At 37.0% G+C, this 121,896-nt stretch overlaps 1 protein-coding gene and 2 pseudogenes across 5 annotated transcripts, besides 7 other annotated features; 2 read left to right on the top strand and 1 right to left on the bottom strand.

Moving 5' to 3' along the window:
• Positions 2,669-3,219: an enhancer, noted in NCBI's record as "H3K27ac hESC enhancer chr4:68410993-68411543 (GRCh37/hg19 assembly coordinates)". NCBI's record gives its function as "activates a minimal SCP1, AML or CMV promoter by ChIP-STARR-seq in naive H9 embryonic stem cells {active_cell/tissue: H9 hESC(naive)}" and the evidence as "EXISTENCE:reporter gene assay evidence [ECO:0000049][PMID:30033119]".
• Positions 2,669-3,236: a biological region, named in NCBI's record as "H3K27ac hESC enhancer GRCh37_chr4:68410993-68411543".
• Positions 2,707-2,846: a silencer, noted in NCBI's record as "silent region_15461". NCBI's record gives its function as "represses an Ori minimal core promoter by ATAC-STARR-seq in GM12878 lymphoblastoid cells {active_cell/tissue: GM12878}" and the evidence as "EXISTENCE:reporter gene assay evidence [ECO:0000049][PMID:35858748]".
• On the top strand, positions 2,991-79,732 carry CENPC (centromere protein C). Of its 5 annotated transcripts, none has more exons than NR_155754.2 (19): positions 2,991-3,156; positions 4,299-4,345; positions 7,444-7,514; positions 8,560-8,654; positions 17,580-17,679; positions 28,992-29,277; positions 30,126-30,338; positions 33,807-34,420; positions 35,925-36,092; positions 39,389-39,680; positions 41,560-41,706; positions 43,210-43,289; positions 53,282-53,335; positions 54,506-54,610; positions 55,497-55,743; positions 56,219-56,314; positions 58,373-58,527; positions 73,516-73,606; positions 75,819-79,732. NR_155754.2 is itself a non-coding variant. In NM_001362481.2 (19 exons), exons 1-19 carry the CDS (start codon positions 3,139-3,141, stop codon positions 75,887-75,889), a joined length of 2,808 nt encoding a protein of 935 aa, NP_001349410.1. In that variant the 5' UTR covers positions 2,991-3,138; the 3' UTR covers positions 75,890-79,732. The 5 variants fall into 5 exon arrangements, 4 of the variants coding, with proteins under 4 accessions (NP_001349410.1, NP_001803.2, XP_047305482.1 ...); NM_001362481.2 differs by having other exon boundaries at positions 55,497-55,625; positions 56,243-56,314; NM_001812.4 differs by having other exon boundaries at positions 55,497-55,625.
• Positions 2,997-3,236: an enhancer, noted in NCBI's record as "active region_21594". NCBI's record gives its function as "activates an Ori minimal core promoter by ATAC-STARR-seq in GM12878 lymphoblastoid cells {active_cell/tissue: GM12878}" and the evidence as "EXISTENCE:reporter gene assay evidence [ECO:0000049][PMID:35858748]".
• Positions 27,520-28,019: an enhancer, noted in NCBI's record as "H3K27ac hESC enhancer chr4:68386193-68386692 (GRCh37/hg19 assembly coordinates)". NCBI's record gives its function as "activates a minimal SCP1, AML or CMV promoter by ChIP-STARR-seq in primed H9 embryonic stem cells {active_cell/tissue: H9 hESC(primed)}" and the evidence as "EXISTENCE:reporter gene assay evidence [ECO:0000049][PMID:30033119]".
• Positions 28,020-28,521: an enhancer, noted in NCBI's record as "H3K27ac hESC enhancer chr4:68385691-68386192 (GRCh37/hg19 assembly coordinates)". NCBI's record gives its function as "activates a minimal SCP1, AML or CMV promoter by ChIP-STARR-seq in primed H9 embryonic stem cells {active_cell/tissue: H9 hESC(primed)}" and the evidence as "EXISTENCE:reporter gene assay evidence [ECO:0000049][PMID:30033119]".
• Positions 69,456-69,957: an enhancer, noted in NCBI's record as "NANOG hESC enhancer chr4:68344255-68344756 (GRCh37/hg19 assembly coordinates)". NCBI's record gives its function as "activates a minimal SCP1, AML or CMV promoter by ChIP-STARR-seq in primed H9 embryonic stem cells {active_cell/tissue: H9 hESC(primed)}" and the evidence as "EXISTENCE:reporter gene assay evidence [ECO:0000049][PMID:30033119]".
• RNA5SP527 (RNA, 5S ribosomal pseudogene 527) lies at positions 108,376-108,502 on the bottom strand (annotated as a pseudogene).
• Positions 118,740-118,902, top strand: RNU1-63P (RNA, U1 small nuclear 63, pseudogene; annotated as a pseudogene).

Below are 121,896 nucleotides of genomic sequence, written 5' to 3'. Positions count from 1 at the left end.
TTTTATCATCGCTCTCACAGATTTACTGAGGTATAATTTACTGTAAAAGTCACTATTTTGGCCAGGTGTGGTGGCTCATGCCTGTAACCCAGCAATTCGGGAGGCAGAAGCCAGAGGATCACTTGAGCCCAAGAGTTCAGGACCAGCTTGGGCAACATAGGAAGATCCCATCTCTACAAAAAATTAAAAAAAAAAAAATTAGCAGGGTGTGGTGGTGCATGCCTGTGGTCCCAGATATTCACGAGGCTGAGGCAGGAGAATCATTTTAGCCCAGCAGGTAGAGGCTGCAGTGGGCCTTGATTGTGCCACTGCACTCCAGCCTGGGCAACCAAGCAAGACCTTTCTCAAAAAAAAAAAGGTCGCCTTTTTCAGGGGCACAGTTCTAACTAGGAATTTTGACAAATAGATATAGCCATGTAACTACCATCGTAATCAAGACATAGAATATTTTCAGCACCGCAAAAAGTTCCCTCTTATTCCTTTACAGTCTTTTTTCCCCCACCCTCCTCAACCCCTGGTAACCAGCGATTTGATTTCTTTTCATACAGTCATTGATGTCCAGCTTCTTTCACTTAGTACAGTGCTTTCAAGATTCATCCATATTGTATATCAGTAGTTTGCTTTTATTGCTGAAGAGTATTGCACTGCATTGAGGTACATTTGTTTATCCACTCACCAGGACAGATGCACATGTTAAGCTGTGGGGTGGGAATGAATACAGACTAATTTTTAAGTGTTAGTTCAGTTGTGAATATTTTTGTGCTAACACTTAATGGAAGACACTTTGGTAGTAAATACCCATACCATAGTTATTTGATGGAAATCAAAGATCTAAAACAAAATATTCTTTGAAATAGTTTCAAGATTTACAAATTTTAAATTATGTACCTAAAACCATAAGTAACGAAAAGTTTTTTTTACTTCTCTTTCAAGCCAAATTTCTGGATACTTTATGTTCCCATATACACATCTAATTATGTATATGTTAATACTTCCATATACTGATATGTAAATACACACATGCACACACACCCCTTAACTAGGTAAGTAGTTGTGAAAGAAAACTTCAAGATTGTCCTAGCAGTTCATAAGAAGTAATCTTTGATGTATTTTGGGGGGAGATTTATAACGACAAACTTGGGTTTTTAAATAAATATTACTCCCCCCATTAATTAGCAATCCTATTTTAGGATACTAAAACCATGGTGGGCTATTAAGTACTACAACAAGTACATATGGAAGTAAAACGTTTCTCTGGAAACTGTGGAGTCTCCACAACTGTTTTTATAAGAGTACTGCTCTATTTTCTTTAGAACAGTTAATCCTCAACGCCCTCTGTGGCCTGCTTTCTGCAGCAGCACAAGCCATTGCATTCCAAATTTCTCAAAATAAGTGTGGGACTTAGTTTCCAGTGGAAGCAGGAGGATATAATTTTACATGTGGGACTTTACATCTATAATCGTGCTTGCTAAAATTTCTTACCCAGAGGCAAAGAGTGTAGTGATTAAGAGCTCAGTTGTGGAGTGAGAATTCTTGGGATAATAACCCATCCTACCATTTAGTGGTGATGTGATCTTGGGTAAGACACTTAGCTCTCTGTGTTTCAGTGCCCTTGTTTATAAAACAGGAATATTAATTGTTCTCTTCAATGCATGCAAAGCATTTCAGAACTGGGCATAGAGTATGCAGTCAATAAATGTTAGTGTTTATCATTATCTATTCCAAATGTGACAGCACCAAATTATAAGTTGGACTGATTGGCAAAACTGCCAAACATAGTAAAAAACTCTCCATAATGATTCCAATAGCTTTATTATTGAATTCTTACTATGTTCCAAACATTGTGCTTAGATCTTAACAGGAATTATTCAATTACAACATCTCAACCACTTTAATAGTATTCTCATTTTGCAGACAAGAGAATTAAGGAACAGATAACTTAGTTGCCCATAATGGCAGAATTAATGGAATGGAGTGCAATCCAGGCCTAATTTCAGTCAGAGATCATAGTTCCTTTTTTTCTATCAAAAAAATAAATAAAATAAAAAAATTGGCCTTCATAGTTGACAGCATTTGTTAAAGCACTACATGTTTTAAAAATCTATTAGCTCAACTCCTGATTAATGTATTTATTCAATTAGTAAACTATTTTCTGATTAGAATTTTCTTGTAATTTTAAATTAAATAATAAAATAAGATACAGCTTCATAGAATCATACACTGGTCAGGTGAGAAGTCTTCAGAGCGTCTAATTTAGACTTCCATTCTATCACTATGGAAACACCCAGAATGGTGCCGCAATTTTGCCCTCCATAACATAGCTAGTCAATGGCTGGCAGGTTTCAGGATTCTGTATAGAATTCTTTTCAGTGCATCATACTTAAATGATAGATATTTACGTGGGTCATTTGTTGGCAATGCATCATAAAAATATCGCCCACATACTTGAAAAAGAATACAAGCCATCATCACCATTATTATACATAATTATTCAATTATTTTCAGAGATGATGGTTAGATGGGCTGGGCGTGGCTGACGAATCTGCATTAGAAAAATCTCTTCAAAAAAAGATTCTATTAAAAAAAAAGTCGTCTGCAATTTCTACCTCTCATCCTTCCAAGTATTACTTATTATTCCTTAATAGAACTGTTGAGAAGTTTTACATTGGGCACAAGGAGCGGTTCCCAGGATCGTGCCTTCCTAATAAAAGCCCAGTCTCGCGCCTGTCCCGGGCGCGGCGCTGAGGAAGGGAGGTGGGAAGAGCAGAGCGGCTAGAGGTAGGGCGGGCGGGTGGGTCTGCAGGCTGGAGGGCCGTTGGCCTGGAGCATGAAGGGGCGAGCCCACTAACGGCTTGCTTCCTATTGGACGGCGCGGCCCGTTTTGCGCATGTGTCTCCGGGTTCAAACCCAGGCACAGGCCAAGCGTTCTTGTTTGTTGAGGGCGGAGCCAATGGCGGGGGAGTGTTGTTAGCGCGCGCCTTCCGGATCGCAGCTCTCGCGGCAGTCGCCTGAGACTTAAGGTTATTGCTTGGCCGCGGCCTGGTATTCCGGCGATTCGTTTCTTGCTCGGCTTCCTGGAGCTGTGGTCCGTGTGGGCTTCCACCTCAGACAGTTGCGCTGGCTCAGCGGGGCCGGAACATGGCTGCGTCCGGTCTGGTAAGTGCAGGCCCCCCGCTCCAGGCGAGTGGTTGAGCGGCTGGCTGGGGCACGGGCGCCCGAGGCTGGGGAGAAGGAAATGCTAGGCTGAGGCTGTGATCTCTGAGGGATTTCAGTGGGAAAGCCGCAGGAATTTTTGAAATCAAGTGTGATCGTGTGTCGATAACCAGAGTTAATTTACTGTACTTTTATTATTTCTTAAGTTTTCATGTCGTCATTTCGTCTGTGCCTACGTCTTACTCTTGAGAGGTGCTTGTGATTTCTGCTGGGTTTTTTTTTGTTTTTGTTTTTGAGACGGGGTCTTGCTCTGTCCCCCAGGCTGGAGTGCAGTGGCGCGATCTTGGCTTCTGCTTTTTAGTCTAGCTCCAGTTCCTAGGCCTCCAAATAACTTTTCTCCCCATGGTAGAAGTATTGAAACGCCTTAAAAGTGTGTCTTTGCGTCACACTTGGTAGTTGGGAGAAACAGATTATGTAACAAGTACGTCTCGAAATAATTTGACGTTTTCAGTTCTTCTGTCAAAATGGTGGCCTTTTATGCAGTTCTTGAGGCTGATTTATGGAGCATATGTTATTGACAAACTCTTCTGAAAGACAGCTATCAGTTAAAAGGTACAAGCTGTGAATGACTAATGGGGGCGACAACTCATTTTGTTTACATATTTCTGGACTTCTTTGGTGTTCACTATTCTATATTTCATACTTTGGTTATGGTTACTATATAAAAATCCGTATCATTTCTTTTCTAATTTATCTCCCCTTCTAAGAAAATCTTCAGCTTCGATGATCTCCCATTATGTGACGTTATACATATAAACATAAAGAGTTGTATGAAAGAATAATATAATCTATACTTTTTACTATGAGCACATATATTGTTTACATTATATATAATCAGAAGAAAGCAATAAAGCCATTCTCACTGTGGGGAGAGAAGCGGAATAAAGCTTACCAGATGCCTGCAGTTCAGTTTTTAAATGCCTGTCATAACCTATGTTATGTCATAACATAACCTCAAAATTGTTTTGAGCCCTTAGGAGATGTTTGGTGTATAGCATGCCCATACTGGATGAAGTTACTTTGAAAATAAATTTTACTCGACTCTATCTTAAAGAAACCAAATTGATGATTTACTTTTCTTTCAGGATCATCTCAAAAATGGCTACAGAAGAAGATTTTGTCGACCTTCCAGGTGATTTACGTACTTAAGCTTTTAAGATTATTTTTATTCTCATCGTTAATAGATTTTTAAATGAAGAAAGGAAAAACTATCACCTCTGACTAATATAATGATTTCTGTGCCCACTGATTAAGGGTAGTCATCTTATACTAACGGGAATGTTAATGCAAGCAGTGCAATGACTTTGTGGCTGTGAAAAAAGAAATTCACCTGATAAAATAGTGGAACCAGGAAGAGGGAGTCTCAGTTCTGACTAAGTGACTGCCATGGGAAAAGCATTTTGTAGAATGAATCAAATGGTAAAATTAGAAAGATGTAGCTTATTCAGTGGGGCAAAAAGAAAAATAGTACATGCTGTCGTGCATTTGTTGAGTGCTTGTTTGGGTTGTTTTGGTTCTTCTTTTAGTTGTAAAACCTGTAAAAAGTAAATTTTCTAGTTAAATATTTACTAGTAATAGGATGAAAAGCATGTTTTTAAAAGTGAAGATGTTATTATGAATAACGTCATGTTTATTGAGCTGTGATTTTAGTAGGTCCAATGGGGCACAGAAGTATGTTCTTTTGTTTACAAGAAGCTTAGATTTCTGTTGGGAAAATGTATATGTACATTTGTGAAACAATTTAATGGACAAAAATTATTACTTGCAATACTGAAGTAATGACTTGTGTATCATAGAGAGTAGGCCTATATATAATTAGGCATTAACTTGCAGTATAGACAGCCATGTGAGAAATTAGGGATTTGTGTGTTGTTGATATTAAGAAAAGCTTTAAAGTTGTAGTGTAACTTTGGTGGACCTTGAACAGGTATTTAAAGACTAAGATAAAGTATATTCCAGACATAGAAAGTAACTTAACGAAGGAACCAAAGTAGGAATACATATATTTGTCAGTAGCAGAGAGACCTGATTTAAGAAGGTTGAATATGTTGGGTAGAAGTGGAAAACAAGACCATATGAGTTGGATTGAGCCATAAAATGGATATGTTAGGCTTTAGGCATCTATTATAGGCTTGAATAAGCTCTCCTAAATCTTCTGTGGAATAAGGGCTATCTGATATAAACACACACACACATTTAAAAAAGCAAAGATGTTTGATGTTTACAAAGTAGCTTAAGGAGGGTGTTGTAGTAATCTACACATGGTGGAGGTGCTTTTATGCTAAGGTAATAATGACAAAGGGGAAGAAAAGACGAATTTGATAAATTTTGAAAAAGCTGTTGCCTAATGTGACCTGCGTTCTAATAGTGACTCTGCATTATCACCTTGGCAAATCTGATCTTTTTGGATCTCATCCTTGAAACAGGTAATAGCAGGAGTGTATTTATAGCTGTGCAATATGTGCACCTGTAGGTGGTATTTTGGGGTGATGTCAAGGCCAGAATTTATAATAGTCACCTATATATATTCTGGTAGAAAACCGGCCACTAATACTACTTAGGTTTACAAACTGAGGTAGGCCATTTGACCATTTTGGGTTTCAGTTTGCCTATCTGCAAAATGAGGGCATAGGATTCAGCTAGGGGTTTTTAACTAGATTTGCACATCAGAATTACCTCCATCACCCTAGGAAATCTAATTAAATTGGTTTGTGGGAAGTGACCAATTAAGTGTATTTCTGCAAAGCTCCAAAAGTAACTTTACACATCTATTTGGATGATGATTATTGGACTGGATGATTTCTGAGATCTTTCAGTTATAAAACTTTATGATGGATGACCTGATAATGCACTGTGGCTCACAGTTTTTAATTACTGCATATATAGTACTTTTCCAGCTCTCAATAATAGGAATGTTGTAGATCAGGGATCAGTAAACTCTGGCTGATAGGCCAGCCAAATGTTTTGTCACAGGTTTTATTTCAATTTTATTGGAACACAGCCATGCCTCTTTGTTTACATACTGTCTGTGGTTGCTTTTGGGCTAGAATGGGAGAGTCGACTGGTTGTGACAGAGACTATGGTTTACAAGCCTAAAATATTTACCATCTGGCCCTTTAAGCAAAAGTTTGTCCACTCTGTTAGAGATGCATGTCAATTTTATACTGATTGAAATCCAGATGTTCTTCAACAGGTAAATGGTTAAACACTGTGGTACACACATAGCATGGAACATTACTTGACTCTAAAAAGCAATGAAATATTGGTACATTCAACTTGGATTTATTTCCATAGAATTGTGTTGAGTGAAAAAAGCCAAGGCAAGAGGATACATGTTGTATGATTCTATTTACATATAATTGTTTCCACATGACAGAGTTTTAGAAATGGAGGACAGATTAGTGGTTGCCAGAGGTTAGGAATGAGAGGAGGCAGGAAGGAGATGAGAGAAAGGTGGTTATGATTACAAAAGGACAATAGAGGATCTTTGTGATGATGGAACTATTCAGTATCTTGACTCTGGTTGTTTTATCTGCACCTACAGATGTGATACATTTTGTATATATACACACAAACATGAGTATGTTCAGAAATGAGTACATGTAGAACTGGAGAAATCACAATAGCATTGGTAGATTGTATCAATATCAGTATCCTGATTGTGATAATATGCTATAGTTTTGCAAAATATTAGCACTGAGGAGAACTAGGTAAAGTGAACAAGGGGTCTGTATTATGTTGTATAGCTGGCTGTGAATCTACAAGCTCAATATAATTTTTAATTAAAATTTATACTGATTCATAAACTGTTAAGATTAATCAATGATACTGAATTAGAAATGCATTTGAGAATTTATAGGGAGGAATATGTTACTTGGAGATGTGACTGTAAAGTCTGTTAAAGAAGCATTTCAGGACTGATTGGATTCATTCAAAAAAATTTGTGTTTTTGAGATACAGCAGTAATCTAAAACAGCTTTAGACATGGCTGTTCAACTAAGAAATATTAATTGTTAAGGTAGATTATGATATACTAATTCTTATTAGGAAGGAAAGAGTTCACTTGAGGGAATGTATAGACCCTCAAGTACTTGTTTTGTCTTCAAATAGTAAAGATATTTTACATATTAAGTAAATTTATATTTTATAATGAGATGTGGAATTTTCAAAGAGATGGTAATATAAAGAAATATCTTCTGAAAATGACAGGCTGTATTTTTCCTTTATTAGGGCACGTGACATTAACACAGAGCAAGGCCAGAATGTTCTGGAAATCTTACAAGACTGTTTTGAAGAAAAAAGTAAGGCTTCATTTCAAGATGGAATTTAAGGGTTAGATGGATGAAAATATGAATTTGTCATGGTAATTAATATCAAATGCAGCAAATATGTTCTAGGGTTTAAATATATGGAAAATATTTTCCCTGGTATTTTGAGTTCATATGCAATCCTTTGTGTACCTTCTGGTATACTTAGGATAATACTGACAAAAAATAATAATTTGACAATAATTTGTCATCCCGTTTAGTTCACATTAAATTACTGTAATCTGGAAGTCCATACATAATTATCATACACAAGAAAAAGTATTTTATTATTTATTTATTTATTGAGACATAGTCCTGCGGTGTCACCCAAGCTGTAGTACAGTGGTGCTATCTCAACTCACTGCAACCTTTGCCTCCCAGGTTCAAGTGATTCTTGTGCCTCAGCCTTCCAAGTAGCTGGGATTACAGGTGTGTGCCACCACGCCTGGCTAATTTTTGTATTTTTTAGTAGAGACCAGGTTTCACCATGTTGGCTAGTCTGGTCTCGAACTCCTGCCCTCCAGTGATCTGCCCTCTTCAGCCTCCCAAAGTGTTGGGATTACAGGCATAAGCCACTGCATCTAGCCAGAAAAAATATATAATGAAAATAGATGTGTAGAATTCTTGGAATCGCTGGAGAATTTGAGATAATCTTTGGTGATTTACATATCTGTTTAAGGAAGTCATAAATTACAGCAAAAACTTTTCCAAGTGCTGATTAGCATCAGCAGGTATTGGAATAAGAGAATAAGCCAGCCAAAGAAATAGGGGCAGATGATAGAAAAGAATGTTTTCTATACAAGCTCTGAAAGAAGAGCTGGCATATATTGATACTTCAGGTGTTTTGTTTGCTTTTCTCATTTCCTGATGCTTCTCAGGAACATTTGAATATTAAATTGAGGTCTCTACTTGATTTAAGCTAATTGTGGTCAGTGAGTCAACAGATGGTTCTTCACATGTCATATACAGCTACTTTTAATTGTGACTAATAGATATTACACTATATCTTGTTTTTGAAAATTTCATACTTTTGTTTTAGGTCTTGCCAATGATTTTAGTACAAATTCTACAAAATCAGTGCCTAATTCAACACGCAAAATAAAAGACACTTGTATTCAGTCACCAAGCAAAGAGGTAAGTGATAAAGAAGAGCTGGTATAGGTTTAATATTTTAATGAATGAAGGTATACACAATATACTCATGTATATTTTAGTTGTTTGTAAGTCTTATTCTTGAAAGGGAATTCTATATTCCCATTGACTTTCTATAAAATTTGGAGGTATTTTGTGAAAAGTTTTATTTGATATTTTCTGTTGGAATTGGGATTATGGGAATTAGAATTATCAAATTATAATAAACATTTTTCACTTCTCCTAAAATAATACTCAAATTAGGTTTTTAGGAAAATGGGCAGTGATCAAAGTTGCTAATCAGGTTGGCAGGGTTGGTTATATTCTAATAAATGAAGGCACTTCATTGTTATACGGGGAAATCAATCTTCTGTTGATTATATATTTTAATTGCTGTTAGTTTGATCAGAAATAAAGTATTGGTTGACTTAACTATACTAAGTAGCAGACTTTCAAATAAAGTATTTGAAGCTAATCTAAGGCAAATTATTCAAAAGCACAATACTAATTAGAAAAATCATATAGTGCTAGAAGTAACACTTACTAGAAAACTGTAAAAGGCAATCAACATATTAAACATATGTAGCCTTTTGGTTCCAAGCAATGCAGACAAAACCATTTCTTTCAGAATTGAGAGGCCTTCTGAAACTTGATAAATTACAATGGTTTTTGAAAGTTAAAGCAACTTTAGGTTTTCTGGGATAAACTTGACTTGGTCATAAAGTATTAACTTTTTTTGATTAGGTTTGCCTAATATTGAAGATGTTTGCATCTATGTTTATGAATAATATTGTCTTTTTTTGAAAAATGTTCTTACAGGGCTTTGGTATCAAGGTTATGCTAGAGGTTCCTCTTCTAGGTAGAATGCAGTAAGTCACAGAAGGCTAACACTCCTGCTAAAGCAGCTATTTTAAAAAATGGAAACAAATTTTAGATATATGAGAAGCTGTGGAAACAATAAAGACTAGCAAAATATAGTCTGTGGCTAATTTTCTTCCCTTCTGAGGCAAAATTCTTCTCTACTGTGTCCCGTTACTTATGGAGGTTTTCCACTCTGGCTGGTAGATTATTCTAGGTCCTTTGTAACTGGGAGGATATTCCCCCTCAAGGCTTCGGGTGGTTCTTTCTCTGGTTTTCTTACAACGCATTCTCTGATCAATATTTGATTGAATGCTTGAGAGAGATCTGCACATTCTGCAGTTTTCTCTATGTAACCGTCTCCTGTCCAGTACTTTATCCTGCAAATTCTAACCACTTTGGTCTTCCTGAATCCTCAGCTTTGGCTCCTCAACTGAGGATTTCCCCTGTGTGTCACATCTGGAAATGGGTGATCAGAGGGTTCACCTCATTTGTTTCCCATCTCAAGAATCATTCTCTTTGGTTTTTCAATGTCGTATTTCTTGAGAATCTTGTATGTTTTTTCTTTTTTTAAAATTGATTCAGGCAGGAGGGTAAATCTGGTCCCTTTTAAGACATTGTGCTCTAAAGCCAAGGTCCACTGCAATGACTTCTAAATGACTTTAGGCCAAAGAAGAAAGCATGTTGGGAATATAAAATATTCTGAATGAAGATAATAATATGACTTATCAGAACTTGTGAGATTTAGCTAAAATAGTGTTAGAGGGAATTCATAACTTTAAATGTATAATAAATAAGAAATGTTCAAAATAAAGGTTCTACTCTGTGTTTGTACTGGTCTTGTAAAATGAGTTGTTCAGTATTTTCTCTGTCTCTTTTCTCCTGAAGTGTTTTTATGAACCACTATTGTTTCTTTCTCAAATATTTGATGGAATTCATAGGAGTTTTCTCTTTGCGAGAATTTTAAAATACTAATTTATTTATTTATTTATTTATTTTCTGAGACAGGGTTTCACTCTTTAGCCCAGGATGGAGTGCCATGACATGATCACAGCTCTCTGAAGCCTTGAACTTTTCCTGGGCTCAAACCCTTCCGTCTCAGCCTGCTGACTACCTAGGACTATAGGTGCATATCACCATGCTGGCCTGCTTATTTATTTATTTATTATTTCTCTATCTATCTATCTGTCTTGAGACAAAGTCTTGCTCTGTCACCCATGCTGGAGTGTAGTGGTGCTATCTTGGCTCACTGCAACCTCTGCCTCCGGGGTACAAATGATTCTCCTGCCTCAGTCCCCCAAGTAGCTGGGGTTACAGGCGCCCATCTCCACACCTGGCTAATATTTGTATTTTTAGTAGAGATGGGGTTTAACCATGTTGGCCAGGCTGGTCTTAAACTCCTGACCTCAAGTGATACTCCTGCATTGGCCTCCCACAGTGCTGGGATTACAGGTGTGAGCCACCGCACCCGGCCATTTTAAAATTTTTCTTTACAGAGGCAGGGTCTCACTGTGTTGCCTAGGCTTGTCTCAAACTTCTGGGCTCAAGCAATCCTCCTGCCTCAGCTTCCCAAAGCATTGGGATTACAGGCATGAGCACTGTGCCTGGCCTCACTTTTGTTTTCTTATGAAACATAATACATTAAAATACACAAATTGCGTGTATATTTCATTGAATTTTTACAACTACTACCTAGATGATGATATAGAACATTAAAGATTTAGATTTTACTTAATAGTTTCAGTAGACAATTTAGATTTTCTATTTTTTTTAAATGTTCTACTTTTCTTTTTTTAGGGATTTGTTCATTTTATTTAAATTTTCCAGTTTATTTGGATAATGTTGTTTTGTCATGTCTTTTTCCAGTCTTGTTAATGTCTGTAGGATCTACAGTTATATCCCCTTTTTTATTCCTGACATTGGTTATTTATGCCTTATCTTTTTTTTTTTTTTTTTTAATTAGAGGTAGGGATCTTGGTATGTTGCCCAAGCTGGATTAGAACTCCTGGGCTTAAGTGATCCTCCCTAAGCTAAGGAATAGCTGGGATTACTGCTCGTAAGTCACATGCCACTGTGCCTGCTATGCCTTGTCTTTTTCATCGATTAATTTTGTCAGGGTTTATCAATTTTGGTCTTTCAGAAAACCAAGTTTGGCTTTGTCGGTCCTCTCATTTGCTTGTTTTTAGTTTCATTATTTTTTTCTTAATTTTATTTTTCATATATTCTTTATTTTTATTTTTATATTATTAATTTTTTCTAATCCTTGAGATGGATGCTTCAAAACAACAGAGACTTTGTAGGTGTTAGGGTTTTTTTTTCAGGTAGGGCCTTTCCATGCAGCAAGCTTGGCCTAGGCCTTCCACATAAGGAATGAAATTTGTTTACTTGATTTGAAAATAAAATCAGACTTAAGACTTATCTATCTTATAGGCTTTTCTGTTTGCGAACTTGAGATTCCTAGGTCTAGTTATTACTTCATATTTGTTTGTCTTTAAGTAAAATAAGATATGACTCCGTAGGTTTTAACTGAAACACAACCGAGCTTCATGAAATAAATTAGTTTTTCTCTTCTGTTTTCTGGGATAACTTGATTAAGCAAAAATGATCTGTTTCTTCAAATTTGGATCATTTGTAAAACATATGGTTGGAGCTGTTTTGGTGGGGATGTGTGTGATTACCACTTTATTCAATGATCTATTGCATTTTTTATATTTCTTTTGCCAGTTTTGACATTTTATAATTTTCTTGAAACATTTCCTCTGTTCTCAATTTGTGTATAGTCAACTTCATGATCTTCCTCATAGTTATTACTCTCTTTTTATTGCTGGTTTTCACCTTTTTAAATTATCTGTGTTGTTACAGGTATTTTTCTGTCATTAACATTTTCAAAGAATCAGCAGTCTATTCTGGTTCACTATTTTATTCTCTTCCCTATCTTTTTACATACTTTTCTTCTTAATTTGTTGGAAGATTGATTTTTAAAGCTCAAAGGCATTATGTACATGGAAGTTAAAGTAGTTCCATAAATTCCACAAAAAAATAGTAGACCCCACTTTTCCTCCTCCAAGTCCAACTTTTTAGTCTTAGCTATTACTCTAGGTATTTTGACTCCATATTTCTAAATAATGTTTATATTGCTGTTTCTTGATTTTTTTTCCCAGTCTTTGCTATTATTTATTGGCTTTCTACTATGGAAGTTTAGACTTTATTTGTCATATAGTTTCTACTTCCGACCACAACACATAAACTTCCATTCTTTAGTACATCATAATTTTTAGTAGGATTAGTAGTTAGTGTTTATGGTATTATTATGACTGTTTCAGTAGTCACAGCTATGTAGAGTACTAATGGTTAAATTTTCTTTATGTACAGTTCTTAATTTTCTCTTGATTTAATTTTGGTTTTTCCATTTTTGACTTTCTGTGCACCTGTGACTAATTCATCACCAGTTTTCTATGACAAACGTCTAAGTATAAATGTCTTAGTATGCATAGACACATTAATTTATCATTTTCAGCTTTGCTGTCCCTGCTCTTTTTTTTTTCTTCAATCTACCCTTAGACCTATCACATAGGTTTTGTCATGTACTCTCTCTGTATCACAGAGAGTCCCTTTGCTTTTCTCCTGAATTGCAACTCTTATTTCTTGGATCTGAAATCTTCCTTTTTTCTTGGCCTCTCCTTTTTTGGTGGGACTCATCCTTTAGTAGCTTTCTGAGAATTTGAGACCTTAATTGTTTAAAAATACCATGGTTTTACCTTCATGATGGGTAATTTGGGTGAGTACAGAATTCTAGATTAGAAATTATTTTCCTTTAATTAAAAAATAATATATATTTTTTCATATCAAGCCTCCCTTTTAGTCAGGTGTATTTTCCCTTAGACTTACAAATGTTGCTTTCTTTTATTTTAGCTTCTCCTGTTGAGAATACTGTTGTGATTCCATGATCCTTTGTGACTATTTTTTTCCTCTTTGCAGGCTTTTAGGATCATGTCATCTGTCTTTAGTGATCTAAATTTTTATTATATTCCTTGACATTAGGTTCATCTAACCCTTTTCATAAATATTTCTTCAGTTTCTGTTTTCTGCAAGTACCTTTTTTACTTACTTTGCTCATTACCTCGCCTTTTTCATATGTCCAGTGATCCTTAGCTGTCTCCTCTTGTTTGAAAGTGGGAAACTAAAACACATTGGAAGCTCTATATGCCTAGTAAAATTTGTAGACTGGTGGATGTCACTGTGGTGTAGTTTGGTCCATTTCATCATTGGTATCCTGGTGTTAATATCTGTAGATTTCTTTTCTCTTGGCCTAGTAAGTATTTCTGACAAAGAAATCTTTCCCGCTTGGCGGTTCAAGTCTAACTGCGATTGTTTTCAATTTCAGTCAGATGTGGCAAAGGGGAAAGTGCAGTTTAAATGCTCCTACTTAATATCTCTGGTTTTCATGTATTGCCCTTAACTTCACCTGTGTCTTATGCCACTAATATCACAGTCTCTCTGATTAAGAAACTCAAGAGAGTAAATAATCTTCTGATAGGTTTGGGAGGGGCTCTTCGGTTTTACTACCTTCTTTTTTTTGAGAAAAAGCACTCCTGGGCTGGAGTGCAGTGGCACGATTTCGGCTCACTGCAATCTCTGCCTCCCGGGTTCAAGCAATTCTCCTGTCTCAGCCTCTCGAGCAGCTGGGACTACAGGTGCCTGCCACCATTCCTGGTTAATTTTTGTATTTTTAGTAGAGACAAGGTTTCACCATATTGATCAGGCTGGTCTTGAACTCCTGACCTCAGGTGATCCACCCGCCTCAGCCTCCCAAAGTATGGGGATTACAGGTGTGAGCCACTGCGCCCAGCCAGTTTAACTACTTGCTATACACAATTTTTTTTCTGCGACAAAAGACACATTCAACTATACACGCTTTTAACACCCTCTGTTTGCATGCCTCTTCTTTTTTTTGAGACAGGGTCTTGCTCTGTTGCTGGAGTGCAGTGGCATGCTCATAGCCCACTGCAACCTCAAACCTCTGGGCTCAAGTGATCCTCCTGCCTCAGCCTCCTGAGTAGGTAGGAACACAAGCATGCACCACCACTCTTGGCTAATTTTTTATTTTTACACAGAGATGTGGTCTTGCTAAGTTTCCCAGGCTGATCTTGAATTCTTGACCTCAAGTGATACTCCTGCCTTGGCCTCCCAAAGTGCTGGGATTACAGGTGTGAGCCACTGCATCTGGCCTGCCCCTTTTTTTTAGTGGTGTCTTGCAATTCTACTAATCTTTATAGGTTTCTCCATAAACAGTAATCTGTCTGCTTCTGGGTTTTCTCCATTGCTAGCATGTTTCCATTCTCTCTGGGTTGCTGAATTACCAGTAGTTTGCTTTTCAACCTAAAAATGTTTGCTGACATGTCTCATCTACTCCTTTGTCTCTCTCTTCATCCTTCTGAGTTTGTTTTTAAAAATCTTTAATGAGATGTTAAGAGAGAGCAGAGATAAAATGAAAGCCTGCCTCTGTCTTTTTATGGCATTGAATTCCATACTGTGGTCACTCAACAGCAGTGTAGTGTATTAGTCCATTTTCACACTGCTGATAAAAACATTCCTAAGACTGGGAAGAAAAGGAGGTTTAATTTGACTTACAGTTCCACATGGCTTGGAGGCCTCATAATCATGGCATAGGGCGAAAGGCACTTCTTCCATGGTGGTGGCAAGAGAAAAATGAGGAAGAAGCAAAAGTGGTAACCCCTGATAAACCCATGAGATCTTGTGAGACTTATTCACTATCACGAGAATAGCATGGGAAAGACTGACCCTGATGATTCAATTGTCTCCCCCTGGGCGCCTTCCACAACACAGGGAAATTCTGGGAGATACAATTCAAATTGAGATTTGGTTGGGGACACAGGCAAACCATGTAAGTCTGTCATTTATTTATTTCTCTACTGTGCTGATACTGTGTCCACACTTCTGCTACCACTTGTGACAGAGGTCCCACTACCATCCACATTTGGTGCTTCACTAAAAGGACTCGGGAGATTTGACATATAGTTGAACTCATGACTGATACTTATTTTTATTTGCTTTTTTAAAAATTATTATTTTACTTTAAATTTTAGGGTACATGTGCACAACGTGCAGGTTTGTTACGTATGTATACATGTGCCATGTTGGTGTGCTGCACCCGTTAACTCGTCATTTACATTAGGTGTATCTCCTAATGCTATCCTTCCCCCCTCCCCCTACCCCCCAGCAGGCCCTGGTGTGTGATGTTCCCCACCCTGTGACCATGTGTTCTCATTGTTCAATTCCCATCTATGAGTGAGAACATGCGATGTTTGGTTTTCTGTCCTCGCAATAGTTTGCTCAGAATGATGGTTTCCAGCTTCATCCATGTCCCTATAAAGGACATGAACTCATCCTTTTTTATGGCTGCATAGTATTCCATGGTGTATATGTGCCACATTTTCTTAATCCACTCTATCATTGATGGACATTTGGGTTGGTTCGAAGTCTTTGCTATTGTGAATAGTGCTGCAATAAACATACGTGTGCATGTGTCTTTATAGCAGCATGATTTGTAATCCCTTGGATGTATGCCCAGTAATGGGATGGCTGGGTCAAATGGTATTTCTAGTTCTAGATCCCTGAGCAATTGCCACACTGTCTTCCACAATGGTTGAACTAGTTTACAGTCCCACCAACAGTGTAAAAGTGTTCCTATTTCTCCACATCCTCTCCAGCACCTGTTGTTTCCTGACTTTTTAATGATTGCCATTCTAACTATTGTGAAATAGTGTCTCATTATGGTTTTGATTTGCATTTCTCTGATGGCCAGTGCTGATGAGCATTTTTTCATGTGTCCGTTGGCTGCATAGATGTCTTCTTTTGAGAAGTGTCTGTTCATATCCTTTGCCCACTTTTTGATGGGGCTGTTTGATTTTTTTCTTGTAAATTTATTTAAGTTCTTTGTAGATTCTGGATATTAGCCCTTTGTCAGATGGGTAGATTGTAAAAATTTTCTTCCATTCTGTAGGTTGCCTGTTCACTCTGATGGTAGTTTATTTTGCTGTGCAAAAGCTCTTTAGTTTAATTAGATCCCATTTGTCAATTTTCACTTTTGTTGCCATTGCTTTTGGTGTTTTTCATGACTGATACTTATTATAGTCATTCAGCCAGGATACACAGCTGGGTCAGTAAGGGAAAAATGCGCATTAGCAGAGTCTGGAGGAATCCATATATAGGCTTCCTGTGTTCCTCAAGGGGCCATATAGAATGTACTCATTCCCTTCAGCAGTGAAATGCAGTAACGTGTGTACATTTTTTCTCCTCAGAGAAGCCTTTTGAAACTCAGCCTGTTTTCACTGGGGGTTGGTCCCATAGGCATCCCCTGCCTACCAAAATTTTACGCACTCCCAGAAGGAAAGAAAGCAGATGTTCACCACAGATCACAGTGTTTATTTATACAAACAGTCTAGGCAGGCTGGCGCAGCAGGTGCAACCTTCTCTGTTGGTAATGGAGGGAACATTCTAAAAGTTAAGTCTCCAGATGCCAACCAAGGGGTAGCCCTGTAAGCTGGTCCTTTAAATATATCAGGCCTCCTATGTTAACTCTTTCCTGCAGAGTGAATCTCAATACTACAGTGTTTTACGTGTCTATTTTGAACTTTACATAGATAAGATTGTTATGTACTTCTGCAGGTTGCTTTTTTTTCTGGTTAAAATAATAATTTATATTATTGTAGTTTATTTGTTCCATTGTTACGTATGTAATATGGTATATCTATACTATAATTTATTTATTTAATAAGTTTATTCAGTCTTCTGTCCACATAGTTGCTGTTTAGAGTAATATTGTTTCTGTGATAGGTTGTATGAAATTTCAGCTTTACTGAATAATGCCAGATTGTTTTCCAAAGTAGCTATTACTTTAGAAATAAAATAAAAAGTAGTATAAAACTCTTAACAGCTGGTTTGTTGTTTTAGAATACTTGTTTTTCCCCCCATTTAAAAAACAAATATATTTCATTGAATTGGTAAGTTAATAAAATAGTTCTAATGTTGTATTTCTTCTGTGCTCAGTGCCAGAAATCACATCCAAAGTCAGTTCCAGTTTCTTCAAAGAAGAAAGAAGCCTCTCTACAGTTTGTTGTAGAACCAAGTGAAGCCACAAACAGATCAGGTTGGTGCCATCTCCATGGGCATTATTTGCTTGGATATATTTAAAAAATGAGAAACGCTAATGGTGCATGTGTTGCTTTGAGTATGAAGGTCAGGGTCAGCCTAGACAGAATTGTGAATTGTGAAATGGATGAATTTGTTTTTGATTTCCTTACAACTCCATGGTCAGTGCTCTTTTTCTCTCTTCTTCTCCATTTCCTTTAGTCAGTGATACATGCTACTACTTTTTAAAGTTTTCTTTCTTTTTATTTTTCAGATTAAAAGAGTGTTACTCCATTGAGTTAATAAAGGTTTAAAATAAGAATTTAGTCATTACTCCTATCATTCTGCTGAGGTAGCCTTTAAATAGTTCTGTACCTTAATTGGTGCCCATAAATGAAAAAAAAAAAAGCATGTGTGTTTGTATGTGTCTGTGCCTGTACCTGCTTTCAGAAAAGGCTATTATAATTTCCTTTTACACCAATAGTGTAAGAGTACCTTTTACCTGATAGTCTATTTACTATTCTACGTTCTTGCCCATTCATTGATATTAAGCAATCTCCTTTTTACTTTAGTGTCCATTTCCATGATTGCCAGAGTTTGAGCACCTTTATGTTTATTGGCTGTTGGATTTTAATTGTTAAATGTGTGACTTTTATAGCTTTAAGTTTGTTTTAGTTAAAAGTTCTGTCTTATCCCAACTTAGATTTTTCATCTGAAAACCTTTTTTTAAAAAATAAAATTAAGTCTTTAACCATCTGGAATGTGTTTCGGTATGTAACATGACATAATCTTCTAAGTTTGTTTTCTTCCAGTTGGTCAGTTGTGTCAGATCTGTTTATTAAATTAAAAAAAAATCTGTTCTCTTCTGAATGTACTACTTTTATTATATATTAAATCTCACATAACATTCAACATACTTTTGAATTTTGATATATTTGTTTTTTCCTCTGTCAACACAATACTCTTGTTACTAATAGTAGCTTCATAGTATGTCCTGATATAAATACCTTCACTATTCCACTGCCATTCTGCAGCCTTTTTTCTTTCTATGAGCTTTTAGTTTTATCCAATTCCAAATAAACTTTTGGAATTCTAACTAGAATTGCATTTAATTTATGTAGTAATTTCGTGAGAATTCACATTTTTTATGTTATTTAGGTTTTTTACAAAATAAGTTATGTTTCTTTCTTATAAAAATGTTAATCTGGAGCCAGGAGTGGTTGCTCATGCCTGTAATCCCAGCACTTTGGGAGGCTGAGGCAGGTGGATCAGTTGAGGTCAGGAGTTTGAGACCAGCATGGCCAACATGGTAAAACTCCATCTCTACTAAAAATACCAAAATTTGCCAGGCGTGGTGGCAAGTACCTGTTATCCCAGGTACTCGGGAGGCTGAGTCAGGAGAATCGCTTGAGCCTAGGAGCTGGAGGTTGCAGTGAGCCGAAGATTGCGCCACTGCACTCCAGCCTGGGCGACAGAGTGAGACCCCGTCTCCAAAAATAAATAAATAAATAAATAAATCTGAAGGACACTGTCAAGAGTGTGAAAGGGCAACCAGACTAGGCGAAAATATTTGCAAATAATTTACCTGAAAAGGATGATAGAGATTTATAATCAGAATATATAAAGAACTTCTACAGCTCAACAACAGAAAAACCAAACAACCCAAATAAAAGATGAGCAAAGGACTTTACATTCTGTGTATAGACTTTTCTCCAAAGAAGGTATGCAATTGGCCAATAAATATATGAAAGGATGCTTGAAATCTTCAGTCATTAGAGAATGCAAATCAAGACCCTAGGGAGATACCACTTTACACTCACTAGGTTAGCTATTATTTAAAACAAAAAAAGGAAAATAAGTGTTGAAGATACGGATAAATTAAAACCCTCATGCATCACTGGTGGGAATGTAAAATGGTGCAGCCACCATAGAAAACAATTTGATAGTTGCTCAAAAAGTTAAACATAGAACTACCATATGACCCAATACTTCCCTCCTAGGTATATACCCAAAAGAATTGAAAGCAGGGATGGAAGCAGACATTTGTATACTAATATTCGTAGCAGTATTATTCACAATACTCAAAAGGTATAAACAAGCCAAGTGTCCGTCAACAGATGAATGGATAAACAGCATGTGATTTATACACAGAATGTAATATTAGTCAGTCATTAAAAACAAAGTTCTGCTATATAACATAGCATAGAAGAATCTTGAACACATTAAAACATGCAAACTGAAATAAACCAGACAAAAAAGGACAAAAATTTTGTAGTTCTACTTACATGAGGTATTTATAATAGGTAAATTTAGAGATAGGAAGCAGAATAGAAGTTGCAGGGGATTGTGGTAGGGGGTAATGGTGATTTAATGTTTGATGTGTACAGAATTTGTTTGAAATGATGAAAAAGTTCTAGAAATGATGATGGTTGCACAGTGTTGTGAATGTACTTAATGCCATTAAATTGTACACTCATAAATGGTTAATATTGTAAATTTCATGTTTTATCATAAAAAATATTTTAATAAAGCCTGTCTCCTGGCTCCCCATTCTCCCCTCCCTCCTAGTATTGGGTCTTTGACTTTCTTGTTAAGGTTAATCCTAACTGTACTATAATTTTTGTACTATTCTGAACATTTTTTTAAATTATGAGGCTAATTTTTATATCAAAATTTTAATTCAGCACTTACCAAGGTTTTTAAAAAAATTAATTCTAGACCTTTAAAAATTTGAATCTTTTAGTTTTCTTTAAGCTATATAACCATGTCATCAGCTAAAGAGAGGTTTTATTTGTTATGTTTAATCTGATTATTTCAGTCTTCTTGCCTTTGCTAGAATCTCTGAGTCAGTGTTGTTTAATAATGATGATATTAGGTATCCATGTCTGTTCTATGATTTTAACTGAAATTAGTACTGTGCCACTTAAAATAATAATTGTGGGTAGTTTGGGGTAAATTTAGTTTATGTCTTTAATTTCCTTTTCTTACTATTATTAGCTAGTACTTCAGTATTATGTTAAATAACAGTGATGGGTCCAAGCACTGTGGCGTAGGCCTATAGTTCCAGCACTTTGGGAGTCTGAGATTGGAGAATCTCTTGAGGCCAGATGTTTGAGACCAGCCTAGGCAACGTAGTGAGAACTTGTCTCTACAAAAAACACAAAAATTTAGCTTGTGCAGTGGCATGTGCCTATAGTCCTGCCTACTTGGGAGACTGAGGTGGGAGAGTCACTTGAGCCCAAAAGGTTGAGGCTGCAATGAACTGTGCTAGTGCCACCCCACTCCAGCCTGGGTACAGAGTCAGACCCTGTCTCAAAAAAAAAAAAAAAAAAAAAAAAAAGGATGGGGTGAAAATTCTAGCGTTGTTCCTGCTCTTAGAAAACATTTGATCTTTCACATTAAGATGTTAGCTATAAGTTTTTAATAGATGTTTTTTATAGGGTTGGGAAATTTTCTCCTGCCAGTATGCTGAGAATTTTTAATCATAGGTAATGTGGATTTTGTCATGCATTTTTTGCATAAATCCATATGATCATATGATTTTTCTTCTCTGAACTGTTGATATGGTGGCTTATACATATTGATTTTTGAATGTTTAACCAGCCTTGCGTAAAATTTCCATGTGGTCATGGTGTATTACTGATTTGAGCTCTTTTTCCCTTTTCAAATGTATTCATTTGGCATAAATTTCCCCCTCAGCACTGTTGTAGCTGTATTCCACAGGTTTTGTATCTCATGTTTTGTGTTCATTTCACTTATTTTGATGTATTTTTAAATATCTTTTCAGAGTTTAGCCTATTGGTTATTTAGAAGTGTGTTAATTTTCCAGTGTTTGGTAATTTCATATTATCTTTTCCTTATTAATTTCTGATCTTGATTCCTTTATGACATAGTATGCACTGTGCAATTTCAGTTCTACATTTATGAAGATTTGTTTTATGACCCAAGATATTGCATGTCTTTATGAATGGGCATTTAAAAAAAATGTTTTCTGTTGTTGGGTGTAGTTATCTATAAATGTCAATTATTGTGCACTATTGCTATTTTTTATACATTGTTGGATGTGACTTGGTAAAATTTTGAGGATTTTTGTATTTAAGTAAGGAGAGATTGGTTTATAGTTTTTTTAATGCTGTGTTTGTATGGTTTTGTTATCAAGGTAATATTTGCCTTATTAAATGAGTTGGGAATTATTCCCTTTTCTAATTTCTGGAAGGAACTGTGTAAAATTGGTGTTAATCCTTTAACTATTTGGTGTAACAGTCTCCGGTGAAATCATCTGGTCCAGGAGATTTTTTTTTCAAGAACTTTTAAATAGCAATATTAATTCTTTAATAGTTATAGGACTATTTTGATTATCAATTTCATTGTGACTGAATTTTGGTAGTTTGTGTTTTCTGAGGTATCGGTCCATTTTTTCTAATCATCTGTCAAGTTTGTAAGCATAAAGTTGTTCATAGCACTACCCTATTTTTTTTTTGAGTTTTTTTAAATATTTTTTTTACTTTAAGTTCTGGGATACATGTGCTGAACATGCAGGTTTGTTACATAGGTACACCTGTGCCATAGTGGTTTGCTGCACCTATCAACCCGTCATCTTGGTTTTAAGCCCCACATGAGTTAGGTGTTTGTCCTAATGCTCTCCCTTCCCTTTCCTCCCTCCCCCCACCACAGGCCCTGGTGTGTGATGTTTCCCTCCCTGTGTCCATATGTTCTCATTGTTCTACTCCCACTTATGAGTGAGAACATGCAGTGTTTGGTTTTCTGTTTTAGTTTGTTGAGGTTGATGGTTTCCAGCTTCATCCATGTCCCTGCAAAGGACATGAACTCATTTCTTTTTTATGGCTGCTTAGTATTCTGTGGTGTATATCTGTCACATTTTCTTTATCCAGTCTATCATTGATGGGCATTTGGGTTGGTTCCAAGTCTTTGCTATTGTAAATAGTGCTGCAGTAAACACAGATGTGCATGTGTCTTTATAGCAGAATGATTTATAATCCTTTGGGTACATACCCAGTGATGGGATTGCTGGGTTGAATGGTATTTCTGGTTCTAGATCCTTGAGGCATTGCCACACTGTCTTCCACAATGGTTGAACTAATTTACACTCCTACCAACAGTGTAAAAGTCTTCCTGTTTCTCCACATCCTTGCCAGCATCTGTTGTTTCTTGTCTTTTTAATGATCACTATTCTAACTGGTGTGAGATGGTATCTCATTGTGGTTTTGATTTGCATTCCTCTAATGACCAGTGATGATGAGCTTTTTTTTAATTATGTTTGTTGGCTGTGTAAATGTCTTCTTCTGAGAAGTGTCTGTTCATATCATTTGCCCACTTTTTGATGGGATTGTTTGTTTTTGTTTTTCTTGTAAATTTGTTTAAGTTTCTTGTAGATTCTGGATATTAGACCTTTGTCAGATGGAGAGGTTGTAAAAATATTCTCCCATTCTGTAGGTTGCCTGTTCACTCTTTTGCTGAGCAGAAGCTCTTTCATTTAATTAGATCCCATTTGTCAGTTTTGGCTTTTGTTGCAATTGCTTTTGGTGTTTTAATCATGAAGTCTTTGCCCATGCTTATGTCCTGAATGGTATTGCCTAGGTTTTCTTCTAGGGTTTTTATGATGTTAGGTCTTAAATTTAAGTCTTTAATGCATCTTGAGTTAATTTTTGTATAAGGTGTAAGGAAGGGGTCCAGTTTCAGTTTTCTGCATATGGCTAGCCAGTTTTCCCAGCACCATTTGTTAAACAGAGAATCCTTTCCTCATTGCTTGTTTTTGTCAGGTTTGTCGAAGAGCAAACGGTTGTAGATGTGTGGTGTTATTTCTGAGGCCTCTGTTCTGTTCCATTGGTCTATATATCTGTTTTGGTACCAGTACCAAGCTGTTTTGGTTACTGTAGCCTTATAGTATAGTTTGAAGCCAGGTAGTGTGATGCCTTCCACTTTGTTCTTTTTGCTTAGGATTGTCTTGGCTATATGGGCTCTTTGGTTCTATATGAAATTTAAAGTAGTTTTTTCTAGTTCTGTGAAGAAAGTCAATAGTAGCATGATGGGAGTAGCATTGAATTTATAAATTACTTTGCACAGTGTGGCCATTTTCACTATATTGATTCTTCATATCCATGAGCATGGAATTTTTTTCTCTTTGTGTCCTCTCTCATTTCCTTGAGCAGTGGTTAGTAGTTCTCCTTCAAGAGGTCCCTCACGTCCCTTGTAAGTTGTATTCCTAGGTATTTTATTTTCTCTGTAGCAGTTGTGAATGGGAGTTCATTCATGTTTTGGCTCTCTGCTTGTCTGTTATTGGTGTATAGGAATGCTTGTGATTTTTGCCATTAATTTTGTATCCTGAGACTTTGCTGAGGTTACTTATGAGCTTAAGGAGTTTTGGGACTGAAACGATGGGGTTTTCTAAGTATACAATCACGTCATCTGCAAACAGAGACAGTTTGACTTCCTCTCTTCTCTCTTCCTGTTTGAATACACTTTATTTCTTTCTCTTGCCTGATTGCCATGGCCAGAACTTCCAATACTGTGTTGAATAGGAGTGGTGAGAGAGGGCATCCTTGTCTCGTGCCAGTTTTCAAACAGAAGCATTACCCTATTTTTGGTGGCTGCAAAATCTATTGTGACATCATCCCCTATTTTATTCCACATATTGATGGTTGGTGTCTTCTTATAGTTGTCAATTTTGTTAGATAGAGGTTTATCATTTTGTAGTTTTTTTTCCTGCAATAGTTTTCTGTATTTTTCTATTTTCAGTTTTATTGATTTCTGCTCTTTATTTTTTCCCATCCTTCTGCTTGATTGGGTTTATTTTGTTCTTTTCTTGATGGATAAATTTTATTTTCTACTTTATAATTCATTACTGTTTATTTTGTTATTCAGATTGTTGCAGATTTGGCTAATAGAAGCTCTTACTTTGGTTCCAGTGTCCCTTTGACATGGCCCATTTTTGTTGTTGTTTCTGAGCACTTTCATACCTTTTAGAGCCACAAGATGCTCTCCTGCCCCATCCCAGAATCAACCATTTCTTCATGGAATCATGATTTCTTTTACTGGGTAATGTTATTAGAAACCAAGATCTGAGTGCTAGGTGTGCTGTCACTCCTGTAGAGTTGTTGCTGCTAGACCCTTTCAACTGATAGAGCTGGGTAAATGTATGTGTGTGTACAATAACTTGTGTATCAACACATACCTATAAATATCTTTAAATGTAACTATCTGTATCTATGTTGAAGTAATCATAAGTTCATATTGATGTCTCTGACTCTAATCCATTACCACGTGGATTATTCTAGCCTCCTCCTCTTGCTTATCTGTAAACTCCCATTACATGAATGAGAAACTGGGCGTTCACCATTCAACATCCATTTACTTATCTTTTACATTTCTGTATACATGTAAAAGAGTGTCAGAATTGTTGACTCATATCCTGTGGAAAACAGTTTTATCAACTAGAGAATAGTGCTTATGTACAGTTTCTTTTGCCTTCAGTCTTACAGACGTCATTCATTTTTTGTTTTTTTGAGAGAGTCTCCCTCTGTCTCCCTGGCTGAAATGCAGTGGCGTGATCTCGGCTCACTGCAACTTCTGACTCCAGGGTTCAAGCAATTCTCCTGCCTCAGCCTCCTGAGTAGCTGGGATTACAGGCAGCAGCCACCACGCTCATCTAATTTTTTGTGTTTTTAGTAGAGACGGGGCTTCATCATGTTAGCCATGCCAGTCTTAAAGTCCTGACCTCAAGTTATCCGCCTGCCTCAGCATTCCAAAGGGCTGGGATTATAAGTGTGAGCCACCATGCCCAGCTGATTCATTCCTTTTAATTTTTTTTTTTTTGAGATGGAATTTTGCCCTTATCACCCAGGCTGGAGTGCAATGGCACAATCTTGGTGCACTGCAACCTCCGCCTCCTGAGTTCAAGTGATTCTCCTGTCTCAGCCTCCCAAGTAGCTGGGATTATAGGCACACACCACTGCGCCCACATAATTTTTGTATTTTTAGTAGAGATGGGGTTTCACCATGTTGGCCAGGCTCATCTGGAACCCCTGACCTCAGGTGATCCACCCACCTTGGCCTCCCAAAGTGCTGGGATTACAGGCATGAGCCACCACACCTGGCCTTTGATTCATTTCTGATCTTTCTTAGGTCATCACCTTTCCCCCCATCCACTTCATTGAGGTTGTTTCTACATATACATTGAATGTGGCATATGTAATACATGTGATTTCCATGATTAGGTCATAAAAGGCTATATGGCTCTGCTTGGCATGCTGGATCTCTCTCTCCTTCTCTCTCTCTCTTCCTGTCTTTCTTATTCTCTCCAGTTGCCCTTGGAACCCAGACAATATGCTGTGAAGAAGCCCAAAGTAGCCATTATGGAGAGAAAAGACTCCCAGCCTGCAGTCAAGACCAGGTGTCAAATATGTGTAAACAAGCTGTCAGATGATTCCAGGGCTCAGACTTCATGGAAGAATCCGTCCCTTCTGTGCTCTGCTGAATTGCTGACTTACTGAATCCATGAACATAACAAATAGTTGTTTTATGCAGCCAAGTTAAGAAGTTATATTATGCAGACATGGTAACTGAAACAACGAATTCCCAACTTAAATACTACTGTTAGTTATTTCTGTTGTCAGGTATTTTAATATTTTTTAACTTTACAAGACTTTTTGTTTTAGTTTGTTTATATACACACGTCACTTCCTTTGCTCTTTTTTAAAGAAGTGTATTTTAAAATATTGTATAATATAAACATAAAATTGTCCACTTTATTTCTGAGTATACAGTTCAGTAGCATTAAGTACATTCACATTGTTGTGAGGCTATCACCACCATGAATCCATAGAACTTCTTTCATTTTTCACAACTGAAACACTGTACCCATTAAACAGTATCTCTTTTTCCATTAGCCCTGGCAACCACCATTCTACTTTTTTCTGTCCATGAATTTCAGACAGAAAATTTATCTGTGACTGGCTTATTTCACTAAGCATAATGTCTTCAAGGTTCATCCATGTTGTAGTATGTGTCAGAATTTCATTCTAAGACTGGGTAATATTTCATTGTATGTGTATACCACTTTTTATCTATTAATCTGTTGATGGGCACTTGGGTTGTTTTCGCTTTTTGGCTATTGTGAGTAATGCTGCTATGAATATTAGTGTGAAAGTATCTCTTTGAGTTCCTGCTTTCAGTTTTAAGTTTTTAAGGATCCACTGTGCACTTTTCATAGTGACTGTCATTCTACATTCACACTAGCAGTGCATGCACAAAGGTTCCATTTTTTTCTACATCAACAGTTGTTATCTTTTGTTTTTATAAATAATAGTCATCCTAATGGGTGTGATGTAGTATCTCATTGTAGTTTTGATTTGTTTTACATCACTGTTATTAGGAAAATTTAAAATAATATTTAAAAATCACTACTTACTGATAATGGCTAATATCCAAAAAACTTTTTTTTAAAAAATGCTACTTTGAGAGTTTCTTTTTCATTTGTTACAAGAGGATTTGTAATTGATTATTAAAGCATTTTATGATGTTTGCTTTAAAATTTATTGTTAAATAATTTTAAAATCTGATTCATCTCATTTATGTCTATTGATCATTATTTCTTACTTTTTTTTTTTTTTGGTTTGTTTTGGTTTTGGTATGACGAGTTGTTTTGATTGTATTCCTGAGATTTGGTTACTTATGTTAGGGGATTCTTAGACTACTTAAATCTTTTGTTACAGCACATAGTTGCCCTATTTTGGTTTAATGTATAGGTTCTTTCCTGTGTTATTTATTTATTTATTTATTTATTTATTTATTTGTTTATTTTTTGAGACAGAGTCTTGCTCTGTCGCTCAGGCTGGAGGGCAGTGGTGTGATCTTAGCTCAGTGCAACCGCCGCCTCCTGGGTTCAAGTGATTCTCATGCTTCAGCCTCCCGAGTAGCTGGGATTACAGGCATGTGCCACTACGCCTGGCTAATTTTTGTATTTTTAGTAGAGATGGGGTTTCGCCATGTTGGCCAGGCTGGTCTTGAACTCCTGGCCTCCAGTGATCCACCCGTTTTGGCCTCCCAAAGTGCTGGGATTGCAGGCATGAACCACTGCGCCCAGCCCCTCTTTCCTAGTTTTATGAGTTTTATTTTCAATGATAGTTAAGTGTTCAGAGTAATAGTGGTATTTTGTTCTACTTCATTTTCTGATGCTGTTAGGATTCTAGCTCAGTTCCTGTTGGTGCTGTCTGGGGTGGGTAGAAGATGCCTTTTGATGTCCATGTTCACTTGTGTGGGGTTCTGGTTAGAAGCTGCTGGTCCTGGGTTTCCTTATATCATTGGGTGGAGGACAGGGGGTTGCTGGCCTCTCTTACGCTGTTCTTGCCTCAGATTAGACTGTCTGCTGGTGCCCTGGTTGTAAAGTAGGGACTGGGATGGCCTGGGGTGTCAATACTATCAGTGGATCAAAATGTTGCCTTGGGCTGTGAAGGTCAGGGGTTTCACTACTCTACAGCTTCATGTGGGTCATACCGCCTGCCATCTATGATTGTAGAAGCGGGACTGGCTTGGTATGAGCTCCTTTACTGCTACAGTCCCATAGCACAGCCCAGGGCTTTGTTGCTTTGCCAATGCAGGTAGTAAGGAGTGCTCCATGGCCGAGAGTGCTGAATGGGGCTTGAGTTTCCTCATTAGGTCTTCGGTGGGTTTACCTTGTTCAGAGAATGCATTTCCACCCAGCCTCCACCCTGTCTTTCACCTATTGGTGGTTACAGGTTATACTAGCAACCAGTCCAGGGGTATATGGGAGACAGACAGAAAACCTAAGGCTTGTCTGTTTCTGGTCTTGAGCTTCCTAGCTAGTCTACCTTTTTTTCTTCCAGCTTTCAGAGTCCTGTTGTTGATTGATGGATAATTTCCAGGGAAGTTAGTTGTATTTAGAGGGAGAAGCAGGGAAATGCCATCTCGTTCTGAAGGGTGAGGGTTAAGAGAATATGGATACATTCTTTTAAATTTTCTCATTATAGATAAATGTTCATATACATATATACTGTGTATGTATATATACACACATGCTTATGTTGTATCTCTCTATATCTGTTATATCTATATTCCATGTGTGTATGTGTAAATATATCATCTAGCTGCCCTAGGTCACCAATTTTTAGCCCAAAGATAGAAGAATCTTAAGTACTTACTTATTTTAATCATAGATCTTTGATTCTAATCTTAATGACTTTGAGTTTTCTGAAAACTATTTCTGATTAAATTATTGCAGAATTTTTAAAAAGCCTGCTTGATTCTCTTATTATTCTTTTAATTGACAAATATCTTTATATAATTTTCTTCTAGTTCAGGCCCATGAAGTTCATCAGAAAATTCTGGCAACTGATGTTAGTTCCAAAAATACACCTGACTCGAAAAAAATATCAAGTAGAAACATAAATGATCATCACAGTGAAGCTGATGAAGAATTTTACTTATCCGTTGGCTCACCTTCTGTTCTTTTGGATGCAAAAACATCTGTATCACAAAATGTTATTCCATCTAGTGCCCAAAAGAGAGAGACTTACACTTTTGAAAATTCAGTAAATATGCTGCCTTCAAGTACAGAGGTTTCAGTTAAAACCAAAAAAAGGTAACATTTTATTTAAATAATGTTAACGCACTTTAAAAATTTTACTTTTTGTATTAAAAAATGGTAATTCAATCTTGTTATATTATTTTACACTAAGGAAGGAGGAATATTAACATGTTATGAGAAAGTATACATTTAGCATATATTCAGTTTGTAATAATTAAGGAAGGGCTTAAAGTGTACTTCAGAGAAGTTTAGAGGTTAACTTTTCTATAGTCTGGAATAATGTGTTTTCTCTCTGATAATATTTGATTGCTTCCTAAGAGAAACAATTTGTATTTTCTCAATATTTTTTGTAATTGCAAGTGTAGATGTGTATCAGGTCACTTCAAGGGTAGCAGAGCATAAGTATTATTGAGGATGCTATGCTTTGTGGACAGCTGGTTTCTCTTTCTTGACCTTACCTTTGGCCTTTAGGAAACAAAGTGGATTCAAGGTCTTTTGCATTTGGAGATCTCTGTAATGAGTGTAATTTCTATTTAGAGTATTGTATGATTACTGGAGCCAAGGAGTTAAGTATATTCTAAGACTTTGATATTCAAAGTTTGGTCTGTCACAGTGCTCTAAGATTGCCCTGAGAACCATTGCCTAGCTATACATTTCATTGATGTATACTTTAGCCATTATTTTCTCTTTCATGTTTTTCTATTGATAAATACAAAAGTTAATTTTCCTGAGCAGTTTATCTTATGTATTTGGAATGCACAAATCAGCATTTATGTCTTAAATAAATGCCTAGTACAGAATTTTAAATTGGTCTGTATTGTCTCTGTAAAGGAGTTCAGGAAGACTTATAACTCAAGAAACGTTACGGGAGCATTCAGCTTACCCTCCTTTTAACCTTTTAGGTTAAACTTTGATGATAAAGTTATGTTAAAGAAAATAGAAATAGATAATAAAGTATCAGATGAAGAGGATAAAACATCGGAAGGACAAGAAAGAAAACCATCAGGATCATCTCAGAATAGAATACGAGATTCAGAATATGAAATTCAACGACAAGCTAAAAAAAGTTTTTCAACATTGTTTTTAGAAACAGTAAAACGAAAAAGTGAATCCAGGTGAGTTATTAAGAAACTGCCCTTTGAGACATTTTTCTTTTATATTCTATGAACCATATATAAGGATTCCTAATGCTATTTAACTTAGAAATAAGTAATTTAATTAACAAAAATTTTAATTGAAATTTTTTCTGACCTGTAAGGAGAGATGGTTTTTTACCAGTCAGTGAGTCACTCCCAAAGCCATTTTTTAATAGATACTAAATTAGACTTGAAAGAAAACAAGTTTATTCAGTTTTCATTGCCTTCTGGTTTGTCTGTGTGATATCAAAGACTGAAGTCAATGCAGTATTTATGTATGTATGTATGTATTTATTTTGAGACAGGGTCTCGCTCTGTCTTCCAGGCTGGAGTGCAGTGACGCAATCTCGGCTCATTGCAACCTCTCCCTCCTGGGTTCAAGAGATTCTCCTGCTCAGCCTCCCGAGTAGCTGGGATCACAGGCACCTGCCACCACGCCTGTCTAATATTTGTATTTTTAGTAGAGATGGGATATCCCCATGTTGGTCAGGCTGGTCTCGAACTCCTGACCTCAGGTGATCCATCTGCCTCGGCCTCCCAAAGTGCTGGGATTACAAGCTTGAGCCACCGCACCCGGCCGACAATGCAGTATTTAGAAATCGTTATGTTAGGCTGCCCTTATGTCACTATCATAGGTATCAGAGTGCTAGTGAATATACTAGGAAGTTTTTATTGCTGGGCGCGGTGGCTCATGTCTGTAATGCTAGCACTTTGATAGGCCGAGGCGGGTGGATCACTTGAGATCAGAGGTTCAAGACCAGCCTGACCAACATGGTGAAACCCCATCTCTACTAAAAATACAAAAATTAGTCGGGCTTGGTGGCACATGCCTGTAATCCCAGCTATTCGGGAGGCTGAGGTAAGAGAAACACTTGAACCTGGGAGGTGGAGGTTGCAGTGAGTCGAGACGGTGCCACTGCACTCTAGCCTAGGTGACAGAGTGAGACTCAGTCTCAAAAATAAAAAGGAAGTTTTTATAAAAACATGTTAAATGAATGAATGAAATTCCCCTTTTGTTCAGTCTCTGCTTCCTGTAGTTGATTAATTATTTTTATGTGTATATTTTAAACCTCATATGGATATTGTCACCACCATCTGAAACAAATGCGTTATACTTGTGGGCTAATTATATAATGTCTGAGAAATTATTTTTTAATGTTCTTTTTGATACTCTAGTGAGTAAAGTTCATCTTATGTTTAATTGTTGTAGTCAAATATAACTATTCATTATTCCCAGTGCTTTCTAGCATCATTGCTTCCACTTATGCTCTTCCTTTTGATTGTCTTTCTTGCATTTCCTTGTGACCAAATCTTAGAAATCCTCCAAGATCTAGCCTAAATGCTACAAAGCGTTTCATAGTTTTTGTAGCTAATTAGAAGCCATCTTTCCCTATTGTAAACTTTCATAGTGTCAAGATTGTTTCCTAAGGATATCATTTCTGTTTAACATCCATTCATTGTAGTATTTGTATTGACTTTGTTCTTTATTAGTTTTTATAGAGTTTTCTAATTATATAAGTTTGTGAAACTCTACCATTAGAGAGTATATTTTTTAGAGTATTTGCTATTTTACATTATAAGATTTGTCAGGAGTTTGCGATTAGAGGAATAGAGAAGGCATTTTCATTTCTGATTCCTTGTGTATGTTCTAATTAAAAGAGAAAAACATAATCTAATTTTTGCATTCTGTCTTTGTTTCTGTTATGGCTAAACATAGCTAACTAAGCCTTCTTATCCTAGTGAAAAAGTGGAAACGAGTGCGTATGCCAGCTTTGGAGTTTGGATGTTTACCTTGTTTTTTATTTTGTGTATCTCACTGCAATATGTGGTGTGCTTAAAGCTATTAAAACAATCAGGGAAATGTAAAATTAGTCAGTCTATCAGATTACTGTCCTTGGAATAATTCCTCCCTTCTCTAGGAAAGTTTCCTGACTAATTGGAGGAGGTACTGTGTAATCTCAATGCACTAGTCTTAATTTATTCAACACCTCATTAAATGCATGAATCTCTTTGTATGTTCTTAACATGTACATGCTTTTATGAAAATTTAAGAATTAATGTTGATGTTATATTATAAGCCATAAGATTGTAGTTGAAATTGTCTGTCTTACTCTTTAGCCTTTTACAACACTGGGCATGGGAAATAACAATAATATTCATGATATAGGCTTTCTGCCTTTTAGTAAAATACATAAAGTTTGGGCTAGGACTATGGAGAAAGGTCTAGAGTTGGGAAACATTGTTTGACTTCATTATTTAATAACATTCTGTAGCATTGTATGCTTTGTGATAAGACTTGCCTTTTATTTTTCCTGTTTCTGTGGCACTAGATTTCTTTTGTGCTTATGCTACCTTTCTAGATACACTCCATTTATTTCTATACCATGATTATAATATGAAAATATATGTGAAATACCCAAACTTGGAATGCATTTTTACACACATGCTGTCATAAGTTGCTACACACTTAGCGGCTTAAAACAACATTTATTATTTTATAGTTCTGTAGGTCTACAATTTACAGTCCTATAGTAATATTAGTAATTTTTACATTCATTCAACCGTCTGTGTATTTGGTGTTGCTATGTATGAAGAACTGTGGGATGTAAAAAAAGATAGGAAGAAATTGTCCCCAATCTCTCTCTCTCTCTCTTTTTTTTTTTCTGTCTGAGATGGAGTTTTGCTCAGTCACCCAGGCTGGAGTGCAGTGGTGCAATCTCGGCTCACTGCAACCTCTGCCTCCTGGGTTCAAGTGATTCTTCCGCCTCAGCCTCCCAAGTAGCTGGGATTACAGGCACCCGCCATCATGCCTGGCTAATTTTTGTATTTTTAGTAGAGACGGGGTTTCACCATGTTGGCCAGGCTGGTCTTGAACTCCTGACCTCAAGTGATCCACCTGCCTCAGCCTCCCAAAGTGCTGGGATTACAGGCGTGAGCCACCACATCCGGCCTCCTCAACTTTTTATAATTTAGTAGTAGTCCATTCAAATATTAGACTTGGAGTGTTCTCAGAAATAATCTTGTTGACTTATTTTGAATGTGAAGAAATTCAGACCCCAAAAGTTATATATACAAATATATAATTTAATATAAGATTATATATAATAGTGGCATTCATTTTGGACTGTGAGTCAATGTATCTGAGTTATAATTATATCTCTCTGGGCTTCAGTTTTAGTATATATAATGGGTGGGTGGGTGGGATCAAATTTGTTGATGTCTAGATTTCTAGCTCTAAATTTTTGTGATGTCATTACTATTATAAATAAGGGTGAACAGACATAGAAATGTGAAAGGAGGGAAAGATTTGTAAGATTAAGGGAAAATTGAGGAGATATATAAACAGTTTAAAAGAAATTTAGATTTTATTTCCTAGATTATTTTCTTTACTAAACAAATATAAAAGCTTTATTTTTTTGAACTGTTAAAAGTATCACCCTGTTTCAGTCCCATTGTTAGGCATGCGGCAACTGCTCCACCTCATTCGTGTCCTCCCGATGATACGAAGTTGATAGAGGATGAATTTATAATTGATGAGTCGGATCAAAGTTTTGCCAGTAGATCTTGGATTACAATACCAAGAAAGGCAGGGTCTCTGAAACAACGCACAATATCCCCGGCTGAGAGCACTGCACTCCTTCAAGGTAGAAAGTCAAGAGAAAAGCATCATAATATATTACCTAAGACTTTGGCAAATGACAAACATTCCCATAAACCTCACCCAGTAGAGACATCTCAGCCCTCTGATAAAACAGTACTGGATACAAGTTATGCTTTGATAGGTGAAACAGTAAATAATTATAGATCTACAAAATATGAAATGTATTCCAAGAATGCAGAAAAACCATCTAGAAGCAAAAGGACTATAAAACAAAAACAGAGAAGAAAATTCATGGCTAAACCAGCTGAAGAACAGCTTGATGTGGGACAGTCTAAAGATGAAAACATACATACATCACATATTACCCAAGACGAATTTCAAAGAAATTCAGACAGAAATATGGAAGAGCATGAAGAGATGGGAAATGATTGTGTTTCCAAAAAACAGATGCCACCTGTGGGTAAGTGTTTATATTAAATATAACCATGAGCATTATTCTACCCATTTTATGTTTTTTAATATCCTAACTTAGCTTTGGCAAGTAGGCAAAGTAAACCTAAATGAACAAAGAGCCTGAAAAGCCTATAGGTTCTTTTCTAGAACCTTTTTATTTTATATATAATTTAATTCTAACTCATATAGTTTTTGTTTATCTTGTGAGATGGCAGTATATATAGAGGGCAAAGTGAAAAGAAAAGGCTAGTAAACAAGTTAGTATCGGAAGATGAATAAGACAGAATGATAAATTATTTAGAAAATAAAAATGTTAAAAAAAATCCCAGGGTACCGTGGGACTATTTTTTATAGAGATAAAAGTCCATTCTCTTCCATCATTCACTCATGTGTCTAACAGTTGTTGAATGCCATACACTGCATTAGGCACTGTAATCACAAAAATTACTAACCCATTATTTCTACTGTTAACAAGATCATTCTGGTGGGTTCTGTAGAATAATAGATAATATACATACATGCATAGGATTAAAAGGAAGGATACAAAATTTTGATTTATCCATAATTTCTTAGGAAAAGACATATGAAGGAAGTATACTTGAAAGATGCGCTCTATAATTGTAAATATTAAACATTTTCTGAGTACCTGCTATATTCTACACACTAATTTTTACATATATTCTGTATCTAGATTGGTTAGTGAATATAATGCTCATTAATTACCATATCAGTTGTATTAATTTTCTATTGCTGTCATATGACAAGTTACTACACACTTATTGGCTTAAAACAACAAACATTGATTATCTTACAGTTCTGTGGGTCAGATGTCTCACTGGGATAAAATCAAGGTATTGGTGGGGTTTTCTTTCTTTCTGGTAGCTCTGGGAGGAAGTCTGTTTCTTTGCCTTTTCCACCCTCTTGAAACTACCTATATTCCTTGACTCATGGTCCTCCTCCACCATCTGCAAAACTAGCAATACCAGCCTTCTCATGTTGTGAATTTATCTTGCCTCTTCTTCCATCATCTCATCTCTCTGACCACAGCTTTTAAAAGAAACATAATTAGATTGGGTCAACCTGGATGATCCAAGATAATGCCTCTATTTCAGAGTTTATAATTTAATCACACTTTAAATCTCCTCTTCTTAAGTTGAAAAAAATCATTATTTCAAAACAGGAAAGCAGTAATTGCCTACTTTTACTTAGGACGTTATAGGAAGGAACTGTATTTTTTTTTCAGTTTCAGAAGATACTTATTTTTTTGGCTGAGGAGTATATAAGAGTTATCAAGCAGTGTGAAAATTTGCATTTAATAGGAAGTTAGTGCTTACTTCAGCAGCACATATAATTGACAGAAAGAGAACATGTGACTTTTAAAAATGGAGATGAAAAGGCCACAGGATAAATTTAAGAAGTTCCTGTAATTGACGGTTTTTTTATAATCTTGTGGTTTTCTGAAAACTCTTTTAGTAGATTGTGAATTGGTTTTATGGTTTTCTTTATTTTAGGAAGCAAGAAAAGTAGCACTAGAAAAGATAAGGAAGAATCTAAAAAGAAGCGCTTTTCCAGTGAGTCCAAGAACAAACTTGTACCTGAAGAAGTGACTTCAACTGTCACGAAAAGTCGAAGAATTTCCAGGCGTCCATCTGATTGGTGGGTGGTAAAATCAGAGGAGAGTAAGTATTTTTATTTAAATTGTGTTTGTTCATAGACAAAATCATTCTGTAAGGGGCATTATGTTTGATTTTATATTTCTATATAGAGAATATCATGAGGACCAAGTTAAATTGGGTCATCAAAAGGAATATTAAATCAATGGTAAAGATATTCCTTGAAGCGTTAATATATACAGTATTTTAGGAATAGGGATAATAGCTGTGGGAAAACAAAACCCCAAACCAGAAATCCCTGCTTTCATGGAGCTTGCATTCTAGTTGGGAAAGGCAATATAAATAATCCAGCTATTTTAATGTCCTGGCTGTGAGGGATACAAAGATTGATAATATGAGGTTCTGCCACCAAGGAGTTTATAATCTAAAAGATTATAGTTTATTACACATAAAAAAGTAAATTACTTGTGTTGGAGGTTCCCAAGACTACCCTCAGATTTGGTAATTTGCTAGGAGGACTGGGCATATAGTTGTACTCATGGCTGTGATTCATTACAGTGAAAGGATGCAGTGCAAATTCAGTAGAAAAAAAGTGCATGGGTTAAGTCTGGAGGAAATCAGCAGAAGCTTAAAGAGTCCTTTCCCAGTGGATTCCCACAGGAGCTGCTTAATTCCTCTAGCAATGAGTTGTGACAAATAGGCAAAATGTCTATTAGGGAAGCTCACTAGAGACTTAGTGCCCAAGATCTTTCCTGGGGGTGGTCACATAGGTACTCTCTATCTAGCAAGTACTACAATTCCAGACTCCCTGAAGGAAGGCAATATTTGCCTAAACCATATTTTTTGCATAAGCAGTTTAGGCCCACAACACCACGTTTGCCAATTAGGAAATGACGGGAACAATCCTGAAATTTAAGTTTACAGGGCTAACTTTGAAAGCAGGCCCTTTTAAGGGTAGTATACTCAGACCTGCTTTGCTAACTTTTTTCTGCACAATATGAAACATTTATTGTTTTGGGAGAATTGTCCCTTTTTAAAGAAAGTGATCCTGAAAAGATTGGTGGATCATAAGGTAGCATTCACATACACAAATACTATTGACTTTGGGGCATTTAGATTAATAAGTGAATGATTAGTACAACTATGGCATTGTATATGTGAGGCCTTATTGCTATGAATTATTAAATCATTGAGATTCTTGATGGATAGCAGCAAGTATTTATTTTGTTGCAGCCTTTGGATTTTGGAGTGAGATCTGAGTTCAAAGTATCACTCTTCCACTTTGAGTAGATTGCTTTGTTTAGTTTCTCATTCTGTAACATGATTACCTCATTGAGTTTTTATAAGGTTTAAATGCAATTAGCATAGTAGGTGGCATATGTTAGTATTGAAGTGTTAAATAATACTGTTACTGCTTTGGGGAACTCACTTTTCTGCCCCAGGTTGCCTGAAATGCTAAGTACTATGTGGCAGATGAATACATAAACAGATGGGTAAATAAATTCTTACAGAACTTGGATAAATGTGCTAGATCTCTGAAACTATCAAAAAACACTTATTTAAGAGTCCTGAAATAGATGTTGGATTTTTGATCAAGCTGGGAGTCGAAAAAGTGGAGGAATCTTTATATATCATATAGTCTAAACTCTCATCTGATGGAAGAAGAAACTGAAGTCTGAAGTTAAGAAGAACAACTTGACCTGCCCCCAGCCTGCCTGTCGTACGTGTGACACTGTTGCCCTTCCATATATATGAAGAAATGTATATGGAGTACTTGCCATGGGGCAGGAATGAGGTAAAGTAGGACCAGGACTAGGGTAAGACAATGAGACACTAGGGTGAAAAATTTAAGGCAGTCAGTCACAGGATTGTATCAGTTCGGGCTCTGTACTTGCACAGACCTGAAAATGAGTACCTTCTTGAATTTTCCAGCTGAGGCTACTCTTGCTTCACCATAGTCCTGCCCCTGTCATTAGGCATTGGGAATATACATAGATAAAATACCAATCAATTACTTGAGGTCAAGGAGTTGTTAGTCTGCTGGAGGAGAGAAGTAGAGATAAGTAAACAGTCGTATGTGTGATAGCAAGCTACCTAAGACTTGGAAATTAGGGAAAGCTTCCTGAAGGATGAACTAGGAGTTAGCTAAGTGATTGAGTGGAGTAAGGAGGAAGTTATGGAATGTTTTAAGTAGAAGTAGCTTGTGCAGAGATCTGGAGCAGAGAGCTTGATCTTTTCTTTCTTTAATTTAGTGTGCTTTAGAATTGTCTGGGGGGCCTATTAAGGCACAGGTTACTGGGCCCTGCTCTGCAAAGTCTTTGATTCACTGGGGTCTGAGGTGAGGCATGATAATTTACATTTCAAATTCCCAGATAATGCTGATCTTGCTGGTCTAGAGACTGCCTTTGGACAACCAGTGCTTTAGAGAAACTGTAGATTGTTCATTACTGATGGCTTTTTTTGGTTTGTTTGTTTGGAGGGGGGTTTTGGGAATTGTGGTTTATGAAATAAGCAAATCTAGATGTAGATATGAATTGATGTTGAAGTATTTGGACTTCATCCTGAAGCTATAGATAATAACTAAAATACTTTAATTAAGCAGAGTTGTAATGATCCAGTTTTTGTTTTCCAAAGGTGATTCTTGCAGCAGTGTAGGGAATGGATTGAAGAAAAACAAGGCTAGGGAGGGGGAGATTAGTAAAGAGACTGTTTTAATAATCCAGATATGAAATAATGAGGACTTCTACTAATGACAGGAGGGAGAGCTTGAAAGATTTGAAAGGCATTAATAAAGTAGAATTGATGGGATTTAGGGCGTGATTGTGGATAGGAGTAGTAGTCTTGCATGACTCAAATTTCTGATTTAGATATCTGGATAGAATAGGTAGTTGTATTTTTCATTAAGATAGGAAATAAAGCAAGAGAGGCAGATATAGGGGAGAGCAGTAGATGGATATTATAGGTGTCAGCATATAGATAGTAATTAAAGCTCTGGGTAGATAAGTCCGTCAATGAAAGTATATGGAGTGAAAAGCTGAAGCTGTCACCTTGGGGAATATCAGATATTAAGGATGGCCAGAAGGGCAGTGGGCAGAGCCAGAGAGTGTTTCTTGAAGCCTGTGACAGATTTGAAGGGCCTGTTTCATATATCTATAAACTGAAGAGCTACATTGTTTAAAGAATTTAATTTGGAAATAAATTTAGCCTGAGATGTGTGTGTGTGTGTGTGTGTGTGTGTGTGTGTGTGTGTGTGTGTGTGTATGTGTATATGTTTATATGCAAATATAAATGCTGTTGGTATTTCAGTGAGCCAAATCATCTGGACAAACTTACTAACTTTAGGTTATCATTGAATCCTTCAGGTCCTGTTTATAGCAATTCTTCAGTAAGAAATGAATTACCAATGCATCACAATAGTAGCCGAAAATCTACTAAGAAAACAAATCAGTCATCTAAGAATATTAGGAAAAAAACTATTCCACTTAAAAGGCAGAAGACAGCAACTAAAGGCAACCAAAGAGTACAGAAGTTTTTAAATGCTGAAGGTTCTGGAGGTATCGTTGGTCATGATGAAATTTCCAGATGTTCGCTGAGTGAGCCATTGGAAAGTGATGAGGCAGACTTGGCTAAGAAGAAAAATCTTGATTGTTCTAGGTAATGTCTGTTATGTGTACAATATAGTTACTTTTGTTGTTCAGCATTTAATAATTTGTGCTATTTAGTCATTTATGGACAGGCAGTAATTAGCATGAAGAGCTCTGCACTCTGACATACCTGGTATTAAATCCAGCCTCTACCATTAGCTGGATGACACACAGGCAAAGTAGTACTCTGCACTTGTTTCCTCATATTAAAATAGGGAATAGTACATAGCACCTGGAATTATGACTGTTAAATTTAATAAGATATTATTGTCATCCAAGAGTTAAACTTTTTTTTTTTTTTTTTTTTTTTAAGAGACAGAGTCTTCCTCTGTTTCCCAGGCTGGAGTGCAGTGGCGTGATCATAGCCCACTGTAACCTCAAACTTCTGGGTCAGATAATCCTTCTGCCTTAGCTTCCTGAGTAGCTAGGACTACAGGTGTGGACCACCACACCTGGCTAATTTTTTAATTTGTTGGAGAAATGAGGTCTTGCTTTGTTGCCTAGGCTTGTCTTGAACGCCTGGTGTGAAGTGATTCTCCTGCCTTGGGCTCCCAAAGTAGAGATTCAAAAAACAAACAGACAAAAAACACATAACATAAAATTTACTGTCTTAATCTTTTTTAAGTGTATAGTTCAAATTGTTTCCTTTTAAGTGAGATTAATGTGATTTCAATAGTTAGGAATATAGCTTAATACTTTTCTTCTTAGGATGATAATAGTTAACATTTTTTGAGTTCATACTATGTGCCAAATATTTGCTAGATACTTTTAATGAATTCTTATTAGTTCCAACAACCTATTGAGGTAATACATACTTTGTGTTGGAATCAGTAAGGTGCTGAGGATATACTGAAATAAATGACAGTGTGTCCTAAAATATATTAGCGTATATCATTATAGTGCATAAAGAAATCCCATACCCATTCTGTTTCACTTTTTCAGGCCATTCTCTGCTTTTCTCTCTCTTTTATTTTATTGTGTTGCTGGAATTTGCTAGTATTTTGTTGAGGGGTTCTGATCGGTAGCTTGCTTTGCTTCTGTTGTCTTTGTTTAGTTTTGGTATCAGGGTAATACTGGCTTTATACAATGAGTTGGGAAGTATTATCTCTCTATTTTTTGAAACGGTTTGTGAATAATTTGTCGTAATTCTCTTTGAATGTTTGGTAAAAGCAGTGAAGCCACCTGTGCCTGAGCTTTTCTATATGGGTAGTTTGTTTTTGATTACTGATTCATGGTATTTTGAGACTGTTTCCTCTTGAATCAATTTTGATAATTTGTGTCTTTCTAGGAGTTTGTCCATTTCATCTAGGTTATTTAATTTGTTGGCATACAGTTGTTCCTAGTATTCTCTTGTAATCACTTTTATTTCTTTTGACTTTAATGGTAGGACCCAGGAGGATACTAGAACCTGAAGAATTATACAGTCACTAGGAAGAGTGTATCTTGTTTGCATATATTTGGAGTAAACTAACTACCAAAGAGATGAGCTCAGTCCCTCTGAGGACCCTATTGCCCCTCAGTAGGCTGACTAGGGATATCAAAGAAGCCAATTTTAGTTGTTTATGGATTCTCCAGTAAACCATGATAGATTAACTGTAATATATATCAAGCTGCTTATAGATAAGGTCTCCTTATGTCCCTTTCACCACCTTCCTTGGCAGGTGTCTTCTCCATTTCTCTCATCAGAATTTTTCAAATTGGGACTCTTGGTAGGTCCTAGAAACCAGTTTCCTTCCTTAGCTAGTTGCAAGTCTCAGAACCTGAACAGGGTGATCTGATATTCGTTATAGCCAATATTACATTGTCTTTGTACCCACCTGTGTATCGTTTCTGGAAGAAAATTTTATTTTGAAGAAGTATAAACACTCATACATTTATCATTTTTATAGATCTACAAGAAGCTCAAAGAATGAAGATAACATTATGACTGCACAGAATGTTCCCCTAAAGCCTCAGACCAGTGGATATACATGTAATATACCAACAGAGTCAAACTTGGATTCTGGAGAGCATAAGACTTCAGTTTTAGAGGAAAGGTATGCGTGTATTGTAAGGATAATAGTTGTATATATTAGTTACCCATTGCTGTATAACAGATTACCCAAGAACTTTATTTTAATTTTGTTAAAAGCTTAAAAACACTTATTGTTTCATAGTTTCTATGGCTCAGCAATCTGGGAGGCTTAGCTAGCTAGTTTTGGCTCGGATATTCTCAGGAGGTAGCAGTCATCTTTCTGGTTTTAACCCTTTAAAGTCTTGTCTGGAACTGGAGAATCCACCTATAAAATGTCTCACATCGCTGTTGGCTGGAGACCCCAGTTCCGTTCTGGCTGTTTCCAGTAGACCTTAGTTTCTTAACCATGTGGCCCTCTCAGCTGCTGAATATGGCAACTGGCTTCCCACAAAGCAAATGCTCCAAGAGAAGGTGTGACTATGATGGATATCACAGTGTCTTTTAATGACTTAGTCTTTGACATTGTACACCGTCATTTCTACTTTATTCTGTTCATTAGAAACAACTTATTGAGTCCACACTACATTCAGGGAGAGGTGGAATTAGGCTCCACCTATTGAAAGGTGGTGTATTAAAGAATTTGGACATATAATGTTAAAATGACCACATTTAGTGATCAAATTGAATTACCTACTCTTAATTATATCTGATGTCATATAACCTTTTAAAAAATGAATAAAGGGTAAATTTTAGCAAATTCTCAGACTTTTAAGGGATGGCTAAGATTTCTTTACTATTTGTGAGGTTATGACTAGGCTTATCCTGGGTTCATAATAGGTAGAAAGAGATTTAGGACTAGGAGAGGCTGAATCATCTCTGACAATTTCTGGACCACATTTTAAATTCCATTGGTTTTTGGCTATATTTTTTTTTAATTAAAATATGATGATTTCTTTCTTTTTTTATAATTTGATTTTCACCACAGGATGTTATCATTTGAATTTACTAAGTCTGTTACTCTGATCTGTAAGTCATAAATTCAGTACTTATGATGCTCAACTGTCAGTTATGGGATGAAATTGTAGTCTTTGTTTAATGCAGCAAGTACAGTCAGCCCTCCATATCTGTGGGTTCTGCATCCACTGATTCAACCCCCATGGATTGAAAATATTCAGAAAATAAAATATAAAACAATAAAAAGTAACAATATGACATTTAAAATAATACAAATAAAAATACAGTATAACAACTATTTACATAGCATTTACATTGTATTAGGTATTATCAGTAACCTAGATATGATTTAAAGTATACAGGAGGATATGTGAAAGTCACATGCAAATACTGCACCATTATATATAAGGGACTTGAGCATCCTTGGATTTTGGTATCCACAGTGGATCCTGGAATCAATCCCCCACAAATACTGAGGGATGACTATATATTTTTGATGACTTGTAACATCACTATTGGTTTTATAAGAAAGACTTATGGCAGTTTTAGGAGAAAAATGATCATTAAGGCAAATACATTAGATATATGTATTATAAAAGCATTAATTTTGTGGTTTCCTTTTTTTCTTAAGTGGACCTTCCAGGCTCAATAATAATTATTTAATGTCTGGAAAGAATGATGTGGATGATGAGGAAGTTCATGGAAGTTCAGGTAAACTATTGTTTTTTTTCTGTCTTGATTTTTATGGCATTATGAATATGGAGTAAGGAGTGCTATGTTTTGTTTACATTGTCACTGATGGCGAGTGTATATTGAGTACCTACCTCTTAAGACCCTTAGTTAGAGATTAATAAGACCCTGTACCTAAGTGAGACAGAAAGAAAATGAGTGACAGTTTTTTAAGTAGAACATAATGAAATATTGGCACTTAAGGTGTCTACTCCAGTATTTAAAATTGTTAAGCTAATAAGGGTATACATGAAGCAGATTAGTGATCTGTTGATGATTACTGAAGCTGGTTGATGGTTGTATTGGGTTCATTATACTATTTTCTCTATTTTCAATACTTGAAAATTTCCTTTTTTTTTTTGTTTGAGACGGAGTCTCGCTCTGTCTCCCAGGCTGGAGTGCAGTGGTGCAATCTCAGCTCACTGCATCCTCCACCTCCTGGGTTCAGGCAATTCTCCTGCCTTAGACTCCTGAGTAGCTGGGATTACAGGCACCTGCCACCACGCCTGGCTAATTTTTTTGTCTTTTTAGTAGAGATGGGGTTTCACCATCTTGGCCAGGCTGGTCTTAAACTCCTGACCTTGTGATCCACCTGCCTCAGCCTCTCAAAGTGCTGGGATTACAGGTGTGAGCCACCACTCCCGGCCTTCAGTACTTGAAAATTTTCATACTGAAGTTTAAAGATGCCTCTTAATAGAGAATTTTATAATTTTTTCATGCTCCTAAAAATGCGTGCTTGATTGTAATCTGTTATACTTTTTTTTCTAATAATCACTATTCTTTTAACTTTTTAATTTTTCCCCCGTCATTAGATTTATTGTATTTTCTCTTTTAACTTGAATGCTTTCTGTGTTTTTCTGCTTTTTCTTTGGTAAAGAAGCAGCATTCAATTTCCCTCAGTATAGTTTTGGCTTAATTTGATAGATTTTGCTATGTAGTGTTATTGTAGTATACTCTAAATTGTAGTGATTTTTCTTTGACCCAGCAGTTATTTAAGAGTACATTAGTTAAGAGCTTGGTCTCCAGGGTCATGGACCTGGGATTGGTTCTAGCTCTACTACTTACTAGCTACGTTCTTTTTTTTTTTTTTTTTTGCCCCATTCACCACTGATCGGGAAGCATCACTATATTATCTTGAGTAAGAAATTTCAGTGTTCTTAAACTTCAGTTTCCTTATCTGTAAAATGATATCAGCTCCAATCCCATAAGCTGATATAAAGATGAATACATATTCTTTGCTTAGTTTAATATCAGGTGTATGTTAAATAGCCAATTTTTGCTGTTATTCTAAGAAGTTGTGTTTTATTTTGTTCTTTTAGTATTTTCTGGTTTCATTTTATTGTTCTAGAAAACTTAGTCTATTTTATTTATTGTTTGAATTCAGTAAGTTTTTTTTGTGTTCTAGTGTCTAGTGTATGCTTAGTTTTTATAATTTTTCCATTGGTGCTTGAAAAAGGGAATAATTTGTATACAGATATGGATTTAAAGATATATATCCAGTTATTTTGTTGATAACATAAGTGGATATATTTTTTTGAATATACTTTTAATATTTATGGAATTCTTAAATATGAAAAATTATGGAATATTTACTTATTATTTTAAGGGTAGGGGTGTGTCAGTGAACAAAACTGACAAAAATTTCTGCCCTCCAGCTTAATTTCTGGAAGGGGCAGGATGGCAGACAATATAAAAAGATAACAAATTTATGATTTGTTGGGTGTTGAGAGTAGAGAAATAAAGCATGGCTTTTAGGGTGGGAAATGAAGTTTACATTTTTAGGTAGATGGGCAGAGAAGTCCTCACTAAGGAAGTGATCATTTGAGCAAAGATTTGAAGAGATGAGACAGCAAACCGTGCAGCTGTCTGGGTAAATAGTGTACCAGGTAGAGGGAAGATGAAGGGCAAAAGTTCTTATGTGGTCAAGAGTCTGTCTTGATCGAGGAACACCAAGAAGGCCAGAGGGTTAGAGCAGAGGAAGAGAGCGAACGAGTAGTAGGAAAAATGATGTCACAGAGGCAACAGAATGAAAGATCACATAGGATGTTAAAGGCAAAATTTTACTAAGAGCGATGGGAAGCCATTAGAGGGTTTTGAGCAGAAGAGAGACATGACTTGACCTGTATTAACAGAATCACTGCAGCTCCTGTGTTAGGAGTTGACTGATGGGGTTGAAGGGATGGAGGAAGGTTGGAAGCAAGGAGACTAGCTGGAGAGATGTTGAAATAATCCTAGTGAGAGGTGTTGGCTTAGACCAATGTGGTAGCAGTAGAAAGTGGAAAGCAGGAGGAGGATTTTTAGGTATTTTTGAGGGTAAAGTCAACAGGATTTTCTGATGGACGATACGTGGTGTATAAGAAAAAGAGAGGCGTTAGAGAGAACTTGAAGGTTTTTGGCCCGAGCTCCTGGAAGAATGGCAATATTACTACCTGATCTGGGGACTACTGGGGAAGAAGCAGATTTTGAGGAAAAGAACAGGATGTTAGATTTGGACATACTAAGCTTGATGTTCTCAACCTATGTATTCTTTTTATTTGAGATCTATTAAGGACTGCTAGAGTTGAAGTAAAGTGTTCCCACTGCAACTGTCTTTGCCCTTGTATTTTCTGTAGTCTTTGTTATGTACATTTCAGTGCTGTTACTGATCACATAAGCCTTCATATGGAGTGTACCTGCTTTGGTCAAATTTATCTGCTTCGTTGTGTTAAATGCTTTTTACTTTGTAGTTTGTTTTGTCTAATATTAGTATTGTGACTTCTGCTTTCTTTTGGTTGGTTGTTGTTTCTTTATCTTTTTATTTAACTTTTATTAGAGAATTAAAAGTGGCTAAGAAACAGCATATGATTGAATTGTTTTTGACTCGCTGTGTCAGTACTTTTTCCTTTAATAAATTGTTTAATATATATACACTTATTGTCAACAGATATACTTGTTACTTCTTTGTAAAGTTGGTAGACATTCTCACATATTCTAGCAAGGACTCAGGATTTTTTTTTTCTTTTTAAACACAATGAACCACCAGCTAAATAGAGAACATAATCTTGAGTCATGATCTTTTTTTCTTTAAACTATCACCGTATTGCTATTTTGCTTCATGAGAGTTAATGCTTATGAATAGAAATTTGAAGGCAGCCTTATTTCTTCTTTCCTTTGTAGATAACCTGTTTTCTTCCATCTCCATACTTACTAGGATCCTTTAATCTTTGAAATTTAGGAGTTGTCCCTTGTGTTAGTCACTTAAAAAATAATTTATTTTGAAATAATTTCAGTCTTATACAGAGATCCCATATCCCCTTCATCAAGATTTCACAATTGTCCACATTTTACAACATTTTTCCATCTCCCTCCCTGCCTCCTCTAATAAATACACGTCTATTATCATACATCTTTTTTCTGAACTATTTGAGAGGGAATTGTAGACATGATATATTATTTCCCTTAAATGCCCCATAATGTATTTCAGCAAGACAAGGATATAACTACCCTCGAACCATACAAATAAGGAAATCAGCATTAATACAACACAGGTTCATTCACAGACTCCATTCAGATTTCACTAGCAGTTCCTTTTCCCTTCTAGCTCAGGATCCAGTCCTGGATCTCAGAGTTTCTTCTTCCTCCTGGTTCAAGATCCAGTCCTGGATCGTCGACTGCATTTAGCTGCCATGTCCCTTAGTTTCCTTCAACATGGAACAGTTTCTTAGTTTTTTTCCTAACTTAACTCATGATCAAATGTGTGCCATTCATATTTGACAGGAATACTACAGAAATGATGCTATAGGGTTAGGAGTTAGGGGATGTAATTTGTGCATCACACAGGAGGCACACAACGTTCACCCATCTACATGATGCTTTTGTTTTTTGTTTGTTTGTTTGTTTGAGATGGAGTCTTGCTCTCTCACCCAGGCTGGAGTGCAGTTGTGTGATCTCAGCTCATTGTAACCTCCACCTCCCAGGTTCAAGCAATTCTCATGCCTCAGCCTCCTGAGTAGCTGTGATTACAGGCACATGCTACCATGCTGGGCTAATTTTTGTATTTTTAGTAGAGACAGGCTTTCACCTTGTTGGCCAGGCTGGTCTCAAACTCTGGACCTCAAGTGATCTGCACACCTCAGTCTCCCAAAGCGCTGGGATTACAGGTGTGAGCCACCATGCCCTGCTGACATGATATCAATCCTGATTACCTGTTCATGTTATTGTCTGCCAGGTTTCTCTACTGTAAAGACACTGCTTTTCTCTTATAATTGATAAATATTATTGTGGAGTGATATTCTGATACTCTTAATAGCCTGTTTCTTGTCAAACCTCCATTCACCAACCTTAACATACATTCAAGACTCCCACTTGAATTATCAGCCACTAATGATGGTACCACATTATTTTCTATTTTCTGTTTCTTTAATTCCTTCCGCATTAATTAGTTGCCAGTTTTTCTCCCGCATGCCAATTATTTTATTCATGATTCTTTTTATTTATATCAGTATGGACTACTACTATTTTATGCCATGGGGTTGTAAAATCTTGACCATTTATTATGATACTTGAATTGTGATAGATTTGGTCACTGGATTTTCTTTCAGCTGGTCTCTGTGTGCTTTTGTCATGATTCTGTGAATACTGTCTTTGTTTTTTGGCATAAGATGTTCCAGTCTTTTTCCTGCCCCAGCTCTGGGATCAATTACTGCTCCAGGAAACCTGGTTCTTTTTAGTGGAAGATGGCATTTAGAAACCAAGATTTGGGCACTTGACGTGATCCTTGTTTGGGATACCATTGCTTCTAGTCTTTCTCAGTGTACAGAGATAGGAAATAGATATATATATACACACACACATACACATATGTACACACCATATACAATACAGGCATCTATATCTATTTCTATATTTATATTTATACAGGCATACCTTGTTTTATTGTGCTTTGTGTCACTGCATTTTGGAGATACTGCATTTTTCACAAATTGAAGGTTTGTGGCAACCCTTTGTTGAGTAAGCCTTATTGGCACCATTTTTTTTTTCAATAGCATGTGCTCACCTTGTGTCTCTGTGTCACATTTTGGTAATTTTCACAGTATATCAAACTTTTTCATTACTATGTCTTTTATGGTGATTTGTGATCAGGTGATCTTTGACATTACTATTGTAATTGTTTTGGGGCACCGCAAACCACAGCTACTTAAGAAAGTGAAAATTCATGTGCTCTGACTGCTCTGCTGACTGGCCAGTTCCCCATCTTTCTCCCTCTCTTCAGGCTTCCCTATTTCCTGAGACACAATATTGAAATTAGGCCAATAATAACCCTACGATGGCTTCTAAGTGTTCAAGTAAAAGAAAGAGTCACACATTTTTCACTTTAAATCAAAAGCTAGAAATGATTAAGCTTAGTGAGGAAGGCATGTCAGAAACCGAGATAGTCCAGAAGCTAGGCCTCGGGCACCAAACAGCCAATTTGTGAATGCAAAGGAAAAGTTCTTGAAGGAAAAGAAAAGTGCTACTACAGTGAACACATGAATGATAAGAAAGGGAAACTGCCTTACTGCTGATATAGAGGTTTCAGTGGTCTGGACAGAGGATTAAACAAGCCACAGCATTCCTTTAAGCCAAAGCCTAATCCAGAGGAAGGCCCTAACTCTCTTTAATTCTGTGGAGGCTGAGAGGTGAGGAAGCAGCAGAAGAAAAGTTTGAAGCTAGCAGAGGCTGGTTCATGAGGTTTAAGGAAAGAAGCTGTTTCCATAACATAAAAGAGCAAGGTGAAGCAGCAAGGTCTGATGTTGCAGCAAGTTATCCAGAAAATCTAGCTGAGATAATTGAAGGTGTCTTTACTAAACAACAGATTTTCCCTGTAGACAAAATAGCCTTCTATTGAAAGAAGATGTCATCTAGGACGTTCATAGCTGAGGAGAAGTCAATGCATGACTTCAAAGCTTCCAAGGTCAGGCTGTGACTCTCTTGTTAAGGGCTAATACAGCTGGTGACTTTAAGTTGAAGCTAGTGCTCATTTACCATTCCAGAAATCCTAGAGTCCTTAAGAATTATGCTAAATCTACTTTGCTCTATTAGTAGAACAACAAAGCCTGGGTGACAGCACATCCATGGCAATGCACCAGGCCACCCAGCAGCTCTAATGGACAAAGATGAGGAGATTAATGTTGCTTTCATGCCTACTAAGAGAGCATTCATTCTGCAGCTCATGCATGGATCAAGGAATAATTTGGACTTTTAAGTCTTATTATTTAAGAAATAAATTTTGTAAGGCAGTAGCTGCCACAAGTAGTGATTCCTCTGATGGGACTGGACAAAGTAAATAAACCTTCTGGAAAGGATTCACCATTCTAGATGCCATTAAAACTATTTGTGTTTCATGGGAGGAGGTCAAAATATCAATATTAACAGGAGCTTGGAAGAAGTTGATTCCAACCCTTATGGGTGATTTTGAAGGGTTCAAGACTTCAATGGAGGAAGTAACTGGATGTGGTGGAAATAGCCAGGGAACTAGAATTAGAAGTGGAGTCTGGAGATGAAACTGAATTGCTGCAATTTCATGACAAAATTTGAACAGATGAGGAGTTGCTTCTTATGGAAGAACGAAGGAACTGATTTCTTGAGTTGGAATCTACTCCTGGTGAATATGTTGTGAACCCTTGAAATGACAAAAAAGGATTTAGGATATTCCATGAACTTAGTTGGTAAAGCAGCGACAGAGTTTGAGAGGATTGATTGCGGTTTTGAAAGAAGTTCTGCTGTGAGTAAAATGCTATACAACAGCATTTTATATTCTCCAGGGAAACTTCATTGTTGACTTATTTTAAGAAACTGCCACAGACACCCCAGCCTGATCAGTCAGCAGTCATCAACAATAAGGCAAAATACCCTATCAGCAAAAAGATTAAAACTCACTGAAAGCTCAGATGATAAGCATTTTTATATTTTATTATTTTTATTTTTTGAGAATGAGACAGAGGCTTGCTCTAATACCCAGGCTGGAGTGCAGTGGTGTGATCTCGGCTCACTGAAACCTTTTACCTCCTGGGTTCAAGCGATTCTCTTGCCGCAGCCACCAAGAGTAGCTGGGATTACAAAGTGTACACCACCACACCCAGCTAATTTTTTTAATTTTTAGTAGAGATGGGGTTTCGCCATGTTGGTCGGGCTTGTCTCAAACTCCTGGCCTCAAGTGATCCACCCTCCTGGGCCTCCCAAAGTCTTGGGATTACAGGCATGAGCCACTATGCCTGGCTGATCTTTAGCATTTTTAGCAATAAAATATTTTTAAATTAAGGTATATGTACACTGATTTTTTTAGACATAATGCTCTTGCACATTTAATAGACTATAGTATAGTATAGACATAACTTTTGGCTGGGTATGGTGGCTCACTTTGGGAGCCACCCAACACTTTGGGAGGCGAGGCCGGTCACTTGAGCCCAGGAGTTTGTGACCAGCCTGGCCAGCATGCCAGAAACCTGTTTCTACAAAAAATACAAAAATTAGCTGAGCGTGGTGGTGTGCATCTCTGGTTCCGGCTACTCGGCGGGCTGAGGCGGGAGGATCATTTGCTGCCAGGAAGTTGAGGCCACAGTGAGTCTTGATCCCACCACTGCACTGCAGCCTGGGTGACAGAGTGAGACTTAGTCTCAAAAAACCAAAACAAAACAGCAAAAGAAATAACTTTTATATTCACCAGGAAACTAAAAAACTGTTTGACTTCTTTATTGCAGTATCTGTTTTACTGCAGTAGTCTGGAACTGAACTGGCAATATCTCTGAGGTATGCCTGTATTTTTATTTATTTATTTTTAAATTTTTTTTTAAGACGGAGTGTCCCTCTGTCGCCCAGAGTGGAGTGCAATGGTGTGATCTCGGCTCACTGCAACCTCCGCCTTCTGGGTTCAAGCGATTCTCCTGCCTCAACCTCCTGAGTAGCTGAGATTACAGGCGTGTGCCACCATGCCCGGCTAATTTTTGTGTTTTTAGTAGAGATGGGGTTTCACCATGTTGGTAAGGCTGGTCTCGAACTCCTGACCTCCTGATCTACCTGCCTCAGCCTCCCAAAGTGCTGGGATTACAGTTGTGAGCCACTGCGCCTGGCCGCCTGTATTTATTACAAGTTCTTCTCAAATAGTGAGAAACCTGACTCCCATTATCCTCAGTATATTTACTTGTTTCTTTGGTTCCTTGTATCACTCTGACACTGCCTCCGAGGCCCAGTGTCACAGGAGAATTTCCAACAGAGATGAGACCTCTACTTGTTCTAGGGGAGACTGCATAGGAAATTGAATTTTTGGGGGTGGGGGTGGGGGTGGGGTGGGGGGTACACAGATTTATTAAGCTAGACTTCACATACCATATAATTAATCCACTTAGAGTGTACAAATCAATGATATGTAGTCATTGACACAATCGATGTTAGAACCTTTTCATAACCCCCAAAAAGAAACCCCTTTACCCTTTAGTAGCCGACTTTCATTTCCTTTCCCTGGGCCTACCCAATTACTAATCTACTTCTGATGTCTAGAGATTTGCCTGTTTCTGACAGGGAAATTAGATGTTATGATCACTGAAGTTTCTTCCAAACCAGCAATTTTATAAAATATCTAATTCAATCATTCTTAACAATTTTTGTTTGTTTGCTTTCATGGACTCATTTGAGAATATGATAAAAGCTCAGACCTGCTTTTTAGGGAAAAAAGGTATATATTTCATACAAAATTGTATTTGCAGTTTTAGGTGGTTCATGGACATTGTGTCCCAGTTGTATATTGCTGCGTAACCAACCACCCCAAAACTTAAAGGCTTAATACAGTGATTGATTTATCTTTCATGGTTCTATGAATTGACTTGGCTTAGTTGGGTAATTGCCACTTGAGTACACTCATGAATTTATATAGTTAAATGCAAGCTGCTGGGGCTGGAGTCATCTGAAAGTTCAAATGGGTTGGACATTCGAGGTAACTTCCTCACTTACATGTTTGGACCCAGCTGGAAGAACTGGGACATTGAGGTTGGCCAAGCATCTCTTTTCCTCCATGTGGCTTTTCCATGTGGCCACATGAGGTTTCCTCACAGCATGGCAGTCTTGTGTTAATCTTCATATTGTTGCTGTCTTCCCCTAGAGTGAGATCCCAAGACTTCTAGATGGAACCTGTAGATTGTATTAGGACTTAGCCTTTTAAGCCCCAGAACATCATTTCTGTTGCATACTATTAGTTAAGCAAGTCACTAACTCCAGCAGAGATTGAAGGAGAAGGGAACGAGACTCTGCTTCTTGATACAGAACATTTGTGCATAGAAAGGCAAAGAAGGGATGACAGCCATCTTTAGGTGCTAGTTACCAAAGTTGAGAACCCCTGAGCTTATTGGCACACTGCTAAATTCAGTACACTTACACTATTTTAGAACTTTAAAGAGAAAGTTACAGATAGTTCATAAATAGCATATTAATTATCCATTATCAGGCCCTACATTTTTATCCACAAGTGGCTTATTTCATCTTTCCATGAGCAATAGAAAATCTGTTGTTTTTTTTGTTTGTTTGTTTGTTTTAACTGTTACACTGTTTAGAATAAAAACCAGGGGTGTCCAAGGGAGCGAATACAGTCATGAGTTCTTAGTTTCTGTTTCTGGTTGGTCCAATAAAACCCCTTCCTCATCCCTCTTTTCCACTTGTCGCCAGAGACAGAAACTAAAAAGCATGGTTTCAGGCTGCTAAAGGTCTAAAACAAAACAAAACAGAACAACCACAAAATAAGGTGGATTGGACAAACTTGCAATGTATTCATTGTAGCAAAGTCTAGAGAAATAGTTCTTTTCCTTAGTTTTTATAGTTGAGCAATGAAAAGCAAAAGGAGTAATAAAATACATTATCAGGTCAAACTTTATTTAAAATACTCATACTGAAATTGACCAGGAAACACATTTTAATTTAACATGGAATTAGCAGTCATTTCTTATGATATTATCTTTTGCATTTTGTAGATGACTCAAAACAATCTAAAGTGATACCAAAGAACAGAATCCATCACAAACTAGGTAAGAATATTTTTCTTTTTTAATATTTTCATTGAGAAAAATACCTTAAGTTTCTGTTTCTAAATATAACTTATTTCTTCTTAAGCAGGAGAAATACGATTATGTGGATTAATTGGCAGATAAATTAAAATTATGCACTTAGTTTTTATGAATTTCATAGTAAGTCACCACAAGCCACTTGAATTAGTCTATTGTCCATTTATAAATCCTATTGCCCTCTCACTTTTTGCCCCATAGTAGGGGGCATGATCCTCCCTTAGCTATGAAGCTAGGGTGGAGAATTTTGTCAAAGAAACTGTAACTACCAGGTAGATGGCTTCCTTGACAGCATCTCCTTCCACTTTAATCCAGTTGACTCCTAAACAAAGCAGTAGCTAGGATAGTAAGTAGACAAAGCTAAGAACTGTGGAACCCATGGAGAGGCCCATGTAAAGATTAACAATCCATGGTTCCCAAAGAGATATTTGCCAGTCAAGATACATGATAGTTCCCACCTTTCTGTGATGTTGGGTGGCTTTCCATGTTTCTCCCTTTATTTGAGGCTGTGAGTGCTCTTTCACTCATACTCAGATTACCAATAGGAGTGAAGCTTTCTCTCATTGCCTTACTCCAGAACTTAGATATTGTCAGTATTTTGTGGGCCTATGTGATGAGAGACTGCTATACCTCTCAATACTTAATGCTTGTCTTGGGGTGAAATGATGAATCAGGAGTAGGGAAAGGGAAATAAAAATGTTCCTGAGCAGGGCTTCAGTATTTACAGAGGGGAACATTGAGCATTATGCCTAAGAGCAGTAGGCAACTTCTCGTTAGCTTCAGCATAGCTTTAGCAAACAAAAAATAGGTAAGAACATGGGAATTTGAAGATAAGCCAACAAACTCAATTTAGTATACAGAACTTTGCATTGTTCAGATAAGATGAGTGTACATTTAACATTGTCAACGCTGAGTATTATTAGGTTTTTAAATATTTGCCAATTTGGTAGCCTGTTTTTCCATTGGCTTTTCTTTAATTGTTAGCATAAATATTTGTTTTTTCTAGTCTTTTGTCTAGAAAAATATTCATGTTCTAAAAAATAAAGCTTTCATGTTCTAAAAGACAGTCTTTCCACTGCTAAGTACCATCAACTAAAAACTATGTATACACTTTTGTCTGACATCTTTTTATAGTATTGCCCTCCAACACACCAAATGTTCGCAGGACCAAGAGAACACGTTTGAAACCTTTGGAGTACTGGCGAGGAGAGCGAATAGATTATCAAGGAAGGCCATCAGGTAAAACTTATTTATGTTATAATATCTGTCAATAAAAAATTTGTTTACTATGTGCCAGACACTGCACTACATGTTTATATACATTACCTTACTTAATCATCACCCCCCCAAATTTTGATAATAGGATTTAAATTCATTTTTGTCTGATTAATGTAGAGATGCTGATATTTTCTCTTTGGTAGCTGAATGTTGTTATTCCTGTATCATCTGACAAGATTTCCAATTGCATAATATAAAGCGTTAGATTAGAACGTGAGAAAATTGTAACTGGTAAAGGTAAAGTAGTTTTCATTATTTTTCCTATTAACCATTTTCCATTTTCTCATAGTTTTCTACAAAGTAGTGTAGGGTGGGCAAGAAAGTGTAGTGTTAATCGTAGAGTTATTTTCTTTCTTATTTTTGTAGAGATGAGGCCTTGCTATGTTGTCCAGGCTGGTCTCATCTTATGGGCTCAAGCAGTCCTCCCGCTTTGGCATCTCAAAGTGCTGAGATTACAGGTGTGAGCCACTGTGCCTGGCCATATTTCTTTCTTTGATGGATATATCTAAGTCAAAGGACTAAACTCATGTGGATTTCTATAAATAGTTCATTGCTAGCCCCCTCCTTTTTTTTTTTTTTTTAAAAGCCTCCACTGATGACTGTTGATTTCAGGGGAGCAATAGGACCATCTAATCATGTTTCATCATCTAATCCTGTTTTATCAGCCTCTGATTTAGGGTGGTAGAGATATAATGAAATTGGTTGGTATTTGTGTTATTTTAACTATTAGCTGCAGACATATATTCTTTGGTACTTTGAAAGGAAATGTGCCATATTAAATTTAAGGAGTTTTGTTTCAAGATTTTGTCTTTCCCATGTATATTTTACTTTTTTTGTTAAATTTCAGGAGGATTCGTGATTAGTGGAGTACTATCTCCAGACACAATATCGTCTAAAAGGAAGGCAAAAGAAAATATTGGAAAAGTCAACAAAAAATCTAATAAGAAAAGGATCTGTCTTGATAACGATGAAAGAAGTATGAACTTATTTCTGAAAGTAACTTTTAGATTTTATTTTAAATAGGAGTACTTTGAGAAGAAGCTCTTTGCAAAATATGAAATTTACTTCCAAAAACTTCAGAAATAATACCATAGGTAAAATTCATTTTTTAATGTCTACTTTCTTCCAAATGGAAAGTAAGCTAATTTTATTCTTAAAAAATTATTAATAGCATATTATAAATTTCTTCATGAGTAAATTTCCCAGTCAAATGAAACCCACCATTCCTATGCCCAAGCTATGGTTAACATAGACATTTCTAAAGTGTTTTATATACCTCTATCTCACTTAGAGATTATGCAAAACATCACTTAATACCTTGATAATGCAAGAGTTTACATGTTAAGGCTTACAGAAAATAGGAAGTTTAGGGTGTTTGCTTTTATATTAAATCATTATGGGTTTTTAAGTTTGAATTTTTGTTTATCAGAGTGATTTATAAATAGGAAGAGACTTCTTTGCGTTTGACAGTTTTATAACTTCTCTATAGCTATATTTTGTACTGAACTTTTTGGGATTGAGAATAATTTTAAGTAAGTAGTTTGTATTTCAATGGTATTTCTTTTGCAGAGACTAACTTAATGGTAAATCTAGGTATACCTCTTGGAGATCCTTTGCAGCCAACGAGGGTAAAGGACCCAGAAACAAGAGAGATTATTCTCATGGGTAAGATCAGGCATGATACTGAAAATACTTAATTAAACAATTTGTAAGAAAATATTGCTTGCTTGATGATTGGCCTGTCTACTTTCCCTTTCTCTCCCCAATTCTATCAGTGCTAAAGTCCAGAAGAGTCTAATTCCAACGAGCAACCTATGTGAAGACAACTGTGGGGGAATATTGATATCAGACAGCTCCAGGGGACACTTAACACCCCGGACTTGTCCTCTGGGGCACAAGTAGTGCTACAATCAGGAATGTCGTCTCCCCCAACAGGGTCTAGGCCTTCTTTGACCAGGAGGACACATGGGAACAGAGGCTGTTTATGGGGAATTGTAGATAGATAGTTGGCAGACTCAAGGATACGCTTATCATGAAGCCAGGCAGGGATTGTGGGTAGGGCACAGACAAACTTCTGGGCCTACAGATGGCAGTAATGTTACCTGGGATATGAATCCTTTGTGAGGATGACTAGCAAGGGCATCAATCAGTTGTACAGATGCCAGGTTTAACCTTAAAGCTGGTGCTGCAAAGTCCTGGAAGCCTCCTGCTGTATTGGATTAAATATTTAGTCTCTAGCAGGTCATGTAAGATCCCCAAGGGATGGGCTATAGTGGGATAGGAGTTTATGGATTACGCAACTGTTTAACAACCAGGCTCTCTCTCTCTCTCTCTCTCTCTCTCTCTCTCTCTCTCTCTCTCTCTATATATATATATATATATATATATATATATATATGAAATATTTAAATATATTAACAACTGTTATGACTGTACCATTGAGTACTAAGGGCTGTTTGTCCTATATCAGAGGAGAAGTAGGTCAAATCAGAAACGCGGTAATGGTAGCTGGGCGTGGTGGTGGGTGCTTGTAGTCCCAGCTGCTTGGGAGGCTGGGACAGGAGAATTGCTTGAGTCTGGGAGGTGGAGATTGCAGTGAGCCGAGATCATGCCACTGCACTTCAGCCTGGGTGTGCAGAGCCAGACCCTGTCTCAATAATAATAATAATAAAACTAGTTAGTTAATTCCTAAAAAAAGAAAGGTAGTAATAATGGTACTCCTACTTAAAATTTTGGCCATGAAAATAGATTTCATTTAATATCTTAACACCTTAGCAAAGGTATCTCTATATGCAGATTATTTATTTGGTAACAGAGCTTAGAAGTATGGAGTTTTGTTTAGTGTCTTAACTGAAAGCATTGCTGTACTCTACCAGGTTATTGTGAGTGTTGTCAAAAGTTCATTTCTTATTTGTTTCTTGAATCTACTATATATATATTTCTATATATATATTTCTATATATTTCTATATATATATATATATATATATATATATATATATATATATTTATTTCTATATCATGTAGTCTGTAGGATCACTAACATTCCCAAATATCCTGGGAAACAGAATCAGACATTGATGACAGAATAATTTATTAATTATAGATCTGGAAAAGTTTGTTAAGTAATGGAAATTTTTGTAAGTGAGGTAGTAATTTATGAACAACCATTAGAACTCTGCTTTCTCACAAACTTTACCTAATAAAAATTATTAGTCAAGCAGGAAAAAAAATCTATTGGCATGGTGATGATACATTTGTGGTTTATGTTAAACTTTAAAAATAGAGAATTCTTTTTTTTATCTCAGCTAATTCTATTTTCTGTCTCAGTTCCTATAATACTGCCATTTTGTTATTCAGCTGGTGCTAACAGTGCGTACTTTTTGCCAGACAATATTTTAAATAGTTTACACACATTAACTCGTTGATATTCACAGCAGCTCATTAATATCGAATAGATGAACTTATTATTATTTAATTTTATCGAAAAGGAAATTGAGGCACAGTGAGAGAGAGCTTAAGTAACTTGCCTAAGGTCATGCAGCTTTTAAGACAGAGACAGGATTTGACCTCTGGCATTCTAGCTCCAGAGTTAATGCTCTGAAACAACTCTCTAAGGCAGATTTATATCCAGAAATGACTCTTTATTATATATATGTGTATATGTTATATCATTAACCAATACTGCTGTTGTTTTATATTTGTATTACTGTTTTACTCCTAGATCTTGTAAGGCCACAAGATACATATCAATTTTTTGTTAAGCATGGTGAGTTGAAGGTATACAAGACATTGGATACACCCTTTTTTTCTACTGGGAAATTGATATTAGGACCACAAGAAGAAAAGGGAAAGCAGCATGTTGGCCAGGATATATTGGTGAGTACTTTTTTTATATATTTATGTTTCACTCTTGGTAGAACTCTGATTTATTGGATTTGATGAGACATTAAAATGCTGTTTTCTCAGAAATGAAATTCGATTACTACACCACACAGAGAAAGGTTTTTATTTGTTAAATCTGTTTAGAGTCAACCAGCCAACAGTTATTTGACAATATCTGTTCTCTGCATAGCACTGTATTTTGAGATTCAGAAATTTAAGGAATGTTCTTTACTTAAAAACATCTTAAATATAGGTTTGCAAACAAATCATTAGAATTTTAGTGCTGGGGGGGATTATAGAGATTAAATCTAATTCCACATTTCTATGATAATGCAGTAGAGAAATAGGTTAAAAGACTTCTTCAAAAATCACTTACATCCCAGTTACCCTGATTTGATCATTATGCATTGCATACAGGTATTAAAATGTGACATGTACCATGTAAAATTTTTATATATCAATAAAACAGTAACCTGAGAAAAAAGTAAATAAAATGAGTGAGATTATAAAAAAACTACTTAACTATTTAGACATAGACTCAGGACTAAGCTAGTTGCTTCAGTAAGTGCTAAATAATATACTATTATATGTAACAATATTACTGGCTGAAGTTGTAATGAGATTCAAGGTGAGTCAGTTTCTATCTTCTCCTTCTTTCTCTTTATCTCCTTTCTTCCACCCCCACCCCCATTTAGAGACATACACCTCTGCAACATTGGTCTGTTTTATATGTGTGTATGTGTGTGTGTGTGTGTGTGTGTGTATGTATAACAGGAATATTTTATATATATAAAAAATATTTGTAGTCTGAGTTTGAAAATTGTAGAATATAGAATTTGAAAAGCACCAAATTTTAAGAATATTTAACATTATACCAGCAGTTAAAAAATATAGCTAAGGAACATCTTTCAGTATCTGACATTTCAGGAGTCTGAAATTGTGCTACTAAAGTATCACAGTCAGAATGATTCTCTTTGCCAACAAACTTAAAGTAAATTCAAAAAGGAGGGAAAAATTGTGAAGACTCTTGAGTTTATATTAACAAAGAAGGGCAAATTTAGGCAAGGCAAGGAAAAGATACATATGAAAGTCAAAGATTATTACTACATCAGTATAGTTAGAATCATGATTTAAAATAATTTAACAATATTCATTAATTCAAACTGAAAATGTTATAGGCCTCCAGTTATTATTATGAGTGAAAATAACACATTTTAAAAGCATAGATGGTCCCTGTATAATAATAAAGTAACTAATAATGAGGATAAACATGAATTATCATCACTGAAGTAATAGCAGTTACCTATTAAACTGTAATGCCTTTATTATACAAAAGGAAATTTGAGTAACAGATGTTTAAAAGTGTGTAATCTGGCTAATATTCAAAGGAATACACATTTAAATCCAAATGACACTTTATAGTTACTGAGTTAATGGAAATTATTAGAAAAGTATTCATACCCTGTAACCTGTGACTCATTTCTAGAAATTTTTCCCAGGGAAGTAATTTGGAAGTTCAGAGTGAGGGGTGCTGAACATATGTAGTTATTTATTGAATCATTGATGGTAATTGCAGAATTAGAAACCACTACAATGTGCTACAGGAAGAAAATGGTTATATTTTAATTTTGACTTAGTAATGGGATAAACCATTCTGTGATATAATAAACAGTTATACAGAACTTATGTGTTCCAGGTACTGCACTAAGCACATTAAAATTAGTTTGAGCATTTTATTTTGAAGAACAGCCATATATGAAGACCCTTGGGATAAATGTTTAAGCAAATATGCAAGATAAAAGTTCTTTGTATATAGTATCTATTTTTCTAACTAGAATTTAAAAATGTAAATAAAATCTTGAAGAGAATACATGTTTTACTCTGTGATTATGTAGTTATTTTAGTTGATTTTATTTCTTCTATATATTACCTTTAACTTTTTATAATGAAAATAAATGAAAATTAAAGCTGAAGTTTTTTTTAATAAGACTCGTATTTTTACATTTTAAAACATGAAGCACACTTACAAATATATGCTTTTGAAAAAGATAATAAACAGGACAAGATGGAGAACCAGCATAGGCCATTAACTCTCTTTCAAACACTGCTAGAGAATATTTAAAAGAGAAGAGTAGTAGGTTTATTAAAATCAAACTACAGAAGAATTTACATATTAATTATGAGAGCTGGTTGTAGAACTTCCCAGGAGACAAGAAGGAAATTAAAAAGTAGAAAATATTAAAGTTAAATAATGTAGAGAAGAGAGAAAAGCATGCCTAAATACAAATAATAAGAATTTCAGGAGAGAGAAAAAACCCAATGAAAAATGGTTGAGAATATTTTTAAAATTAGACAAATGTTTCAGAGCTAAAAAAACAAAAAGGTGACAGCAACCTACTTAAAAGAACCAGTTCCTTGGAGGAATGCCTGATTCTAGGCCTGAAACTGAGCTTGGAATCGATAGCAAACTACTAATCAGAAACCATTAAGATTGGGTCATGTTTCAGGTTCCAACTTGAAGATGCTACCACTGGCTGGCTAAGGATATGAAACTTGAGTATTAACAAGAATAACTTCAGTAGATTGATATGTATCAATTATATCTAAATCCATGAATTTCTAAGACTACTACTACTACTACTACAACAAAAATTTGTTACTGTTGGAGGATTCTAGGAAGCCAACTCACTTTAACAACTGATTCTGCCTTTTCTATATAAACTGTGCTATTAGGTAATCAAATAATAGATGAGTTTGTTCTTATTAGAATAATATTCCAGCTAATGAGTGAAGAAGGAATGTTGGAGTTAAAATACTACCATTTGCAATCCCTGATAAGCTATTGGGATCTAGGCATCAAGGCTCAGTGGCTGACAGATAACTAAAAAGAATACAACCAAGCATTATGTGCCTCCTGATAGAAAAATACAACACTATCCAAGAAGTAGTCTTGCCAACCCCATGCCTTAAAAAAGAAAAAAAAAAAAAAAAACCTAAAAGCAAATACAAAACCTGAATCTGATCAAGTCTCTAGATTTAACTACCAGTTTACAAGAAATAAAGTGTGGTGAAATCTTTCAAATGATACCTGGGGATGTAGTCAGCAAAATCCACCTGCATGAAGATTTTTATGACAAACTGCTTAATGTTTTCAATAAATTAAATGTAAGAAATAAAAAAGAACCAGGTGAAACCTAGGGAATCAGGGTTTCTCAACCATGGCACTAGTAACATTTTTGATTAGATACTTCTTTGTTGTAGTGGGGGCCGTCCTGTAGGTAAGGCCCTGTAAGTAGAAGCTTACCTGGCCTCTACTCATTAGATTCCAGTAGCACCACTGTAGTTGTGACAAAATCAAATATGTCTTCAGAAATTGTCCGTTGTCCCTGAGAGGCAAAATCACCTTGATTGAGAACCGCTAATATTGATTGAGAAATTTAAGAAACAGATCAACCAATCACTGTATGTGGTGCTAACCTGGATCCTGATTCAAAGAAATCCTTGAAGATATGTTTAACTGATGATTGGAAATTTGACTATTAACTAGATATTTGGTATTAAATATTTATTTTTTAGGTGTGATAACAGTATTGCGGTTATGTTTTTTAGAAGCACTTGATCTTTCAGTACATACTGAAATATTTGCAGATGAATTATGATACTGGGCATTTATTTTGAAATAAGATGGAGTGAGGATAGTAGACTCTGGCTTGGGCAGGTGGTTAGCATTAAGTATTCATGAGAGTTCATCATTCTATTTTTGTATGTTTCAAAAGCTTTCTTAATTAAATGTTTACAGAAATGAGGAGAGGTGTGCTTAGAGAACCAAATTGAATAGATGAGAAAAAAACACTAGAAATATATACTTTTTAGTATTACTTTTTTGTCTTTTTGATTAAGGCAAATTATTTTTGGATGTAATAACTTTTTTTGTCTTATTAAGTTATAAAAATACCTTTGAAACATTTCGGGGGGCTTTTTTCCCCATTTAGGGAGGCAGTATATCACAGTGATTAGGGAATGAATTCTGTAATCTAAATGCCTGAGTTCAAACTCCCCCCCTTTGCCATTTACATTGTGACCTTGGAAAATTACTTAACCTCTCTGTGCCTCAGTTTCTTCATCCATAAAAAGCTACTAAAGTAGTCGCTGTCTCATTAGTGGGCATATACATTAAGTGAATAAGAATAAAGTTCTCATAATACTGCTTGGTATAGAGTAAGTGCTATATAAGTGCTAGCTGTTATTGTTATTCTGGTATATTATGATCATTGTACAAAGTAGTAATAAAAAATAAGGAGGAGAAATAATTATCTGAGGCAAAACATTCTTGATGGATGTCTTAGTCAGATTGGGCTGCTATAATAAGAATACCATAGACTTTGATCTGTGTCTCTTATAAGGGCACTAGTCCCATTCCTGAAGGCTCTGCACTCAGGACCTAATTACGTCCCAAATTCCCCACCTCCTGATCCCATCACATTGGGGGGGTTAAGATTCCAGAGTGTGAATTTTCAGGAGACAAACTAATTTCTAACAATGGCTGAATCTCAAAGTTTGAAGGCCTTATGCTGTTTATTTTAGTTGCTCAAAAAACCAGGTCACTGCCAGTGTGTGCTACCTATGTATAAAGTATGAAATTTGGCATGTTTGAATATGAAAGCCAGCATGATTGAGAGATTTATCCTCTTTTACTTTCTTAGTCTTGATGCTTGTTTAACATATGATTTTGAGGGGAATAGGGATTTAGCTTTTTGCTTTCTTTGATTCTTCAATCAGATTGAGTAGTTTGTTGTCCTAAGCATGTGACCTTTAAAGAGGCATACATAAAGCCTAGGTATTTTTTTAGTGTAGGTGATAATCTTTTTGAGTTGGAGTCTCGCTCTGTCACCCAGGCTGGAGTGCAGTGGCGTGACCTCAGCTCACTGCAAGCTCCACCTCCCAGGTTCACGCCATTCTCCTGCCTCAGCCTCCCGAGTAACTGGGACTATAGGTGCCCGCCACCACGCCTGGCTAATTTTTTGTATTTTTCATAGAGATGGGGTTTCACTGTGTTAGCCAGGATGGTCTCGATCTCCTGACCTCGTGATCCGCCCACCTAGGCCTCCCAAAGTGCTGGGATTACAGGCGTGAGCCACTGCGCCCAGTGCGGTGATAATCTTTATAGTGTAGGTGATAATCTTTACAGTGGCTGTAGAATTTTCATAAGCCAGTAAGTAATAAGGAAAAACAAAATAAGGAAAAATAAAAGAAATCTCTTCCTGTATTACAATGGTCCCCATCCTTTTTGGCACCAAGGACTGGTTTGTGAAAGACAATTTTTCTTCCACAAAAATTGGTGGTGGCAGTGGGAGTTGGCATTAGATTTTCATAAGGAGCACACAACCTAGATTTCTCACATGCACATTTCACAATAGGGTTCATGTGCCTGAGAGAATCTAATGCTGCTGCTGATCTAACAGGAGGCAGAGCTCAGGCAGTAACACTCACTGGCGTGCTGCTTACCTCCTGCTGTGTGAGCCCATTCCTAACAGGCCACTGCCAGTAGCGGTCCCTGTCCTGGGGGTTGGGGACATCTGTATTAGTTTTCAGTTGCTGCTCTAACAAATTACAGCTATGTGTTACTGAGAAATGAGTCATTAAGCTATTTTGTCTTATGAACGTCATAAGATGATATAGCCTACTACGAACCTAGGCTATATAGGATGATACCCTGTTGCTTCTGTACTTCAAACCTGTACAGCGTGTTTCTGTGCTGAATACTGTAGACAGTTGTATTTGTGTATCTAAATGTAGAAAAAGTACAATAAAAATGTGGCATAAAAGATAAATGTTACCCTTATAGGGCACTTACCATGAATGGAGCTTTCAGGACTGGAAGTGGTCCTGGATGAGTCAGTGAGTAAGTGCTGAGTAAATGTGAAGACCTAGGACATTACTGTACACTACTGTAGACTTTATAAATACTGTAGACTTAGGCCACACTAAATTCATAAACAGAATTTTTCTTTCTTCAGTAATAAACCTCATCTAACTGTAACATTTTCACTTTATATCCTTTTGTTGTTGTTGTTAACTTTTGGACTCTTTTGTAATACTTAAAATTCAACCATACTGTTTGGCTGTACAAAAATATTTTATTTCCTTATTCTATAAGCTTTTTTCTATTTTTTTTTTAACTTTTAAAACTTTTTTGTTAAAAAGTAAGACACAAACAGCACATCAGCCTTGGGCTACACAAGATTAGGATCATTATCACTGTCTTGCACTACCACATCTTGTCCCACTGTAAGGTCTTTGGGAATAGTAACACACATGGAGCTGTCATCTCCTATAATAACATTGGTTTCTTCTGGAATACTTACTGAGGGACCTGCCTGAGACTGTTTCACAGTTAACTTTTTTTTTTTTTATATAAGTGGTAAGAGTACACTCTAAGGTAATGGATAAAAGTATAGTAAATACATAAGCCAGTGGCATAGTTGTTTATTATCATTACCAAGTGTTTTGTACCACACAAAATTGTGTTATATTTTATTTTTTACTTCAATAGGTTTTGGAGAACAAGTAGTGTTTGGTTACATAGATAATTTTTTTTTTTCTTTCATTGAGATAGAGTCTCCCACTGTCCCCAGGCTGGAGTGGCACGATATCAGCCCACTGCAGCCTCTGCCTCCCGGGTTCAAGCAATTCTCGTGCCTCAGCCTCTCAAGTAGCTGGGATTACAGGATGTATTAGTCCCTTCTCATACTCCTATAAAGAACTGCCCAAGACTGGGTAATTTTGAAAGGAAAGAGGTTTAATTGACTCACAGTTCTGTGGGGCTGGGGGTGCCTCAGGAAACTTACAATTATGGCAGAAGGGGAAGCAAACATGTCCTTTTTCACATGGTGGCAGCAAGGAGAATTGCCAAGCGAGGGGGAAAAGCCCCTTATAAAACCATCAGATCTTGTGAGAACTCACTCTCATGAGAACAGCATGAGGGTAACTGCCCCCATGATTCAACTACCTCCCACTAGGTCCCTCCCATGACATGTGGGGATTATGGCAGCTACAATTCAAGGTGACATTTGGGTGGGGAGACAAAGCCAAACCATATTACAAGAGATTATTTATTTAGTGGTGATTTCTGAGATTTTGGTGCACCTATCACCTGAACAGTGAACACTGTACCCACCGTGTAGTCTTTTATACCTCTCCTCCTCCCACCCTTCCCCCTGAGTCCTCAAAGTCCATTGTATCATTCTTATGCCTTTGCATCCTCATAGCTTAGCTCCCACTTATAAGTGAGAACATACAATGTTTGGTTTTCCATTCCTGGGTTACTTTATTAGAATGATGGTCTCCAACTCCATGCAGGTTGCTGCAAATACCATCCATTATTTCATTCCTTTTTATGGTTGAGTACTATTCTATGGTACATGTATACCACATTATCTACTTGTTGATTAATAGGCATTTGGGTTGGTTCCGTATTTCTGCAGTTGCACATTATGCTGCTATAAATGTACGTGTGCAAGTGTCTTTTTCATATAATGACTCACTTTTCTTCTGAGTAGGTACCCAGTAGTGGGATTGCTGGATCAAATGGTAGATCTACTTTTAGCTCTACTAAGGTTTTCTGTAGCGGCTGTACTAGTTTACATTCCCACCATTAGTGTAAAATTGTTCCCTTTTCACTGCATCTAGGCCAACATCTACTATTTGTTGATTATGGCCATTCTTGCAGGAATGAGGTGGTATCTCATTGTGGTTTCGATTTGCATTTTCCTTATCATTAGTTATTGTTGAGCATTTTTTTTGTGTGCTTCTTGGCCATTTGTATATCTTCTTTTGAGAATTGTCTATTCATGTCCTTAGCCCACTTTTTGATGAGATTGTTTGGTTTTATCTTGCTGATTTGTTTGAGTTCCATGTAGATTCTGGATATTATTCCATTGTTGCACAGACAGTTTGTGAATATTTTCTTTCACTCTGGGTTGTCTGTTTACTCTGCCGTTGCCTGTTTACTCTGCCAATTATTTCTTTGGCTGTGCAGAAGCTTTTTAGTTTAATTAGGTCCCATCTATTTTGTTTTTGTTGTGTTTGCTTTTGGATTCTTGGTCATGAAGTCTTTGCCTAAGCCAATGTCTGGAAGGGTTTTTCTGATGTTATCTTTTAGAATTTTCATGGCTTCAGGTCTTAGTTTCAAGTCTTTGATCCATCTTGAGTTGATTTTGGTATAAGGTGGCAGATGAGGATCCAGTTTTATTTTTCTACTTGTGCCTTACTGGTTATCCCAGCACCATTTGTTGAATAGGGTGTCCCTTCCCTACTTAGTGTTTTTGTTTGCTTTGTTGAAGATCAGTTGGCTGTAAGTATTTGGCTTTACTTCTAGGCTCTATTCAGTTCCATGGTCTATGTGCCTATGTTCATTTCAGTACTGTGCTGTTTTGGTAACTATATGTTTATAGTATAGTTTGAAGTCAGGTAATGTGATGCCTCCAGATTTGTTCTTTTTGCTTAGTCTTCCCTTTGGCTATGCAGGCCCTTTTTTGGTTCCATAATGAATTTTAGGATTGCTTTTTCTAGTTCTTTGAAGAATGATGATAGTATTTTGATGGGAATTGCATTGAATTTGTAGATTGCTTTTGGCAGTATGTCATTTTCACAATACTGGTTCTACCCATCCATGAGCATGGGATGTGTTTTCATTTGTTTATGTCGTCTATGATTTCTCATCTCTTTGGTTAGGTATATTCCAAATTATTATTATTATTTGTGGCTATTGTAAAAGGAGTTGAGTTCTTGATTTGTTTCTCAGCTTGGTCGCTGCTGGTGTATAGCAGAGCTATTGATTTGTGTACGTTGATTTTGTATCCTGAAAGTTTACTGAATTCACTTATCAGATCTAGGAACTTTTTGGATGAGTCTAGGGTTTTCTAGCTATATGATCATATCATTGGCAAACAGCAACAGTTTGACTTCCTCTTTTCTAGTTTGGATACCCTTTATTTCTTTCCTTTGTCCGATTGCTCTGGCCAGGACTTCCAGTACTATGTTGAATAGAAGTGGTGAAAGTGGGCATCCTTGTCCTCTTTCAGTTCTCAGGAGAAACTTTTCAACTTTTCCTTGTTCAGTATGATGCTGGCTGTAGGTTAGTCATAAATGGCTTTTATTACCTTGAGTTATGCTCCTTCTATGCCGATTTTGCTGAGGGTTTTAATCATAAAGCAATGCCGGATTTTGGCAAATGCTTTTTCTGCATCTATTGAGCTGATCATGTGATTTTTTGGTTTTAATTCTGTTTATGTGGTATTTCACATTTATTGACTTGCGTATTGACTCCTCTCTGTCTTTTGGAATCATTTCAGTTGGATTGGTACCAATTCTTCTTTGAATGTCTGATAGAATTCAGCTGTGAATCCATCTGGTCCTGGACTTTTTTGTTGTTGTTGACAATTCTTTTATTACCTTTTCAATCTTGCTGCTTATTATTGGTCTATTTAGAGTTTCTATTTCTTCTTGGTTTAATCTAAGAAGGTTGTGTATTTCCAAGAATTTGTCTCTTTTCTGATAGATAAATTGAATGTCTGATAGAATTCAGCTGTGAATCCATCTGGTCCTGGAATTTTTTTTTTCTTTTTCTTTTCTTCCTTTTTGAGACGGGGTTTTGCTCTTGTTGCCCAGGCTGGAGTGCAATGGTGCGATTTCAGCTCACTGTAACCTCCATCTCCCAGGTTCAAGTGATTCTCCTGCCTCAGCCTCCCAAGTAGCTGGGATTACAGGCATGCGCCACCAATTCTGGCTAATTTTGTATTTTTAGTAGAGACGGGGTTTTGCCATGTTGGCCAGCCTGGTTTTGAACTCCTGACCCCAGGCAATCCACCTGCCTCAGCCTCCCAAAGTGTTGGGATTACAGGCATCAGCCACTATACCCGGCCTGGACTTTTTTTGTTGTTGACAATTCTTTTATTACCGTTTCAATCTCATTGCTTGTTATTGGTCTTTTCAGAGTTTCTATTTCTTCCTGGTTTAATCTAGGGAGTTGTATATTTCCAGGAATTTATCTGTCTCATCTAGGTCTGGTTTGTATACATAAAGGTGTTCATACGAGCCTTGAATGATCTTTTGTCTTTCTGTGGTATTGGTTGTAATATCTCCCATTTTGTTTCTAATTCAGTTTATTTGGATCTTCTGTCTTCTTTGTTAACCTCACTAATGGTCTATCAATTCTGATTATATTTTCATTTAGTTCTACCAAATGGCCTGATCTTCATCTGCTGGGTTTAGGTTTTGTTTGTTTTTATTTCTCTAGCTCCTTGAGGTGTGACCTTAGATTGTGTATTTGTGTTCTTTCAGACTTTTTGATGGAGGCATTTAATGCTATTAACTTTCCTGTTAGCACTGCTTTTGCTGTATCTTAGAGGTTTTGATAGATTGTGTCACTATTATTGTTCAGTTCAAAGAATTTTTCAATTTTCATCTTTATTTCATTGTTGACCCAACAATCATTCAGGAGGAGATTATTTAATTTCCATCTATTTGCTTGGTTTTGAGGGTTCATTTTGGAGTTGACTTCCAATTTTATTCGACTGTGGTCTGAGAGAGTACTTGATATAATTTTGGTTTTCTTAAATTTATTGAGACTTGATTTGTGGCCTCTCATACAGTCTATCTTGGAAAATGTTCCATGAGCTGATGAATAGAATGTATATTCTGCAGTTTTTGGGTAGAATGTTCTGTAAATATCTATTAAGTCCATTTGTTCCAGTGTATAGTTTAAATCCATTGTTTCTTTGTTGACTTTCTGTCTTGATGACCTGTTTACTGCTGTCAGTGGGGTATTGAAGACCTTGAGTATAAGTGTGTTGCCGTCTATCTCGTTTCTTAGGCCTAGTAGTAATTGTCTTATAAATTTGGGAGCTCTGGTGTTAGGTGCATATATATTTAGGATTGTGATATTTTCCTGTTGGACTAGTCCATTTCTTATTACATAATGGCCTTCTTTGTCTTTTTAACTGCTGTTGCTTTAAAGTCTGTTTTGTCTGATATAAGAATAGCTACTCCTGCTCTCTTTTGGTATCCATTTGCATGGAATATCTTTTACTACTTCTTTACCCTAAGCTTATGTGAATCCTTATGTGTTAAGTGAGTCTTTTGAGGACAGCAGGTACTTTGTTGGTGAATGCTTATGCATTCTGCCGTTCTGTATCTTTTAAGTGGAGCATTGAAGTCATTTATATTCAATGTTAGTATTGAGATGTGAGGTACTGTTCTGTTCATTGTGCTAGTTGTTGCCTGAATACTTTGGGTGTGTGTGTGTGTGTGTGTGTGTGTGTGTGTGTGTGTTTTATAGACCCTGGGAGATTTATCCTTTAAGGAGGTTCTATTTTGATATATTTTGAGTTTTTGTTTCAAGATTTAGAACTCCTTTTAGCAGTTGTTGTAGTGCTGGCTTGTTAGTGGGGATTTCTCTCGCCATTTGTTTGTCTGAAAAAGACTTTATCTTTCTTTCATTTATGAAGCTTAGTTTTGCTGGATACTAAAATTCTTGGCTGATAATTGTTTTATTTAAGGAGGATAAAGATAGGACCTCAGTCCCATCTAGCTTGTAGGGTTTCTGCTGAGAAATCTGCTGTTAATCTGATAGGTTTTTTTTAAATAGGTTGCCTGATGCTTTGGCCTCACAGCTCTTAAGATTCTTTGCTTTGTCTTGACTTTAGATAACCTAATGACTGTGTGGCTAGGTGATGATCTTTTTGCGATGAATTTTCCAGGTGCTCTTTGAACTTCTTGTATTTGGATGTCTAGATTGCTAGCAAGGCCAGGGAAGTTATCCTTGATTATTTCCTCAAATTTTTCCAAACTTTTAGATTTCTCTTCTTCCTCAGGAACACCAATTATTCTTATGTGTGGTCGTTTAACATAATCCCAAACTTCTTCAAGGCTTTGTTCATTTTTTTTTTTAATTTATTTTCTCTTTGTCTTTGATTGGGTTAATTCAAAAGCCTTGTTTTTGAGCTCTGAAGTTCTTCTACTCGTTCGATTCTATTGTTAAAACTTTCTAATGTATTTTGCATTTCTCTAAGTATGCCTTTCATTTCTGGAAGTTGTGATTGTTTTTTATTTATGCTATCTATTTCTCTCGAGATTTTTTCATCAAAATCCTGTATTTTTAAAAAAAAATTCTTTAAGTTGGTTTTCATCTTTCTCTGGTGCCTCCTTGAGTAATGTAATAATCAACCTTCTGAATTATTTTTCTGGCAATTCAGAGATTTATTTGTTTGGATCTATTGCTAGGGAGCGAGTATGATCTTTTGGGGGTGTTAAAGAACCTTGCTTTATCACATTACCAGAATTGTTTTTCTGGTTTCTTCTCATTTGGGTAGACTGTGTCAGAGGAGACATCTGGAGGTCAAGCACTGCAGTTCAGATTCATTTGTTCCATGGAGTGATCCCTTGATGTGGTGCTCTCCTCCTTCCCCTAGGGATTATGCTTCCTGAGAGGCAGTCTGCAGTGATTGCTATTGCTCTTCTGTGTCTAGCTACCCAGCAGAGCTATGGGGCTCCAGGCTGGTACTGGGAAGTGCCTGCAAAGCGTCTTGTGATATGATCTGTCTTCAGGTCTCTCAGCCATGGATCTCAGCAGCTGCTCCAGTGGAGGTAGCAGGGGAGTGAAGCAGACTCTGTGACGGTCTTTGGTTGTAGTTTTGTTTAGTGTGCTGGTTTTCTTTAATATTGGTTGTGCTAGCAGGTGGCTGGCCACCAGCCAGGAGATGGTACTTTCAAGAGAGCATCTGCTGATACAAGGTTGCCACAGGTTGCCTGGGTAAGTATTCAGGTTTCTCAGGTGATGGGTGGGGCCTTATAGCTCCTGTCTTAGGCTACAGGGCAGTTAGAGAAAGACCATCAGGTGCAGGTAGGATTGATTAGGTGTGTCTGAGCTCAGACTCTCCTTGGGCTGAGCTTTTTGTGACCACTGTAGGGGATGAAAATATGGTTCCCAGGCCACTGGAGTTATGTTCCCAAGGGGATTATGGCTGTCTCTAGTGCATCATACTGGTCACCAAGGAAGTGGGGGAAGCTGGCAGACTGGCCTCACCCAGCTCCCAAGCAGCCAGGCTAGGCCAGTCTCACTCCTACTGTGCCCCACCAAACCAAGTTTGTATCCAGACAGCCAGTGAGCAGGACTGACATTTTGCGCTAGGCTATAAGTCTCCCTGCTGAGAAAGCAAGCTGGGCTTTCAGGCCCTGCCCCTTGCTGCCTACCCTGGCTTGTATCTGAACTTCCTATTCGCCCTTCCCCCAATTCTGCCCAGGAAAATTCACGCTTCATCAAAATTATTTAAAGTTCAGCTGGAAGTTTCCTTCTTTCTGTGGTCCTCCCCCAGTTCCACTGGCAGCCATCCCCAAGGAACCCTATGAGATAAAGTCAGAAATGGCTTCCTTGGGTTTCCTTGGAAACCAGGAGTACTTAACAGGGCTCTTCCTGCCTCTGCTTCTACTATTATATTTCCCTTGGCTCTCTCAATTCGTTTCAGCTCTAGGTAAGGTTAAATCCTTCTCTCATGACCTGGATTTTCAGCTTCCCCAGTAAGGATGTGTTTGGAGGCAGACTTTCCCCCCTTTCACACTTTGGGCACTCACGGTTGTTCAGCTGTCTCATGGAGTTTGCAGCAGCAAGCCATTTCTTTCAAAGAGTCTGTGAATTCTTTCAGTTTTCTTGGTATGTTCCTGCAGTAGTTCTTCTGGCAAAAAAGTTCATGATGTGAGTTTCCACATGCTGTTCTGTCCATCTGAGTGGGAGCTGCAAGTTAGTCCTACTTTCTATCCTCCACTTTTTCCTGTATGTGCTATACTTTTATGTGACTGGCAGTTCAGTAGATTTATTTACATCAGCATCACCACAAACATGTGAGTAATGCTTTTCACTGGGACATCATGATGGCTGTGAGGTCACTAGGCAATACGATTTTTTAAATGCCATTGTAACCTTATAGGACCACTATCATGTAGGCAGTTTGCTGTTGACTGAAACATCGTTAGGCAGTGCATGACTGTATCACAAATTTAATGGCTTAATACTCTTGGGCTGGGCGCGGTGGCTCACACCTGTAATCCCAGCACTTTGGGAGGCCGAGGCGGGCAGATCACCAGGTCAGGAGATCGAGACCATGGTGAAACCCCGTCTCTACTAAAAATACAAAAAAAAATTAGCCAGGCGCGATGGCGGGCGCCTGTAGTCCCAGCTACTCAGGAGGCTGAGGCTGGAGAATGGCATGAACCCTGGAGGCGGAGCTTGCAGTGAGCCGAGATCGCCTCACTGTACTCCAGCCTGGATGACAGAGTGAGACTCCATCTCAAAAAACAAGAAACAATACTCTTGTATTATCTATCTCACAGTTATGTAGAGAGAACCATGAGCTTGACCAGGTATTCTCTTTAGAGTATTACAAGACTGGAATCAAGATGTTGACAGGTTTGTATTTCTTTCTGGAGGCTGTAAGGACGAATCTGCTTCCAGTCTGCTTCCAGTCTCGTTCAGACTGTTGGCAGAACTCAGTTTTAAGTGGTTGTGGGACTGAGGTTCCCATTTCCTCACTGGCTGTTGGCCAGGGTGTCATTCTTAGATTTTAGAAATAACTCATGTTTCTTGGCATATGGCCCCACATCTTTAGTGCCAGCAACGGTGCAAGTCCCTTTCATGCTTCAAATTTCTGTGACTGTTCCTTCTCTTTCGTTTCTTCTCTGCTTCCAGCAGGAGAAAGTACTCTATTTTTAAGGGCTTAATGTGATTAGATTGGGCCTACCTACATTATCAAAGATAATCTCCCCATCTCAAGGTCCCTTTTGCCATGAAATTTAATGTATTTACAAGTTCTGGAGATTAAAGCCAGCACATTTGTGGGGAGTCGTTATTCTTCCCACTACATTTTAAGGTTCCTTTGAAGTATTATCATGGTTCAGTTTTGAATGAGATTTTTATTTTTATTTTTACAGGTTTTTTATGTTAACTTTGGTGACCTTTTGTGTACTTTACATGAAACACCTTATATATTAAGTACTGGGGATTCGTTCTATGTTCCTTCAGGTAAGACAATTTATTTCACTTAGACAACATGTATATAGTTGTTTTTGGGCACTATGGAAATGGAAGCCACAGTGGTCAAAATGAAGTGTGATATGACTGATGGATGTCAGAACAGTTTGGTACATATTTTCCTTTCATTTGATCATTAGGTAAGTGTATTAGCATTTTGTGGTGGTTTTTTTTTGTTTTTGAGACAGAGTCTTGCTCTGTCACCCAGGCTGGAGTGCAGTGGCACGATCTCAGCTCACTGTAGCCTCCACCTCCTGGGTTCAAGCGATTCTTGTGCCTCAGACTCTCGAGTAGCTGGGACTACAGGCACGAACCACCACATCCGGCTACTTTTTGTATTTTTAGTAGAGGCGGGATTTTGCTATGTTAGCCGTAACAGATCACCTGACCTCAAGTGATCTGCCCACCTTGGCCTCCAAAGTGCTATGATTACAGGTGTGAGCCACAGTGCCCAACCAATTAGTGTTTTGATACATGAGAACAAGAGTTGTTTACTACTGAATATGAAAATATTGGCTGGGCATGGTGGCTCATGCCTGTAATACCAGCACTTTAGGAGGCCAAAGTGGGCAAATCACAAGGACAGGAGATCGAGACCATCCTGGCTAACACAGTGAAACCCCATCTCTACTAAAAATACAAAAAAATTAGCTGGGCGTGGTGGCGGACACCTGTGGTCCCAGCTACTCTGGAGGCTGAGGCAGGAGAATGGCATGAACCTGGGAGGTGGAGCTTGCAGTGACCAGAGACTGCACCACTGCACTCCAGCCTAGGGGACAGAGTGAGACTCGGTCTCAAAAAAAAAAATACATTTATGTATATAGTCAGCAGATATGTTGTATTACAGAGGAGAACAAAAATTATTTACCCCATGTTATCTCTAAGAAATTATGTTTTTAGAACATTATTTTAAACTGTTTCAAGAATGGTATGCTTCATCAGCTATCGAACAGCAGAAGTTATTGTAAATAGGCATTTTAATCCACTTGTCATTCATTCACTCATTCAACAAGTATGATTAAGAGACTACTATGGGCCAGGTGCAGTGGCTCACACCTGTAATCCCAACATTTTGAGAGGCTGAGGAGGGCTTGAGGTGAGGAGTTCGGGACCAGCCTGGGCAACCTAGGAAGACCCTGTGTCTACAAAAAATGCAAAAGTTAACCAGGCACGGTGATACACACCTATAGTCCTAGCTCTCGGGAGGCTGGGACAGGAGGACTGCATGAGCCCAGGAGTTCAAAGTTGCGGTGAGCTGTGATTGTACTACTGCACTCCAGCCTGGGTGACAGAGCAAGACTCTGTCTCAAAAACAAAAACAAAACAAAGTGTCTACTATGTCCATGTATTGCTGCAAGATTTGGGATATATAAATGAAAAAACAGGCAAAAATCCCTGCTTTTATAGAGCTTACATTCTGTTGGAAGGAGACAATAATAATAGCCATACTTGCATAATCCTTAGTATGTCAGCACTGTTGTGAATACTTTCTCAATTTCTAATATATAGAAAGTCACAGTGATAGTACTCAATTCTAATAAGCCTGTCACATGTGATACTTGCGGTCCATCTGTATTTCACTTTTGCTGTTATTTGTTACCTCATTTATTTAAGAGTAGCATTTGCCTTTTTAAAATTTTGAGATTTTGGCCGGGCGCGGTGGCTCATGCCTGTAATCCCAGCTCTCAGGGAGGCAAGAGGCGGGAGGATAGCTTGAGCCCAGGAGTTCGAGACCTGCCTGGGCAATATAGCGAGACCCCGTTCTCCAGAAAAAGAAAAAACAAAAACAAAAAATAAGTAAATAAATAAAATTTTGAGATTTTATTCTACTTAACATTGTACCTTTTATATTCATCTATATATGAGTATGTCTGGTTAGAGGAATCCACAGCAGTTCTGTAGACCTAATAAAGATTGGTTTCAGAAAGAGATTTTCTTTTCTTACACTCTCGACTGATTCATCTCCGTATTTATTTTCATAACGATGTGAAATTTATATTTCTGTTCTCTCAAGCCTCATCTGGATCACGTGTCATGGTTAGCTGTTGATGTAGTTCATGGAATTAAATAAGTTACTTTAGGTTAGGTGAATTGTTTTTATCTTGTGTCCTATACTACAACTGTCAGGTGATGACTACATACTTAATCAAAAAGAATGATTCATATGTAAATAATTTTTATTTTCTTATCACTTTACTTTTAGGTAACTATTATAACATCAAAAATCTCCGGAATGAGGAAAGTGTTCTTCTTTTTACTCAGATAAAAAGATGAAAGATCAACCAACCTTAAATATATGTATGTATATATGTATATGTGAAAAACAGTTTGTATAGTTGGAATATTTGTCTTTGTAATTACTTGTGATGTTTTAAAATAAAAATTTTATTCAGTTTTCTGTAGACTTGTATTTGATAAACATTTCTAACTCACATGTTTTTTCTGATTTTTCAGTGACTGTACATAATAGCTTGTAGCGATGTCCATATTTATGATATTATTTTTATAATTTGACAAGAATATGAAAATGAAATATAGAACATTTCTGTGTCAAAAGAGACCTGATTAATATGTCTACTCATTAAAAAACATCTTTTCCAAATACTAATTTTAAATCATTTATTATTAAATAATCCAATGGGAGAGAACTGTGGTAAAAGGCATGTTTGTATTAATTTCCTAGAACTGCTGTAACAAAATACCACAAAATGAGTGACTTAAAGCAACAGAAATTTATTATCTCAGTTCTAGAGGCTAGAAGTCTGAAATCAAGGTGTTGTCAAGGCCGTGATGTCTTTGAAAACCTGTAAGGGAGAGAATCCTTCCTTATTCCTAACTTCTGGTGGTTTACTGGCAATTTCTGGCATTCCTTGGCTTGCACCGGTAGCATTTCAATCTACTTGCATTATCACATGGTATTCTCACCTTGTGTGTCTGTGTTGGCATGACATCTATTTAGTATATTACATGTAAATGTTTTTCCATTATGCTTTTTGGTTCATATTTTCTGTTGGAGGCAGTGTCCTTCGCCATTGCTTTCTGTATGTGGCCTCAACTTTCCCTTTTTAATATCAATCAATACATCTAAGCTAAAAATTCTAATCAAGGTTTTTGGTATGGTTAGCATATAATTCTCATTAACTCTGAAGAAATTGATGTTTTACGGTAAAAATATTTTTAGGCCAACTCCCTTTTCAGGTCTTATTTAACCATTAAATACACACATTTAAAGCAACTCTGGTGTAGGACTTAGGAAGAATGAAGTGTGATGGCTCTTTTTTTATACTTTATAATTTTCTATTGTGATTTCTCTTTTATTGAGTCATTTTTAATTTTTTTTTTACTTTTATTTCTTTGAATATATTTGTTATGAAGTCTTATTGAAGGCTTGACTAATCAAGTATCTGGGCCCATACAGATTTAGTTTTCACTGAATGCTTTTTTTCCTTTAGTATATTTCACTTTCATATGTTTTTACATGTCTAATAATTTTTGGTTGACAGCTGGACATTTTAGGTAGCATATTGTAGCAACTCAATTTTGTTTTATATCTAAGGGATTTGTATTGTTTTAAATTTAGCATTTTGACTGGACTCAAATTGTGGAATCTATCTTATATATGATGTGAAGTTATTGCTGTCTGTGCTCAGTTTTTAAGTTCTTTATTTCAATATTTATTCTTGCTTGCTAGGGGTAGTTCCTGTGTCTGCATAGCTTAGCAGTCAGCCAATCATTTGGACAAAGGTTAAGATCAAACACTTGAGTCTATAAGCCTTCCACCCACTGTTGGTTGTTCTGTGTGGGATGGGGGATGCATTCATTGTAGGAGGCAGTTCCCAAATTCCCCTTGGTTTTTACATTTGCCATGCTCTCTTGAGTCTCCCCTGTGCATGCATCATTTCAGTTTGCCAAAGATGTTTGGAGAGCTCATGTTACCCTTTTCTGCCCTTCTGTTTCCAGGACCTTGTTAAATGTCTGGCTGCTCTGTTGCTCTTCAAGAACTAGGACTGTAACCTTTGGTTAGCAACTACAGATACTCCTTGTCCATTCCTAAGTGATTTTTTTACTTTTGACTTACAAAGTTGTAGGTTTATACCTCTGCTGTAAATCAAGACTCCTCTTACGGCAAAGTTGCTAGTTTTTCAGTTAGCTACAGCCAGACAAAACTGTAGTTTTTACCAATCAACCTAGGGGTGGGTGAGACCTCACTCAAGGAGGCCACAGATTCCAACAGTTCTTTTCCAAAGCTTTAGCAATATTTTTTCTTTATTTTCTTTTTTCTTTTCTTTTCTTTTTTTTTTTTTTTGAGGCAGAGTTTCACTCTTGTTGCCTGGGCTGGAGTGCGATGGTGTGATCTCGGCTCACTGCAACCTCCACCTCCCGGGTTCAAGCAATTCTCCTGCGTCAGCCTCCTGAGTAGCTGGGATTACAGTTGCTTGCCACCACGCCTGGCTAGTTTTTGTGTTTTTAGTAGAGACAGATTTTCACCATGTTGGCCAGGGCTGTCTCGAATTCCTGACCTCAGGGTGATCCACCCACCTCAGCCTCCCAAAGTGTTGGGATTACAGGTGTGAGCCACTGTGCCCAGCTTAAGTGTAGCCTTTCTTTGTCTAAACTGAAAGCCCATATGGTTCAGCAAAGGCTCTCCATTCTGCTTGGTCAGAGCCACGTCTGATTTTTGCCACCTCTGTACTCTGTTCAGCTCATAGGCTTCTGTCATGTCTCAGAATTTTGCTCTGCACATTTGCAGCCTACTGTTCAGCCAACTGTTCAGCCAACTTCTAGGGCTATAATGGCTGATACAGTAGTCACAAGTTGTAGCTATTTAAAATTAATTTAAAATATTGTTTCTTACTTGCATTTGCCACATTTCAAGTGCTTAGTAGCACATGGTACTGGTGGCTACCACATTAGATGTCACAGATACAAGTTGCAGAAAGTTCTGTTCTTGGGCACCTCGTGCAGATTTCTGGAGCTCTTTTTCAGTGGAGTTTCCACTTCTGTACCCTGCATCACAATTCAGTTTTCTCAACAGCCCTAAATTGTGATCTTTCTGTGCCCATTAAGACCACTGTTCTTTTTGAGCTTAACTCTCTGTGTCCAGTTTTGGAGAGTGCCCCCAGGCATAAAACTGGGTGACTATGGAGTTAATTTCATGTCTTTAAAGAATCACAGTCCTGCCTACTTTGTCAGGCAGCCCTCATGCTCATGAAGGGTCTTAAAGAAAGAGACTTCTACCCGGGCATGGTGGCTCATGCCTGTAATCCCAACACTTTGGGAGGCTAAGTCGGGTGGATCATGAGGTCAGGAGTTCGAGACCAGCCTGGCTAACATGGTGAAACCCCGTCTCTACTAAAATACAAAAGTTAGCCGGGCATGATGGCAGGTGCCTGTAATCCCAGCTACTCAGAGGCTGAGGCAGGAGAATTGCTTGAACCTGGGAGATGATGGTTGCAGTGAGCCAAGATCACGCAACTGCACTCCAGGCTGGGCAGCCGAGCAAGACTCTGACTCAAAAAAAGAAAACAAAAGAATCACCGTCCTTCACTTTTGTCCAATGTCTGCATAGAGTTACCTTTTATCTTTTTCTATTTTAAAGTTTGTTGGAGGAGGGCAAATTTGATACCCATTAATCCATCGTGGGCATCACCCATGAGAGTTTTTTTAATGATTTTTCTAATTTTTATTGTTGGATAGGATTCCACAGTTTGTTGTCCATTTACTTACCACATGGATGCATGTGTCTTTAATTTCTTCCAATGGTTACTTACATCTATGTAACTACAATGCAGAAAACAGGAATTTGGCAAGGATACAATGCATGTGTATAGTTCTATTTCATCATATGTGTGAATTTGTGTAACTACTGCAATCAACATAGAACTGTTTCATCATCACTAATTTGTTCTTCATCTCTGTAATATTGTCACTTATATATTGTTGTAGCAATGGAATAATATAGTGTATGACCTTTGGTTTTTCTCACTCAGCATAAAGCCCTTAAGATCATCCAAGCAGTTATACCTATCAATAGCTCATTTCTTTTTTATTGCTAAGTGGTATTCTCTAGTATGGATGACTGTACCACAAATAAAGATGAAGTGAACACTTCCTACAGGTTTTTGTGTAAATTTAAGTTCTTGTTTCTCCGGAGTAATGCCCATATGGGAAGCATACATTTAATTTTTTAGGAAACTGTTTTCCAGATTGGCTGTACCATTTTACATTCCCACAATCAATTTATGAGACACAGTGGTCTCATAAACCCCTTATCTGTGGTTTCACTTTCCTTGAATGCAATTAACCCACAGTTAATCGTGGTCCAAAAATGTTAAATGGAAAATTCCAGAAATAATCCATAAGTTTCAAATTGTGTGCTGTTCCAAATAGCATAATGAAATCCCATGCCCTCCCGCCTGGGACATGAATCCTCCTTTTGTCCAACATATTTATACTATAGACTACCTGCCCGTTAGTCATTAATATTTTCTGCTCTTGACTTTCAACCATTGATACCACCATGGTTCTGTGATCCAGGATCACCTGAAGCAGTTTATCCTCCTGACAATAGTAGCCTAACGCTATGTCACAATGCCTGTGTCATTCACCTCACTTCATCCCATCAGCATAGGCCTTTTATCACGTCATCACAAAAAGACGGGTAAGTGCAGTACAAGAAAGTATTTTCACAAAACTTTTATTATAGCACATTATAATTTTTCTGTTTCATTGTTAACTCATACTTTGTCTAATTTATAAATTAAACCATTATATGTATGCCAACAAAAAAATCTAAAGATATCTATATCTATAGATATATATAGGGTTCAGTACTGTCTGTGGTTTCAGGCATTCACTGGGGGTCTTGGGAACCTAACCCCCAAGGCGGACTGCTGTATCTAGTTTCTTTGCCCCCTCACCAAACATTTGGTATTGTTACTTTTTTTAGCTGTTCTAATAAGTGAGTAAGGATATTGTCTCTTGAACTTAATTTGCATTTCTCTAATGACTAGTGATGTTAAGCATCTTTTCATATGTTTATTTGCTATCCATATGTCCTCTTCAGTGAAATGCCTTTTCATCTCTTTTGATCATTTTTTGTTTGGATTTTTTAATGTTGAATTTTGGAAGTTTTAAAAATATATTTTTGATATGAATCATTTGTTGGACTTATGGTTTGCACATATTTTCTCCTGGTCTGTGCTTGTCTTCATCATAACAAGGCCTTTTGAAGAGCAAAGGTTTTAATTTTGATGAAGTCTAACTTATTGATTTTTATTCTTTTATAGATCATACTGTGTCTTGCAAACTCTTCAATCTCTAGATCCAAAATTTTTTTTTCTGTTTCCTTCTGTAAGTTTATAGCTTTGCATTTTACATTTCAGTTTTGTAATCCATTTTGAATTAAATGTTTTTTCATAAGGTGAGAGAGTTAGGTCAAAATTCATTTTTTGGCTGTGGATGGCTGATTGTACCTGCAGCAATTGTTGAAAGGGCTATCTTTCTTCCACTGAATTGCTTTTGTACCTTTGTCAAAAATCAGTTGAGCATATTTGTGTGGATCTATTCTGAGTTCTGTGTCTATTTTTTTTAATATGATAGAAGTTTATTACTCTATTGAAACAGTTCAGAGGTGTATAGTCAAAGGCCGAAATAGGGTGACTCTGCCATCCTTGGTATGTGGCTTAAAAATTTTTTTTAATTTTATTTCAGTGGCTTTTGGGGTACAAATGGTTTTTGGTTACATGGACGAATTACATAGTGATGAAGTCTGAGATTTTAGTGTACCTGTCACTCAAGTTGTGTACATTGTACCCAGTATGTAGTTTTTTATCCCTCACTCCCTTTTCATCCTCCCCCTTCTGAGTCTCCAAAGTCCATTATACCACTCTGTATGCCTTTGCATATTCATAGCTTAGCTCCCTCTCACTTAGCTCATGACTGAGAACATAGGGTATTTGGTTTTCCATTCCTGAGTTACCTCATTTGGAATAATGGCCTCCAGCTGTATTCACGTTGCTGCAAAATAACATTTTTTTAAAAATTCAATTTTATTTTAGATCCGGGGTTACATGTACAGGTTTGTTACTTGAGTATATTGCATCCAGGTAGGGAGCACAGTTAGGTAGCGAGCACATCCAGGTAGTGAGCACCCAATAGTCAGTTTTTCAACCCTTGCCCATATCTATCCCAAGGAAAAGAAGTAGGTAGATACTCTGCCCTCTGACTTTTCCTCAGTTCCACTGCCAGGCCATCAGGAATGCGATCCACCTCCTAGTCACACTGCTGACCCAGTGTTGTGGCTATTCAGATCAGACAGGTACCTCTTCATCTGCAGGAACGTTGGTGTTCCAAGTAGAGAGAGAGTGTGACTCTACCCCACATGCAAGCCTGAACCTGGAGGGCACTCTTCCTGTGGGGATGCAGTCACCCTGACGTGTTCCAGAAAGGCTGTCTAAAGGTGCACCCACATGAAGCTCCCATGGGAGAAGCCCCAGCTCTGTCTGCAGTGGTAGATTAAGGGGGAAAAGAAGTCTCTGCTCTGTTGCCCAGGCTAGAGTGTAGTGGCGTGATCTTGGCTCACTGCATCCTCTGCCTCCTGGGTTCAAGCAGTTCTCCTGCCTCAGCCTCCCGAGTAGCTGAGATTACAGGTGCCCGCTACCATGCCCAGCTAATTTTTATATTTTTAGTAGAGACGGGGTTTCATCATATTAGCCAGGCTGGTCTCGAATTCCTGACCTCATGATCTGCCCAACTCAGCCTCCCAAAGAGGTGGGATTACAGGCATAAGCCACTGCGCCCGGCTAGAAGTCTCTTTCTTTAAGACCCTTCATGAGCATGAGGGCTGCCTGACAAAGTAGAGCTACAGACTTTCTACGCTAAGCCCAGCACCGCACCTGTGCTTCCCACAAATGAAGGTTCTGGAACTCAAGGCCTGCCATCTGGATTCTTTTGTCATACGGGATGCTCCCTTGATACGGTATACTCCCCTTTCCTTCAGTAGTGGGAGTCCCTGAGAGCCAGACTACTGTGAATGCTCTGCTGGGGCTAGCCACCCAGTGGGGCTGCCACACTCCAGGCTGGTGCAGGGGAATGTCTGCAAGGAATCCAGTGATATGAGCTGTCCTCAAATTTTCCAGCAGTGGCTCCCAGGGCCAGCTGTGGTGGGGGTGGCAGGGGAGTGACATAGGCTCTGAGACTCCTTGGTTATAAATAGCCTTAGTGTGTTTGCTTTCTCAGAGGCCAGTTGCAGTAGTTACGAACTGGTCACATGGACAGACTCAGGACCTCCTGCTTAGCCAGGATGGTACAGGCAATGGTGATAGCTGAAGTCACACACAGGTTTCTCCCTTCCTTGGCACTGTGTTATTCTACCTAGACGTGCTGTAATGGACTGTGTTGGTTGGCCTCCAGCTAGGAGGTGGTGCTTGCCAAAGAGTGCCAGCTGCAGTGGTACTGGTGAGATTTGTGCTTGCTTTATGTTACCCAGGGAAGGTACTCTGGTGTCTCAGGCAATGGGCAGTGCTATAGTGCTCCCAAAAGTTTCTATTGTTTGTGTTAAGCTACCAGGGCAGGTAGAGGCGCAAAGCCAAGTGGAGGCTGGGTCAGGTAAGTGTGCACTCTGACTTTCTGTGTGTAGGGCAAGCAGTGGTCCCAGTAGCGATCAGCGGGCACTTTTCTGGCTGCCGGGGTGATGTTACAGGTAGGAGTACAGCTGCTTCTGTTGCACAAAAGAGTTCACATAGGGAATGGGGAGTAGCAGGTGGTAGTAAACCTACCCAGCTCCTTTGCACTTGGCAAGGTGGGTATCATACCCGCAGTGTTTCATTAGCAGCAGCTAGCTAGATTCCAGGCAGTCTGTGCTCAGATTCTCTGTTGATCTATGTGTCTACCTCTCTGCCAATACAACACTGTCTTGATTATGTATGACTTGAAATTGGGTATAGTGGTCCACCCATTTTGTTTTTTCTCAGAATTGTTTTAGGTATTCTGATTCCTTTGCCTTTTCATGTAAATTTGGATAATTTTGTCATTATGTACAAAGAATCCTTCTGTGATTTTGATGAGTTATGTTAAATTTGTGTATCATTTTGGGGAAAAATTGACATTTTTGCTATCTTGAAGTCTTCTAATCCATGAACTTGATATGATGGTATGTTTCTCCATCTATTTAGATCTTTGATTTCTTTCATTAGTATTGTGTATTTTCAGTATAAAAGTCATGTACATGTATTGTTAGATTTAGATATATTTTTTGAGGAATTATAAATGGTAATTTTTCTATAGTATGTGTTCTGTGATTTATTTCTTCAGCATTTTGCCTTTCCTAGTCTTTTAAGATTTTACATTAAAAAGTATCTTATCTCTCTGATACCGGAATATATTCTACTGATTTTTACATGTAACTTTCATGATATGCACTAGATTAAATTACAATAGCTTCAGGAAGTTCTGAGATTGTAAATTGAAGCTTCAGAGAAGGAATAAAAGTAGTAGTCTGGAAACAGCTTTATTAAAGGAAATCAGAAACTTTGTAACAAGGTCAGGGTAGGCAACGTTTTCCCGTAAAGGGCTAGAAGGTAAATAAATATCTTAGATTTTGTGGAACACACAGAATGTCTTGCATATTTTAAAAATAGGCTTTATTTATTAAAGCAGGTTTATGTTCACAGCAAAATGGAGCAGAGAGTACTGAGAGCTCCTGTACACTGCTTGCCCCTGCACATGCACCTCTCCTGCTGTCAACACCATGAACCACAGTGGCACATCTGTTACAGTTGATGAACCTACATTGACACATCATTATTACCCACAGTTTACAGTTTACATTAGGGTTTTCAGTTGGTGTTGGGTATTCTGTGGGTTTTGATAAATGTATAATAACATGTATCCATTATTATAGTATTGTAGAGAAAAGTTTCACTGCCTTAAAATTCTCTATGCTCCTCTTATTTATACCTCCCATCTCCCTCACCTCTGATCTTTTTAGTCTCCAAGGTTGTGCCTTTTCTGGAATGTCATAACATTGGATTATACAGCCTCTTTTGTTTGACTTCTTTGATATTGTATTTTTAATACAATTTTTAGCTTACACAGGTTAATTGCTAGAGTATATAAATACAATTTTTTTGAGATGGGGTCTTGCTATATCACCCAGGCTAGAGTGCAGTGGCTAGTCACAGGTGTGACTATAGTGCACAATAGCCTTGAACTTGTGGTATCCTGTGTCCTGAGTAGCTAGAGCTACATATGTATGCCACCTCTCCAGGCTCTCAGTTGAGTTTTGTATGTCAGTTTTTGCATCCTGAAAACTTGCTAGAGTCACTACAAGTTCTAGAAGTTTTTTGTTTTTCAAAGATTTGTTTTTAAAGATTTTCTACTTAGACCACCATGTCATCTGCAAATAAAGCCGATTTTCTTTCTGTCCTATCTGAATGCTTTTCACTATTAGAACTTCCAGTTTTATGTTGAATAACAGTGGTGAAAATAGACGTCCTTACCCTTTTTCCTAATTATAGGGGGAAAACATCTAGTCTTCACCTGATGTTAGCCATAGGTTTTTTTTAGATGTTCTTTGTCAAGTTGAGGACTAATTTTTTAAATAACAAGTGAGTGTTGAATCTTGTTGAATGCTTTTTTTGCATCTGTGGATATGATCATGTGGTTTTTCTTATGTGTATAGATATGTTTGTAATATTTTCTTGTTTTTTTTGTTGTTGTTTGTTTTGTTTTCTGCAGAGTCTATAGTGATATTCTCTGTTTTGTTCTTGGTGTTGGTAATTGGTGCCTTCTCTCATCCTTGCCAGTTTTGCTAGAGGTTTGTCAATATTATTGATCTTTTTAAAGACCCAGCTTATTATTGTTCAGTGATTTTCTCCTCTCTTTTGTTTTCAATTTCATTGATTTCTGCTCTTGTTTCTTCCATTTTCTGCTATTTTTGAGTTTATTTTGGTCTTCTTTTTCTAAGTTATTGAGATAGCAGCTTAGACTATTGACTTGAGACTCTTACTCTTTTTTAATGTATGCATTTAGTACTATAAATTTCCCTCTCAGCACTGCTTTATATGTGTCTCAAATTTTTATGTTGTATTTTCATTTTCATTCAGGTCAATGTATATATCTTTTACTTCCCTTGAGATTTCTTCAACCAAGGATTCTATAGTAGTGCATTGTTTAGTTTCCAAGATTTAAAAAAAAGTTTTTCTGTTATGTTTTATTACTGTTTTCTAGTTTGATCCTACTGTATTCAGAGAATACAGTGTATGATAGTAATTATTTTAAATGTGCTGAGGTTTGTTTTATGACCCAAGATACTGCCTATTTTTGTATATGTTTGTGGGTACTTGAAGAAAATGTGTATTCTGCTTTTATTGTGTGGAATTTGCTAAAAATGTCATGTAGATCCTGTTTGTTAATGGTGTTGTTGAGTTCATGTATATACTTGCTGATTTTTTTCCTAGTTGTTCTATCAGTTATTGAGATTGAGGAGTGTGAAGTCTCCAACAATTGTGGATTTGTCTATTTCTCCTTTCAGTTCTATCATTGCTTGCTTCATGTATTTTACAGTTCATTTGTTTGGTACATACGTGCTTGGGATTGCCCTGTCTTCTTGGCTCCTTTTTAATTTATTTATCCTTTTTTATTATTTATTATTATTCTTTATCAAGGTGAGGAAGTTTCCCACTATTACTAGTGTATCAAGAGTTTCTTGCAGAAGGAGCAGGATTTAGATAAATTTTTTAAGTTTCTATCATATAATGTTTACATTATATAATGTCCCTCTTTGTTGCTGGTAATTTTCTTTGAAGTCTGCTTTATCTCATACTAATATAACCACCCTTTCTTTCTTTTAATTAATATATGAATGATATCTTTTCCCATTCTTTGTCTTTCAATTTACCCACATTGGTATATTTGAAGGTAATTTCTTATAGACAGTATATTGTTGGATCTGGGTGGTTTTTTAAAATAAATTGTTTTTAATTATAATAGAGATAGGATCTTGCTTTGTTACCCAGGCTTGTTTTGAACTCCCGGCCTCAAGTGATCTGCTTACCTCAGCCTTTCAAAGTCCGGGAATTATAAGCATGAGACACTGTGCCCAGTTGGTTGTTTTTGTTTTGTTTTAATACACCTCACCAAATCTTTGTCATTTAATTGGGAAATTTAGACTGCTCACTTCTAATGCATTTATTCATATGGAAGGGCTATTGTCTGCTATTTTAATTTTTCAGTTTGTTCCCTGTTGTTTCGTCTTTTTTCACCCTTCTAGTGGCTTGCTTAACATTTTGTAGAATTAATTTATCTGTAGCATTTTTAGTTTATCTGCTTATATAGTATTTTAATACCTAGAATAAAGTATTTATTATACATACATACACGAGTTACCACTTTACATATTTGCGTATAGAAATCTTAGCATCATCTACATCCCTTTGCCTGCCTTTATGTATAATATAACTGATTTTTAAATATTTCTTCTATATAAATTGAGAACCATACCAGTATTAGAATTTTTGCTGTAAATCATAGTTTATAAAAGGCAAGTGGAAAAAGAAAATCTGTTGTATTTACCCATATACTTACTCACTTTGTAGTTCCTTGTTCTTCTTGATGTTTCAAGAGTTTTTTTTTATTTCAAGAATTTTATTAGCCATTCTTTTATTGATAGGTCTGCTGGTGACAATTTTTTTTTTCATCTGAGAATGTCTTTATTTCCCTTCATTTTTGAAAGATATTGCACTAGATATAGAATTCTAAGTTAACAGTTCTTTTCTATCACTTATTTAGAAACGCTGGGACACTTCATTCTGGCCTCCATCATTCCTGATGAGAAATGCACTGCCGTTTGAATATTTCCCCTGGACTTGAGACATTTCTCTCTTGTGCCTCTCAAGATTTTTAATTTATCTTTGGTTTTCAGAAGTTTTTTTATAATTGTCTCGATGTGAACTTTTTGGGTTTATCCTGTTTGGTGTTTGTTCAGCTTCTTGAGTTTGTAGGTTTATGTATCTTGCTAAGTTTGGGAATATTTTAGCCATTATTTCATCAAATACTTTTCAAGCCCACTCTCTTTCTTTTCTCCCTCTAGGATCTGATGACACAAATGTTAGATTTTTTTGTTGTTAAATTCCCACAGATTACTGAGATGCTGTATTTATTTTCAGTCTGTTTTCCATCTGTTGTTCATATTGAGTAATTTCTTTTTTTTTTTTTTTTGAGATGGATGGAGTCTTGCTCTGTTGCCAGGCTGGAGCACAGTGGCAGGATCTCAGGTCACTTCAACCTCTGCCTCGGCAGGGTCTCGGCTCACTTCAACCTCTGCCTCCTAGGTTCAGGCGATTCTCTGCCTCAGCCTCCCAAGTAGCTGGGAGTAGGTGGGACTACAGGCACGTGCCACCACGCCCAGCTAATTTTTGTATTTTTAATAGAGACGGGGTTTCCCCATGTTGGCAGGATGGTCTCAATCTCTTGACCTTGTGATCCGCCTGCCTCGGCCTCCCAAAGTGCTGGGATTACAGGCATGAGCCACTGTGCCCGGCATATTGAGTAATTTCTATTGATCTGTATTCAGGTTCACTATTTTCTTCCTCTGTTCCTTCCATTCTGCTGTTGAGTCCATTAATTGATTGGGACATTGTATTTTTCAGTTGCTGAACCTTTCTAATTTTTGTTTCAATTCATTTTGTAATTGTTCCTCATAACATTTTTATGATGGTTACTTTAAAATATTTGTTAGATTCTATAATCTATATCATCCTGACATTGGTGTCTTTTGGTTGGGACACTGCATTTTTCACTTGTGAAACTTTCTATTTTTTGTTTCAATTCAATTTGTAATTGTTCCTTGGAACATTTTTATGATGATTATTTTAAAATATTTGTTAGATTCTATAATCTGTATCTTCCTGACATTGGTGTCTGTTGATTATCTTTTCTCATTCAATTTTAGACTTTTCTGTTTCTTGGTATGAGGAGTGATTTTCATTTGAATCTGAACATTTTGGATATTTTGTTATTACATTTGGATTTTATTTCAATCTGTTTAGCAGTACTCTGACACCTCTTCTTACATACCTGACATTGTGCAGTCAGGGAAAGGGGTTGCTTCCTTCGTGCTACAAGATGGGAGGCTCTCTACTCAGCCTCCATTTACCCTTTAGGTGTAAGAGGGCTGCTAGATGGGTTTCAGAATTGAGGCTCCCAATTAGGCCTCCACTACTAACTACCCAGAGGCACAGGGGTGCCTTGTTAGTATTCTCCATGTGGCTTGTAGGGTGATAAAAGTCCTTTCTGTCCACTTAGCCTTCACTAAAGTCACCACAGCATAAAGGGGGAGAGGTGTCTCACTACTTCCTGGTTATGAGTGGAAGTTAGGTTTCTCCACCTGATCTCCCCCCTCGCCCCTCCCACCCCCGACAATGAAGGAAAAGGAGGGCACTCTTTCTGCTGGGCTTAAAATCATGAATCATGAATCCCAGTTCAGCTTTCCCCAGCATCACCCCTGGAGGGTAAGAGGAGTGTCTTGTTACAGCTGGCTAAGGTGGAAGTCTAGACTCAACATTATGTGATGGGAATGGGGATAGAGCTGTTTTTTCTCTATGCTGTTTGACTCGAGTTGAGCAGTTCTGCCACTTTCCTGATCCTATGGCTAGAAAGAGCAGGCTGTTTTGGAACTTTCTAAAAAATGTGGGCCTGTTGCTGTGTCTAGTATCTGGAAATTTGAAACCTGCTTCTATAGTGCCAAGTTTAGGATAAATGAGGCAAAACAGAAAATCTGTGAAACTCACTGTCATATCATTCCTCAGATCCCAAGGTTCCTGGTTCTTCTGTTTTCTTTCCACTTTTCAGAGTCTTTTCATGTTTTGTATATACGGTGCAGAATTCTTAGCTGTACTTAGTGGAGGGAATAGGGAAAAGTATGTCTACTTCATTTTTTCTAGAAGCCATAGAATGGCCTTTTTTAAAAAATAGATTTTATATAACAGTTTTAGATTTCCATAAAAATTGAGCAAATAGCACAGAAAGTTCTCATATATCTCTCCTCCCACCCCACATACAGTTTCCTTTATTTTAACATCTTACATTAGTGTGGTATATTTGATAATGAACCATTACTGATATGTTAACTAAAGTCCGCAGTTTATATTAAGGTCGAACTGAATCTATAGATGAATTTGAGAAGAATGTACATCTTAACTATCTTAAATCTTCTAATGCATCAACATGGAATAGCTCTCCACTTATTTATATCTCCTTTAATTTCTTAGAGTTTTGTTGTTTTCTGCATAGATACTATCTAATTTTTGTTAAATTCATACCTAAGTTTTTTTTTTGGTGTGAATGTAAATAGTATTGTGTTTTTAGTTTCAAATTTCAGTTATTTATGCTGTTATTGATAAAGGAAATCAGTTGACTTTTGCATATTAAGCTTGTATCTTGCAACCTTTCAATGTTAGGGCCCTCCAGAGAAATAGAACCAACAAAGGGTGTGTGTGTGTGTGTGTGTGTGTGTGTGTGTGTGTATACAGAGAGAGAGAGAGAGAGAGAGATATTTATTATAAGGGATTGATTCATGTGATTGTGGATGCTGGCAAGTCCCATTATCTACAGAGTGAATTGGCAAACTAGAGACCTAGGAGATGGTGGTGTTCCAGTCCAAAGGGTGGCAGGGGTGAGTCCCAGGAAGAGCCAGTGGTTTAGTTTGAGTCTGAAGGCAAGAAGAAAGCTGATGTTCCAGTTCAGAGGCCATCTGGGTGAAAGAATTCTCTTACTTGGAGGTTAGTCATTTTGTTTTATTCAAATCTTCAACTGATTGAATGAGGCCCTCCCACACTGGTGGGGGGAATCTGCTTTACTCAGTTTACTGATTTAAATGTTAATCTCATCCAAAAATAGCCTCACAGAAACACTCAGAATAATTTTTGGCCAAATGTCTTGGCACTCTGTGGCCCAGTCAAGTTGATGCATAAAGTTAAGCTCCCACTTACTATAATTGTTTCTTAGTTCCAGAAGTTTTTTATTTTGGGGGACTTTCTTCATAGCGAAGTCATGTCATCTATGAACAAAGATAGTTTTGTTTCTTCCTTTCCTATTTGTATAACTCTTATTTCCTTTTCTTGCTGTATTGCATTAGCTAGAACTTCCAGTAGGATGTTGAATTGGAGTGGTGAAAGGGAACATCATTGCCTTCTTCATCTTAGGGGGACATGTCTTTTTAAAAACAATTTTTATCTACTACATTTTTTCTGAACACCAGTGGAAATGTCTTTTTAAAAGTATGATGTTATTTTAGTTTTTTTTTTGTAGTTCAAATTAAAGTTTCTAGGAAATCTAAATAGAGTTTATGTTTTGTAGCTCTAAATTGTAACCCCCTGTTATTATACCCAAGCACTATTTTGGTGGTGGTAAAGTGTGGAAAAGGAAAACATAATCTTATGATTAACTCTCAGTTTAATAGTGGGCCTTAGTTGCTGGGATGAGATCTTGTTGTTTTGTTTTCTTTGTTTGTTCATTTGTTTAGACATGGGATTTCACTCTGTCACCCAGGCTGAAGTGCAGTGGTACTGTTACTGGAAAGGGGTCCCAATCCAGACCCCAAGAGCAGGTTCTTGGACCTCACAACAAGAAGGAATTTAGGGTGGGTCCATAGAGTAAAGCAAAAGCAAGTTTATTAGGAAAGTAAAGGAATAAAGAATGGTTACTCCATAAACGGAAGAGTAGCATGGGCCACTCAACTGAGTACATGTATAGTTATTTCTTAATTGTATGCTAAACAAGGGGTGGATTATTCATGAGTTTTCTGGGAAGGGGTTGGGCAATTCCTGGAACTGAGGATTCCTTTCCCTTTTAGACTATATAAGGTAACTTCCTCATGTTGCCAAGGCATTTGTAAACTGTCGTGGTGCAGGTGGGAGCATCTCTTAACATGCTAATGCATTGTAACAATTAGCATATAATGAGCAGTGAGGACAACCAGAGGTCACTTTAGTTGCTATCTTGGATTTGGTGGCTTTTGGCCAGCTTCTTTACAGCATCCTGTTTTATCAGCAAGGCCTTTATGATCTATAAAGAGGTCTTTTGCCAACCTCGTATCTCATCCTGGGAATGCAGCCCAGTAGGTCTCAGACTTATTTTACCCAGCCCCTATTCAAGGCGGAGTTATTCCGGTTCCAGTGCCTCTCACAGTGCCACCATAGTTCACTGTGTAACCTCTAACTCCTGGGCTCAAGTAATCCTTCTACCTCAGCCTATTGAATAGCTAGGATTACAGTTGCATGCCACTATGCCTGGCTAATTTCCTTTTACATTTTTTTTTTTTTTTTGAGACAGGATCTCACTATATTGCCCAGGCTGGTCTTGAACTCCTGGACTCAAGAGATCCTCCTGCCTCAGCCTCTCAGAGTGTTAGGATTACAGATGTGAGCTATTGTATCTGGCCTAAGCTGAGTCTTTCTCAGTCTCTCTTTTTTTTTTCTCCTCTTACGTGAGACAGAAACTTGAAGTCCGTCTACTTTTTATATACTATTTTTTCTTGCAAAACACATTCATGAACATTTAATTTGATTAAGATATATTTTTAGGTTAAAGATTTTTAAATAATGAATTACAGCCCAATTTGTTTATAAATCATATTTATTTGCTAGTTTGTTTCATAATTCTGAAGTTTAATCTTTCCTATGTAATTTTCTAATTTAATCCTAATTTCTAAAAATTTTGTGTCCAAGGTGTTTCTTCTGGAAAATAAGAAACATAAAGTTTTTGGCCTTTTTTCAAAGAAGCACTGATTTTGACATGTACTCTTGGATGCTTTTCTGGTGTTTTTCTGGCATTTCAGTCACTTTTCTGGTGTTTTTGCTTTATGCATTTTGCTTTCTCCAATATCTATGCGTTAAAGTGGGTGTAGGTGTGAATGTATGGTTTTGTGTTCCTTTTCTAGTGTAGGCATTTTATTGTACTATGTAATGCTAGTATACAAAAAGGTATTTTTATTAAAATCTTAATATTAGTAGCAAACTGTTCCAGTTATCTATTACTGTGTAAAAGCAACAGCCATTTTCCCGACATAGTGGCTCACATCTGTAATCCCAGCAGTTTGGGAGGCCAAGGTGGGAGGATTGCTTGAGCCCAGGAGCTCAAGACCAGCCTGGGCAACATAGTGAGACCCCTCAACATGTATATATTATATATATATAGTTTTTGATGTATTTGACAGTTTTGAGGAGTACTGGTGAGGAATTTTGTAGAATGATTTTTCATTGGAATTTGCTAATATTTTTCTCATTATTATCCTGGGGTTATGAGATTTTTAGGAAGAAGATCACAGAAGTAAAGTGCCATTTTCATCACATCATTTTAAGGGTACAAATTATCAACATGATTTGTGATTACTGATGTTCACCTTGATCACCTGACTGAGGTAGTGTTTGCCATGTTTCTCTATGGTAAAGTTAACCTTTTCCCTCCTCCTTTCTATACTGTAGTCTTCGAAAGGAAGTCACTGTGCAGCCCATATGTAATGAGGCGGGAGTTATGCTTTACCTCCTTGAGAGTGGAACATTTATTTATTTTATTTTATTTTACTTTAAGTTCTGGGATACATGTACAGAACATGCAGGTTTGTTACATAGGTATACTTGTGCCATGGTGGTTTGCTGCACCTATCAACCCATCATCTAGGTTTTAAGCCCCGCATGCATTAGTTATTTGTCCTAATGCTCTTTCTCCCCTTGCCCCCCACCCCCAACAGGCCGCAGTGTGTGATGTGAGAGTGGGACATTTATATAAATTATTTGGAATTCTTCTGTAAGGGAGATTAGTCCTTCCTCCCATGTTTGCTTACTTATTCAATTATTTATTTATTCAGTATGAACTCTTGGATATTTGTTTTATACTTTGAGTTATAACCCAGTAGTACTTTATTTTCTTGCTCAAATTGTTCTAGCTTTGGCTATTGGGAGCTCCTCAGGTGGTTCCTGTGTTCCTTTGACATATTCCTATTATTGTGACATGTTTACCTGCTTGCTTGTTTTTTAGCACTTCCTTACTTTCTGGCACTTCAAGATGCCCTAGGCTCATCGTCTATATTTTTTTGTCCCAGTCCTAGAGTTAGCCATTTCTCCAAGAAGCTCTGGTTCCTCTTGCTAGAGAATGGTATTAGAAGACAAAATTTGTGTGCTAGATATACTCTGGGCATTTTGCTTCTAGAGTCTCTCAGCTTACAAAACAAAGTAATATATCTGGGTATACTAATCTGAATACATACACATATTATAACATTTCTATATGTAATCAACTCTAAACTGAGCTAAAACATGAATTACTACTAATGACTCTAATCCATTCTCATATGGACCATTCTAGCCTCCTCACCTTGCTTACCTGTAAATTCCCACTCCAACTGTAAGAAACCTGGCTCCCACTATCCATCATTGATTTATTTATTTGTTCTATTCCAGTATGCTTGTGCAGTCATGTGCTGCATTTTGGTCAATGATAGACCACATATGCAACAGTGGTCCTGTAAGTTTACAGTGGGGCTGAAAAATTCCTACTGCCTACTGATGTTGTAGCTATTATCATGTAGCTTGATGCATTACTCGTGTTTGTGATGATACTGGTGTAAACAAACCTACTGCTCTGCCAGTTGTATAATATTATAGCACATACAAATACACACAGTACATACTTGAAAGGTGACTATGTTACTAGTTTGTGTATTTATTATACTGTACTTTTTATCACTGTATGACAGCATACTCCTTCTACTTATTAAAAAAAAAAGTTAATTGTAAAACAGCCTAAGGCAGAGCCTTCAGGAATTATTCAAGATGAAGGCATTTGTGTTAGTCCGTTCTTGCACTGCAGTAAAAAAATGCCCAAGGCTGGGTAATTTATAAAGAAAAGGCGTTCAATTTCACAGTTCCACAGGCTGTACAGGAAGCATGATGGCTTCTTGGGAGGCTTCAGGAAACTTTCAATCATGGCAGAAGGTGAAGGGGAAGCAGGCATGTCTTACGTGGCCAGAGCAGGAGGAAGAGAAGGGAGTGAAAGGTGCTACATACTTTTAAACAACCAGATCTTGTGGGAACTCACTATTGCAACTTCATCTCCAAGGGGGATGGTGTTAAACCATGAGAAACAACCTCTATGATCCAATCACTTCCCATCAGGCCCCACCTCCAACATTGGGGATTACAATTCGACATGAGATTTGGGCAGGAACACAGACCCAAATCATGCCATGTGTCCTTGCCCAAATCTCATGTAGAATGGTAATCCTCAGTGTTTGAGGTGGGGCCTGGTGGGAGCTAATTGGATCATGGGGGCAGATTTTGCCCTTACTGTTCTTGTGATAATGAGTGAGTTCTCATGACGTGTGGTTGTTTAAAAGCCTCCCCGCTCCACCTCCTTTCCTCCTGCTCTAGCCACGTAAGACATGTCTGCTTCCTCTTCACCTCTGCCATGACTGGGAGTTTCCTGAGGCCTCCCCAGAAGCCAGTGGGCTTCCTGTCCAGCCTGCAGAACTGTGGGCCAGTAGAAACTCTTTTCTTCATAAATTACCAAGTCTTGGGTATTACTTTATAGCACTGCAATAGCAAACTAATATAGAAAATTGCTACCTAGTTGTGGGTCATTACTATAAAGATACCTGAAAACGTGGAAGAACTTTGGAAGTGGGTAACAGGCAGCAGTTGGAAGAGTGTGTAAAGCTCAGAAGAAGACAGGAAGATGAGGGAAAGTTTGGAACTTCCTAGAGACTTGTTAAATTGTTGTGACCAAAATGCTGATAGTGATATAGACAATAAAGTTCAGGCTGAGGAGTCTCAGATAGAGATGAAAAACTTATTGGGAACTGGAGCAAAGGTCGTTTTAGTTATGCATTAGCAAAGAGGTTAGAGGCATTGCGCCCCTGTTCTAGTAATCTGAGAAACTTTGAACTTGAGAACAATGATTTAGGGTATTTGGTGGAAGAAATTTCTAAGCAGCAAAGCATTCAAGATGTAGCCTGGCTGCTTCTAACACCCTATGCAAAACTGGCACTTATATTTAAAAGGGAAGCAAAGTGCAAAAGTTTGGAAAATTCACAGCCTGGCCATGTGGTAGAAAAGAAAAATGCATTTTCTGGGGAGGAATTCAAGCCAGCTGCCAAAATTTGTATAATTAAAAGGAAGGCAAGTAATAATAGCCAAGACGATAAGAAAAAGGCCCTGAAGGCATTTCAGAGAACTTCCTGGCAGCCCCTCTGTGTCAGTTCATTCTCACACTGCTATAAAGAACTACTTGAGACTGGATAATTTATGAAGAAAAGAGGTTTATATTGACTCACAGTTCTACAGGCTGAAAAAGAACCATGGCTGGCAGGCCTCAGGAAATGTACAATCATGGCGGAAGGGCAAAGGGAAAGCAAGCATGTCTTCACATGGTGGCAGGAGAAAGAGAAAGTGAAGGGGGAAGTGCCACCCACTTTTAAACCATCAGTTCTTGTGAGAGCTTACTATCATTAGAACAGCAAGCAGGGAATCTGCCCCATGATTCAACCACCTCCCACCACGTCCGTTCCCCAACATTAGGAATTACAGCATTGCCAATGTTTGGCCAGGCCCAGTGGCTCATGCCTGTTATCTCAGCACTGTGGGAGGCTGAAGTGGGAGGATCATTTGAAGCCAGGAGTTTGAGACTGGCCTGAGCAACATAGCAAGGCCCCATCTCTATTAAAAGGAAAAAAAGAAGAAGAAGGCATTTTTATTGTAGGAGATGACAGCTTCATGAGTGTTATAGCCCTTGAAGACCTTTCAGTGGGACAAAATATGGAGGTGGAAAACAGTGATATTGATGATGCTGACCCTGTGTAGGCCTAGACTAATGTGTGTGTTTGTGTCTTCATTTTTAATAAAAAGATTTAAAAGGTAAAAAAAAATTAGTAGATAAAAGCTTATAGAATCAGGATATAATGAAAGAAATTTTTTATAGTGTTACTATGTGTTTGTGTTTTAAGTGTTACATAAAAGAGTCAAAATTTTTTTAAAATTAAAAAGTATATAAAGTAAAAATGTTGCAATAAGCTAAGGTTAATTTTATTATTGAAGAAAGAAAAAATGTTTTTATAAATTTTGTGTAACCTAAATGTATAGTGTTTATAAACTCTACAGTAGTGTACAGAAATATTCTAGGCCTTTACATTTACTCACTGCCCACTCACTGACTCATGTATTGAGTCAGTCTTGTGAGCTCCATTCATATTAAGTGTTCTATACAGGTATACCACTTTTAATCTCTTTTTTTTTCGGAGTCTCACTCTTGTCGCCCAGGCTGGAATGCAATGGTGCGATCTCGGCTCACTGCAACCTCTTCCTCCCGGGTTCAAGCGATTCTCCTGCCTCAGCCTCCTGAGTAGCTGGGATTACAAGTGCCCACCACGACACCTGGCTAATTTTTTATATTTTTAGTGGAGATGGGATTTCACCATGTTGGCTAGGCTGGTCTCAGGTGATCCAACCGCCTCGGCCTCCCAAAGCGCTGGGATTACAGGCTTGAGCCACCGCACCCGGCCCATTTTTAATCTTTTATGCTGTATTTTTATTGTGCCTTTTCTGTTTGGATATGTTTAGATGCACAAATACTTACCATTGTGTTACAGTTGCCTACAGTATTCAGCACAATATCATGCTGTACAGTTTTGTAGCCTAGGTGCAATAGGCTATATATACCACATAGCCTTGGTGTGTAGGAAGCTGTACATCATAGGTTTGTGTAAGTATGCACTATGATGTTCACATAATGATGAAATCATCTAATGAAGCATTTCTCAGAATGTATTCCCTTTGTTAAGTGATGCATGACTCTACAGCTGTTTCAGAGTTGTTAACCTGTACCTCAGTGGGAAACAACTTTATCAGTTTATGTTCAGTTTGTTTTGTCTTTGGAATTTCAGACTCCACTCATTTCCAGAGTTACTTGGGTCAGCATCCTTCTTCTCTTCCCCATTCAGTGAGGTTGTTTTATACTTTTGTAATACAGTTAGATTGTTTTGTCATATTCTGCATTCCATACTGGGATATCCTGACTTCCTAAATAACTTCATGAAAATTTGTATGCATTAGCCCTCACTGTTTATACTGTAAATGTCTATGGATTTTTATAAATAGTGTCATGTACCAATCATTACAGTGTCATATGGAATAGTTTCAGTACTTTAAAAATCTGTGTTTTTCCAATTTAACTACCTTCTCCTCTGCCTGAACCTCTGGCAAAGACTGACCTTTTCTTGATCTGTGTTTTACAGAATGGTCTGTGTTTTACAGAATTTTTTTTATTTGTGTTTTACAGAATGTCATATAATAGGAATCATGTAATATATAACGTTTTCAGACTGGCTTATTTCACTTAGAAAAAATGCAATTAAGTTTCCTTCATTGCCTTTTTGTGACTTCACAGATCATTTCTTATTTGTTTCAAAGACTTTATTTTTTAGAGCAATTTTTGATTCACAGCGGAATTAAGAGGAAGGTACAGAGATTTCCCATATACTTCCTGCCTCTACTCTCTTGTTATTAATATCCCCCAAGAGAGTGGTACATTTGCTACAATTGATGAACCTAGATTGACACATCATTGTCACCCAGACTTCATAGTTTACATCAGAGTTCACTCTTGATATTGTACATTCTCTGTGTTTGAACAAACGTATAATGACATGTATTCACCATCACAGTATTATACAGAGTAGTTTTACTACACTAAAAATCCTCTATGCTCCGCGTATTCGTCCCACCTTCCTTCCTAATCCTTGGCAATCACTGATCTTTCTACTGTCTCCATAGTTTTGCTTTCTCTGGAATGTCATATAGTTTGAATCATCTAGTATATGACCTTTTCAGATTGATTTCTGTCACTTAGTAATATGGATTCATGTTTCCTTCATGTTTTCAAAGGTTGATTGCTATCTTTTTATTGTTGAATAATATTCCATTGTCTAGAAGTACCACAGTGTATCCACTCACCTGCTGAAGGACACCTTGGTTGCTTCCAAGTTTTGGCAATTATGAATAAAGCTGACATAAACATCCATATGAAGGATTTTCCATAGAACATAAGTTTTCAATTCCTTTGATAAATACAAAGGAGTATGATTGCTGCACAGTATCATGAGAGTATATGTAGCTGTGTAAGAAACTGTCAAACTCTCTTTCAGAGTAGTTGTACCATTTTGCATCCCCACCAGCAATAAATGAGTCTGTATCTGGGTTCTTGTTTTTTTGTATCTACATGGCCAATTGTTCAAGCACCATTTGTTGAAAGACTTCACCAATACTACATTACATCGAATACTGTAGCTTTACAATAAGTCTTGAAGTCAGCTTGTGGTAGTCCTCCAACTTTGTTCTTTTCCAATATTGTATCAGCAATTCTGAGTCTTTTGCCTCTGCAAATAAACTCTAAAATTTGTTTGTTGGTATCCACAAAATGATTTGCTGAGATTTTGACTGGGATTGCCTTGAATCTGTAGATTAAGTTGGGAAGAACTGACATCTTGACAATGTTAAGTCTTTCCATTCATGAACATGAAATTTTCTTCATTTATTTAATTCTGTTTTGATTTCTTTAATCAATAGTTTTGTAGTTTTCCTCATATAGATCCTGTACATATTTTGTGAGATTTGTACCTAAGAAATTCCTTTCTTGGATGCTAATGTAAATGGTATTCTCTTTTAAACTTCAAATTCCACTTCTTTATTCCTAGTTAGTATATAGAAAAGGGTTTGACTTTCGTGTGTTAACCTTGTATTCCACACCCTTGCTGTAATTGCTTATTAGTTCCAGGAGTGTTTTTGTTGATTCTTTCAGATTTTCTACATAGATGATCATTCATCTAAGAACAAAGGGTTTTATTTATTCTTCCCAATCTGTATACCTTTTTTGTCTTTTTATTGTTTTATTGCATTAGCTAGGACTTCCAGTAGGATGTTTAATAGGAATAGTGGGAGGGGACAACATGGCCTTCTTCAAAATTGTAGTGGGAAGTGTACAGTTTCCATTAAGTATGAAGTTAGCTTTCTGTTTTGTTTTTGTTTTTGTAGATCAAATTGAGGAAATTCCTATAAGAACTCTATCTAAGTAGAGTTTGTGTCTTGCAGCTCTCTAAGTTGTACCCTTTTGTTATGACACTGAAGCCCTTTTGTGCTGTTGAAAAGTTGTACCCTCTTGTTATGATACTGGAAGCCTGTTTGTGCTGTTGAAAAGGAAAATATTTTATAATTTTATGATTGTCTCCATTTATTAGTGGGCATTTTATTTGCTTTTTTCTGGGTCATATTGCATTTCCTAAGACTTCCAGTGTGATGTTGAAAAGTGATAGTGAGAGGGGGTATTCTTACCTTGTTCCTATTAGCGGGAAAGCTTCAAATATCTAATTATTAAGTATGATGTTAGCTGTAGGTTTCTTGTATATATCATTTTAAAAAATCATTTCAACTTTAATTTAGTTGTAGAGGGGTACATTTGCAGGTTTGTTACATAGTTATATTATTGCCCAGGTACTGAACATAGTAGCCAGTAGTTATTTTTTCAATCTTTGCCCCCATCCCTCTCTCTCTCCCCAGCGGTTCCCAGTGTCTATTGTTGCAATCATTATGTCCATGAGTACCCAAAGTTTAGCTTCCATTTATAAGTGAGAACATGTGGTATTTGATTTTCTGTTCTTGAGTTAATTTGCTAAGGATAATGGCCTTCAGCTGCATTCATATTGCTGCAAAGGATATAATTTGTTCCTTTTTTATGGCTGTGTAGTATTCCATGGTGTATATGTATCACAGTTTCTTTATCCAATCCACTGTTGATGAGCACCTAGGTTGATTCCATGTCTTTGCTATTGTGAATAGTGCTGTGATAAACATATGAGTGCATGTGTCTTTTTGCTAGAACAATTTATTTATTTTTTTGATATATACCCAGTAATAGGATTCCCGAGTCAAATTTTAAGTTCCTTGAGAAATCTTCAAAATGCTTTCTACAGTGGCCTAACTAATTTACATTCCCACCAACAGTGTATAAGCTTTCTCTTTTCTTCACAGCCTCACCAGCATCTGTTGCTTTTTGACTTTTTAATAGTAGCTATCCTGACTGGTATGAGATGATATCTCATTATGGTTTTGATTTGCATTTCTCTGATGATTAATGGTGTGGAGCATTTTTTCATATGTCTGTTGGCCACTTTTATGTCTCTTTTTGTCTCTTTTTGAGAAGTGTCTGTTCATGTATTCCACCCATTTTTAACTGGGATTGTTTGTTTTTTCCTTGTTCAATTATTTAAGTTCCTTATAGAGTCTGAATATTAGACCTTTATCTGACACATAGTCTGTGAGTATTTCCTCCCATTCTGTAGGTTATCTGTTTACTCTGCTGATAGTTTCTTTGGCTGTGCAGAAGCTCTTTAGTTTAATTGCATCCCACTTGTCAATTTTTGTTTTTGTTGCAATTGTTTTCAAGGACTTAGTCACAAGTTTTTTCCCTAGGCTAATGTCCAATATGGTGTTTCCTAGGTTTTCTTCTAGGATTCTTTTGTTTTTTTAATTAGAATGTATTAAATATTTTATTTACCCAACTTACAGTTTGCAAATAATCTGCCCTTCTCCAAAAACACTCTAAAACTTCCCTTAGCTATCAAGACTACTTCTACTAATAATATAGAAATACTATAACTAAGGAAACTGGGTGGAGACCCAGGGCTTGAGTTAGAATGCAGATTCTGACATATGATAAACACCAGGTTAAAGGATACTACTAGTTCTCCTATATGTAAATTAAGAGAGCTTTTGTGGGCTGAAGTGGCAACATAATGATTATGTAATACTGACTTGAAAGGAAAACGTACCCAAGGTTCCAGAAAATGTCTTACTGCATTTGACATGTAATCTACTCATAAACTGGAATATGACTGCAATAAAAATCTTTACAATAAGGATAAATATTATAAAAGGCTATATTTCAAATTGCACACAAAATTTTTGAAAGTAAAACTAATGTGGTAAGATAATTTTTTCTATCAAAGTACTTTCAATACCCAAAGTTTTCCAAATACAAAAAAAGTTGCAGTCATATTTTAAATATAACATCTTTAACATCAAAGTATTTTTTTTGGTCCCATAGTAAAAAAGAAAACCATGCTTTTGAAATGTTACGTTTTATATATTTCTAGGATAACCACCAAATTCACTTAGCATGTTACCATACTTGAGGAAAATCAATTCCTAAGATTAAAGAAAAAAAAAAGTCTGGGTTATACAGTTATTTCCCACTTACATCAAATTAAATTTAAAATTAAACTGCCAAGTTGAAGTTCCTGGAGGGTATTCTCCTTGCTCATTCATAAATGTCAGCCCTAGCTGAATTATCTTTAACAAGTCTACATTACACCGCAATAGTTGGTATTGATAATCAGCATTGCTCCTGAATTCTCCAATGGGTTTTGCAACCACAGCTGGAAACTCGTGTCCATAGCAACGTAATTATATTTTCGGATAACCTGACGAATTTTCTTCATCTCTTCATCCAAGTTGCAAGCCCAAACTTCACAAATTCTTTGGCTATGATCTACAGTCGCCGCTGGCATAGTGAGGGCACAAGGGAGTCTAGATGCCAAGCATCAAAATGTTATACTTGATTGAAGATTTGTTTCATAAAATATTTTATCCTTTATTTATGTACTTGTGTCGCTGAGCTCGCGCTCCTCCTCCTCCTCCTCGCCATAGAGACAGCAGCCGGCGGCGGTGGCGGTGGCGGTAGCGGTAGCGGCGGCGGCAGCGGGTGCTCCGTAGACACCTCTCGCCCAGCGAGGGGAAAGGCGAGCAGGAGCTGCGCTGCACCGTGCTGCGCCGTCGCTTTTCACCTCTTCTAGGATTCTTATAGTTTGAGGTCTTACATTTAAATCTTTCATCCATCTTGAATTAATTTTTGTATATGATAAAAGGTAGGGGGTCTAGTTTCATTCTTCTGTATGTGGTTAGCCAGCTATCCTGCACCTTTACTGAATAGAGAGTCCCTTTCCCATTGCTTATTTTTGTCACCTTTGTTAAATATCAGATGGCTGTAGGTGTACAGCTTTATTTCTGAGCTCTCTATTCTGTTCCATTGGTCTATGTGTCTGTTCTTGTATAGTACCATACTATTTTGGTTACTGTAGCCTTACAGTATAATTTGAAGTTGGGTAATGTGATGCTACAGGCTTTGTGCTTTTTGCTTAGAGTTGCTTTGGCTAATTTTTTCTAGTTCTGTGAAAAATTATGGTGATAGTTTGATAGAAATAACATTGAATCTGTAAATTGCTTTGGGCAGTATAGCTATTTTAATGATATTGATTCTTCCAAACCATGGGCATGGAAAGTTTTTCCATATGTTTCTGTCATCTGTGAATTCTTTCAGCAGTGTCTTGTAGTTCTCCTTGTAGAGATCTTTCACCTCTTTGGTTACATGTATTCCTAGGTATTTTATTTTACTTTATTTTATTTTATTTTGCGGCTGTCGTGAATGGGATTGTGTTCTTGATTTGGCTGTCAGCTTGAACATTATTGGTTTATAGAAATGCTACTGATTTTTGTAAAATGATTGGATATCCTGAAACTTTCCTGACATTGTTTATTAGTTTCAGGATCCTTTTGGAAGAGTCTTTAAGAATCATATTGTAAGCAAGAGAGATAGTTTGAATTTCTCTTTTCCTATTTGGATACCTTTTATTTCTTTCTCTTGAATGCTCAGCTAGGACTTCCAGTTTTTTGTAGATATCCTTTATCAATTTGAGGAAGTTCCCCTCTATTCCCAGTTTATTGAGGAATTTTTTTTAATCATTAATGGGTGTTGGATTTTGTCAAATGCTTTTTCTGAATCTATTGATAAAATCGTGACTTTTTGTTTTTAGCTTGTTGATGTGATGGGTCACATTTAGTTGATTTTCCAGTGTTGAATCAGCCTTGCATACCTGGAATAAATCTCACTTGGTCATGATGTATAATTTTTTAAACACATTGTTAGATCAGATTTGCTGATATTTTGTTGAGGATTTTTGACTCTGTTTTCTCTTCAGATTCTGTGAATTTTGACAGATAGTGTCTTTCAAGGAATTGGTTCATTTTATATAGGTTATCAAATTTTGGGGAGTAGAGTTTTTTTATTGTATTCTTTATTATGCTTTTAATGTCCATGGGCTCTTTAATGATGTGCCATCTTTCATTTCTGATATTAATAATTTGTATCTTCTCATGTTTTTCTTAGCCTGGCTAGAAGTTTGTCAATTTTATTCATCTTTCCAAAGAACTATTATAGCTTTTGGTTTTATTAATTTTCTCTATTGGTTTTCTGTTTTCAACTTCGTTGATCTCTGTTCTATTTTTTATTACTTTTTTCTGGTTACTTTGAACTTAATTTGCCCTTCTTTTGCTAGTTTTCTAAGGTGGATGTTTAGGTAATTAATTTTTTATTTTTAGTTTTTTTTAATTTATGCATTCGGTGCTTTAAATTTATCTTAAGCACTGCTTTCACTGCATCTTGCAAAATTTTGACGTTGTTTTCATTTTCATTTAGTTCAAAGTATTTTTAAGTTTCTCTCAAGATTTCTTCATTGATCTGTGTATTGTTTAGAAGTGTGTTGTTTAATCTCCAAGTATTTTGGGATTTTTCCAGCTCTTTCTCTGTTACTGGTTTCCACTTTAATTATATTGTGCTTGGAAAACAGACAATGCATAATTTCTATTCTTTTAAATTTGTTAAGGTGTATTTTATCACCCAGAATATGATTTATCTTTGTGAATGTTCCATGTGATCTTGAGAAGAATGTGTATTAGGCTGCTGTTGGATAAAGTAGGCTATACACGTCTGATATATCCAGCTGTTTGATGGAGTTGTTGAGTAAAACTGTATCCTTACTGATTTCTGCTTGCTGGATCTGTACATTTCTTATAGAGGGATGTTGAAGTCTCTCACTATTAGTGGGTTTATCTTTTTTTTCACTAAAGTTCTATCAGATTTTGGCTCATGTATACTCTGTTGTTAGGCACATACACATTAAGGATTGTTATATCTTCTTGGAGAATTGACGCCTTTATCATTATGCAATGATTATCTTTATCCCTGATAAATTTCCTTGGTCTAAAGTCTATCCTGTCTGAAATCAGTATACTTTAAATCTGTATGTGTTTTTATATTTCAAGCGAGTTTCTAATAGACAACACATGGTTGGTTCTTGTTTCTTGATTCACTCTGACAATCTCTGACTTTTAATTTTTTTTTTTTTTTTTTTTTTTTTGAGACAGAGTCTCACTCTGTTGCCTAGGCTGGAATGCAGTGGTGCGATCTTGGCTTACTGCAACCTCTGCCTCCCGGGTTCAAGCAATTTTCCTGCCTCAGCCTCCTGAGTAGCTGGGATTACAGGCACACGCCACCATGCCTGGCTAATTTTAGTAGAGACGGTTTCACCATGTTGGTCTGGCTGGTCTCAAACTCCTGACCTCATGTTTCACCTGCCTTGGCCTCCCAAAGTGCTGGGATTACAGGCAATCTCTGACTTTTAATTGGCGCATTTAGACCACTGGCATTCAAAGTGATTATTGATATAGTTGGATTAGTGTCTACCATATTTGTTACTGTTTTTTTACCTGTTGTCCCTTTTCTTTGTTTCTATTTGTTTTTCAGTTTTCCATTTTTATTTTTATTATAATTTTTGACTTTCAAAGTTGTCTTTATTATTTTTATTTGTACACATTTATGTTGTTATGTGAAATTTTTTTATGTGTTTATAATGTGTAGTGATCAAATCGGGGTTTTAAGGTGTTCCGCACCTGAGTACAATACATTTTTGTATAACTATAGTCACCCTACTCTGTTATCAAACATTGAATTTATTTATTCTAACAGTATGTTTTTATCCTTTAGCTCACTTCTCTTCATCCTCCCCCACTTATTTATCTTTCCACTTTCTACCTTTATGTGATCAAATTTTTTAGCTCCCACATGTTAGTGAGAACATGCAATATTTGTCTTTTTGTGCCTGGCTTATTTCACTTAAGAGAATGACCTCCATTTCCAACCATGTTGCTGCAAATGACATGAGTTCACTATTTTTATGGTTGAATAGTATTTTGTTGTGTATGTGTGTATACATACACATATATGTACACATATATGTGTATGTATATATACATGTACATCTGTATGTATATGTATATCTGTAACACTTTATCCATTCATTAGTTGATAGACACACAGGTTGATATCTTTGCTATTAGGAATAGTGCTGCAATAAATGTGTAAGTACAGGTAACCCTTTGATATATTGATTTCTTTTCCTTTGAGGAGATACCCAATAGTGGGATGGCTGGACCAAATGGACTGTATTTTAGTTTTTTGTGAAATCTCCGTAGTATTTTCCATAGTGGATGTACTAGTTTACATTCCCACCAACAATGTATAAGAGTTCTCTTTTCTCTGCATCCTTAAATGATCGATTTTTGTCTTATTTCTCCTTTATTTTTGAAGGATAATTTCACAGGGTACGGAATTCTAGGTTAGTAGTTTTTTGTTTTTTGTTTTTTGTTTTTTTTTGCTAAACACTTTAAATATTTCACCCTACTGTCTTCCGGCTTGCATAATTTCTGAAAAGGCAGATGTAATTCTTATCTTTTCTTCTCTATAAGTAAGGTGGTCTTTGTGGGTTCTTTTTCTTTACTCTTCTATTTGCTTTCAGGATGTTGTTGTTTTGTTGTTGTTGTTGTTGCCTACGGCACTTGGTATTTCCTAATGGTTTCCCATTCAAGTACTAGCCAAACCCAATCTTGCTTAGCATTTTTTTTTTTTAATTTAAGTTCTAGGGTACAAGTGCACAACGTGCAGTTTTGATACATGTGCCATGTTGGTGTGCTGCACCCATCAACTCGTCATTTACATTAGGTATTTCTCCTAATGCTATCCCTCTCCCTGCCCCCCACCCCCCAACAGGCCCTGACGTCTGATGTTCCCCACCCTGTGTCCAAGTGTTCTCATTGTTCATTTCCCACCAATGAGTGAGAACATGCAGTGTTTGGTTTTCTGTCCTTGTGATAGCTTGCTGAGAATGATGGTTTCCAGCTTCATCCATGTCCCTGCAAAGGACATTAACTCATCCTTTTTTATGGCTGCATAGTATCCCATGCTGTATATGTGCCACATTTTCTTAATCCAGTCTATCATTGATGGACATTTGGGTTGGTTCCAACCCAAATTCACAACTTTGCTATTGTGAATAGTGCCGCAATAAACATATGTGTGCATGTGTCTTTATAGTAGCATGATTTATAATCCTTTGGGTATATACCCAGTAATGGGATTGCTGGGTCTATCCCATTACTAGTTCTAGTTATTTCTAGTTCTAGATCCCTGAGGAATCCCCACACTGTCTTCCACAATGGTTGAACTAATTTACACTCCCACCAACAGTGTAACAGCATTCCTATTTCTGCACATCCTCTCCAGCATCTGTTGTTTCTGACTTTTTAATGATCGCCATTCTAACTGACATGAGATGGTATCTCATTGTGGTTTTGATTTGCATTTTCCTGATGATCAGTGATGATGAGCATTTATTCATGTGTCTTTTGGCTGCATAAATGTTTTCTTTTGAGAAGTGTCTGTGCCTATCCTTTGCCCACTTTTTTGATGGGGTTTTTTTTTCTTGTAAATTTGTTTGAGTTCTTTGTAGATTCTGGATATTAGCCCTTTGTCAGATGGGTAGATTGCAAAGTTTTTCTTCCACTCTGTAGGTTGCCTGTTCGCTCTGATGGTAGTTTCTTTTGCCGTGCAGAAGCTCTTTAGTTTAATTAGATTCCATTTGTCTATTTTGGCTTTTGTTGCCATTGCTTTTGGTGTTTTAGTTATGAAGTCCTTGCCCATGCCTATATCCTGAATGGTTTTCTTCTAGGGTTTTTATGGTTTTAGGTCTAACATTTAAGTCTTTAATCCATCTTGAATTAATTTTTGTATAAGGTGTAAGGAAGGGATCCAGTTTCAGCTTTCTACATATGGCTAGCCAGTTTTCCCAGCACCATTTATTAAATGGGGAATCCTTTCCCCATTCTTGTTTTTGTCAGGTTTGTCAAAGATCAGATGGTTGTAAATGTGTGGTGTTATTTCTGAGGCCTCTGTTCTGTGTTCCATTGGTCTATATCTCTGTTTTGGTACCAGTACCAAGCTGTTTTGTTTGCTGTAGCCTTGTAGTATAGTTTGAAGTCAGGTAGCATGATGCCTCCAGCTTTAATCTTTTTGCTTAGGATTGTCTTGGCAATGCGGGCTCTTTTTTGGTTCCATATGAACTTTAAAGTAGTTTTTTCCAATTCTGTGAAGAAAGTCATTGGTAGCTTGATGGGGATGGCATTGAATCTATAAATTACCTTGGGCAGTATGGCCATGTTCACAATACTGGTTCTTCCTATCCATGAGCATGGAATGTTCTTCCATTTGTTTGTGTCCTCTTTTATTTCATTGAGCAGTGGTTTGTAGTTCTCCTTGAGGAGGTCCTTCACATCCCTTGTAAATTGGATTCCTAGGTATTTTATTCTCTTTGAAGCAATTGTGAATGGGAGTTTACTCATGATTTGCTGTTTGTCGGTTTTTGGTGCATAAGAATGCTTGTTATTTTTGCACATTGATTTTGTATCCTGATACTTTGCTGAAGTTGCTTATCAGCTTAAGGAGATTTGGGGCTGAGATGATGGGGTTTTCTAAATATACAATCATGTCATCTGCAAACAGGGACAATTTGACTTCCTCTTTTCCTAATTGAATATGCTTTATTTCTTTCTCTTGCCTGATTAACTTTCAAGATCAGATAAGATCAAGCACATTCAGGGTGGTATGGCCATAGATCAGGATTTTTTCTCTTTATCTTCCATCTTGTGTAGTTTGAAAATGATGTGCCTAGGTGTAGGGTTTTTTGCTTTTCATTTTTTTTTCTTCATTTATCCTGCTTGGGTTTTTTCTGAGTTTCGAGGATCTGTGGATGGTGTCTGATACTAATTTGAGGAAATTCTCGGTCGTTGTTTTAGATATTTCTTTTGTTCCTTTCTTTCTTCTTTTTCTAGAAATCCCATTACATGTTATACATTTTGTAGTTGTCCTACACTTCTTGGATATTATATATATATATTTTCAGTCTTTGTTCTGTTCGCTTTTCAATTCTGGCAGTTTCTATTAAGATATATTTCAGGTCAGAGACTCTTTCTTCAGCATATCCAGTCTGCCAGTAAGCCCATCCAAGGCATTCTTTATTTCTTTTACAGTATTTTTTTTTAATCTCTAGCATTTATTTTTGGTTATTTCTTAGAATTTCTATCTCTCTGCTTTTATTGCTCATCTGTTCTTTCATGCTGCTCACTGTATTCATTAGAGCCCTTAGCAACCTAATCATAGTTGTTTTAAACTCCTAGTCTAATAATGTCAACATCTCTGCTATATCCGAGCCTGGCTCTGATGCTTTCTCTGTCTCTTTAAAAACTGTGGTTTTTGCCTTTTAATATGTCTCGTAATGTTTTCTTGGTAGCTGGACATAATGTATAGAATAAAAGTAACTGCAGTAAATAGGCTTTTGGTAACATGTGGTTAAGTGTGGGGAGGAGGAATCATTCTGTAGTCATTTGAATAGGTCTCAGTCTTCTAGTGAACTTTTGCCTCTGAACTTTGAACTTCACACGTATTTCTCAGTTTCCACCTCCTTCCCCTTAGGTGGGAAAGGATGGCTAACATGGGCTGGCACTGGATATTTCTCTTCTTTCAAATGAAACACTAGAGCTATTCGGAGTTGAGTATTTCCCATCCCCCATTAGTTAGACTTTGGTAAAGCCTCAGCATGTTAGGGTTTGGTTAACTAGTTTCTCCTGTGCGAAAACCTTGTTAAGAAGAACAGAATGCTCTGGCATATTTCAAAATGGTTTATTTTTCCCTCCCTCTGCAAGAAGCACAGGCTGATTTTTTATTCTCTAATATTCACCGTGAGAACCTGGTTGAGTTCCTGGAGGTAAAACTCAAAAAAGTGTGGGGCCGTCAATGATTGGCTAACTGGCCTCCCACTGGAGTTTTATCTCTCAGACTTTTCCATAGTGAGATTTCAGCAATTCATCAGTTATAGTTAAGGTTTCCCTACTTCACCACTGGTTCCCCTGGTGAGTTTGTATTTGTGAGTTTCTGCTACAGCAAGCTATGGCTGTTGGTCTCTCCAACTTGAGGTGCAGTGGTTTGCCCTGTGACCCCAACTCTCTGTTATATCTCAAAGGAGTCATTGATTTCTGTTTGTTCAGTTTTTTACTTCTTAGGATGAAATGGTGACTTCCAGCTCCTTATGTGCTGGCCTGGAAACTGGAGGTCAATCATTCCTTTGTTACTGATAAATAAAATTCCATTGTATGAATACATCTTTATTTTCTTAGCTGTTCACCCACTGAAGGACATTTGCTTGCTTCTAGATTTTGGCAATTATGAATAAAACCATTATAAACATTTGTGTGCTGGTTTTTGTGTGACTGTATGTTTTCAACTCAATTGGGCAAAAATTAGGAGCACAATTCCTGGATTGTATGCAGGACTATGCTGTCAAAGAAACTGCTAAACACTGTTTTGTAAAATCACACCCTAGGCAAATTTGCAATGAAGAAACAACTTGCCTCTATTTTTCCCCTTTATGTTCTCAACCCATTGTTTTATTGTTGCTTTCACTATTGGCATCCCTCTTTCACTTATAAAAACCCTTGTGATTACATCAGCCCCAGTTGAGTAATACAGGATAATCTCTTCATGTCAACATCCCTGCCTTAATCGTATCTGTAGAGTTCCTTTTGCTGGGTTCTGGGATTAGTATGTGGACATCTTTCGGGGGAATGTTATTCTATCTACCACAGAAAACTACTCAAACTATTTTAGGAAGAAAGGAAGAACTTAATAAGAGAATATATGGGTTTCTTATAGGAATCAAGGCCAGGATTGTTATTGAATCTCATGAGGCGCTGAAACCCATGTCTGAAAAGTTATCAGGAACTAAGACAACACCTCTCTTTAGGAGGCATCATGGTCTTTGATTTCTGGTTCTATTTAAAAATCTGCTTCACCATCTTTTTCTTTGTAGACTGATATTTTTGGCTTCTTCATATGCTTCAGAGGTGACCCTGTAGAGTTCCAGTTCAAAGTTTGACAGATTCTTTCTTTGTTCCAATTTTATACTTTCTGATGAAAAAATATGCCTGGCTTGGTTTGGATTAGGTTCCACTCTCAACACAGCTGAGGATGTGTGTATGGGTAGGCTGGAATGTAGGTTGTACCAAGCTAGCATAATACCAAAATAGTTTTATTTTACTAAAATTATATTCTCTCTCTCTCTCTCTATATATATATATATAGTATATTTATAATACATGGATATATATTTTTAATTTTGTAAGCAAAATGTCCAAAATGTATTATAGTGCAATAGTTAAAACCATGGATTCTGAAGCCATATTATTAAAGTTCTATTCCTAGTTCCACCACTGAGCTGTGAGATCTGGGGAAACTAAAATTTTTGTGCCTTAGTTACATCATTTATTAAATGACAATGATAATAGTGCCTTCTTAGAGAATTATTATGGGGTCTAAATAAGAGCAGTGCCTGGCATATAGTAAAGGCTATATGAGTATTAACTCTTTTAGGGCCATTTAGGAAATCTAGAAAATATAAGAATATATATATTTCCATGTTAGTAATGTCTTTAAATAGTATGTATCAATTATCTATTGCCACAATAATGCTGTGTAACAACTGCTGAACTTCAGTGGCATTTAATGTTAAACATTTACTTAGCTTATGAGTCTCTCGGGCTTGGTTAATTTGTGCTTGGCTTGAATGATCTTGACTGGATTTGCTTATTTGACTGTGGCCAGCTGCTGGTTGGTGAGGTAACTCTGCTAATCTTGGTTGCAGTCACTCACATCTAGAGATCACCTGGTATTACCTCATCTAAGATAGCTTTTCCTGGATGACTGAGACAACTTGGCTGTTCTGTATATCTTTCCTTTTCTAGCCGGCTAGTGAGCTAGACAAGGCTTGTTTGTTTGGCAATGGCAGGAACAAAAAAGCAACAAGCAAAAATATTCAAGGTCTCTAGAACCTTAGACTTACTGTATTGGCCAAAACAAATCACCACCTTCCCACCCCAAATTTTAGCAGGGGTGAGAAGGTGGGATAGACTTTATCTCTTTGGAAAGAGGAACTGCAAAGTCACATAGCAAAGGGCATGGGTACTACGTGGTCTAAATAATTGGACTCTTGTAAGCAATTTATTACATGGCATTTAATTTTCTTGTTGTAGATACTCAGATTTTTTTTCATAAAATATTTTATGGATAATGATGGGATATTAGAAAATAACTGATTTTCCATGTTTATCTAATGTATAGTCACTTTATTAAACTTGTTAATTTGATAAACTTTCAGCTTTTAAAGATTTATATAATATAAATTCAGAATATAAATTATTTGCAAAATGTATGTGTGTGTGTACATGACTGAAATGTATATTTTTTATTTTATGAGTTACACCTTTGTGTAACTTATAATTTGTATTTTATATTTTAATTCTGTGGCCAGAATTTTAAGAACAAAGTTTTGTCACTGATTTTTAAAGTAATACATCTAATTTTACTTTTTTTAAGTAAGATACTGTTTAAGATAAATATTCTTAAATATTCCTTGCAGTGTTAAGTAAATATTCTTTTTTTGTGTGTGTGTTTTTTTAAAGATTTATAGTTAACCCTTCAATAATGCAGGAGTAAAGAGCACTGATCAACCAAACAGTTAAAAATTTCCATATGCTATGGTTTGGCTTTGTGTCCCCACCCAAATATCATGTTAAATTGTCATTCCCAATGTTGGGGAGGGAATTGGTGTGAGGTGATTGGATCATTACGGTGGATTTCCCCCTTGCTGTTCTTGTGATAGTGAGTGAGTTCTCATGAGATCTGATGGCTTAAAAGTGTGTGGCACTTCTTTCTTCTCTCCCTCTCTTCTGCCACCATGTGAAGATGTGCTTGCTTCCACTTCACCTTCTGCCATGGTTGTAAGTTTCCTGAGGTCTTTCAGCCATGCTTCCTGTACAGATTGTGGAACTGTGAGTCAATTAAACCTCTTTTCCTCATAAATTACCCAGTCTCAGGTAGTTCTTTATAGCAGTGTGAGAATGGACTGATATAGCATAAAACTTTTGACTCCTCCAAAGCTTAACTACTAGTAGCCTATTGTTGACTAGAAGCCTCACTAATAATATAAACAGTAAAGTAACACATATTTTATAAATTATATGTGTTATATACTACATTTTTACAGTAAAGTAAGCTAGAGAATATAAATGTTACTTAGAAAATCAAAATGAAGAGAAAATATGTTTACTGTTTATTAAGTGGAAGTGGATTATTATAAAAGTCTTCATCCTTGTCATCTTCATGGTGAGTAAAGTGAAGGAAGAGAAGAGGGAGGGGTTGGTCTTGCCATCTCAGGAGTGGCAGGTGGAAGAAAATCCATGTGTAAGTGGACCCATGCAGTTTAAACCTGTGTTGTTCAAGGGTCAACTCTATTAGGAAAGTGGGTCTAAACATTATGTTATGTCAGAGTTCTTGGCTTATATTAAGAAGTTTAATAAGTAAAAGGATCACAAGACAGTAATTAGCATATGAAGTTGACTTACTCCTTTCAACCAAATTTTTTTAAGTTTCTTTGCCAAGTGTAAGATAAATGAAGATAAGAACAATCTCTAAGACTTCTTCAGTGGGCTTCTACGTGTACACTGTTACAATTCAACTCTCCCAGGCCTCATCTTATTCTTATATGCCTACCTGTTCTAAAACTCATAGGCAGTTATTTTTGGGGAATCCTGATTACTCTGTAATAGGGCCAAAACATATAGAACATATGCAAAAAGAAAATAATGGTGGTTTCCTTATTTGACTATTGCTCTTTTTCCTCCAATGGCCTCTTGTTGTTAACAGTATGCAACCAAACAAAAGGTTTTTCCTCTCAGCAATCAATCTTCTTAACATGGTGCATTTTTTTTTTTTTTATAGCAGCAGCAAGATTTATTGTGAAGAGTGAAAGAGCAAAGCTTCTGCAGCGTGGAAGGGGATCTGAGTGGGTTGCCCTTTTTTTTTTTTTTTTTTTTTTTTTTTTTTTTTTTTTGAGCAGCAGCAAGATTTATTGTGAAGAGTGAAAGAACAAAGCTTCCACAGTGTGGAAGGGGACCCGAGTGGGTTGCCCTTCAACATGCTGATTTCTAAAGTCCATCAAAGTTAAGGATTCAAGAAAATAACAGTTATGACAGGAATATGCTATGAAACTCTGAGCTGTCATTGGAGGTGGATTTCTACCCAATGAAGGATTAAGTTTTAGATCTGACTCCTATGAACAGACGCTTTTTTTTTTTTTTTTCTTGCCTAAGAGAATCCTGCTCACGAAAGCAGAAAACACAAGTTAAAAATTACTGAGACTATTTTTTTTTTTTTGGAGGATTTATGTAGTATAAGATATCTATCTTTCAGCATTTGAGCATTTTCTTCCTTTGGCAACTTCCTAATCTTACTAGGAAGATTATTAGCATTAGTCTGTATTCACACTGCTAATAAAGACATAATGGAGACTGGGTAATTTATAAAGAAAAAGAGATTTAATGGATTCCCAGTTCCACGTGGCTGGGGAGGCCTCACAATCATGGCAGAAGGCAAAAGGCCCATTTTACATGGTAGCAGAAAAGAGAAAAATGAGGTTGGGTGTGCGGTGGTTCACGCCTGTAATTCCAGCACTTTGGGAAGCCAAGGCAGGTGGATCACTGGAGGTCAGGAGTTCAAGACCAGCCTGGCCAACATGGTGAAACCCCATCTCTACTAAAAAAATACAAAAATTAGCCAGGTATGGTGGCAGGCGCCTGTAATCCAAGCTACTTGGGAGGCTGAGGCAGGAGAATTGCTTGAACCCAGGAGGCGGAGGTTGCAGTAAGCCAAGATCATGCCATTGCACTCCAGCCTGGGAGACACAGCAAGACTCCATCTCAGAAAAAAAAAAAAAAAAGAGAAAAATGAGAGCCAGGTAAAAGGGGAAAACCCCTTATAAAACAATCAGATCTTGTGGGACTTATTCACTACCATGAGAACAGCATGGGAGAAACTGCCCCCATGATTCAATTGTCTCCCACTGGGCCCCTCCCACAACACGTGGGAATTATGGAAGCTACAATTCAAGATGAGATTTGGGTGGGGACACAGCCAAACCATATCACTTACCATAAATATTTGATGATTAGGATAAATTTTCTTCCCAGCACAGGGTGGGCATTCAAAAGCAATGTTTCAGATGACTCAAATGTTGGTAAGAGGAAGAGCATGTTTTTTGTAAAACCAGTTTTAATAAGTTGTGCCAGAAGTTTACTACAATTAAAGGGGTTGTAAAAACAATATTTTGATAAAGGATAATTTCAAGTGTTTGCTTTATTGTGTTTATTTGCATAGTTTAGATAGTCATGTTGCCTGATGAGCCAAATGAAGGGAAAATTTTAGATATCAAATGTTCACTCCAAGGAATTGTTAGTAGTCTGGAAGACATACTTTAGCAAATGAAAGATGCTGAAACTAAAAATATAGTTATTTTAATATTTTTCTTCTGCCATATGATTTAATTGCAACCAATTGTAGCTCATGTGCAGATGCTTAATTTCATTCAATGATTCAAAAATATTTATTGGACACCTACTATCTGATGATTAAATTAGATAACTAAATGTTTTTATTAAAAAAAAGTGCTATAACAATGCAAGGTGATGGTCTTCAGTTGTAACAAATGTACCACATTAATGCAAGATGCTAATAGTGGGAACTGTGTGTGTATCAGAGAAAGAGGTTGCATACTAGAACTCTGTACTTTCCTCTCAATTTTTTTTGTATATCTGAAACTACTCTAAAAAAGTCTCTTAAAAGAAAGCAAGGTAATTTTGTTGTTGATACTGAATGTAAGGTACAGTATCACAATATTATTTAATAATTATGACTGCTAGCTAAAAGAAGATGGAAAATGTTTAAAACACTAACCCAGAGGTTTCTGGTTCAGGTAATAGATTAAGTACCATAATTTGAAAGAAATTCATTGGGTCCTGAGGCAGGTTTCTGGTTTGGGTGGATCCTGAGAAAGAAGTAGAATAGATCTTGGGGTCCTTCAAAATAATACAGAGGAAAATTAAAAGGATAGGGTGTTGCACTCATGGGTACAAAAGGCTAAAGCACTTTGACTTCAGAGTAAACCCCTCTTTATTTTGTCAAATGGTAGCCTTGTCTGCCTGTTGGTCTGTTCCCAGGCCACCTATCTTACAGGGAACTCTGCCTGTTGACAAGTGTCATGCCTTTCTATGAAGCCTACCCTCTTCTTCAAAAGGATTGTTAGGGAAACAGGACAACCAAACTGCAGATGCAACTCACACAGGAGGAAAAAGAATAGAATGGAAGAGACAGATCAAGACGAACAGACAGAACAACCAACACCTGGATGAAAAAGAAACAATTTAGGTAAGAGAAGAGAATTTAAAAAAAATTAAAATTCTACTTAGTGTCTTCGGGAGTATTAAGGAAGTTGGATCCATAAAACAAAGATGACTACTAAACAAAAAGAAGCAATTAGAAGATACAAAAGAGTTCTTGGAAATTTAAATATTCAGTATACATGCTAAATATTAGAAAGAACACAGTTGAAAAAAAGATCGGCAATCTGAAAGATAAAGTCACAGAGAGATAAATAATAAAATAAATAGATGAGAAACGTGATGGAAAAGTTAAGGGACATGGTAGATTTAGTGGGTACAGCATTCATAGAAATCACATAAGGATACACTTGAGGGAGTGGAAAGGAGAAAATGATGGAAGACAATTTTTTTTTGAACTGAAGATAGAAAGATTTCTTTAGATTGAAAAGGTCCCCTAAGAGCCAAGAAGAAAAATAAAATCTAGCATCATTTTGATAACAATTCAAACTCTAATGATAAAAAGGAAATCCTAGAAGCTTTCAGAGACAAAACAAGATCATTACAAAGGAATAAGCATCGGCATTGGGAGCACTTCAGCAATACTGGTAGTATAACAGTTCTTTCCAAGCTTGAGATAAAAATGATTTCAAATCTTGAATCTGTAAACAAACAATCAAGTCATGGTAGGATAGGTTGTCAAAATGAAAAGATTCAGAAAGTTTACAACCAATGGGCACCATATGAAGAAAACTGAGAATGTGCAAGGTAAATACAGAAGATACTGGAAACAGTAAGGACCAGGATGACCCAGGTGACACAATTCTTTAGCTGTTACTGTACTTGATTTTACAAGAAAAATACTTATGTGTTCATTACAATTACATTGTAAGGGCTGTTTGTTTTTAGTTTTAAAAATGAACCTAAGGCCCAGAGAATATAATTTTAGGTACTGATCATAATGTAAACTATTATAAACTTAACAATGTAAGAAATCATAACAATAAAATTTCAATTTAAAATTCTTGTAGTTTGTCATTAAATTCACTGGTTCTGTGTGACTTTCTCCTATGGCCTATGTTGGATATATAAGAGCCAAGTGTTATCCATTCAGATTGCTTCAATCATCATCTCTTCCAGATAAATGCTGAGTCAGTATTTTCAGCTCAAACGTCACTCTTAGACTCCAGCTTATATTTTAGACAGCCAGCTGAATGTCTTGCTCTGGATGTCCTACCAGAATAGCAAAATTCAACATGTCTCAGTCTGAATCCATCATGTACTCCCTCTTAAATGCTCAACAGCCTTTTCCTTATGATGCCCCTATCTCTAATTAACCCTACCACAACTTAATACTTAGTCTTTGTATTAGTTAGAGTTCTCTAGAGGGACAGAACTAATAGGATAGATGTATATATGAAGGAATTTATTAAGGAGTATTGACTCACATGTTCACAAGGTAAAGTTCCACAATAGGCTGTCTGCAAACTGAGGAGCAAGGAAACCAGTCCGAGTCCCAAAACCTCAAAAGTAGGGAAGCCAACAGTGCAGCCTTCAGTCGGTGGCCAAAGGCCAGAGAGTCCTGGCAAACCACTGGTGTAAGTCCAGTGGTCCACAAGCTGAAGAACTTGGAGTCTGATGTTTGAAGGTAGGAAGCATCCATCACAGGAGAAAGGTGAAGGCCAGAAGACTCAGCTAGTCAGCTCCTTCCACCTTCTTCTGCCTGCTTTATTCTAGCTGTGCTGGCTGCTGATTAGATGGTGCCCACTCAGATTGAGGGTGGGTCTGCCTCTGCCAGTCCACTGACTCAAATGTTAATCTTTGGCAACACCCTCACAGACACACCCAGGAACAATACTTTGCATCCTTCAATCCAATCAAGTTGACACTCAATATTAACACTCAGTCATCCTTGATACTTCTTTATCTCATCCTCTTATATGTGAGCTATAAAATTCTACATTCCTACCTTTGTCATATTTTTTGCACGGTAAGACAAAAAGCCCTTTATATCCACTTTTATCTCAACTTTCATTGTCTCTTGCCTTGACTGGTGCATCAACTTCCTAAACCCATATCTACCTTGTCTTGAATACCTATCATTATTAGATTAATCATCCTAAAGTGTAGATATAATTTGGTTATTCTTTGCTCAAAAATTTGCAGGGCCATTTAATAGTTTCCTAATATCTATTGCAGTAGTTCTCAAATTTTAGTGTGATAATAAGCAGCATCTGGGAAGCTAGCTATAATGCACATATTGGAGGCCTGCTGGCAGAGATTCCTATTTATTCGTGAATGGGGCTCAGGAAGCTATTTTTAACAGCTATCCCATGTAAGTTGAAATACATTTGTTCTTTGGGCTAATATCCAAATTTTTTAACCTTAATGATAATAATCAATAACTTGTTTCTAGAATACTTTTTGAAGTCTTTATGCACCACCCCCTAAACATATACATGCTTTAATGATATGAAACCATTCTCTCTAAATACCAAATTTTCCAGACTTCACTGATTTTCTTAATCTTTTATTTCCAGTTAAAGTATACTGCCTGTTAATTGCTGCCTATCCCGCTCATGTATGGTTTGATACTTAGCTGGCAGAGGAAATACCATGATCACAAAGGTGGTTTTCCCAGGGTGAGGTTTATCCATTAAACTCAGGATGTGCTGACCCCTGCGATTTCCCCAAATGTGGGAAACTCAACTGCATAATTGGTGATAGTGAGAGACTGCGTTCTCACTTTCCCCTAAGGGGGGTGTGGGGATGAAGTATGGTTTGAATGCCACCCTCTAATGAAGCATTTCCCATCCCCTGACCCAATGTGAGCTCTCCTTTCTCTGAAACCCCGTAGTATTGTAATAGGGTGACCCTGCATGATATTAGACCTAGGAATTTTTCTGAATTTTAGTGAAAAAGACAGAAAAAAACAATTAAAGCAGAGGCCAGTGTTCTAGATCCTAATAGGCAAAGTCCTAGATTTATCTGTAAGGCAAACTTCCCTTTGTTCTGGGAAGCAAGTTGGACTTAGTGAAGCACCAGTCATCTGTGCAGTTTGTGCTTACATGCCAATCTAGACAGTGTATTCACATAGAGAAGTTAGCAGACAATGATGTGCTGCTTCTTGATTTTAAAAAACTCTAAATATGATTAGATTCAGTGTGGTATGCAAAAATGAATGGTGACTGTATGAATTTGCTAAGGTTGCCAAAAAAAAAAAAAAAGCATCACAGACCAGGTGGCTTAACCAACAGAAATTTATTTTCTCATAGTTCTGAAGGCTAAAAGTCTGAGATCAAAGTGTTGGAAGGGTTGGTTTCTTTTCAACTTGCTAAGTAGATAGCTGTGTTTTTCCTGTGTATTTGCATGGTCTTTCCTCTGTATATGTCTGTGTCCAAATTTGATCTTCTTGTAAGCACACCAGTCGTAATGGATTAGCACCCATCCTAACATATTCATCTGAACTTAAGTACTTTCTATTTTAAATTTTATTTTATTTTTTTGAGATGGAGTTTCGTTCTTGTCGCCCAGGCTGGAGTGCAATGGCGCGGTGTCGGCTCACTGCAACCTCTGCCTTCGGGTTTAAGCAATTCTCCTTCCTCGGCCTCTCAAGTAGCAGCGATTACAGGTGTCTGCCACCATGCCCGGCTAATTTTTGTATTTTTAGTAGAGACAGGGTTTCACCATGTTGGCCAGGCTGGTCTCCAACTCCTGACCTCAGGTGATCCACCTGCCTCAGCCTCCCAAAGTGCTGGGATTACAGGCATGGGCCACTGCGCCCAGCCAAAATTAAGTACTTTCTAAAAGGCTCTATTTCCAAATACTCTCATATTCTGAGGTATCAGGGGTTAGGACTTCAACGTATAAACTTTTCAGGGGCAAAATTCAGCTTCTAGCAGTGAGTATAAGCTACTACCATTTTATACTGGTTATTATTGAGAGGAGATATATTCACAACAGGATTTGAAATAAGAAATGAATTTGAAACAGTTTTTAATGACCTGGATTATGCTACTAATTATTATATTTTATTTTTTTCGGTTGGCTCCTTCAAGTGGTGTATTTCAGCAATACGTTCACTATCCTTTTTAGCCTATCTATATTATCTCAGAATAAAAATGTCACAATTTTAAACATTAAACTGCTCAGAATATCTCATAAAGAATCAACTATGAAGAGTCATTCCTTTCCCACTACTTGATTTACTCCCACTCTTTTTTTTTTTTTTTTTTTTTTTGAGACGGAGTCTCGCTCTGTCGCCCAGGCTGGAGTGCAGTGGCGCGATCTCGGCTCACTGCAAGCTCCGCCTCCCGGGTTCGCGCCATTCTCCTGCCTCAGCCTCCCGAGTAGCTGGAACTACAGGCGCCCGCCACCACACCTGGCTAATTTTTTGTATTTTTAGTAGAGACGGGGTTTCACTGTGTTAGCCAGGATGGTCTCGATCTCCTGACCACATGATCCGCCTGCCTCTGCCTCCCAAAGTGCTGGGATTACAGGCGTGAGCCACCGCGCCCGGCCTACTCCCACTCTTTAAGTATGTTATTAGACATTTTAAAAACCACGTCCAAATACTTGAACAGGGCATAGTTAATATTTCCAGTGTTGAATACAATCTCATTGTATTTTATCTATGAGGAAAAACTTTGAAGTCCAGAGATGTATGATTTGCTAAGGTCACAGAGTTAGAAAGGGAAAGACTTGGGTTTTTGAACTCAAATTTGTTGAAGCCAAGGCCCATTCCCCTCATTAGTTTACTAGGTTGCATAATGACTCCCAAAATTTACGTCCACTTGGAATGTCAGAATGTGACTTCATTTGCAAATAGGGACTTTGTAGATGTAAAGTAAGCATCAAGATGAGTTTATGCTGTACTAGGGTCAGCCCTAAATTCACTTCTAAGAGACAGAAGGACACCCAGGAATACATGGAAGGCCATGTGAAAATGGAGGCAGAGCTTGGAGTGATGCCCGCCACAAGTCAAGGGATGCTGGGAGCCACCAAAAACTGGAAGAGGCAAGGAAAGTTTCTCCCCGAGAGCCGTTAGTGGGAGTGTGGCTCTGCTGGCAACTTGATTTCAGACTTCTAGCCTCCAGAACTCTGAGGTAATAAGTTTCTCTTGTTTTAAGACCCCAGGTTTGAAGTAGTTTGTTACAGCAGCCCAAGAAACAATTAATATGTCTGAAAGTGCTACCAGATGATTTGCATGTCTCTTTAGAGTGATTACCCTGACAACATAAAATACTTTTGCCACATTGAGATCCCCTTAAAAAAAAAAACAAACCCAGCAACTATTGTGAAACCAAGATAGAGAAGAGATACTACCTGAGTGTGCAGTGTCTGCTTTCTTTATTTTATATCAATTTTTCAGAATCAGTAAGAAAATGGAAGACCATCTTGCTCTAACCGTTGTGATAAGAGTTTTTCCTTGTTAATAATTTAGAATATTATTTAAAGATTAACACAGAGACATAATAATGTGGAAGGAAAATCCAAATAAATTGTTGAGCAAAATTTAAGTCTTCAAAGAAATTTGACCTAATGATGGGTGAGATTGAGCTGTCCCTCTCCAACTTTTTTTTTTTTGGATGGAATCTCGCTGTGTTTCCCAGGCTGGAGTGCAGTGGCACGATCTCGGCTCACTGCAACCTCCACCTCCAGGGTTCAAGCGATTCTCCCTGGCTCAGCCTCCCGAGTAGCTGGGATTACAGGTGCCCACCACCCTGTACAGCTAATTTTTCTATTTTT

This window comes from Homo sapiens, chromosome 4 (assembly GCF_000001405.40).
Source record: "Homo sapiens chromosome 4, GRCh38.p14 Primary Assembly".
Taxonomy (NCBI): Eukaryota; Metazoa; Chordata; class Mammalia; order Primates; family Hominidae; genus Homo; species Homo sapiens.
This window is presented reverse-complemented; position numbering and strand designations above follow the sequence as displayed.

Bases quoted from the DNA above. Each gene is read 5' to 3' on its own strand.
- CENPC (NM_001812.4), top strand. The intron at 4,346-7,443 runs GTGATTTACGTA...TTCCTTTATTAG, and splicing joins AGATTTTGTCGACCTTCCAG to GGCACGTGACATTAACACAG. The intron at 55,626-56,218 runs GTATGAACTTAT...TTTCTTTTGCAG, and splicing joins TCTTGATAACGATGAAAGAA to AGACTAACTTAATGGTAAAT.